Source organism: Podarcis muralis, chromosome 10 (genome assembly GCF_964188315.1).
Source record: "Podarcis muralis chromosome 10, rPodMur119.hap1.1, whole genome shotgun sequence".
NCBI classification, from domain to species: Eukaryota; Metazoa; Chordata; class Lepidosauria; order Squamata; family Lacertidae; genus Podarcis; species Podarcis muralis.
The window spans coordinates 3,728,538-3,850,433 of NC_135664.1; the positions used below are offsets into that span (position 1 = coordinate 3,728,538).

Sequence of the window (121,896 nt, forward strand, 5' to 3'; positions counted from 1 at the left end):
GTTGGCCGTATTTCTTTAGCAACATACACCTCACAATAGACTCAAGGCAACTTACAAACATAAAGTTAAAAAATTATCTAAAATACAATAAAGACAATTTCATACTCTAAAACCAAGTCAGGTAAAACAGAATTCTGCTCTTTGCAGACTAAAGCAAGTTAATTTCTATTTCAATTTGGAACTGCACAATTTTAAACATACAGACTATGTTAAAGGGATCACTTCTCTTCCTCCCCACCAGTTTAACCCTGCTCTTCTGAAACCTTTGAGATTTGAGGCATTTATAATTCTTCTCTGAGAAGTACAAAGCAGTCCTTAGCTTCAAAGAGTTTATGATGCCTTAAGGTGATGTTATGTAAGCACTAAATACCGCAAGAGCAATCTTCTGCCTATCTCTCTTCAAAGGATATATGCTGCAGAGAACAAATTAATCATTACTTTCCCAGCACACTCGTCACAAGCACATGACAAAGCTTTCAAAATAGGTGTGAAGGAATATTGCAGAACATAAAATGTGAGTGTAGGTCATGAGTGCTGCATTCATACATAATAATTACAATTTTATCTTTCCACACCTCTCTTTTGAGCAATTTAACAGGCTAGATGAGCGTATTCTTTTGCCTACTGTCATGGCTCAGCCAAAAGGGCTGTCTGTTTTGCACAAATCAAGAGGCATTTGGATATATTAGTCCCCTTTCCACACCCCCTACTTTGATCAACTGCTTTGGCAACAGACCACAATTTCTATATTCATGAATGTATCCCCTTCCATATTGAAAATAGCTACCTATAATCCTTGTAATGAGCATGTGAGGTTCTGTTGTTGGCACCTGTCTGTCTTGGGAGACAATGGGGGGAGTGCGCCTTTCACTGTCTTATGCTAGATGGGGATGTTTGGAAAACGTGTTTTCTTGAAGATCTACTAAACCAAAAGCGGAGCTTTATTTTCATTTAGTGAGATGCCTATTCCAGCCCTTCATCACTTTTTGCTTTGCCTTCACGGTGGTTAAGAGAGGTGGCTGGTGGCCTTCAATCACTATTTGATTCCAATAGCAGATTCACATACAGTGGTACCTTGCGTTACGAACTTAATTCGTTCCAGAGGTCCGTTCTTAACCTGAAACAGTTCTTCACCTGAGGCGCGCTTTCGATAACGGGGCTTCCCACTGCAGCCGCGCTGCCGGCATGCAATTTCCGTTCTCATCCTGGGGCAAAGTTCACAACCCAAGGTTAGCGGAGTTTGTAACCCAAAGCATTTGTAACCCAAGGTACCACTGTATTAGAAAGAAGAGTTCGGAAAAGAAGTGAAAGCTGTTAATGGGAAGGATGTCAGTCATAAAGATGAACATATTACTGAAGATGCTCTTTTGATTTCAAACTGCTCCAGTAACTGGCAAAACAGGATGTTTCAAAGAACGGCAAAAATATATTTCAAGATTTATCTGGTGGGGGGGGGGGGGAAATGGAGGATAAAACATAAATTTTTGATAAATGCTAAAGAAAGAGGTGGATTTTCCCTGCCAGATTTAAGACTATATTATGAGGCATCCTGTCTTTGTTGGTTAAAGGCGTGGTTAACATTAAAAAGTTGCAAATTTTGGATTTAGAAGGACATGATAATAGATTTGGCTGGCATGCATATTTGTAGTATGGAAAAACTGAAATACATAAAAGTTTCATGAATCTTGTCATTAGGAAAAACTTATATAAAGTGTGGGATAAATACAAAAACTTGCTGAAAAGGAAAACACCATTATGGCTGTCACACATAGAAACCATAATGGTGAAAAAAAGAAATATGAGTGATGAATGGGTAACATATAGAAATTTGCTAACAGAGGAGGAAGGTAAGATCAAATTAAACAGGTTTGAAGAAATAGCAGAAATATTAATGAGATGATTACAATATTATCAACTTAAGAAGTTATTTAAGTTGGGCAAATATAGTGGCTTTACAAACCAAACCTCTCAACTAGAAAAGGACCTGCTAGAGAAGAGTCAAAAAGTAATGTCTGAAATGCTATTAGAATGGCAAGCGAAAGATGAACAGGTGAAATCATCAATGATACACTAGGCACTGGATATAGGACCTAATAATGAAATGGCAGCATGGGAAAGATTGTGGAATGTGGATTTGAAATTTACAGCATGCTCTGCTATAAAAGAAAATTAGATAAAAATGATGTATAGATGGTATCTGACTCCTACTAAATCAGCAAAAATGTATGTCGGAATCAGATACCTGATGGAAATGTAAAGAGGAGGGGTACCTTTTTCCATATGTAGTGGTCAGGCAAGGTAGCAAAAGCTTTCTGGGGAGTGATTTATAATGAGTTGGAAAAAATGTTGAAGATAACTTTAGTTAAAAAAAAAACAGAAGCTTTTCTTTTAGGTACAGGGGAAGAGATTATGTATGCTACAGCTGTCTGATTGATTTATGCCAAGAGATGGAAAGAAGAAAGAGTTCCAATGAAGGAAAAATGGCAATTAAAACTGATGGAATATGCAGAAATGGCAAATCTTACCAGAAGAATAAGAAATCAAGAAGAGAGACTTTTAAAAACAGAATGGGGAACATTTACTGATTATTTGAAGATGTATTGTAAACAACCTAAAACATTAGCAGGATTGACACAAACACCTGCAGTAACAAATAATGAAAAGGGAATACAAAGGGGGAATTAGTAAAAAGCTTTGAACGGGATATGCAGTAGCAAAAGATATCAAATAAGTAACCAAAGAAAGGAGGGGAGGGAAGTTGGGGGGAAAGCAGATTGATGATGTAAAGATTTTGCTTTTTTGTTAAAATATTTGTAAAATGAGAAATAAAATTAAAAGAAAAAAGAAGTGAAAGCTTGCATCATCGCTATGCCTTATTTTATTTTATTTTTGTATTACTTGAACCTTATCCAAGCCATGTGATTCTGAGGGTTGCTGTCTGAGATCAAGGGCAGTTGTAAATTCATTGAATTTATCAGCTCTCCTTAGTGCATAAGCAAATTGCTGGATTGGCAAGCATAGTCTGGAATGAGAGCCACTTCCTTGATGCCTGCCTTTTCGAAGTCTCTTGTACACAGGAAATGCCCTACTTTGGGCTTGAACTGTGCTGGTTTTTCAGAGAACAGCCACTTTATACAGCACTTTAAAAGAGAGAGAGAGAGAGAGAGAGAGATAAATACTTTATCCAGAGTCCCTGTCCTAAATCATGAGATGTTAAACAAACCAGAGTTTCTTTGCTAAAGTTCTGGGCTACCAACAGTAACAGTTGCTTATAACCTATTTGAGTGTGAAACATTTTTAATTTTGTCAAAGTTGACAACTGAATCTTGCTCATTAAAATGGCATGAATCTTGGCATGACACATATTTGAAAAACAGCACCACAGAACTCTGTGTGAGAGACCTTTAGTGAACCAAATAATGATTTGTAGATCCTCTTCCTGTTTGAAAGTGGATAACAACACATAATACTTGTACATAGCTCTTCATGTGAAAACATGCAATGAGGAATGTATTTCACAGAAATGTGATAATGAAAACTAAAAGGCACTTTGAGGAATAGAGTGTTGGTAAGGGGCAGTGCAGGCAGATTACCACAGCCAAGGAGCCATTTTCACATTCAAGAAGAGTGACCGACAGGATTTCGTACCAAAGAAAGGATTCTTCTTTTCTGTATTGCACCACTGCCCAAAGTCAAAGGACAAACTAGTGCAAACACTTGTGGAAGGCATGACAGAAAAAGTACTTAGTTCACTTCAGGGACTGAAAAGCACACTGAGCTTATACACAAAATATAATCCCAAGGGCAGCTAGGCAATGCAAAAACCCATTGCAAATAATGAGATTTATTCAGAGTCACACAAGTACACAATTACTCTTAAGATCCATTCGTTCTAATGAGCCAGATGCATACCTAACTGATTGGGGATGGTGTTCATTATGTTTCAAAAAGACAAGATATTTTCTATAGCTAACATAACAAGGGATACTATTGAATTTGGCCTCAAATGACTTTGTACCAAGTGCACTGTCCAAATAAAGCACCATTCTGTCAGTAAAGATTACTTCGTTCCACATTCTCTGCTTTTCTACTTGACAAGGGTTTTCAAAGATTCACAACACTGAAGGCAAAGAAAACCCTTTACAGTGTGGCTGTCACATTTTTTTCAGTTGCTCCATGTGCTTTCGTTGATTAATCTGTGAACAGCCTATATAACTCATGTGCTCTGAGCAAGGCATAATTCTGATTAGATTGTTTTGGAACGTGAGTACCATTTGTGAAAACTGCTGATCAATACACTGTGTATCATATTTGAGTGACTGTAGGGCAGTTCGAAAGCACGTCAAAGTGTAAGTAGATAAATAGGTACCGCTCCGGAGGGAAGGTAAACGGCTTTCCGTGCGCTGCTCTGGTTCGCCAGAAGCGGCTTAGTCATGCTGGCCACATGACCTGGAAGCTGTCTGCGGAAAAACACCGGCTCCCTCGGCCTATAGAGCGAGATGAGCGCGCAACCCCAGAGTCATCCGCAACTGGACCTAATGGTCAGGGGTACCTTTACCTTTTTAGGGCTGTGTTTAGTTCGATATTTCTATGAAGTGAAATGACATTAAAATCAGACCTGGTGTTAACACACAGCAAGATGAGCAACCTGCTCCTGCGTCTGGTAGCAGAACTGATACACATGAACTTTGGGCAAGAACCTCTCCCCAAAAAACCAGCACCAGAGCGTGCAACAGATAACAAGTGTGATCACACCTGTGGTACAGTGCAAAGCAAAGCACTATGCTGACTGAGGTTGAAATTGCTCCTTGTCAGTCCCCCACAATCCCTCTGATGAAGTTGGTAGGAAGCTTAAAGCCTCCATTGCCACAAGGCTTTATAACTTATATACAGGTAACAACCAATTTATGCACGACCAATTGAGGTGTAACTGCTCACATGTAATAAATGGCCCTAAAAGAGCCCAGAAAGAGCAAAACAGGCACAAAAAACAGCGCCTAGCAATCCCACTTTGCAAGTGCACTTTCAGGAGCCCTTACACTGACTGTGGAGGCCTGTGGAGGGTTGGAGTTTAAACAAGGAGGTTTAGAGGGAGCAACTGTGGTGGAATTTGGCACTTGCTAAGTGCTGCTGATTTTTAAAAGAGTTTTTCAAGGGTTTCCAGAGGTTTAGAGGGCGTTTGCCGGCTTTTTCAATGGTGTTTCAAATATAAGCGCTTTCACTTAAATGCCTGGTGCCTCGGAGCGTAACCCTCGGAGCGAAAATTGGGAGCGGCCTGTACCCTTCATATTGCAACAGAAACTTAAGTAGTTTACATCTCCCAAAAGGAAGCCATGTAAGAAATGCAGAACAAATTCTGTACGCAAAACCAAATACCACTACTATTATAAATTGCTTCCCAGCACATTGCATCCTGGATACATCGCCCAGGACTGGTTAGAGGGCCAGAGTGCAATGGCGCCTTCAGCAGGCAGTAATCATGGGTGAAACTGCTGCCGCTCTGAGTCCTTCCACTCAGTGGCGGAGCTTTTTGCTTCAGCACTGGGGGGGCGGAGAGCAGGCGGGGGTGGGACTGGCGCACATCCCAGGGGCATGGCGCGCATCCTGGGGGAGTGGCACGCTGCCTGCGGGGGTGGGGGTGCAGCTGTGATGGCACCCCACCAGGATCATGCTGCGGGGGGGGGGGCGGTGTGCTCCCCCCGCACTCCTCTTCCTCTGCCAGTGCTTCCGCTGCCTGTGCCTGGCGCACAGAGGGAGGAACGAGCTGCATGAGCCCTGGTTGCATGAGGCACTGGGTGAAGCCGCCATCACTCCTGCAGAGTTTTTGTAGCTGGAATCAGTCAGGGCCCTGCCCTCCCGGGCCAGGTAGGAAAAGGCCTGCCAGGCAGGGAGCAGGTTTTCCAGGACTCACAACCAAGATGGTCTATGCCAGCGGTTCTCAACCTGTGGGTCCCCAGATGTTGTTGGACTACAACTCCCATCATCCCTGAGCTCTGGCCTTGCTAGCTAGGGGTGATGGGAGTTGTAGTTCAACAACATCTATGCAGTCCAGGGGGTGACACTGCCTGCCAGCTTCCTCAGTCTCAATGTTAATCCTTGTAGGGAGGAGGTTGGGGGCAAACTAGAATGAGTTGAGCTCCTATTGCTCTGTCCCAGCTCCTGCCAACCTAGCAGTTCGAAAGCACACCAGCGCAAGTAGATAAATGGGTACCGCTGCGACGGGAAGGTAAATGGTGTTTTTGTGTGCTCTGGCTTCCGTCACGGTGTCCCATTGTGCCAGAAGCAGTTTAGTCATGCTGGCCACATGACCCGGAAAACTGTCTGCGGACAAACACCGGCTTCTTCGGGCTGAAGCGAGATGAGTGCCGCAACCCCAGTTGCCTTTGACTGGACTTAACCATCCAGGAATACCTTTACCTTATCAGTTGTATGTGCCTGCCTGAAGTTAAGGTAGTAGCATAAAATGGGCAGCTCTGCTGCTTTTGCTCATCTTTGGTCAGGAATGAGATGACAAAAGTCAAAAGAGAGACTTAAACATAAAGAAATAATTTGCTTTAAAATACCAATACAGCACATAGTTCATCTGTGGAATTTGCTCCCACCAGAAGTAATGATGGCCACCAAATTGGATGGCTTTAAAGGAGGATAAAAAAACCTAATAGAGGATAAGGCTATAATCTGCCTCCACTGTCTGAATACCATTTGCTCAGAATCACAAGTGGGGAAAGAGCTGTTGCACTCAGGACCTGTTTTCAAGCATCCCATCAGCATCTGGCTGGATACTGAGAACAAAATGCTGGACTAGTTGGCAACTGGCTTGATCCAGCAGGGCTTTTCTCCTGTTCTTATTTTTTAGACTCTGGTTTTGTTTCTGTTTTTTGGAATTGGAAAACAAATGAGTCTCTCCAATGTGCATTCCTTTTATTTGTCATCAAGACAGCTCTGGAGAGGTGTTAAGATAGAAAACCTATCCTTCCTGGTGTAACCAGTGGCTCAGCAATCAGAAATGGTTCCAAAATTCTATGAACTGCAACAGAGACTAAGCTGCTTCTGGCAAAACCAGAGCAGCGCATGGAAACGCTGTTTATCTTCCCGCCAGAGCGGTACCTATTGATCTACTTGCACTTGACGTGTTTTTGAACTGCTAGGTGGGCAGGAGCTGGAACCAACCAATGGGGGCTCATCTCATCATGGAGATTTGAACTGCCAACCTTCCGCCTTCTGAAGTCAAAGGAAAAGCAGTTTAGGTTACCAGCTGTGTACAGTATTGCAAAATACCATGGCCCTAGAATAGCCACATTCTTCAAGCTGTAAGAATGCTCCTTGCTTCTAATATTAATTAAGTTGTTCTTCTGTAGACCATTATCAAAGCTCATGCAATATTGCAGCAAGAACTCTGACAAACCAGTGAGAGCTGCAAAACTAGTTTGAGCGTTTACATATAATGTAATTGCGTCCAATGACACATTTGCTGCTGTTCCTTCTGCATTATCCACAGCAGAGCTTAAAACTTTGTCTCAGCAATAAAAGACATGCTTGTTCATCAGCTCAGGGAACCAAGAACGCTGCACAGATGCCAAGGCACATGACTCAAACTATGAAGACACATGACCAGTTCTTCTAAAGCCTACAATTCCCATGACTGCTTTGCTTCCATTGGAAGACAGCTGACATGGGTAATACAGGCAACTAATGCCTATATTCCCATTGCCAGCCAAAACCAAGGAAGCCCCCTCCCTGGCCCTCCTTGCAGCTTCCTTGAGTCTTTATGTCTGGCTGGAATGGGTCCTTGGACTCCAATAATTCCTTCCGCTTGCCTGGATCTCGGCTAGAGGGAGGTGTGTTTGGAGTGTGGAGAAGCTTGCCTGCTGTACCAAGGTACAATTTACAGCAATTTATCTGCTCACTTTTGCCTCTGTCCCCTTCCACCAGTGGTATGGGGTTCCTGGAAGGGCATGCAGCCCTGAAGCCAAAAAGGGGTTTTCCACCCTGGCAGTATATGGGTTACAGTTTCTTCATACATAACATTTTAAGGTTTACATTTTAGGGTGTGTGGGTGTGTGTGTGGGTGTGTGTATACACGCCCCCTCCAAAAGTTTAATGTGACAAACACACATGAGACAGTGAACCATATGAAGGAGCCAGGTTGAGAGGACACCTGGTGGCAAACTCAGTTTGTTGTTGCACAATGTGCAAAACAGAACACAGTACCGATTAGATAAAGCAACTCTCCTTGCACCCATGGAGGGGATTTCCCTTTGCTTTAGCTGAATTAAGTAACACCCAATCCATACACAACAGCATCAGTCCAAGGCGCACACAGCCTGCTTTGCTGACTTGTTTCTCTTGTTTTTGAGAAACAAGACAGCCCTTCCCGGCTTCTTCTACACTAAGATCCCTTTGGAAGGAAAGCAGCTTTAAGCCACGAGCCCTCCAGCCAAGATCCAGCCCAAACCCCGTTAACTTCGGGCGTGCAACAGGCATGGGGAACGGGGGACCGTTTCCCAGAAACGAAGCCATATGTGGCCCCATCTTTAACTTGTCTGGTCAGTGAGCAAATCCAGATAAAGTGGGTACAGGATTATTAGATACGTATCAGCCTTTGTGGCCTTACCTGCCGCGGCGTCCTCTGCACCTTCGTACCTGTAGAAGCACCCGAGCACCAGAAGCAGCGCGAGGAGCCCCATGGTGTCTGCCGCCTCTCCGCGCGCAAGAGGATCCGCAGCGCGAGACAAGGGATCGCATGCACACGAACCAAGACACAGCACGAGCCGGGGGGGGGGAATGGGGGCGCGGTGCAAGCGGGCTCTACCCGGGGCAGCAAGCGCGGAGTGGCATCCCTGCTCCCCGGCGCGCCTCCCTCGCCCTGCAACGCGCCGCGGTGCCGAAACCCTCCGGCTGCGCAACAGGCGCTCACTTCCGGGGAGGGAGCCCTTCTCGCCCCGCCTCCCTCTTCCGCGGGGCGGGCGGCCCCCGCCGAGGCGCCGGTTGGCGCAGAGACAAGAACCGCAACCCCCCCCCCCGTCCCGTGGAGTTTGCTTGGCCAAGGGGCCAGTGCGGCCGTCAGGTTGCAGCAACCCTCCTTCCCAAAAATGGCAGCCCGCTTGCTTTGTTTGCATCTCTCGCCGCGCCTGGGAATGCCGCCGCCGCCGCCGCCTCACCCAAAATGCCAAATGCTTGGAAATTCAGCTCACCTTAACAAAATTAAAAACGATTGCCTGCTTCAAGAGCGTGGAGGGGAATAACTAATCCGCCAGCAAGTGGGGTGGGAAGGGGGAAATGCAGCCTTGCATTATGGAAAGAAAATCTCTTGGCAGGGGACGCCGGAGGCGGCGAGACTAGGGGGACTTCTCCGAAGGGTCTGCTATATAGAAAACCAAGGGAGGGGGCAGAAGGAGCTGGGGCCTTGGGGGGCATGGGCGTAGCCAGGGTTTTTGCTGGGGGGGGGGGGCAGCCAAAGTGGTTGAGGTGTTTCTCAGGCGATCTGCCCCCTCTTGGCTGCACCCATCTCGGAGGGGGCCACCCTCCCTCCAAGTGCCATTCAAATGGTGCATGTGCGCCAAGTCTTGCGATCGATTATGCTGGGTGGGGCTTACCCCCTGAGCTGATGTGCAGGTTTAGGGGCCCTGAAAGAGGCTGGTGGTTACTCATTAGAGTCGCCATCTTTTTCAGCACAAACACACGTTTTAAGTGTGTTTTAAGTGCATTATATAAATGTGACACTAGATGGTGTGGGTGAGCTAATGAAAAATTCCATATATTTTTTTAAATGTTTTTTAATAAAAGCATTTTCACAGCGTTTTATATACTGTATGTGTGTAGATTCAGCCCTGTTTGCTCAGTTATTTCTGAGTCGAATGAGGTTTTCTCCATAGTAATAGCCCTGTCAGATACAGGTTTCTCAGAAGTAAATCTTGCAGAGATCAGTGATTCTTCCTAGCAAGTAAGTGCAGAAAGAATTAGTCTTGTGTGTTTTTTCTTGAAAGACATTTTTTGTGTGCGCTTTTAACAGTTGCGTGATTTGCAAAAATTCAACAGGTGCAGAATCTCATGCTCTACCGAATGAGCTATACAGAGGTTGGCAGCATCCTTTTCACAGCCTTTCATAATACATCTGATTTCAACAGAACTTCCTGAGAAATTGGAAATGTCAGAAACTGCCTTACGCTAAGTCAGACCATTGGTCCAGCTAGATCAATGTTGCCAACACTGACTGCAAGTTTCAGGCAGAGTCCAGGGATTAGAGCTGGGACCTTTTGCATGTAAACCATGTTCTCTACCACCATGTTATTGTGCTGTGTGCAGCCCTGTCCTGCACACATTTACTCCAAGTGCGTGTACAAAGGCTGAAAGCTCTTGCAGCTCCATCTGTTTCTCTACTGCCAATCAGAGGGGAAGCTGGGTTAGTTTGTTGCAGCAAACACCACAAAAGAATATTGTAGAATCTTAAAATACTAACAAATGTATTATTGCATAAGCTTTTGTGGATTGGAGATGGTTATGCACAAACAAGGGGAGACTGCAATGTGCAGCCACATAATTTATCAAAACCAGTGGACTCTTGTGGCACCTTAAAGATTAGCACATTTATTTAGAGGTCTAATTCTATCAACAAATGATTTGAATAGTGACATTTTAATCACACTAGCTTACAAATGCCAGGATATATCTGCAGGATTGCCTTACCCCATGTTCACCCACTCAACTGCTTAAACCTGCGGAACTGGTACCATTATTGGTGTGGTGCCTCATAATGCTTATTCTTAGCATTTATTTAATTTGTATACTACCCTTCACCCAACGATCCCAGGGCGATTCACAGCAGAAAAATACATAACGAGATCATCACTTTCCACAGTTGTAACAAAATCTCTTAATGTGGCGACACCTAAACTTTGGAACTTCCTGCCTATTGATTTCTGTACTCCTCTCAGTGTCTGCTTGAAAACATTTTTGTTTCGGAAAGCCTATCATGTAGGGGCTGATGTGCCTTGATAGTTTTCAGTGTTGGTTTTAATGACCTTTAACTGTTTTTATTGATGCTTTTAATATTTTATCGTAAACGGCTTAGTGGTTTTACTGCAAACAGGCAGTATATAAATTTCGTTAAATCAATAAAATAAACATTACTGGAAGGAATTTTTTTTGTTTTAAAATAAACATGTATGCCATCGCCAACACTGCTTTGCCAATGGCCACTGCCTCAACTTAGTGTATTTCACTGCTAATAACGTATTACTTTCATTTTCCTCTGACCTCACCGTTTACTATTCTGCTGCCAACTCTCAAGCTACAATTTGCTAGTCTTTAAGGCGCCCCCTTTTTCCTTTCTCAAAATGAGAGCTGCAGCGCCTCCTCCTGTCCGACAGAGGGCGGGCCACGAAACGGTTCTCGCTGCCGCAGAGACGAGACTCTCGCCTGGGTTTGGTTGTTGTTTTTCCGCTATGGCACCGGCAGCGAGTCGGACCAAAAAGGGAACGCTTCCGGAGGCGTCGCCCTGGCAACCTCAAAGCCCGCCTCCCCGCTCCTGCTCCGTCCATTGGCTGCGACATTGACTGCGCCCAATGAGGAGCAGAGGAAGAGGGCGCCGCCTCTGCGTGCGGGGACTGGCGCGCAATGGCGGACCGCCTCACGCAGCTGCAGGATGCGGTGAACTCGGTGAGGGAGGCCGCGTTCCGCCCGGGACGGGGCCTGGGCCTTGAGCGGAACATCCCCGGGCCCTTAAAAAGGGGGGTGGGAGGGGAGGGAGGGAGCCCGTGGCTGCGAGTAAGAAGGACCGTAGACGCATCGTGATGCTGCAAGTGCCTCAGCTGATCGCGCTATTCTTATTATTTTTGTGTAAAGGCCTTTCTGAAGAGCTTGTTAGTTAAAACTCCTAAGCAGGGTGCAAAAACGCAGGGGTAAAGCAGTAGAAAGAGGGTCTTGGGAGTCAGGGAAAGAGCCTGGGCACAAAAAGGGGCTTCCTGAGACGCCTGAAGCAGCTAATGGCTGGTGCTTCGTGTATTTTGTATTTGTCAACAGCTTGCAGATCAATTTTGTAATGCGATTGGAGTATTGCAGCAGTGTGCCCCACCCGCTTCCTTCACCAATATCCAAACGGCAATAAACAAGGATCAGCCTACTAATCCTACAGAAGGCAAGTAAACTTCCCTGGAATACTCTTAAGGGAGAGAAGAGTAAAATAATGCACTGTAATGTAAAATGGGAATCTCTTTTTAATTCTGAACTGCTCTTTACTTTTTAAAAATGTCTTACTGGTTTTATAAAAGAAACAGATGTAACAAGAACAATGAAAACCAGTATTTGTCCTTTACTTTTTAATAAAGTAAATTTATGTAAGTTTCTTCCTTAAGAGCTTTTTAATCAATAATGAATTGGCAGGGATTACTTGTAGGATGTACAAGTGTGTGAAGCAGGTGTGGGAACCTCTTCCCCCTCCACAGGTTGCTGAACTCCAACTCCAACATGGCCAATGGCCAGGGATGATGGGAGCTGATAGTTTACCAAAATCTAGAGGGCTCAAGGTTCTCTGCAACTGATGTAAGAGAGGCCGCTAACATTTGCCTCAGTTTAATTGTCCATGAGTAATTGCTCCAAGTAAACATTGAATGAACCTATAAGACATATTCATACCACCGTAAGTTTTTGTTTGCCTTCTATAAGGAGGGATTCTTGTGGCTGTAAGTTGGACAGCCTGGGGACTATGGACTGCAGGAATATACCACTTTTCTGACTTATAGTGATGCTACTGCCCTGCCTCCAATTGCTCAGATGTGAAGCATCTTATAGCAAACTAAATCTGAAACTCTGGTATTTCTGTATTGTCACTTGCATAGTAAGGTCATTTAACCTGTTCTATGCTTGTTTTAACCTATTCTATGAGATTCCTGCATTGCAGGAGATTGGACAAGAGGACTCTTTGGGGTCCCTTCCAATTCTGTGATTCTTACAAGTCTCACCATGTTGAGTGGACCTTACTACCTAGTAAGCGTGTTTAGGATTGCAGCCTGGAAATGCTGCGAGTAAGCTACACTGAACACTGTAGAACTAGAACTTATTTTTAAGTAAATATGCAAAGGGATTGTGCTGTGAAGCTTATATGGTCATTGCAATGCTCACATCTCATAATATTGTTTCCTGTTCGTTAATGGACTACTGACATAATAGAACCTATCCTGTGGAAGCTTTGCCATAGTAGCAGGGGCATACCTAGGGATTGGCCAGGTTATCCCATGGCACAGGCCCAAGTGGGTGCAAAAAAATGTACTTCTCCACCTTGGCTCGGAGTAGCTGTGAGCTTCCCCTGCCGTCCACTGGTAGAACACTTAAGACAACAAAAGCAAACTTCTTGAGTTTCTGGTTGGAGATGCTGATACAACTTTTTGCCAAGGGTGCATGAGAGCCTAGGTACACCTCCGCATAGAGAAGACACTCATGCAGGTTGGAGCACTTATTACTGATCTCATCCACCCCTTAAGTCTCCAGTCTCCCACAGCAAAGCTTCTCCCAAGTGTTGGGGGACCCTCTGTAATGGATAATAATAATTATAGTAGTAACAATAATAATAATTAATAATTTGATTTATACCCTGTTCATCTGGCTGGGTTTCCCCAGTCACTGGGTGGCTTATAGCATAGTAAAACATCAAACATTAAAAACTTCCCAATACCTTCATATGTCTTCTAAAAGTTATGTAGTTCTTTTATCTCCTTGACATCTGAAGAGAGGGCGTTCTACAGGGTGGGTGCCACTACCAAGAAGGCCCTCCTCTTGGTTCCCTCTAACTTCGCTTCTCGCAGTGATGGAACCACCAGAAGACCCTCAGAGGAGGAGGACAGTGTCTGGGCTGAATAATGGGGGTGGAGCCGCTCCTTCAGGTATACTGGGCCAAGGCCATTTAGGGCTTTAAACGTCAGTACCAACACTTTGAATTGTGTTCGAAAACGTACTGGGAGCCAGTGAAGATCCTTTCGGACCAGTGTTATATGATCCCGGCAGCCACTCCCAGTCACCAGTCTTGCTGCCGCATTCCAGTATAGGCAGAAAATCAGGTGCCCTGCCTTGCATGAACAAAGTGCTTTCTGCTTAGGCAAAAGCAACACTAGATCCAACTTATTTGCACTCTGTAGGGAAATGTGTTGTTTTAGACTTTCTGTACTCCATTCCCATGTGCTGTACAGTAAATCTTTGCAGTAGTTATTGTAAACATTTGCAGAAAACAAAATAATAAAAATATCTGTCATTATACAGTAAATATTATTGTGCATCTTGAAATTTTATTTCTTTTAAACAACTTGATCTTCTGCAATAATTATAAAGATGGTGTCCATGTTGTTGCTTTTGCAGAATATGCCCAGCTGTTTGCTGCATTGATTGCAAGAACTGCCAAGGATATTGACGTATTAATAGATTCCTTGCCCAGTGAAGAATCAACAGCCACATTACAAGTAAAAATGAAATTTAAATGGCTCATGCTTTGTGTAATACTGCTTTTGTTTACTATTGGATGCTAGGAATATGAAACAACCATGAATGGCACAGAGAAGTCCATAATAACCACTAATGCTGTACACTCTAAGTAAGGGACGGAGAACCTGTGGCCCTCCAGATGCTGCAGGACTCAAACTCCCATCATTCCTGACTATTGGCCATACTGACTGGGGCTGATGGGAGCTGAAGTCCAGCATCTGGAGAAGTATGTTTTATCACCTCTTATGTAAATGTCAGACAGCATTTTATTTGGTGGGGGTGGTGATCTCTGTAGGGAACCATTGACCGAAACGTGTCTTCCAGAACCCACTTGTGGAACTGCACTTCCCAGAATGATTTGTGGTGCCAAAGCCTGTTAGTCCAGAAGTGTACCCAGTTTTATGATATCAAACCTCTGCAGATCCTGCAGAAACACCAACTCCTGATTGATGTAGACAATGCACTTAGAGCAACCAAGGTTGTTTTTGTTCTATAACTTGGGCTATAACTATATGAAAATGGACCAAACCTGGAGTTGAGAGGCTGCTAGCTTGCCCAAGAACTAAAGACTGGCTTAGTTCCTGCTGTGACCATTAAAAAGCTTAATCTATCTTAAATACAGTTCTTGATAACTTAGAAATTATTAGCTGTGGGGGTATATACCTGTTTTGTTTTTTTTTTTTAAATTTATATTATTTTTAAACATTAAAAATGTATTTAATTCTATTTTTAATTCTATTTTGCTACATGGTTGTTTGATGCCCTGGGCTCTTTGGATAGGGAAGATAAAAATTTAAATTAAATAAGAAGTCCACTTTTGAGTGCTTGAGGGGGTGTCAGAATATAGGCAGCTGTTGCCTACCAAGTCAGGCCATTGGTCCATCTAGTTTAGTATTGTCAATGCAGACTGGTAGTAACTCTGCAAGGTTTCAGGTGGTGGTGTTTTCACAGCCCTGCAGGGACTTTTGAATGCAAAGCATGTGCTCTACCACTTCTGCGAAGTCATTAAGGGAGTTGACTCCAGTAAATGAAACTGTACAGTATTAGACTTTTCAGGTTCTGTGTTACTGAAATGCATAATAACACGCAGTATTACAAAGTGTTATAAGACACCAGCTATTCACAGGCTAAAAATAAGAGGGTCCCAGAAATGACTCTTACCTCCTCCCCCCCCCCCGCAAGAGTCAATCCTCTTCAATTTTAAAGTACTAAACAGATGTGCTGTCAACGTTTCTGTTTTTCCCAAATGTATAGGCTGCCAGTTTGCATCGCTTGGAGGAAGAGAATCACGAGGCAGCTGCACGTCTTGAAGAGGTGGTTTATCGTGGGGATATGCTCTTGGAGAAGATACAGAATGCTTTAGCTGACATTGCTCAATCCCAGCTGAAGACAAGAAGTGGCAGTCATAGTCAACCTGCTCCAGATTAACCACCAGAGGTGTTGGGACTTGACCACAAAATTTGAACTTCTTGAGAAGGTGGGGAGGGGAGGACTTTTTAAAAAAAGTTGTACATTACTGTTGAGCCTTAATCCTGTGGAAGGACGTCTGGTGTTGTGCTTCTGGGAAAACATCTCCCTGTTGACAAGATATTCAGTCTTTCGTAAGGCATTGCACTAGCAGGAAGTAATCACAAATTGAGAGTTGCCAAACTTTTAATTTTTAATATGTTCCTTATGCCCAAAGCCCTGTGCTTTGTTTGTTAATGTTTGTTAGATCAGAATGTCTGATTTCATTTGGCCGGCAACCTTGTGAAGTCATAATGAATTAAATGCCCCAGGCACGCATGTGTAATAAGGCATGCTTACAGGCACACAGTGTTTTATTGCATGGAATTGTCCTTTCGACTTCCAAAGCATTCAACTTCCAAATCGCGGCTTCTGATTGGCTGCAGGAAGCTCCTACAGCCATTTGGAAGCTGCAGAAGCCCCGTTGGACGTTTGGCTTCCAAAAGAATATTTGACAGTCGGAACAGTCACTTCCGGGTTTCGATCGTCCAGGAGCCAAAATGTCCGAGTTCTAGGGCATTTGACATCTAAGGTACGACTGTACATGTAAAGTGTCACTAAGCCACGGCCTTTAACTTGCTCCTAATGCTTATTATTCTTTTTCTATTGACTAGCGGACTAAAGAAAATCCTCTAGTTTTTCCAGTACAGATTTGCAATGGATAGCAAGAGCTTGGTTTTTATTTCTTGTGGAAGATCTGGGTACTGTCCAGCTGTTGAACAGCTTATAGATATCTGCATGTAGGTATGGATGATCACTGTACATTGGGGTGGGAAACCTCTGGCCCTCCAGACATTGTTGGACTACAACTCCCATTAGTTGCAGCCAACATGGGCAGTGGATTATTGGAGTTGTAGTCCAGCAGCATCTGCAGGGCAATAGGTTCCACATCCCTGCTGTATCCACTGTTACAGATATAATTAGATGGTCTGCTTTGGTGTGGAAGCGGAAGGAGAGAAGGTATGGAAGAATTAGAGGTTTGCATACCTGTTCTACATGGGACACAGCTTGGGCTAAATCAATTGATTCAAACAAAGGTGAGCCGTCATTTTTTATTGGAAGCTCAGTCTTGATGGTATCCAAAGTTAGAACTTAGACAATTTGCGTAAATGAAGCATAGCTGAATATGACAGGTCAACACTTTAATGTCAAACATGTGCAGACAAATAAAAATTAATTTTTGTCTTAAAATAGTTTGTTTATATCTATATTGTCTTTCTCTCACACTCACACACACAATTTTACCCTACTGCTTTTCTTTGTGTTGTAATATTCGAAACTAGCTAAATTGCCCTCATATCATCCTGATATTTGATTAGAAATCAGACCTACTTTTAAATTTATTTTTATTCTACCGTCAATTATGTAAATGTAAAAATTAAAAAACAAACTGAAGTGCTTTTTACAATATTTTGTACACCAACTAATTTTTTCATGTCCTCTTAATAAGAAAACTCCTAAACCGTACAAAATCAGAATTACAAATATACTAAAAGCAGATTAAAACAAGAAAACTCAGACCCTAAAAAGGACTAGGAAAACACACACGTGTCAAAAGATAGAAAAGTAGTTTCCAGATGGGTCTGTGGGGAGGAAATTACATAAATGAGGTGTTGCCCTCTGATTGGCAGCCGTTTCATCTTGGGCACTATGAAGATCCTTTTCGCTGACAACAAAAGACAGCATTGCCTGGGCTTTATATGCATGTTATACAGATTTTGTTGAACTATCAGACCATAATCTTTGTGCCAGATTTAATATTACTGATATTCAGGGAATAAATGGTGAGGATTCCTGAATATTTAAAACAGTTGCTTGAAGAAATGTGGATCTTCCTTCTCAGCTACTCTAGTACTGGACCGTCCCGTTCACTTTGGCATTAGAAAACGAAGAATGAAATCAAGGTTCAGCGTTTGTGCTAGAAAATACTACACATGGTTGACAGCATCCATTGTTCAAGAGAATGCAAATATAGGCACTAGCACTGATTTATATTGCCTGGGCTTTTTTGGGTGCTAATTAGTGTAAGCCCTTGTCTATGACCCTTTCCTGGAAACAATTCCTAGGGGTCCCTGTTCATTCATCATCAGAATAGTTCTCTCAAGTCTAGTAGATACAAAAGTTTTGCTATCTTTTCACTATGTTACCCATTTTTTCCCTCTTTCATAATTGGATACAGAATGGAATACAGGGTATAGCAGAGAATGTATACCATTTATTTATGTATTTTTATTTTTAAAGTTTTTAGATTTCCCTGAAGTAGGACCAGTTAGGATCTGAAACATGTTGGATCTATAAGCAGAACCAGGCAGACTACTAAGGAGGGCTTGGGAGAACCTGAAACTTGAATGTAAAGAACAACATGCAGCTCTTAATTCAGTTCAATGACCATCAACTCTTTTATGGTTCTACGCCTTTCTGGTGTAGATCAGTGGTGCTGTTTTGCAGTCTTTAATTAAAAGGGACACAAAATACTTGCAATTCTTGTGTGTCATAGCTTATCAGTGGTGTTTATCAATGGTACTTTAAAAATCAAAGTATTGTTCCATTTATCAAATTTATTTTTATTATTTTGTTTTCAATAAAGGAAATATGAAGAGGAATAGTGCAATCCTGTGAACCATACAGAGAAATGCAGAGGGTGGTATAGGTCCATTAAAGCTGTATTTCACTGTCCAATGTATTTCTCCACAGGTGACAGGGTCATCTAGTCCAACCCCCTGCAATGCTAAAGCATCCATGACGGGTGGCCACCCAACCTCTCCTTAAAAACCTCCAAGGAAGGAGAGTCCACAACCTTTCAAGGGAGTCCATTTCACTGTGAACTGTTCTTACTGTCAGAAAATCCTTCTTGATGTTTCGTCAGAATCTCCTTTCTTGTAGCTTGAAGCCATTGGTTTGAGCCCTGCTCTCCAGAGCAAGAGGGAACCAGCTTGTTCTCTTTTCCATGTGCCAGCCCTTGAGACATGTGAAGATGGCTATTCTACCTCCTCTCCGTCTCCTCTTTTCCAGTCCAAACATACCCAGCTCCTTCAGAGCTTCCATTCATTTCAGGGCAGATGAATGAAACTATAAGACAACATTTTTTTCACCAGTATTTGTGACCTTCTTGTCTAGTCCCCTCCACTTTAGCCATTTTGAGACCACTATGATATATTTCCCCTTAAATAGATTTATGCAGCTTTAAAAACTCTTCTGTCATTGGAAATCTTCCTGCATCTCTTTGGGATATATAATATACTATATGGTGGAAACTATTATCTATATTCCATCCATAATTTGATGGAGCAAGATGTGCCTCTATATGTATCCATAGAGATATTTTAGATAAGTGGCATTCGGTTGAGTTTCCTGCACTGCAGGGGGCTGGACTTGGGGTCCCTTCCAACTCTACAATTCTATTATTCTTTGATTGAAGGGCTGTTTGGAAAGGTTATTTTATACACTTTTAAGAGCTGGAAAGGGGAAGGAATGATTCTGCACATCATACTTCATCACCCAAACCTTCTCCTCTGATTTTGAAGTCAATTCTGAAATGCTGTTTCAAACCTGCTAAGCCCTCAGCTCATTGATTCTTGAAGATGGCAGCATCTCATACTATTAATGGAAGCTTTGTGTGATCACTAAATATAATCACATTATTTCTAATTGTAGGGCATCTCCTACAGGCTTTTTCACTTTGTTCTATTTATTCCACTGCAAACTAAATTTTCCCAATCTTGCTTACACAGCATGAAACACTTACATTGGTCTGGGAAATCCATTAAGGTGAGATCTGCCACCACAAAGCCCCATCTGGCATTTATTTGTTCAATACTTATTAAGGTAGCTAGTGACGTGCTTCCTTGGGCTTGCCGACTCTTTCAGCCACAGATGTCAGCTGTCTAGCATTGTCTGAAATTACCTATATTTGTCTTGCTCTCAGGCTGTTGTGTCTGCAGCTGGTGTGAGTTTGCATTTCTTGCAGTCTTTATCCTCCATTAAAGTCACCCCTTGTAATAGGGCAATACAGCCTCTTCTTCCTAGGCAAAACAAGCATTTATTTAACTAACCACATTTATTGACTGACTTTACAGTAACATAGTCCTTTGACCTTTTGCTATGAACTCTGTTTATGTACAGTATAGACAAAAGCACACTAATTAGCCTGGGAACAGGACATTTGTTATTATTAGGAAAATAGCTCACTTTCTAAGCACTCACAAATATGAACAGATGAACTTTCAATATTTAAAAAAAAGCTTTCAGCTTTCCATCCTGGTGTTATACAGTTGATTTGACATCTTAATGGACTTTATAACTGCAAGTATTTCACAGCCATGGAGTTGCCATTGTTGCAAAATACTACAAATCCACATACAAAATGTGTAGAGATTCTATACAAATATGCAAAATGGAACTACAATACAGCTGAAGTTTTAATAATGTAAATACTTTTATTTGACTATCAAAGTATGGTATATACCACCAATTCAATACAATTTAACATGGCAGTTTACAGCAGTATACATAATAAAATATAAAACCAGCAAAAAAGGACTAAAGTGACTGGTTGATAAAAATTGTAAACAGTTGCATAGATCTGTTTACATTAAAAGGTCTTCAAGAGATGCCCTTTTAATGCTGAACAAAAGTCCAGAAATAGCATTGTTTGAGAAGATTAAATTGTACCCAAACTATGAAGGACTTAACTTACAAACTTGCTGGCAGTGGCAAGGGTTGTTATAGCTAGGAAATGGAAAAAGCAAGGTGGATATCAAATAGAAGAATGGTATAGGATATAGCAATTAATGATCAATTAACATGTGCTATCAAAGAAGGGGGAAAGGGAAGATATTTGTGGAATTTGTATTGTTAAAATAGAAAGGGTTAAACCATTTCAAGAAGTGTTACATTTTGGAAAGTTTGATAATTATGATAAATAATGGTCTCAGGCTCAGCGTACACATTTTTATTTGTATTATTCTTATTTGTTGAAAGAAAGAAGATGCTCTTACCTCTTGTACTGGTAAGAGATGTGGATCCCACCCTCCACGCGCTTATAAAGCCAAATCATCTGCCCTCCAATGTTTCTCTGAGGAAAATAGAGACAACCTACTCAACACCAGGAAGCTTCTCTCGCATTGGATCGCATAGCACACGTATACCTCATATTTGTCATACATTGATATTGATCACCTTGAGCCAATGGCAACCTCTGCACCTCACCTATCTCACAGGAATGCTGTAAAGAAAAAATGTGCAAGGGAAGGGATCCACAGATAAATGGAACAAAATAAAAATTTAGTGTAAGCTGCCTTGAGTCCCTGTCAGGGAAAAAGGAGGAGGAGGAGAAGAAGAAGAATGGAAACAGAGAATGACCAGGAACATGCCAGAGAGCCTACCCCACCCTCTTTCTTGTGTGTGTGTGTTTTGAAGATTCTCTGGAAGCTGCATTCTGCACCCACTACCCTATTTGTTGGGGTTGGTTCTGGAACATAAGAAATTGCTTTCTACCACATCAGACCATTGATCCATCTACTACCGATGGTGTGTTGCAGATATTAAATATTGCAGAGTTTGAAGCGACTGGAGGCATAAAACTTACTCCTTTAGAAGTGAAACATTGTCCAGACCCATAGAAATAGTCAAACTTTAGCTGGCATAACTTTCTTCAAAACACAAAAACATCTAAAATATGCATGCAATATCTTCTGCTATCCAACACAGGCTCAGCATCTTACAAAATATGAAATAATCCAATCAGACCTATAAGCAAAGGTCTCTCTCTCCAGGCTGTTTGCGCTCCGGTCAGGAGAGCCATTTACTTGGGTGGTTCTTTGTGTACCATTCAGAGAGAAAACTCCATTTGCATCTTCACTCCCATTAAGTTTGAGAGGCAAAGACTCAAAGGCAACTCCTTTCAAAAGGGAAATTGCGACCCCCATACCTTCTCACATGATCCTAGTTACAACCCTCGGTTAGCTACCAGAGAACAACCATCAGTTAATCATTAACTCAGCAGGAGCTCAGAGTCCTTTAGAAAAACTCTTGTTTTTAGCCATTTCCATTAATACATACACATTTTTCATTTCTGTGTGAATTAGACCATTAACATGCTGACTGAGAGTGGCACTCCAGGGTTTGGGACGGCCCTATCTGGAGGTGCCAAGGACTGAACCTGGGCCCTCATTCTGCACTGGTGTGGAACCAGCAGGAGGGAGCCTTTTGTGTGAAGGCCTTTTGACATAAGAACAGTACAAATAGACACACATTTGAAGGTTACAGAATCGGGGGTATTCTTGATGCTACCCAGCAGACATCTTAGGAATGTACCGTATTTTTCGCTCTATAACACGCACCTGACCATAACACGCACGTAGTTTTTAGAGGAGGAAAATCCGTAGGCATGCCACCCGTAGGCATTCCCTCCATAACACACACAGACATTTCCCCTTACTTTTTAGGAGGAAAAAAGTGAGTGTTATGGTGCAAAAAATACGGTATGTTACAGCGATAAGTAATAGGGGAAGCAGTCATCAGAGAATGAAGTCATTGGGCCTATTGTGTTGCCAGTCAGCTAGGATCTAAAAGGACCACATGGTGGAAATGACTGTACTTCATCACTGTATAGTGCTACTCTTGAATCTATTGATCAACTAGCAACAGGGAAATAGTTTTGGAGGACGAAAATATTTTAACAGTTCCTGATTTCAGATTCCCTCCATCTTGTTTCTGAGCCTAACAAATCCCAAGAACATCTTGAAGCAGAAGGATTTAAATTGGTTTCCATAGAAAACAAGAACGGGGGAAGAATTCTGCATTTTAGGAGAAGGGCTCTGTCTGTGACAGTCCAACAAAGGCGAGGAGAACCAAAGGAAGGTCACTAAGGGGTAAAGTTTTGTTTGCACTTTTCTGGTAATCCAATATTTATTAAAAGTAAGTGAAGCATGGCTTTTTCAGCATCAAGCAAGCAGCTGGGAATTTCAGCTAAATCATTTTTCTTCCACCAGAACTCAGCAGGTCAGATGTGGCTTAGTCTTGCAAAATGCCCTGCGGCCAATATACCACAAAGCTTTAATGTAAGGCTTGTCTCCTAGTAAATAAATGCAAATATTTCAATAATTCATTTTGTATGGTTCTTCATTTTGTATGGTTCTTCGTGTACATTCTCAATGAGTTTTATGCCCATTTGGAGACAGCTTTCAGCATCTAGCCCTGAAGTGTTCATTCTATCCATTTAGAGAGGGGGCCGGCCACCTTTCAGATTACATACACTTATCCTACAGCAGCTCACTGGCTTTAAACACTGAATGTTTATTGTTATAAGCAATCAAAAATACTGTCAATCTTGCTATGTTATAACTTCCCAACCACAACATGTTCTTAAGATATATACTGTTGTTTTTGTAATTTAATCTAAAATATATCCAAGAATGGGGACAAGAAGTTTTCTGTGAATTCTTGCAACCTCAAAATCATTACAACCCCCCTGCAATGACAGCCCATCTACCCTTTTTAATAATTGCATATTATTAAATATGCACTGAATCCTCCACTGGCACCAATGGCTGCATATTAGCAGAATACTCATCTGCAGAAAATATGGAAGAGGGTTATTAACAAACATGCTGTAGGACAAATTTGCTCCAGGGATCTTCCCCAGAGGGAGTCAATTGCTCTGTGAGAAGAAGGAGTCAGACACCAAGACCAGGCAAAACAAAAGGTTGTTTATTCTCGAGACAGCGCTGCACGGGCAACTAACTCCCCGACTCGTGCTGCAAATAGGGAGAGCCCCGTCCTGTTCACATCAAAGGTACTTTATACCACACATGCTTCCAAACTTTAAGCAGCACTGTTAAACTTGCTTAGCTTAGTAATGAGACAGTGCCGAGAGGGAAACAGTGCTGCTCCAGTTCACCAGATGAAAATTATCACATTAATTAACCGCAGTGCTTGAGAAATGAAGCAAAAGGGACAAAAGGCAAAGCTGAAGAATACAAGCAATATGTAAAATGTTAGCGGCAGCAGGCACCAGGAATAGCTCTGTAATGGGCTTCATGCTTTTCCAGCTACTGCAGTAATTATTTGTGCAAGTATTATTTATTTAGCCGGCCAGTCAAAGCCGTTTCCCCGGTGTGGCTGCTGTCACATGCTGGCAGCATCTAGGAGCCACAGGTGAGAGCTTAGGGCAGGGCGGGGACCAAAGGTGGACAAACTACCCCAGTAGAAGCACAACATGTCCCCCACCAGACCTGTCCCACACTACCCCTCCGCTAACACCCCAGACCCTAGTTTGCATTCTGTTTTTAATATTGGCCTGCAAGATGAAGGATCCTTTCCATTTAAAGAATAGAAAAAAAGAAATTCTATATTTCACCAGGTAAGGTTCATAGGTTGTAAATCATAGTTGCTTTTGCTTAGAAGTAAAACCCCATTGAACTTGGGACGCGGGTGGCGCTGTGGGTTAAAGCCTCAGCGCCTAGGACTTGCCGATCGAAAGGTCGGCGGTTCGAATCCCCGCGGTGGGGTGCGCTCCCGTTGCTCGGTCCCAGCGCCTGCCAACCTAGCAGTTCGAAAGCACCCCCGGGTGCAAGTAGATACCGGTAAATAGGGACCGCTTACTAGCGGGAAGGTAAACGGCGTTCCGTGTGCTGCGCTGGCTCGCCAGATGCAGCTTTGTCACGCTGGCCACGTTACCCGGAAGTGTCTGCAGACAGCGCTGGCCCCCGGCCTCTTGAGTGAGATGGGCGCACAACCCTAGAGTCTGTCAAGACTGGCCCGTACGGGCAGGGGTACCTTTACCTTTACCTTTAAAACCCCATTGAAACCAGTGGGCTTCACCTATTTGAATAGATGCAGAAAAAATAATTGCCCTCTGCAAGTTTGCCAAAGCCCAAGTACCACCAAAGGCCTTTTTATCCTCCTTGTGGCAAGGCAGTTATGACCACATAACACACATCCAATGGTCTACTGGAATTAAAGTTGCAGAAGCTTAGAAGTGGAAAGGAGGCTGTCTTTCAGAGAAGGGTGTCCACCATTACTGAGGTTTTATTTGCAGAGCCCTTGGTTGTTCCAAGAAGCCTCGGCATTGGGGATGGGGATGAACGCAGGAAAACAATAGAATAAAAACATTTAATAGCATTGAGAACATCTAAAAACTTTCAACAGCAGTCACCCATCCCCAAATCTAATACAGGTAACTCTCAACTTACACACATTTTACTTGTGTATATTCAGCTTAATGTGCTTGGCAAAATTTTTTTGAAGGGAGTGGGCACCCAGAAAAAAAGACTTTGGCAATCCCACTCACCATTGAACCCAATGTGTTTTGACTACAGGTAATTTTGGCTTTACACACTATCTCCAGAATGTGACCTCACATAAACTGAGAGTTGCATGTAATCTGAAGGTTGCTGGAAGTGTATCTTGCAGCTTGGGTGAACATGAATGTTTTTAATCCCTTCTTAGTGTTATTCATAAAGCAGATGGATGCACCTCACCAGATGTCAGGGATCGGTTGGACACTAATGAGTGGAGACTGGAAGAAGTAGGGTTGAAAAAAGGGATCAGTGATCTGGGGGAATCTGTAACCTCCAGGAGACAAGCGCCAGGCAGAAGAATGGGAAAGTCAAGAACAGGTGCAGGAGGGAGATATAGGAGACATAGAGCAGGGGTCGGCAAGGGTACCTCACCTGGGCCGGTTCACTCCAGCGGAGATCCCTCTGTGGGCCAGATTGCATGTGTGCCTGCAATTTCTGGCTTCTGCATCGGTGCAGACGCAACATTCGGCATCTACATCTGCGCAGACATGATTTTCGGTGCCACGGACCTGAGTCCCCACACTGCGCCGGTTTAGTGCAGCATGCAGGGACTCGCAGAGCAGGCGGCTCGGTTTGGAGGTGGCTCATGGGCCAGTTAAACGACCCCTGTGGGCCACTTGTGGCCCATGGACCTTAGGTTGCTGACCCCAGGCATAGAGTCAAGGGCTTCCCCACCTCCTTCTCCTGCCCCCTCCTCTCCTGCTCCACAGTCTCCCAGGACCAGAGGAGGATTGAAGAGGGTGGAGCAGTAGCAAGTTGCACACAGGTGGAGTCTTTGCCTGCTTGCGCACAGCTCAGGTGGAAAAGATACATAACCCGAGGTCAGGATGGGGCCTCTCTCTTGTGGCAACTGCTTCATTGGGTGCACACCTAGGAGTAGCTGAGAGACACAGGACAGATGGACATGCCTTTCCCTAACTTGTAAGTGTACTTTCGACAATAAAGAGTTAATTCCTCACACTGGACATTCCTTGCCTGACAGTGCCGTGACACCAGGGAGGGCAATCCAAAACGGGGTAACTGCCACTGAGAATGCCCTATCATGGATCGGCACCAACCAGGCCTCCCTTGCCAATTATGGAGCCGAAGATGGTTGATATTGAGAGAAGTGCTCCTTTGGGTACTTGGATCACAAGCCAATATGATGGGCTGATTCTGGGTCTGGGTTCTGGGAATGAAGGAGCCACAGAGCTCTGTGTAAAGGAAATATACAACAGCTGTTGCAGACTCTCCACACCAGGAACAGCCAACATGGTGCCTCCAGGCTGATGGGGGGTTGTAGCCCAAGACGTCTGGAAGGCACTGGGTTAGACCAGGAAAATGTTTGCACATAAACCCAAACATTACGTAGGTGTCGGAAATAGTACTTTGGGGACTGACCCTAACTCCTGCACAGGTAAAGCAAGTAAAGGAAGATGACAACAGTTTTACTCCAACATCTCTGGCAACCAGTCCAGTAGTCTGGCAAGAGGCCAATGGGTCAAAAAACCAGTCAATCCAGGTTAACAATTTATGTTTACAGTACCAAATAATGCATCAATTGCTGACTTCTTTTTATACAGGAAACAGTAACTCAGGTCCATGCAGAATTTTCAGTATATTGTTACAAGCCAATTTCTGCCAAATGGTAGCCAGACGCTCACCCAGGGTTGTGTTTCCATTGGGAAATGAAGGCATAGTGCAGTCCGCAGTGTCTTAGAAATATAGTTTATTCACACACATTTACACCTGGAGTCCTAAACCCCAAGGCTATCTTTCGTTGCTCCTTTCACTGCTTCAGCAAGCTAAGGTCCAAAGTAGAAGCCAGTCATGGCCATTGGTCTCTCAGTGCATCCTCCTCCAACCGGCGCCACATGCGAGTTCTGCCTAGTTTCCTCCTCCTCCTCTCGCACTCACGGGCCTGGGCAACCTCCCCCTCCATTACCAGCATGGGCACAGCCAGGGTTTTTGTTGGGGGGAACAGGAGTGATGTCATTGGTCAGTTAGTTAAGTATTCCTATTGCTTTTCTTGATGGGGGGCAGTTGCCCCCCCCCCCCGCTATGCCCATGATTCCCGGTAGGGTCGTTTGTCTTGTAGATGGCTCTTGCCATGGTTGAATGGCAAGGCCATCATCTCCCTCCGCCCCTCGGGCAAAACAACAAGCTCAGCCTGTCAGCTCACCTTAATTCTCCAAGCTCCGATTAATACCCAGCAGCCAAGAATCTAGAGGAGGAAATCTGGCAGCCCACTAACCCATGACAAGGTATGCTGATGCACTTTTTAAATAAGGAGCGTCAAAAACCGGAGGGGTGGGTGGGCATGAGCAACAAAGTGCACAAAATTTCCCCCTGGGTTCAAACGACACCTCCAGGCCCCTCCCTGCCTGCCATCTGCCGCGCGGGCAGCACCCAGCCGGGGGGAAGACTGCTTCTCTTCCCGCTTCCAGCTGGTCTTGCCTGCCCGGCTTGAGGAGAAAGCTTTGGCACTTCCACAGACGAGGTCAGCGGGGCTTTCAAACAGAAGGCGCTCTCTGCGCAGCAAGCGGCTTCCGCGGAAAAGAGAGAGTGCAGTTCTGTGTTGGCCACTTGGACGCGCGTGTCTGCGCGCGCGCAGTTAGCCCGGCCTGGGGCGCAAGAGAGCCTTGCGCGGGCGCCCCACCGCGACCCTCAGGCGGCACAAGGGGCGCCCTGCGCAGGGACCCGATCCCGCCCCGTCCCGACTCCGCAGCGCTGCTCCCCGGGTCCCCCACGAGCAAGTCCCGCGCACTTCAGCGGCGCCCCTTCTGCGCGCCGGGATCCCCAGCTGCACGTGCGCTCGCCTTGGCCCTGGGAGCGCCGAGAAGCCAATCGGCAGCGGCTCCCGGCTCCCCATCCCTCGCTCGGGCAAAGGGATCCACCCTCTCGCGAGAACTGGCTAGTAAACAGATAGATCCCTCCTGCTCGCTCGGCCGCCGCCGCCGCCGCTGCCTCCCTCCGTCCCTCCCTCCTCCATTAGAGGCAGCGGGCGCCGGGGCTGCGGAGAGAGCGAAGGCTGGGCGCGGTGAGTGCGGAGGGGGGAAGGAGGGCTGCGCCGGGGAAGGGGGCGAGGGGGAGGGCGGGCGGGAGACTTGGTGCACTTTGGTGCACTGTCACACCTACAAGGAGGTCATGGGGGGAGCCCCCTCTTTCTCTCTCTTTCTTTCTCTCTCTCTCTCTCTCTCTCTCTTTCTTTCTCTCTCTCTCTCTCTCTCTTTCTTTCTCATGAGCCTTTGGCAGAGGCCAGAGCCATCACCTTGGGGGGAAATGCCAGATGCTTCTGCCGAGAGAGGAGCAGAGATTAGTCCAGAAAGAGGGGAGAGTGCATGCATGCAATAGAAACGCTGCCACTCTATATTTTTCTGTCTCCCGCTGCCCCTCCCCCAAGTGTAGGGTGTATTGGGCACAGTGGGGAAAAATGAGGTGCCTTGTTACCCGCAGCCTGTGACAGGGTTGAGAAGTGCCCCTTTTCACCTGAGAAGTGCGGGCAGCTAAAGGACAAGCTGTGACTCAGTTGCAAGCCTCAGATCTGCTTCCCAGTATGAGAGAAATGATTTCCACTTGCTCATTTGGTTGGCTGTTTCAGAGCCTTGCTAATGTGGCAAAGGGGTTGTCACTGAATTCATAGCAAAGATTCCACACAGAAACTCCTCTGTTCCAAACGGAGATTGGCACGTGTGCCAAGTCACCTTCAGTTTCACCCTTGTGGATGTGCGCCATCAGTTGGTTTGGATTTCAGGTGTGCGTATGCATTCAGATCAAGTTGTGATCTCAAAATGCTCTGGGTTCCCAATTTTGCCAGTGACTTTAGCAGGTTTACATTCTTTCTGAAAAGTTGGCATGTTTTAGACTGCTGCTGTATGCATGCTTACTTGGGACTGAGCCCCATGCAACTTATTCCCAAGGAAGCATGCATAGGATTTCTCTGAATACTTTTTGGGTTGTGATTCCCAAATATTTTACCAAGAGAGCTCAACAGTAAAACTGTTCTCTTCTTTTCCCCATCCTCTTGCTACATAACCTACTGTTGGCACCTTTGTGACCTGCGTATTCTGTCAGATACATTCCATAATGTGGCATCTTTTTATAAGGATTTACAAGCATGATACAGCATGCTTGTAAGTACAAGCATAATACTTAGTTCAGATATGTTCAGTTTTATTTATTTTTTCCAAATTTGAAATGCTATTGTTAGCCAAACTTGAAGTGATGGGAAACGTGCTTTAAAACAAATAGACTGTTCTATAAAGCAATGTCCAAAGGGCATAACACAAAGGTTAACTTGACTTCCTGATCAAACTTGTAGTTTTGTTAGTCGAGGGTCTGCTTGGTCTGTATCATTTTAAAATGGGTTTGGGAAAAGAGCTAAAGGTGCACACAAAGTAGGATGATGTTTAGGTTGCAGGCCTGATGCTTTAAAGAAGTACTGTAAAGTCAAGTTTGTTAAAACAAACCTTTGAAGTGCATACATGAGACAAAATCGTACATGAGAACAAAGAAGTTGGTGAACAAGATTAAAATCTGTATTTTTGATTAGCAGGTTTGTTTTATTAGGAGTTAATTTTTAAAATGCTCTTAGCGGAGAACTATTTCATTGTCATTAAGCATGTGCTGAGCTCATGTTTCCTTTTGTGCTTGTTCATGTCTGAAGTCTATTTTTGTGTTTTACTTTATCTCAATTCCCAAATATCCTGCTGTGTTGCAGACAGTTCTGCCAAGTCACTTTCTGTAAATGGATCTCAGTGGAGAGGGATGTATGCACTGCTACATGTATACAGTATAGGGTTCTGTGGAATATATTGTGAAATAGGTTCGCTTCTCTTCAGATAACAAGAAAGAGCAGGAAATAAAAATATAGTGGTACCTCGGGTTAAAAATTTAATTTGTTCTGGAGGTCCGTTCTTAACCTGAAACTGTTTTTAACCTGAGTTACCACTTTAGCTAATGGGGCCTCTGGCCGCCACGCCATTTCTGTTCTCATCCTGAAACAAAGTTCTTAACCTGAGGTACTATTTCTGGGTTAGCGGAGTCTGTAACCTGAAGCGTCTGTAACCTGAAGCATCTGTAACACGAGGTACCACTGTAAATCTCATTAACAGCTTTTCCTGGTTATTTTGCATTCACTGCCATTTTCATTAATTTCTTGATTAACTGCAACTGGACTACTTACTAGCTGAAAAGTCAGTGAAGTTTTATTGACTTTCATGAGTTTTGTCAAGCCAAGGAACTCCCGAATAATGCAGTAAGTGGCCCTCAACAGAGTATGCATCCTAGTAATATGTAAAAGTTTACATCAGGCATGGGCAAACTTGGCCCTCCAGATGTTTTGGGACTACAACTCCCATCATCCTTGACCACTGGTCCTGTTAGCTAGGGATGATGGAAGTTGTAGTCCCAAAACATCTGGAGAGCCAAGTTTGCCTATGCCTATGGTTTACATGATATATGTAATAATATATAAGCCTTTCCTGATCTAGTCTAGCACCCATTCTCAAACAATGGCAAGACAGATTCTTTGTGAAGCCCTTTGGTAGGGATGAAGAGAACAGTCTTCTCCTTTTTGCCCTCCAGCAGCTAGTATTCATAGTATCTCTTACACAGGGGTTGTATTTAGATGGCATGGCCAATAGCCATTTATGGAACTATCCTTCATAAAAATTTCCCCTTTAAAGTAATATAAGCCACCTTATCTTTAGGCAGAAAGACCAGTCTTTTCATAGGCTGTTTGTGGAAATCTTGCTCTGGCTTAGTTCTCATTGAGAGATGTGAATCTCGGAGGCAGTGTTAGAAACTCAGATATATAAGCTAGACACCAAGTGGCTCCTTAAACCAAGATTATAGTTGCCAGGCTGCACAGAAGAAGCATTTCGGTTCCCGAAATTCATTCTGATTGTGTAGATAAAACATAACTGATAGAATTCTACAGCCTATGGTATTAGTGTGTGAAAACAGTCAAGATCTAGTGATTCCCAGGCATGCACCTCCAGATGGTGGAGATGTCAGGTGCCATCCTGGCACCCAGACGTCTTCACTCATTTGCAAGTGGTCGATAGCCAGGTGCAGAATGGGCCTGGGCTAATTTCGAACATTGCTTGGAGGCAACAGTTCAGGCACCTACAAGCAGAAATAAACACTCAATGTGAGCCTGTGTTCAGAGTAAGAGTTGGGACGATCCTGATGTAACTTGCTTAATCCATTCCTTCTGTCCAGCTATTTTTTTGCAACTTACCAAAGAAGAAGCTCCTCCCATTTCCATAGGCCTTTGGTTCCAGGGATAAACCGCACTTGCTGTTTGTAACATTTAGCATAAATCTTTGTTCTTTATGACTACTACTACTTGTCCTATCCTTGGTAGAGAGAATGAAAATGTGATGCTGTTCTTTCCAGGGGGGGGGGGGAATCATTATTCTGCTCCTGCAAACTTATATCCCTTTTTCTTCTAGCTTAGAGATTGTCAGCTTCTGTATTTTCAGTGGTCACTCTTGTAGATAGCTGAGTACAAGACAGTAGTGTGAGGACACTCCACAAAAGTCAGCACTAGTATCAGTAAGGGTTTAAGTTACGTGGGGCTCAGGTGCTCAGGCGCTGCATAAAATACCTGAGGAGAGAACAAGTTTCTTTTCTTTACAAGTTAAATGGTAGGCTTTAAATAAAGCAAAAACCACACACCTTGATTAGATTTTGGATCCAGATACAATTTATTCATGGTCCTATCAAGTACAGTTTGTTCATCCTTGCTGTAGTTTAAATAGTAAAGACTGTTTCTATAGGCTTGGCTTTATCTTTGTAGCAAGTTGCAAAAAAAATATCAGAAATATGAATATGAATAAATCTGTCTTTATCCAACCTGTGAAAATGATATTATTGTTTACATGTGAAATATTTTTTAATTTATTCCTCTTTTAGGCTTTTTAATGGTCATATCTTTATATTCTCTCAAATGCAGATAGATGAATAAAAAATGTGAAACAGCTTAATCTCTGAAATTATATCATGAAAGATCTGTAGCAAGCTCATCTGTTAGGATAATAAAAGGAATTACTTTAAATGCAGTATTCATCACTCAGATGTAAAGAGTAGACTGGTATTATGCAGTAAATTGTTTGGTTTTGTTGATCTAGCGGAGGCTTTGCATATCTTTTGGTAATGATGGCTGGCATAAATCAAACATCCTATTGAAAATAAAATCACATAATCTTATCTCACTCTCTGTTCATTTTGGTGTATAGCTACATTTATAAGAGACCTGCTATTGACAGTAATTGCATTATAACATTCTTCAGAGCTCTATAAACAAGCAACAAAACTAAAGTTTTAATTGTCTGTCAAACATTTGTTACAAGTATTTTTAAAGGGATGTTGAATGCATCTTGATCAAGAAACCATGATGAAAATAAGAACAGAGACAATAACTATTGCCTCAAAACTGAGTTATGTTTGGTTGCCAGTGCAGTCCAACACTGTACGGTTTGGCCTAGTGCTTGAAATGCCAGAGAGTCTTACCCATCTGAGAAGATCTGTGTATCCATGGCATCTGAATGTCTTTTGGCAATTGCTCTCTCCCTCCATCTGCAGAAGCGAGTGAGCAAAAGGACATGTTTCTCTAAGAATAACTGAAAACAGAAGCTTAGCTGGACCAGTGAAACGCCTCAGACATTTGTTCCTTGCAATTGAAGTGTAGTTATTTGGTGTTTTATACCATGTTTCTGCAAAGGATGTTGAGGCCATTCTTGTAAACCCTACATTTGCTACAGCATGTTGGGCTGGACTCATTGGACTGAGGTTCTCAAAGGTTCCTGTTATGGGGTGCTTTATTACCGTGGTTCCCAAACTCTTCCCCTCATGCTGATGATCTTTGTGGACCACTTAAATGATTTTTCTGCCTGTTGAAGCAATTGTAATGCGCTGTGCTAGATGCTGTATGATTTCTACTTGTACTTTTATTGCTTCTCTTATTTCTTACATCTCATTTTATCATATTACAATTTGCATTCAGTATAATTCAAATAGTAATACAATAAAAGAAAATGTAAGAAACAATAAAATGCAAGTAAAAATCAATATTTAATATGGACATGTTGAGTGAAACTCTTGAGTGAATCTCATGGACCACAGTTTGGGAATCCCTGCTTTATAAATTGGGAAGAAAAATCTCTTGTCACATTGTTTTCAACTGTACTCAGAAGGGTATATGGTGCTCTTGTTCGCATATCATGATAAACCACAGTTAAACCATGGTTAAATCAGCTCCCCCCCCCCAATGTGGGCCTCTACACAGTTCCTACTCCCCCCCCCCAACCATAGCACCCACATGGCTCAAATAAATCGTGGTATGGCTTGTTATGTTGTATGAACTCGACCTATGGATTGTTCGACACCAAGAACAAAGCTTGCTTATGTCTTGCTTACTTTTTGTGACCAGCCACGCTTATTTGAGGTGTGTGAGGCACTGTGTTTCACCCCACATACAAACCCATGCAGCAGGAGGGAGCCATGTTCACAAATAAACCATAGTTTTAGTCAAACCGTGGCTCACTATGACTTGCAATTGATGCTAATCTTATAGAAATAATAGCATACACCTCCAAAGACAGCCTTAGAAGATGTAGTAGATGCATCATTGTGCTGAGACCTTAGTTTAAGTAAAATGGAAATAAAATAGAGTGTGAAAGTCTTAATCTCAGGGCTATGGGTTCAAGCCCCACGTTGGGCAAAAGATTCCTGCATTGCAGGGGGTGGACTAGATGATCCTCGTGGTCCCTTCCAGTTCTGTGATTCTGACAGAGCTGTCAGTACCAAAAACAAATATATTGTATAATGAACTTTATATGTTAAAAATGCTGTATAGGTAAGTAGCAATATCGGCCTTTTTGGGTGGGCCCTAGAACTGAGGTGATTGTATGTGTCTGTTTGAACTTATTTTTATTTGATTGTTCCTCAGTAAACTTTATGCATAAATGGTTGGAACCTAAAGACCCCCCCCCCCAAGAGCGTATGTGGAAGTTGTGTGGAGATGTGGCTCTTTGGAACTGAACCACTGTATGTTGGAGAATTAAACAGTGTGGAGGGTTTACAGAGGAAATAAGTAGACTTCTTTCCTCTGTACAATGGTACCTCGGGTTACATACGCTTCAGGTTACAGACTCCGCTAAGCCAGAAATAGTGCTTCAGGTTAAGAACTTTGCTTCAGGATGAGAACAGAAATCATGCATCAGCGGTGCAGCGGCAGTGGGAGGCCCCATTAGCTATAGTGGTACCTCAGGTTAAGAACAGTTTCAGCTTAAGAACAGACCTCCAGAACGAATTAAGTACTTAACCCGAGGTACCACTGTACAAAACTTTTAGAAGACATCTGAAGGCAGCTTTGTATTGCGGAGTTTTTTATGTTTGACATTTTATTATGTTTTTGTGTAATGGAAGCCGCACAGAGCGGCTGGGGCAACCCAATCAGATAGGCGGGTTACAAATATTATTTATTTATTTATTTATTATACCATTTTGGTACTGTTTAAACCAATCTCCCTTCCTGTACCCAGACAGAATCTTCTTGCCTCAAAACAGGAACAGCTGCTTGCTTTGTACTGTACTGCTTGAAACATATATTCCTGTGTTTGAAGCACTATATTTCTGTGTTTGAAACTATTGTTGCAGCATAAATACTCTAAATTGCAGGCTTTCTATTGCTAGATGCATTATATACATGCTCTACCTGTGTTACAAACTCTCATTCTCATCTCAACCTTTCATTAGTGTCCCATCGACCAATTGCAGGTGGCCTTTTTTAAAGAAAATATTTATACTTACCCAAAGATCTACAGAAGTTCATTCCCTAATACAACATATCTTTTTATAATACATCAGAATAAAACAAATACTTTAAAATTATAATCTGAAAAGGAACAAGAGAAAAAAGAAGAAGAAGGGGGGGGGAGAAAAGGGAGAGAGAAAAATGACTTCATTTCCCTCTTTCCACTAAATATAGCATCCACTCATTTCCATCCAACTATTCTGTTTTCTGTAAGCCAATGTTTTTTTATTCTTTAAATTCAGATACTAGTTCATTTTCTCTTTCATGCAAAAAGTCCATAAGAAGTTTCCAACCCTTAATAAATGTCAATAATGATTTTTCTGTGATTAAATACATTAACTTTGTCATCTCGGCTAAATCCAATCATTTTATCAACATCCTCCTAGCAGGTGGCCTTTTAAAACCTTTTGCTAGTAGTAATGTGCTAATCTCCCTGCCTCCATCCTTGACCTGGAATTCAATGAATACTAAATCCAAATGGTGGTGAACTCATAGAAAGTTCAACGACCCAACTGAAATAAGGAAGCGCTGTTATCCCTACACCACAGAAATACTGTAAGGCTAAAAATAGCTAACATTGTAACAAATGCTTACCAGGTGCAAGGTTATAGTCCTAACGTCAGGCAGTTTATTTTGCTGAGATTAGTAGAAGTAATTAATAGAGACGCTCTTTCATCTCAAAAGCACATAGGGTTTTATAAATGTCCGTCAAAGAAATAGCTGGACCCTAACGGCTAATAAATGAGTACATTTATTTTAAGGCATTCAAGAATCAGGCTGAATTTACACTTTATTTGTTATAGTCACTAGTAGAGATGATACGGCATCTAGATTGACTGAATGCAGTGATGCAGCTAGAACAGATGCTGCTAAACTCCAGGGCGCTGCAACCCAGCTCCCACCCAAATGGCCACCCAGAGTGTGGCAGCGAACAAGCCCAGATCAGTGCTTATGCTGGCACGGGTATGACCCACCGGGACTGATTTTGGTCATCACAGCATACTTTCTTCCTTATTTTGAAAAGCGTGTTATAATCGTTTCAGGTACTCACTCTATTATTGTTTACTTTAAGGAATATATTACCCTTTTCTTACAACAAACTGAAGCTTAATCCTAAGTAAATGTGTTTTGCAAAGGCAAACTTGGAGTCATCGTGCTGACATGATTTTAAGCGACTTAAAATAAAATGCATCACATGCTCAGAGTATTATTTCTTTTTATAATTGGGGTTGGCAAACTGTCCCCCCATCCTTGCTCTAACAGCACAAAGATTAAAGCAATTCCCATCTAAAGGGGCTGCTCTATAAGACCATTAAGTCCAAGTGTGAAATTACCAAGCTGCACCAAAGGACACAGCTTGTGTTGGGTTCAGTGGCATACTTTACCCTTCTGGCACCTGGGGTGGATGGGCACACGCAGCAGCCTAGTTGGAGAGAGGGACAGCGGGAAAGGGATGATGCCACTGCCTCTCCCCTCCTTGCCGGCACTTCCGCCCCCAGGTCAGGCCTTACTCGGCCTGGTGGTGACGTGCTGGGCCATCATGTCTAGCCCACCTGGGGTGGGTGGAGATTCTGCCTCTCCCATCCCCTCCACTGCTTCTACCAGATTCCCAAGTCCTGTGACACCCTCTTTCCTCACCGTCACCTGGCCTTGCAAACTCTTCTTTTTTCATGCACACTGCAATCCTGTCCTCTTCAAACTAGCAGACTGCAGTTGTGCATTAAAGGCTGCAAATCCGGCATTTTTACTTGGGAGTGAAAGCCCACTGTGCTCACTTCACAGTAAACATGCAAAGGAGGTTTGGGATACCGTTGCATCCAGATCTCTCCAGGGAATCCAACCGGCTTAAGTGTAAAGCGGCTTACAGGAACACACTCTTCCAAGCAGGGATTTGAATGTCACAATGTACTGCCAGATCACGGTGTTTGCCTGGCAATACATGGTGATGTTGAAAAGCTGACATCTCCGAGCCCTATTGCATTGTCAAAGTTATAAATTCAATAATTGAAATGAAAATGATTGAAGTTGGCAGCCTGGTTGGCACTGCTATAAAAGAAGCTAGTGACTTTATTATCATGAATGTAAGCAAAACTTTTATTTCAGGACATAAAGCTTCAGATCACTTAAAAACCATTGGGAATATGTATCTGGAATTGTGTTTAAGGAGCCAGTTGACAATTGATGGAAGTGTAGCTGGGTTATTTATTATTCTTCAATTATTATCCTACCTTATAACCCCAGCAAGACCCCACCCCTGGCAGCTTATGAAATAAAACTCCCCCATGCCATGACCCAGGGTAAGTGGGCGAAGAAGCAGACCTTCTTTTACAATAATAATGTGGAAGTTACAGGCACAGCATTCCAGTGTAAAAGGTAGTTGAGTTCTCCATGCACTGTGCCACATTTTAAAAATGCAGATGTACATTGGGCAACCATGGAAGGTTAGAGCTTTTCAGCCATATGTGTGTGTTCCACTATGGCAATGGATGTGTGAGTAGGAAGTTATCGTGTGTGTAGTGTCTTGAATTTATTGGTGGAAATTAGGTGTTCATCCCTGCATGTTCTCTGCTGGTTACCAAATGCCAACCAACCTCTCTATCAAGTGTCTGCAACCAAAGGCCCTTCTTCCTTTTTGTATGGGTGTGTTGTGGCAGAGAGCAGGTCTAGCATAGATTTCCTGTGAAAACAGATACAGCTCTTTCTTTGAATATGTTTGTACTCAAAGCAGAAAATGATTTTCTGAATTAGAGTTTCTTTATTTTGCTTCAGCCTCATATCCTCAGTACCTGCCTCCAGATGTGTTCAACTGAAGATTTGTGCTGAAGTGAGAGTTTCAGTGTGGTTCATTGATGGTTTCACCAGCTCATCACTTCCTAGGCAAGGGCCTTCTGCCATTTTGCTCTCGTACTTTGATAGGGTAGTTTGTCATTACACCTGGCCAAAGACTGAGATATTTTAACATAGCAAACTGTTCAAGTTGCATCCAGCTATCTGTTGCTGGGATATGGGAAGCTGTAGAGAGCATTACCTTAGCATACTAAGGAACAGAAGGGGGGCTGAGGCGGTTTCTGCCCCATACCCTCTCCCTCAGGAGTTAGTCATAAGAAGCCTGATGGCTAACTGTTTGGTTTAAGACGTACACACATTTCCCCTTACTTTTTGGGAGGGAAAAAGTGAGTCTTATAGAGCAAAAAATACGGTACTTTTCGGGCCTCGCAAGCCCTGCAGCGTTACCTTTCAGGAGGTGTGTTGAGAAAGGTGAAGAAGAACGTTTCTGCAGTTGTTCAAGGCGATTTTATTCCCGAGGGTGCTGCAGACTTGAAATCAAGCCTCCATTTGGCTCTGCACCAAGCCATGCCCCCCCCCCCCCCGGCCCCTCTCTTGTGGATACTAGCCCTTGTAAAAATTGCTCTTTCAAATTTATATTCCTTTGCAGAATCTTTCTTGGATAATCTTAACTCCCTCTCTTGCCCAAGCTATACTGCTACTTATGAAGCCCTGCTCTCTTTCCATTTTGCCTTATTCATCTTGCATTATTTTGGACAGGATCACTACTTACAAGTGTTTATTTAAATGATTTCTGAGCCATTTTGTCCTCAACTTTGCAAATGACCAGGTTATTAACACACACAGTCTTTTCTTTTCCTCCCCAGACGCAATGGTGATGGTATGGTTGTTGATTATGTAATAGCTGATAGCAAGCTGATCCAACATATGGTGTGGCTTCTTGGTTCAGCAGTTTAGAATATAATAAATTGGCTTATACTCAGGCTATTGGTCTCTCTTGCTCAATACTGTCTCTGTATTGACTGACAATGGTACTGCAGAATACAGCAGGGTTTGAACTTGGGATCTTTTTCATACAAAGTTTGTGTTCTGTCACTGAGCTTTGGTCTTTCACTCTTAAGAAGTGTTTTCTGGTATTTAATTCAGAGTGTATACCCACAAGTCATTTGCAGGAAGTCTGGCAATTTAGAACTTTAATGACCAAGTTCTGTGGTTTTTTTCTTCTTCCATGGCCCTTCCTAGCTTTATTCTGTTCCCTCTCAGACTATGCAAACTTCTCTTGGTTATTATTATTCCCATGGGCTTTCTCAGTTTCTTTTGGCAGCAAAAGCAGGACTGGCTATTTACTGGAGAGGTTATTTTAAGGGACTTTTTTCCTGCCCTTTAGTCATAAAACATAAAACAGCCAAGATATTGCTCACTAGTAGGCTGTTCCGAAAAAATTCCATATTTGTCTTGGATAGATGACGAAGCTTCTGTCTGGAACAACTGAACTTGTTGCTTGGGTGCAGTTTCCTTGTATTCAAGGGTATTGATAATGTTGTCAGCAAAGCACCTCACTTATGAGATGAAGTCAGACATAGACTCATACCACTCTTGTTATGGCTCACTGCTCATGTACAGTTGCTGCACCTGCACACAGTTGGTTTTCATCCGCCATTCTCTTCTGCCCATGATAGTGCTGAGTATGTAATGTTTACTTTGTCAAAGAAGAACAATAAGGGGACCTCTGCATTTCTTTTTTGCAAGTTTCTTTTTGATTTACACAAAGACTGACTGACTGGTGGCTTTTAAAAGGAAAATAGTACCTTCTGATTTTTTATTTTAAATATTTTTATCTTGTCCTTTTCATTTAAAGTACAGTGGAACCTTTGTTTAAGAGCAGCTTAGTTTATGAACAACTTGAATTAAGAACGCTGCAAACCCAGAAGCAGGTGTTTTGGTTTATGAACTTTGCCTTGGAATAAGAACATGTTTCTCTTCCTGTTGAGTGTGTTCCATTTGTAAATTGAGTTCCCACTGCTCTGGGAAAGCACGCCTTGGTTTAAGAACGCATTGGTTTAAGAACAGACTTCTGGAACGGATTAAGTTCGTAATCCAAGGTACCACTGTATATTTTAACTCAATGTAGTAGCAGGGTAGGATAGAAGGTACAGAGATACAAGGGTCAGTTCTACAAGAGTAAGGTAAAGGTAAAGGTACCCCTGCCCGTACGGGCCAGTCTTGACAGACTCTAGGGTTGTGCGCCCATCTCACTCAAGAGGCCGGGGGCCAGCGCTGTCTGGAGACACTTCCGGGTCACGTGGCCAGCGTGACATCGCTGCTCTGGCGAGCCAGAGCCGCACACGGAAACGCCGTTTATCTTCCCGCTAGTAAGTGGTCCCTATTTATCTACTTGCACCCGGAGGTGCTTTCGAACTCCTAGGTTGGCAGGCGCTGGGACTGAACAACGGGAGCTCACCCCGCCGCGGGGATTCGAACCGCCGACCTTTCGATCGGCAAGCCCTAGGCGCTGAGGCTTTTACCCACAGCGCCACCCGCGTCCCTCTACAAGAGTAGATCTGCTTAAAAAAAAAACAAACCCATAACGTATCAACTAAGTCCAGTCCTTTAAAAGCTAATAATTATCTAGGAAGAACCAGTGTGCCTTCAGTGTATGAGACACAACACACACAAAATGTGAGGACAACTTGGAGGGTTTATTTACATAATGCATATCCCTGGATTACAATCACTTAACACACCCCAGCCATTGGCATTTCACACAACAATGGTGTGAGGCTAAACTGAAGCAAAAGATTCTATGATTCTATGATAAAGAGTGGATGAATCGGCAGCACTTTTTTTAACGCTGACATACTGACTGTATAAACATTAGGTAGTGTTTACCATTCATAACCACGACACAGTAATCTGAAATGATGGGCAGAGGATGTGACTGGAAAAAATGCTAGAGTCTCTGCCCACAAACAAAGCCAAGCTTTGTTTATTATTTTTGGATAATAATCCTCAGTTAAAATTTTGTAACATGTGGGTGTAAACAGGTCCAGATGCCAAGTTGTTCATTGAAAATCTGGTGCTCAAGAGCCCATGTAACACTTGTTCATTCCACCACTGAAGTCTAAAGTAAAACTGTATCTGTAAAGGTAAAGGTACCCCTGCCCGTACGGGCCAGTCTTGCCAGACTCTAGGGTTGTGCGCTCATCTCACTCTTTAGGCCGGGAGCCAGCGCTGTCCGGAGACACTTCCGGGTCACGTGGCCAGCGTGACAAGCTGCATCTGGCGAGCCAGCGCAGCACACGGAAACGCCGTTTACCTTCCCGCTGGTAAGCGGTCCCTATTTATCTACTTGCACCCGGGGGTGCTTTCGAACTGCTAGGTTGGCAGGCGAAACTGTATCTGAGGCAGATGCAAGCTAGTGTTCGCTGGACTATAACATTGATTCTGTATTGTGAGAGACTCACTAATATGTTAGTGGAGTGCTGGTAGATTATTGTGACTGAGTTATCATTTATTGTCGTATATCATGCTCCTGCCAAGTATATAACAAGGCTAGCTTGTTTTAGTCTTCAAATAATTATTTTTAGTACATAATAAGAGCTCTGGCCTTAGGTTGGTTAGGTAAGGGGCTATACTCTGAGAGACTGTGACTTGTCCATGGTTCCGCACCACGTTGAACTATAGATTGGGGAACATTTTATTTTGGAGTGCTCTGCAATATGAAAAACTCAAATAAAAAATAGTATTCAGGGAGAAGAGGATTCTAACCAGCTCTCCCCCTGCTGCATTAGTTTCCCTACTTGGGGGAATATTTGATTAAAAAGGTGTTTTTTCTCTCTCCCACCCCCCCATCCCACCACTACTACAACAGTCTTAAGTGATATGGCTGTGGCTGATGGAAGTTATAGACAAGAACATATTGAAGGCACCAGATTGGGGAAGACTATACAAGGCCATGATGCAGTTCAGTCATTGCCATGAAGTTTATATCATTTTACCTTTGCTTTTTAAAAAATTTAAATCTTTGCTCTCACACTGGTTGGTTTCAGTTACAGATGGGTAGCCGTGTTGGTCTGCCATAGTCAAAACAAAAAAAATTCCTTCCAGTAGCACCTTAAAGACCAACTAAGTTAGTTCTTGGTATGAGCTTTCGTGTGCATGCACACTTCTTCAGATACACTGAAACAGAAGTTGCCAGATCCTTCTATATAGTGAGAAGGTGGGGAGGGGTATTACTCAGAGGAGGGTGGGGATGGTATAAGTTTGGTATATTGGACAAACAGGCCAAACCTTACGCCAAAGAATAAACGGACATAAATCTGACATCAAGAATCACAAGACAGAGAAACCAGTAGGAGAACACTTCAATCTCCCAGGACATTCTATACAAGATCTCAAAGTAGCTGTTTTACTACAAAGGAATTTCAGAAATAGACTGGAAAGAGAAGCTGCTGAATTGCAAATCATTACCAAACTTAAAACCATGGAGACACCTGGCCTGAATAAAGACATTGGATTCTTATCTCACTATACATGACAAAGCCATTTTTCACCTTCTCACCCCTTGCTTTTTCCTGTAAGACCTACTGCAGTCGTTAATAGTCGTCAACAGGCTCATCACAGCTATCTGCCAATCACCCATCCCCACCCTCCTCTGAGTAATACCCCTCCCCACCTTCTCACTATATAGAAGGATCTGGCAACTTCTGTTTCAGTGTATCTGAAGAAGTGTGCATGCACACGAAAGCTCATACCAAGAACTAACTTAGTTGGTCTTTAAGGTGCTACTGGAAGGAATTTTTTTTGTTTTGACTGGTTGGTTTGTTTTTTTACTTTAAAAAAGCATTGTTTAAAAGTATTATTTCTCCCCAAGTTCTCTTTTAGCCCTTTTAGTGATTAAGCAGCCTGGAAGACTAAAGATTAAGCTGTGATTGTTCAGATATATCCTGCTTTTCACTTTGGAGGAAACTCATGTCTTGTTAGTCAAGCCTGTTTTCCATTCTCCCAGCTGTCCAGACATTGGCCTTATCTCACTCATTAGAAGCTGCCTCCACATTTCACTCTCCAAATGAGAACTCTGACTGTATAATTTCAAGGCTCCCTTGCTAACAGGCAGAGGAAACTAGAAGGAAAGGGAATCATACATGTTGAAGGCGGAGCTGCTGACTGCCTTTCTCTGCTCATAATTTTTCCATGCACTTCCCTTAAAAAGCAACATATTGGGGAGAGTGGCAACTTCTCCAGCTTCCTTTGCATATTGTGAGGAGAGCTATTCAGGATTCTGAAGAAGCAGAGCTATTGCATAGTCAGTGTAACATGCAGCCATGCTGTTACTTCTGGAAGGAGGATGCTATCCTGAAATGTTTGAGTCTCTTGAAGCAATCTCTTTCTCCCTACTGCCAATGTGTTAAGAATTTGTTAAGAATGGTATCCAGCCATTGCTCCTAAATATAGCAAGCTGGTATTGACCCCAGAGCACGCTACTTCCTGAGTGGATTTACATTACAGATTTCAACAGTTTGAATAGTTGTTGTTCTCTCCTGAAATCTCAGGAAAGTGCTAGAAATTGTCTGGTCCCTGACTACACTGTAATTTTTTGAAGGAAAAGCCTTAAACTGGTATGTAAACATACTTACATACCCCTTTCATCTTGCTTTCAGGCCAAGGGAGCCGTTTGTCCACAGACAGCTTTCTGGGTCATGTGGCCAGCATGACGGAAACCAGAGCACATGAAAACACCTTTTACTTTCCCACCGCAGTGGTACCTATTTACCTACTTGCACTGGTGTGCTTTCGAACTACTAGGTTGGCAGGAGCTGGGACAGAGCATCCTCCCCGTGGGGATTCAAACTGCCTACCTTCTGATCTGCAAGTCCAAGAGGCTCAGTGGTTTAGACCACAGCGCCACCCGCGTACCACAGGGGCCTTAGACTTGTCTGTCCATTCCCAACAGCAAAGGCTGGCAGACTAGCTGGCTGGGCTCCCTTGCCCACTTGCTTGCTTACTCTGAGGCCACCTCAGCTCCTGGCAACCAGCACCGCCTGGCCAGCCCCAGAGACACAATTTGCCTGGGTAGCTTGTAGTCAGGGCTGTTGCAACAAACAGCTGCATAAGCCTGTGGGAGGCAGAGACACAAGAGGGCATCAGAGGAGGGAGGGGAGGGAGGAGGGACAGAGGCCAGTGTTTCCCACAGCACCCGGCCATCATTCAAGGCACCTCATGGTGCCATGGCACCCTGGTTTAAAACCACTGAATCAGCTGACAAGACAATCTACTAGTTCATTCTTGTACTATGAATAGTGGTGCCATATTTTCTGATGTTTCCAGAGACTGTTCTTGGCTTCTGTTATTTGGGCCCAATTCAGTTAGGTGAGTGTGTCTGCTTTTAGTTTTAGAGCCATCATTCTGGCCAGTCCTCAGAGCAAAACAGAATTACTTTAAATTTCCAAAACATTTGCGTGCCATTCTTTTTTAAAAATAGGAATGCTTGTGTTCAGGAGAGTTATCTTTATTTTGGTGCATTTCTGGTTCTAATTTTAGGATTTTATCTAATTATACTGGTGGCTGCAGGTTTTCCAAACTGAAAATTGTAAAAACACATTCTAGATTCTCACAATTTGTTGTAGAATCTTATATATGCCTGCTCTGAAGTAAATCCCATGAGGTTCTCTCCAGCGTTAAAACATTAACTATGGTACTCTGAGATGGTTTGTCCCTTCTAAATACTTTTAACTGAACTTTGAACGCTTTTGTCTTACTGATTTACAATAGAAAACTTTTCAGATTAGGGATTGAGATTTCTGTCAAAATGAAAGGGACATAAAGCTGTAATCTTGTTCTGAGTAAATCCCTCCACCTTTTATTGCAGAATATAATGCTGAATTGAACATAGTTATCTGTAGTATACTTTGCAATGCTGGCCTCTCTTTAGAAAGCACAGAATTTGCTCCTCTTCGGGTCTCTGTTCTTCACATCAAGCTTTTGGTACTTACAGCCTGCCTTGAGTTCCTACCATGGCCTTTTCTTTTTCGAAATCCAACCCTGCTCCTCCCTACCTACGCATTATAGGTTTAGCTGTTTGATAATGGGCTGTTTAGAGTACATAAATACTGCTGTTACGTTATGCTTTGTGGCTATTCCCACATCATTCTGTATTCTTTCCCAGCTTCAGTAATAATCTCCATGATGGACGGGCTTCTGTTGGAATTCAGGGCTGAATGAAAAACTTTGGCAAAAGAGTCTATATTTTCCAGAACAGAAAATATTTTTTGTTATTAGTGTGCCATGTTTCAAATTAGCTGGGTGCCAGTCACATTTTGCACCTGGCAACTGGCCTTTTGCAACTGGATGAAGATGTTCAGGCTCCCCCCTTGGGGCCTAGCAGCTCCAACTGTCTGGCTGCAGTCACCTGGTCTGCCAGGCACAGGGGCAGCAAAAGACCTGACTCTCTTGCTGCTGTGCTACCCTCCAGACCCTCGATTCACTCAGCAGGAATTTGGTGGTTTTTTGGGGTTTTTTTTGCTGCTGGGTGAATCAGGTGTTTGGCAGGGTAGAGCGGTAGCAAAAGATACATCTTCGGTGTTGTGCTACCCTGTAGACCCCCTGATTCATCCGCAGCATTTTATTATTTATTTTATTTTATTTTTTGCTGCGGGGGTGCCCCCCCAAAAGGGTGGCATCTACCACTGCCTAAATGTGAAGTTCAATCTCCCCCAAAAAAACTCTGTTCCGTTTTGAGAAGGCAAGCTTCTGCCTTTAGGGTTGCAAAGTTAACTGAATTTGAAAATGAATAGAAGAATTCTTCCATAGGTGGCTTTGGTGCCCTCCACCACCAGCAAAACCAGAATTAATAGTATGTTTGCAACATAAATTAAGTAAAAGAAAGGAAACGATTTGCTTAATTTATACAAGTTGCAGAATCCAACATTTTGGTGCAGAATTTGTGTTACCTGGGTGCAGAATTTCAGGGTTTTTTAGGGAAATGGGGAGTTCAATAACCTCACTTATATAGGATCAGACTAGTGGACTGTTGACACTTTCAAGTATCTCAACATTTGGCCTTTACTAGAGCTGCCCATAGAGATGCCAGAAAGAGAACCTAAGTCTCTATCTTATGCCTATAGTCTCTCTGCATTTGCTGTAGCAGGGTTTGGGCTGGTCTCCTGGAATGTAAGGGCAGCATCACAGCCGTTGTTCTCTTTGTTCCAGCCACAGATGTTAGCTACTGGGCAAAGACATGGCAGGTGATTTATTCATTACATTTGGCATCACTTTAGTGAGCAGTTCCTGTGTCTATGGAATGGTTTGTTCTAGATGAAGTTGCATATCCCTTGAAAGAGCAGTTGCATAGCTTGGAGGTCCTCCATGATCCAACACTGATACAGTGGTACCTCAGGATGTGAACGGGATCCGTTCCGGAGCCCCGTTCGCATCCTGAAATGAACGCAACCCGCATGCGGGGGTCGTGTTTTGCTGCTACTGTGCATGTGCATGATGTCATTTTGACCGTCTGTGCATGTGTGCGCGGCAAAACCTGGAAGTAACGCACTCCGTTATTTCCGGGTCACCGCGGAGCGCAACCCGAAAATACTTAACTTGAAGCACATTTATCCCAAGGTATGACTGTACTGGAGGCACATTTCCCTCTCCTAGACTGGGGCAGCTTGCCAATTGTGATCCATGCTCTTGTAACCTCAAGGTTGGACTACCATAATGTGCTCTACACGAGGCTACCCTTGATAGTGGTTCGGAAGATGTCGCTGGTGCAAAATGCTGCAGAGAGAATTCCAGGTGACACAGTGAGTTGAAGCCACATCACACCAATTCTCTGTGATCTGTACTGGGTGCCAAAATGCTTCTGGGCTCATTGTAACTTTTTAGCACCCCTCATTTTTGGAATTCTACCGTTGAAAAATGCAACACACCTTATTGCTATATGTATCTGTAATTTTATTTGTTTTATTGTTTTAGTATTGTAAACAGCTCCGTGATTTTCATATGAAGGGTGGTATACAAATGAACTGAATAATATTATTTCACCCTTCTTCCAAAGTCTGAGATGTCATACATGGATTTCCTCCCCTTGACCTGGATTTTACACTTACAAACAACAGTGTTAAGTTATTTTGACATAATGGCTTGCCTAAGAACACTCAGTGAGCTTACCAGATAATTGAATCTGGATCTTGGATCAGTGTCCCAGCAGGCTATCCATTACATTACCCTGCCATTGTGGCATCTGCCAGTCCTAGAACATCACCAGGGGGACAGGAGAGGAAAGGCGGCAGTGCTTTGTGTCTAGCAGGGTGGAGAAGGGGAGCAGTGCAACATGGGGAGCTGGTTGTGGGTGACCTCATTACACCCTTTGTATAATATAAGGCACTAGTGCACACTGTTTCAGATAGGAACTCTTCTGTAATTTTCTTTCTTTAGAGAAAAAATCGCCCACCCTATTTATAGCTTGGCTGTTTAGTCCCAGAAATGTTATCTGCTCTTTCCAACATATTAGGTGTACTCTGTCTGGTGGTGTCTGTACAGTGGTACCTCGGGTTAAGAATTTAATTCGTTCCGGAGGTCTGCTCTTAACCTGAAACTGTTCTTAACCTGAGGTACCACTTTAGCTAATGGGGCTGCCGCGCCGCCACCGCGCGATTTCTGTTCTCATCCTGAAGCAAAGTTCTTAACCCGAGGTACTATTTCTGGGTTAGCAGAGTATGTAACCTGAAGTGTCTGTAACCCGAGGTACCACTGTATTAGTAAGTACAGGAATCACAGGGAAACAGACTGTGCAGAGTATTATTTTTTTTTACCCCACCTCCAATCCAATCACTTTATGCTACAGAAAAAACAAAAAAAATTCCTTGCAGTAGCACCTTAAAGACCAACTAAGTTAGTTCTTGGTATGAGCTTTCGTGTGCATGCACACTTCTTCAGATACCTTTCGTGCATGCACACGAAAGCTCATACCAAGAACTAACTTAGTTGGTCTTTAAGGTGCTACTGCAAGGAATTTTTTTTGTTTTGACTATGGCAGACCAACACGGCTACCCATCTGTAACTGCTACAGAAAAAATACTCCAGTGTTTCTCAAACTTGGGTCTCAAGCTGTTGTTGGATTACAGTTTCCATCAGCCCTGACCACTGGTCCTGCTAGCTAGGGATGATGGCAGTTGTAGTCCAACAACAGCTGGCGACCCAAGTTTGAGAAACACTACTCTAGATGTTAAGGGATGCGGGTGGCGTGTGGGTTAAACCACTGAGCCTAGGACTTGCCAATCAGAAGGTCGGAGGTTCGAATCCCCGTGACAGGGTGAGTTCCCATTGCTCGGTCCCAGCTCCTGCCAACCTAGCAGTTCAAAAGAACGCCAAAGTGCAAGTAGATAAATAGGTACCGCTCCGGCGGGAAGGTAAACGGCTTTTCCATGCGCTGCTCTGGTTCGCCAGAAGCGGCTTAGTCATGCTGGCCACATGACCCGGAAGCTGTACGCCGGCTCCCTCGGCCAATAAAGCGAGATGAGCGCCGCAACCCCAGAGTCGGCCACGACTGGACCCTAACTCTAGATGTTTATGCAGCAGACATAAAGCGTGAACTATAATTTTGACTAGAAATAATTATCACATCGCTTTTGAAAGGGCAACCTGTGATTTCCAAACATATGCGATGGTAATGACTGTGTGAGAGGGTAACATTCTGGAACTAAGTGAACACTGGCAGCATGTTTCTGATGGTAGCAAAACTGTAGAGGATTGAACTACTGAAACTCTTGTTGTCTTGTGTACATATGTAATGATTCTCACAACTGCCAGACTCATGGGTGAATTAAATTGGATTGGATGCAGACCAGATTAGTTGAACTTGGTTCAAACTGAAGTCAATGGGACAAGTTACTATTGATTTCAAGTCCCATTGATTTCAGTTTGAGATAAGTTCAGCTAATTCACCTTGAATCCAGCCCATAGCATCTTAATAGTGTATATTACACTCTTTAATGTATCTGTTTGGGCAGTGCATGATTGACTCATTGTTTTACAAGAATGAATTGAAATGTTAGCAAGTTCACATTCATTAGAGTTTGTGTCTCCTTTGAGTTTATAGATCCCGTAAGAAATTCTGCAGATATTACATTCTTCTAAAATTGTACCCTATTCCTTCTTAGGCTTTGTTTCAGATTCTCATTATCTTGCTGCCTCCTAGTAAAATTGGTTTGGGCGCCAGATTGCAGTGTCTGTCACAATATCATGGTAAAGTAAGAGGAAGGATTATGTGCATATGCACAAGATTGTGGACTTCGTTGCAGCTGCTGAAAGAGGCTTGTCTTTTTTTCGTGGTTTATCTAGTAAAAATATTTGTTTAAAATGTTCTTGCCTTGTAATAGAGATATTTTGCTTCCTTCTGACTGGGACACTCACCAGTCTCCTGAACATCTGCATGTAGTGGAGGCAATGGATGCAGGATGCCCCCAATCACACATATGCCCTTGGGCGATATACTATTGACTCCCAATTATTATCCCCACTCCTTTGAGGGAGAAATAGCCCTACCCCAGCAACACATCTTAGAAAGGGATGTTGATTACAGTGACTGTTTCCTTGAACCAGAAGTTGTCTTTAACTTTTTTTCAAGCCCTTAATAACCTTGATGTCTCTCTTATATTCCTCTTGCCCTGTGAATTAAGATGACAGTTATGTTCTTTAGCAGACTGTCGTTGTCTGAGAGAAAATGTTCCACCTGAAATAAGGCCTCTTTGAGGGTGGAGCTTTCATTGTGAAATCTCCCTATCATAGCACCATGGTTGTTTTCATACATATATCATATATATATATATATATATATATATATATATATATATGCTGGTGTAAATTTTTAAATGATGTTTAATTGTTCTCTCCTTGACAATAAACCTGAAAAAACACTAGTTTCAAAAATATAAGCCTTTACAGTACTAGCTTTGTGGGGGCCAGCAGCGAGGGGTGGAGAGCTCAGACAGGTTCCTTTCTAGCCAATTTCACTGAAGCTTGTGACTTCTTCGTTTTCTTTGACATCTTCAGTGGTGGTTGACGGGGCAGTGATTTCAATGTAACTTCATTATATACATCCAGATCTGCTTTCCTCTTCCTGTTTCATTGGATTCTGGGTCTTTGGTATTGGGTGTGTGTGTTTACAGGTCCATACTGTGTGGGACACAGGCCGGAAATGGCAGTATCAATCTGCTGTACCCAAAGGAGATTCCTGAGTGACTTAGTGGAACATCCCACAGTACTAAAGCAGCTCATACAGAGTTAATACTGTAAGGGACTCTGTGTTCCTCATCATGAGTTTCTATTTTTTGGTGAGGGGAAATGGATTTTCTTCTGCGGAGTAATGATTATTTTATGCACTCTGTTTCAGTACATGTTACTATGGCAATGACTGCAGGGACTCCAACTTCCTTTCCCATGAGCAACCACACCCGGGAGAGAGTGACAGTGGCCAAGCTCACGCTGGAGAACTTTTATAGTAACCTCATTTTACAGCATGAAGAAAGAGAAACCAGGTACTGGCTGTTAGATTTCTTCTACACTTGAGTTTTCTATGTGTGGTGGATGTTTGGGGGGGGGGGTCTGTTATTCCACCTCAAAACATGTACACAACTCTGGCTAGCAAATAACTTTTAACTGACCACCTATTTTCTTGGTGTGAATAGCTAAAAATGTTTTGGCAGCTTTCCCTTGTGCCATTTCAGCTGCTGTTCTGCAAAAAAGCCTCTGTTTACATTACAGGCTTCCTCAGCCTCGGCCCTCCAGATATTTTTGGCCTACAACTCCCATGATCCCTAGCTAGGTCAGGGATGATGGGAATTGTAGCCTCAAAGCATCTGGAGGGCCGAGGTTCAGGAAGCCTGGTTTACAATGTTGATATTTGTGTATCAATGTCCTTGTTAATTAACCCCTTGGAAAAGCTGAGGTCTCAAAAGAAGCTCTGCTTTTTATCTAGTTGTTCAGCAAAAATGTACCTTTTTATTTTTAGTTGGATATTGTTTTCCTACACCAAGTCAGTGAAGAAACATGTTTTGCGATACTTTGCAAGAAAGAGGAGAAGGTGGAGACATGAAAGATGAGAGAAGATTGTTCTTATGTGGTCTTGTGTCCTTCTATTCTCTTGTGTCGGGATTAGCAACCAGGAGGCTGGACAGTGCACTTCAGGGATTTTGCTCCTCTCCTCACCTGCCAGGGAAAAGGGACCCAAGCAGGCGAAGGAGTGTTTGAGTGGTCCTCTGGATCTGTGTATGTCACCCAGACTTCCCCAACCTGTTGTCCTCCAGATGGTGTTGGACCCAAGCTCCCATCAGTTGCAGCCAGCTTGGTGAATGGTCAGAGAGGGTGGTAGTTGTAGTTCAACATCTGCTGGGTGCATAGGCGCCGACTCCATGGGGCTTGAGGGGGCCCGAGCCCCCTCAAAAATTCGTTTGGGGGGGCTCTGCCCCCCCAATAATCTCCGGCGCCCCTCCAGCAGAGCGCCATCGCCGCCCCTCCCCCAGCCCAAAATGCACAGGGAGGGGCGGGCTGCATGCCTCCTGCCCTCCCTCCCGAGCAAAAGCTCCACCCAATTTCCTTTGGAGCTGATTAATAGGCGCAGCACGCTCTCCCCTATTCGCTCACGAGGAGGCGGCGCCACTTTATTTGCATATTCATGAGCTTATTTATTATTCATGAGCTTTCCCGGCCCCCCCCCCCCGATATTTTTTATAAGTCCGCGTCCCTGGCTGGGTGCCAAGTTGGGGAAAGATGAGGAAGGGCATTGGGTGAACAGTGGCAGCTTAAAATAAACTTGTATTCTGTACTCAACATTTCTGTGTTCCAGTTCTTCCTACTGATATGATTTGAGGAGTGAAGTCACTCTAGTAGAGTAAAATACAGGCCGTTCATTTTATAATATATACACGCACCCTTTTTTTCTACCAACTTAGGCAGAAGAAACTAGAAGTGGCCATGGAGGAGGAAGGTTTAGCAGATGAAGAGGTAATGTGAATGTAATTTAAGCTGGAAGCTTTTACAGTTTACTGTTCAGAATTGGTGCTTAATGGTTCACGGGTCTTCACTTGAGCTGTCTGTCTTGGAATCACGTTGCCTAGAAAGCAAGAGTAGGACGAAGAGAACACAGGTAGGAGGGAATAACTGCACCTTCTCTGTCACTGTGGGAAAGTAGGATTGCTAGAGAGTTATTCTGTAGAAGGAGCTGCCTTTTCCTTAAGGAGGAAGATAATCCCATATAATTGAACCAGTATTGATATTTTAATGGTTTCAAACACTTGTGGTCTCTTTTAGCATGGCAGATTCAGCAAGACTGCCTTTTATTGGCAAAGATTTTCAAACAGTTTTTATTGGTTGGTTTGTTGTAATTGATTTTAGTGTTTATACTGTGCTGCAAGTCCCTGTGGTTCACTTTTATAAGTAGAACTACTAATGAATCATCATGCTCTAGTAATCCATTCTTTATAGCACCACGAGAGTGGGGATGATTCTGCAATAGTTTTTGCCATTATATTGACCTTGCAATTTTTTCATAACACACATTGGCGCAGGCTTGCACCGCCAATTGAAAGGGCCAGTGTCACACAATGATGTGACATCCCACATGCGATGTTGTGTGACGATGTGACGTCACCACTAGATATTGAGGGGGCTGAGCATCCTCTTTTAAAACTTTTTGGGGGGGCAGGAGCCAGTGCCCCGATAGCATGCTACAAGAGATGACTGGGAAAGTTGGGAACCTCATGTTGACAGAAATGGGTATACAGTGCCATCTTGTGGCTATGAAAGATAAAAAACATTGAGTTTTTTAGAGGCACCCTATCATTGTAGAATCAGAGAAAGGTAGCATTGTAAGGGAACACAAGGGTCATCTAGTCCAACCCTCTGCAGTGAAGGAATCTTTTGCCCAATGTGGGGCTTGAATCCATGGCCCTGAGATTAAGAGTCTCATTCTCTACCAACTAATGTTTATCTATTTTGCTCATGAAAACTATTATTTGGCACCTTTTCTAATATTCGGCAACATGCTGAATTTTGCATATCAGTTATTAACCAATTTTCTGTTGAAGATGGGGCTCAAAGTAATGGCCGTGCCTGGACCTATAGAGTTGCGTTACACAAAAGCAGACCATTGGTCTATCTACCTCAATACTCTCAGTAGCAGCAGCTCTCCAAGGTCTAAGTCCTAGCTAAGATACCACTGCCTATTTAACTATTTTGACCAGGAGTGATATGTCTTTTTGGAGTAGGTCATTGGAGGAAAACGAGCCATAAGCCTGGGTTTGCACAACAAGCCATTGTGACAGAAACAGCACAGAGGTGGTGTGAGATTATGCACCAGCCTGCTGCATAATCATATTAAACCATAGTTTGTTTTAAAATATTAAATTTTGTTTACGCTTAAATATTACATTTTGTTTATGTTTTAATATTAAATGTGCAAAAAAATATTAATTTCACATATATGGCCATGGTGTCTGAACTGGCAGTGACTGATGAAGAACAAGACCTTGGGCTTGTAGAGGAGGCTCTATGAAGATGCTGGCCAGAGTGCAGCAGCTGTTGAAAAGGCAAATGCTAGGAGGAAAGGAATCAGAAACAAAACTGCCAGTACCAGAATGTCATCATACAAATTGATCATGTGATCACACCTGGAATATTGTGTATCGTTCTGGTCACTTCGCCTCACAAAGGGTATCGTAGAGTTTGAAAAAGGTTCAGGAAAGGGCATCCAAAATTATCAAGGAGATGGAGGAACTCTCCTGTGAGGAAAGGGGACAGCATGGGCGAACATGCAGGGGGACATGCAGAGGGCGAACGGAGCCCACTGTGCCAGGCCAGCCCTTGCTGCCAAAGCACCACCAGTGCAGGGCTGGCTCGGGGATGAGCAGCCCCCCCTCCAGTGTGCCCAGGGCAATCACCCCGGAAGCTCCCCCCCCCCCACGCTACATTCCTGCAGCACACACGGGTTGTTGTTTAGTGAAAAGGTGAGTTAAAAGTGCATGGCATGGAGAAAGTGGATAGAGAAAAGTTTTTCTCCCTTTCTTACACTGTACAGTAGAACCTCTATTTATGACCGCCTCTACTTGGGCCTGATCCAAGTTGCGACCACTGCAAACCCGGAAGTAAATACCGGGTTTGCCGTGGTTCGCGCATGCGCAGAAGTGGCTTCTGCTGTTTGTGCATACGCAAAAGTGGCAGCCGCCACCTGCACATGCGCAATGGTGCTTCTACCAGCGACCCAGATCGACTTACAGACGGACCTCCAGAACTGATTATGTCCGTCAGTAGAGGCTCCACTGTATTGTTAGAACTCATGAGCATCCAGTGAAACTGAATGTTGTAAGATTCAGGACAGACGAAAGAAACACATGGTTAAAACTATGGAATTTGTGATGGCCACCAACCTGGATGGCTATAAAAGAGGACTGGACAAATTCATAGACAAATTCATGGCTGCTAGCCATGATGACTGTAGTCTGCTTCCAAGGTCAGAGGCAGGGAGAATGCTGTTACTTGCATGTCTTCTTTGCAGGCTTCCCATGGGCGCCTGGTTGGCCACTGTGGAAACAGGACAATGGACTAAACGGGCCCCTAGCCTGACCCAGCAGGGCTATTCTTGTGTTCTTACTTTATGACACATTAATCACACCAGTGGGACTCACTGAGTCCTTCCTCCCTATGGGAGGCTAGAGGGAATTATATCCCATACTTGGTGATAGTAGCATTATAAACTGATTACTTGTTTATACCATTTTTGTATGAGTTGTGGATTTTCTCATGCTTAATACATATTTCAGAAAAAGCTACGAAGATCTCAGCATGCCCGCAAAGAAACCGAATTTCTGCGGCTGAAGAGAACAAGGCTAGGCCTCGATGACTTTGAATCTTTGAAAGTTATTGGAAGAGGTGCTTTTGGAGAGGTTCGTAATTTGTGTATTTTCTTAGAACCTCTTTATTTCAGGATACCTTCCTGTCAGGATAACTTAACTGAACAATAATCCTGTTAATCCTGTTTATGGTATGCGGGGGGGGGGGGGGGCTTATAATGAGCTCAGAATTTTTCATTTTTTGTACTCCTCTCCCTCCCCTGGCCGGCTCTTTGAGATTTTTTTTTTTTAAATAACTCTGATAAACATTCAATAAACAATCAGTAAACTTAGGTTTCTCTCCCCTCACTCCCAATTTTCTCAGTTCTCCTTAGAGAACTTCCTTCTAATCTTCATGGATTTTAGTAGCATTTGTTGCTCTTTGTAGCAGAGATCAGGTGTTCATATAGATTGCCTCTTACGCTCACCCTTCTTCCAGTTTTGGAAGGTCTGCTGCATTTACCCCAGTATTGCAAATTTGTTAGCTTAACAGTATGCTTTAATAATGGCTTTTAAAAAATTAATCCACAGGTCCGCCTCGTTCAAAAGAAAGATACGGGTCATATTTATGCAATGAAGATACTAAGAAAAGCTGACATGCTAGAGAAAGAGCAGGTATGTCTTTTTAGTATATTGCAAGCACCTCAAAACCAATAGTGATGATATGCAGTGTTGTGTGCAATATATATTTGTAGTATTGCTGAAAAAGGACCATACCTATTCCTGCAGCACATCTGTTGCCAGTAGGATGAATTGCTTGTCACTATTAGTAGAATTGATAAGTTACTGAAAGATTAGTTTACCTGTTTATAGAGAAGTTGGGCAAGATAGAAGGATGAGTTGGCTGAGACTGGGATTTTTGAGATCTTCTTTGTGGGGTGGGAGGGTGGAAGACAGATAAGGCTGTCTTTAAAATAAAACACTGGGGGATGTGGTTATATATCCATGCCGTACTACTCTCTTCAGAGTCTTTGGAAAAGTGTGTATTTATAAACTTCTTGGGAATAGTGTGATGTGATTCCTTAGTCAGTTTGTGTGCAAATATTACATGTATTTGCACTAAATCCTGGACTGGAAGGAATTGTGGCACTATGCAACAGCTGTGTGAAGCTGTCTTGACACAGATTCAGACTCGCGACGGGAAGGCGGAAAATGAGGCAGAATGGCTGGCGCAGCAGTAAGTTAAACTGCAAACCATGTCCCCTCCAAGCCGCCCGGTTGGGTGCTTACCTGTGGGCGTGGTGCACCAGCCAGGTGAGTGGGGCAGGGGCCATAATGGCCCCTGCGTGACTCAGAAATTGCGTCCCGCCCACAACACCTCCCCTCTTGGAAGAGGAGAGGCTTTGTGGCACTATGCAACAGCTGTGTGAAGCTGTCTTGTCACAGATTCAGCATTGCGGATCCATACTTGTACAATTTATCTCTCAAAAAATCTGAAAAGTGTAGCTTGTAACCCAGGTGTGTTGGTGCATCTTGGCTGGCACCCCTGGAAGTAAAGGCTGGCATTGGCCATTTAGGTCGGGTAAAGGACCCCAGGACGGTTAAGTCCAGTCAAAGGCGACTATGGGGTGCGGTGCTCAACTCGCTTTCAGGCCAAGGGACCTGGCATTTCACCATAGACAGCTTTCTGGGTCATGTGACCAGCATGACTAAACCACTTCTGGCCATATAAAGGTAAAGGTACCCCTGCCCGTACGGGCCAGTCTTGACAGACTCTAGGGTTGTTCGCCCATCTCACTCAAAAGGCCAAGGGCCAGCGCTGTCCGAAGACACTTCCGGGTCAACGTGGCCAGTGTGACAAGCTGCATCTGGCGAGCCAGCGCAGCACACGGAAACGCCGTTTACCTTCCTGCCAGTAAGCGGTCCCTATTTATCTACTTGCACCCAGGGGTGCTTTTGAACTGCTAGGTTGGCAGGCGCTGGGACCGAGCAACGGGAGCTCACCCCGCCGCGGGGATTCGAACTGCCGACCTTTTGATCGGCAAGCCCTAGGCGCTGAGGCTTTAACCCACAGTGCCACCCGCGTCCCCCTCTGGCCATATAACAAAACACAAAAGAAGCCAGTCCCTTGAAACACTTAATCAGGTGTTGCATTTTAAGGTAGAATTAAATACAGTGGTACCTGGGTTTACAACCATAATCCGTTCCGGAGGTCCGTTTGTAAACCCAAACAGGCTGTAACCCAAGGAACACTTTTGCCAATGGGGCCTTCCCAAAAAATTTGTTTGTAATCCCAAAAAAATGGGTTATAATCCAAAAAAAGGTTGCAAACCGGGGCACGCGCTTCCAGGCTTGACATGTAAATGTATGCAAACCAAGACATATTCAAACCAAGGCACCACTGTACCTTGTGGTACCGTATTTTTCGCACCATAGGACGCACTTTTTCCCTCCTAAAAAGCAAGGGAAAATGTGTGTGCGTCCTATGGAGCGAATGCAGGCTTTTGCTGAAGCCTGGAGAGCGAGAGGGGTCGGTGCGCACCGACCCCTCTCGCTCTCCAGGCTTCAGGAAGCTATCCGCTAGCAGTGGGAGACCCAGCTCTCCCACCGCTAGCGGAGCGCTGCATTAATCCCGAAGCTTGGGGCGTGCGGAGCTCAGCGCGCCCCAAGCTTCTGGGTGCCGGCAAGGTCTCCGCTAGCCCTGGGAGAGCCCCGCGACGTCGCGCGGCTCTCCCAGGGCTAGCGGACCACTGCGCTAATCCCGAAGCTTGGGGCGTGCGGAGCTCAGCGCGCCCCAAGCTTCTGGGTGCCGGCAAGGTCTCCGCTAGACAGCTAGCGGAGACCTTGCCGGCGCCCAGAAGCTTGGGGCGCGCTGAGCTCCGCACGCCCCAAGCTTCGGGATTAGCGCTCTGCTAGCCGTGTCTAGGCTGCGGATAGCAGCCTGCTTCCCGGAGCGTCGGGCGCCCTGAAAGCAGAGCTCCCGGCGCTTCGGGAACACATCCGCAGTGTGGGGACCCTTGCAGGAGTTCCCCGCAAGGCTCCCCACGCTGCGGATAGCAGCCTGCCGCCCGGCGGGTGGGGCGCCCTGAAGCAGAGCACCCCTCGCGCCAGGCATACACCCGCAGCTTGGGGAGCCCTGCAGCAGTTCCCCGCAAGGCTCCCCAAGCTGCGGATAGCAGCCTGCTTCCCGGAGCGTCGGGCGCCCTGAAAGCAGAGCGCCCGGCGCTTCGGGAACACATCCGCTGCCTGGAGAGCCTTGCAGGAGTTCCCCGCAAGGCTCCCCACGCTGCGGATAGCAGCCTGCCGCCCGGCGCGAGGGGCGCCCTGAAGCAGAGCGCCCCTCGCGCCAGGCATACACCCGCAGCTTGGGGAGCCCTGCAGCAGTTCCCCGCAAGGCTCCCCAAGCTGCGGATAGCAGCCTGCTTCCCGGAGCGTCGGGCGCCCTGAAAGCAGAGCGCCCGGCGCTTCGGGAACACATCCGCTGCCTGGAGAGCCTTGCAGGAGTTCCCCGCAAGGCTCCCCACGCTGCGGATAGCAGCCTGCCGCCCGGCGCGAGGGGCGCCCTGAAGCAGAGCGCCCCTCGCGCCAGGCATACATCCGCAGCGTGGAGAGCCCTGCAGCAGTTCCCCGCAAGGCTCCCCAAGCTGCGGATAGCAGCCTGCTTCCCGGAGCGCCGGGCGCCCTGAAAGCAGAGCGCCCGGCGCTTCGGGAACACATCCGCTGCCTGGAGAGCCTTGCAGGAGTTCCCCGCAAGGCTCCCCACGCTGCGGATAGCAGCCTGCCGCCCGGCGCGAGGGGCGCCCTGAAGCAGAGCGTCCTGCGCGCTAGGCAGACATCAGCCAGCCCCACAAGCTCGGGGGACAGCAGGGAGGCGCAGCGCCACTATCCCGCTGTTCCTCGACCTGGTTCGGTTTCCCTGACCTGCTTTTGGGGGGGAAATAAAGGGAAATTTTTTTCCCTTTATTTCCCCCCAAAAAAACTAGGTGCGTCCTATGGTCCGGTGCGTCCAATCGTGCGAAAAATACGGTATTTAATTGTTTACTGTAAACTATTGTTTATTGTATTATTTACTGTGAGACAGAGCGAATTCACGTGAGCATGTATGATACATGATCACTACGCCTTAACACAAAGCTTGGTTCTGCGAAATGGACCTCAAGCTTGCAAATTGATTGAGCTTGTCTGACAGCTGTTACCTCTGTTGATAGCATAAATAGGCTTTCTTTGAAATTATTTGGCTTATATTGTCCAAGAGGGCAACATAGAAGGAATGTTGAAGTCCCACTGAAATCAATGACACAGAGTTAAGTACTAAAATTTGAATAATATCAATGGCATTTGTATGCATTGTAACTTTCTGGGGCTGACACTGAAATCACACTAGTCTATTTGGGGAAGTGTGTGTGTGTGCACACACCCATGTACTTACACTTTTATATTATCTAGCAGTAATGCATTTCTGCATTGCATATGAAAATCGATCAACTGGTGGTTTATGTAGGAGAATAATTCTTTATGTATTGGCTATTGTGAACATTCTGTTTCGTTGTTCAATATTCACAACTATAGGTGGCTCATATACGGGCAGAAAGAGATATACTGGTTGAAGCAGATGGTGCCTGGGTGGTGAAGATGTTTTATAGTTTTCAAGACAAACGGAATCTCTACCTGATCATGGAGTTTCTACCTGGAGGTAAATAAATGGTCCATGCTTCATACCTGAAACCAGTGTCACTCGCTGGATTGAGAGCTGGGTGGAATCTAGACACATATAAAAACCGCTCTGAATTTTTAAATTTTTTTTTAACACTACTTTTTAAAATACAGTGGACCTTCGGGTTACATTACCTTCAGGTAACGTAACATTTGGGTCACAAACGCAGCAAACCCGGAAGTGTATTCTTCCGGGTTTTGCCGCATACGCAGAAGTGGCCCCTCTACTTGCGGATTTTTCGGGGTATGCACGGACCCCTGGAATGAATTACATTCATATCCAGAGGGTTCACTATAGATTGTATATTGCACTTAAAACTCACTTAAAACGTTTTATTTGCATCTATATAGCTGTGTCCCTGGACTGAGGAAAGTGTATAGCTATTCCCAATCATTTAAGCACAATTAAAGGATGAGGAATGTTTTGTTCACACTGGCTTTTATTCTGTGACATAATGTAATAATACAAACACAGTTATTAATTGTTTTAAAAAATCAAGAGAAGGCTTAAGTGTATATGTAAGTGACTACATAAAATGTTTGGAGTCCCCCCAATATTTCATGAAAGAGCCTTCATCACTTTGCTCTCAACTGCTGAGTTTCGAAAATACTTAATGGAACTGATTGAGCTGGTGTCTTTGTAAATATTTGGACTACCAAAGCCTATTTAATTGTAAAATCCTATAATATATATTTCTCCTTGATTCAGGAGATATGATGACATTATTAATGAAGAAGGATACTTTATCGGAGGAAGAAACACAGTTTTACATATCTGAAACTGTGCTGGCCATTGATGCCATTCACCAGCTGGGTTTTATTCACAGAGATATTAAGCCAGATAATCTTCTCCTGGATGCAAAGGTATAAGATGATTTTACATCTCCTGTACTTTCCTGTCTTCATTCTGACATTGGGTATTTGCAGCATGCAAAGGCTGAAGGGACTGGCCAGCGACCATGGTAGGAAGCCATTCTTCTTGTCCCTCACGATACGTTTATGCCATGGATGGGGAATACTTTTCAGCTCAATGGATGTGTTCCCTTCTGAGCAACCTCAAAAGGGAAGGGGAGTTATTGTTTTGTTTTACTTATTTACTTGTGTTTTTGTCTTGTATTTTATTCTGTAAACCTCCCTGAGATCCTATTATGAAAGGCGGTATATAAATTTAATAAACAACAACTTTCCAAGGCCCAAATGCCAGGGATGGGTGGGGCCAGAGGCAGAAGCAGGCAGAGCAGCAAATGTAAATTTTACCTTTGTACAATAAGCTAGTTTCTGCACACAGTAGCGTATCCTCTCTATTCTCCATCCAGACACGCAAGAGACACCAGAGTTCAAGGACACACTCCAGCCTGGCAAAAACACATTCTTATGCGAAGCAGGACCAGTAAGGGGTGTCAGCTGGGGAGAGTTCAGTTGGCCAGAGAGAGGCCTGAAGGTCTGCATTCAGTTTGCTCCAGTTTGCAGGTTACCTGCTCCTGGTACATGCAAAGGTGTTAGAGGAAAGGAGTTGGGAAACAGGCTCCTCTCAACCGGAACAATGCAATGCTGTTGACTGAAAATCATTTTTTCTTTTCAAAATATGTGCCTTTTCCTTTGTTGTAATTCTCTTCTAGTTTTGGGCATTTTAAGTATGGACTTGCAAGGACTTGCAAGCTTTCAAAGGATTTTCGGTAGTTCAGCACCTAAACTCATGTAATGTTTTCTTTCCACAGGGGCATGTAAAACTCTCTGATTTTGGACTCTGCACAGGTTTAAAGAAAGCTCACAGAACCGAATTCTACAGAAATCTTACACACAATCCACCAAGTGACTTCTGTAAGTACAGCCTGTTGTAGCTTAAAAGTATTAAACTACTCTGCACTCCCTCAGAGGCATTGATAGGTACACTATACAGGTTAGGCATTATATAAGTGCATTCCTTTTGCCAGCACTCCTTTTTGAATGAAAACAGTGCCAAGTTCATACTTCTTTGCTCTGGTTGGTGTTCTAAAGAAACCTTTGGTCACTTGCTCCAGCAGCTGCCATTTTTGCCTGGTCAGGTGATATTAGCTGCTGCTAGAGAAAATGAACAGTGGTGGCTTGGGAAAATAGAGCTGCAGAGAGTAAGTGGTGTGAGTTGGCAGTAGCATTGTTTTAGTAGTCGTCCTCCTTTCCAAGACTGGGGGGGACAGTAAACCAGGTGTTGCCGAAAGGTTCTCTTGTTGCCCTGCTAACTATTCAAAACTTTGGTAGATAATGTCAGCATCCTTCGGGGGTTGAGATGCCTGCTGGCTAGCCCCCAGCTGGATCATGCCCTTCCAGCTGTGACGATCCCCCGATCTCTGGTGCGACGTAAATCAGCGACTCAGACTTCAAAAGCCTGAGCACGCTATATTAGCAGAGCATACAGTGGTACCTCGGGTTACATACACTTCAGGTTACAGACTCCGCTAAACCAGAAATAGTGCTTCAGGTTAAGAACTTTGCTTCAGGATGAGAACAGAAATCGTGCTACGGCGGCAGCGGGAGGCCCCATTAGCTAAAGTGGTGCTTCAGGTTAAGAACAGTTTCAGGTTAAGAATGAATTACGTTCTTAACCCGAGGTACCACTGTACTGCACAAACAGAAGAGGCGTGAGGCTTGTGGAAACATACTAACAGCTAAAGATTTATTAAGCATAAATCAGGACAAAGAAAACATGTTGTCTCCCTTTCTTCTCCTCAGAGAGAGAGAAAAGCAAAAGCTATACACAAACGGAAGTTCCCAGCAGACTCTGCTGGATGTAAACAGACATGTGACACGCAACAATCCCATGTCTGCTCCTTAAGGTGGAATGGAATTTTCCAACAGATAAGAGCCTCTCCCCTCTCCAAATTAGATATATATATTTGAAACAAGGCCATGTAAATTCAGCCTGGTCTACACATGGCAGCAAAATGTGATAGAATAGACTACCATTTTTCAAAGTTCCTTTTTTTAATTCTGTAAGTTAAAAAACACACAGACATCATGCTCAACCTTCTCCTAACTCTCACTACTATGTGCCTACTTTTTGTTTGCAGGTGGTGTTGTTTTTTAAAAAACCACATACACATTGGCAAGCATTAAAAAATGGCACCCCCACCTGCAGTTTGAAGTGGTATGGCCTATTCAGCTGCCTAATTTTGCTCCATGTGTGGACGAGACCAAAGATCATGGCACAAAAACAAAACTGGATACCCGTTTTTCAGTTATAAACAAAGTCCACCTTCCTGTGTCTTCTGTGCTGAAGTCCTGTACAAATATTTGGCACGAACGGTTTCCAGTGTTGCATTCACTTTCCATCCCTTGCATCTATAAAACTTGATTTCACACATTTACCTTTCTGTGCAGCTGCTTCAGAATAGCCTGATTTGTATTGCTCGGGCAATAGGTTTTATGCAAGTTTGGAGAGGGGAGGGGGGAATGATGGCATTGGCTTTCATACCCTCATTCAGGAGCTGACCACTAGTAACCACATAATTCCTTCTTCCCTAAACATGGTTTTCGTTTGCACATTTACCAGTGCAGTTTCACTATTAAACTATGCTAGCATAGCTCCCGTTGTACAGAGGTAACATTGGGATTGTGCCCTATCTGAATTTTTCTTGTGTTGGTAAAATTGAATGCAATAATTTATATTTTTGCAAATTAGCATTTCAGAACATGAACTCTAAGAGAAAAGCAGAAACATGGAAAAAGAATAGGCGACAGCTGGTAAGTACAGTTTTTGGTGAGCTTTGAGTGCTTTCTGCAAAGTTTTTCAGCATGGTGGCCTTCTACTGAACAATTCATGCTTCAGCAACCTCTACTTGTCACCCAATCTCCTCAAGCAACTAAAAGGCTGTTATTAGATGACAGGTGAATGCTTATACATTATTGTAACTCCAGTTAATAAGATTGCCAGAGTATTGACTAAAACTTTTTCTTAAAATCATCTTGCTTTTAGGCATACTCTACTGTTGGGACCCCAGATTATATTGCTCCAGAAGTTTTCATGCAAACGGGTTACAACAAATTATGTGACTGGTGGTCTTTGGGAGTGATTATGTATGAAATGCTAATAGGTAAGAATTATTGACCCCGTTCATCTTTTTGTCCCTTTTCCAATGAGAATAACACTTTCTCTCTGAGCATTTTGTTGAGACAGCCAAGGATTGACTTGCAGGTTTATATTCAGTCCTGCGGCTGATTTATAACCTTTCTTGTAATTTAGTCTAAATCTGACATTCAAATCAGTACAACATGTTTAATGATTTCCCCTCCCCCTTCCCCCATTTCTTCAGGTTATCCCCCTTTCTGCTCTGAAACACCTCAAGAAACATATAGGAAAGTTATGAATTGGAAAGAGACCCTAGTATTTCCACCTGAGGTGCCCATTTCAGAAAAAGCCAAGGACTTAATTCTAAAGTGAGTTGATGCTTCTGTTTTCTTCCACTACCCTTTTCCTGCTTGTGGAACAAACACAATGATGCACAGCTTTGTTAGCACTGAGCATGCAATGTAGAGCCCTTTGGTCATTGCCTTACCACTGTGGGAGCCTCTGCCATGTGGATCCAGGTGGATGTGGGAGGGTCTGCAAACACAGGTACTCTCCAGAACAGTATTGCTCTTCTCACAAACGTGGGTGATAGGGTGGGAGGTAAGTGAATTGAAAGCCTTCTCCCATTCATTCAGGCTTCCAGTGTTAAGTCAGTGGCGCATGAAGCTCCCAAAACACTGGCATTATGTCAGAAAGTACCCCTAATAAAGCCCAATAAAATCTGCTTTGTTAATCCATGTTTTGAAGTAAGTGAAGTCCAAAAAATTGTAAGCTGTTGAAGTTATTGTGGAAAATCACTCCTGAAATTAGGAGCAGAAGCAAGATTCTGCAGGAAAGATCCTTACAATAAGTTAAGGCAAAACCTTTAATTGGTGGTGTCCAGTTGCGTAATGTGGGCAAGATAGTAGGACTAGCTGATCCAGTTTAGCAACGTAGATGTCAGGGTTTTAAGCATTTTTACCCTGCTCTTCAGCCAAAAAAGGCTCATCTTGCATAAGAATGAACGAGAAGCAAGACAGTCCCTGGCTGCAGGCTTGCAATCTAAAAGTCATGACTCAAAAGGAAAAAGGATTGGAAAAGGAAGAGGAAAACAAGTGAACTCAGACATGAGTTCTTAAAGTTAGAGGGTTTTTCAGTGGCCTGCTTGAGTGGAAGCAGTTCAGAGAGAGGAGGATGCAAATGAAACAGATCTCAGCAGAGCCTTGTTGTTCCATTTCTCCCTCTGCTGCAGCCAGAATAGCCTAAATATTTTGAGCCAGCATGCTGCTGAGTAACTTCTTGGTTCTGTTTATTAAAAAATGGTCATCCTTGTTCTTCTTTAGCATATACAGCTCTTAAGTTCTTGCACATTAATAGAATTGAAGATACAGGAGGGGTTTAAAGGTGATTTCAGTGCAGGAAGGAATGCAAAACTTAATACTCCAAACGTAATACTTCATGGACCTTTGTTTATGCTTGTATTTTTACATTTGACATATAGTTGTGTCATATCCACATATCTTACCTCACTATTGTGTTTCCCTGCATTCAACTTGTAATATTTTTACCCAGGGACAGTGCTATTCTTCCCGCACACCACATACACTGCCTCTCTGAGAGTGCATTGACTTCTCTTAGGATTGGAGGCTGTGTACTCCAGCTTTATGGAACACCACTGCAAGCTGAAACTGACGTAGCACGAAGGCAAAATCTGGAGTTGTGTTGGTGGCTAAGTAGTAGGTAGTTGAGTGGGATGTATCTGTAGTATTAGTAGTAGCAGTGCTCTACTGCCCTGCTGCTGCCGTTGCACACCATCTTTTTTGTTTTTGGGGCGCTAGTTTAATACTATTTTCAGCCCTGAGTAGACTGTCACTCCCTGGGATTTATTGTATGTATGAATGCATGACTGATTTACAGTGGATCTTCCTGGCAGTAACTGTGTAGTACAGTTGGTTGCTTATTCCTATATGCAACTGTATGGCTGATTTTAGTTGGAATGGCTTTCACCAGGCTTACAGCAAAATGTGGTGTTGTAGTGAAGCTGGTCCAGCCTGCCTCTCATTTTCCCCAGCAACAGGAGTTGTAAGGGAGAGGCAGTGGTGCTATTTGTGTTCTAGAGCACACTTGATCTAGCACACACTCAGTTGGGGGGGGGGGACAGCACTTCTGTCAGGGTCTAGCACAATCTGATGGAAAACATCTTCCCGCTCATGACTGTGCTTGGTATGTAATGCTGCTCTTCACTGTTTCACTGTCCTAGAGTTGTCTTCACAGCCCATTTCTCTTGGCTCCTAGGAATTATATTTGGCACTTTTCTTTGTCAGTCCAAGGGGGTCCCTCTAGCCCCAGGTGGGGGGCAAAATATTGGATCCCCACTCTCTGGAGCTGGCCATTTTTAGAATTGTTTTCTCCCCACTTTTAATTAGAAGAGGATTGTTTTTAGTCCATTGTTGTATTGAATAGTCAATAATAATGGGACTGACTTGCCAGACTGTTTGCTTACCTATCTGAACTTGCTGCAGGCTGGTATGTAAGGTAGTTTGCTTCAGTGCTAGAAATTTACAAGGTATTTTTGTTGCTTAGTCGTCTTAGTCGGGTTCGACTCTCCATGACCCCATGAACCAGAGCATGCCTTGGAAACTCTCACTTTCTTCTCAAAACTTCTCCCTTTTTTATGTCTGGAGTTTTCTAGGCAAAATACTGGAGTAGTTTGCCAGTTCCTTCTCCAGGTGAATCACATTTAGTCTAAACTCTCAGCTATGACCTGTCTGTCTTGGGTGGCCCTGCACGGCATAGCTCATAGCTTCTCTGAGTTATTCAAGCCCCTTCGCCACGACAAGGCAGTGATCCATGAAGGGGAGTCCATATTTTAAGATTATGCAAATAGGCTTCTGCATCAAGCTGTGACTGTGGGGAGCCACTTGTCTGAGATCAGAGAAGACTCAAATGGGGAATGAGAAAGACACACACACCCTACCCCCCCCCCGTGGTATCAGAGGAGAAAATTAGCTACAGAGATCATTTTTGTCCCTTTCCTGGTTCAGAAGGAATGGAAGGACTCCTTTCAGACAGGTTAAGAGGTGAGACACAGGCAATGCTGTTGCAGACTCCATTGGAGGCGACACAGAAACGGCTTACTTTCTATCAAAATGGACTAATTGGAAATGAAATAAAAGGTGCCCTGCCAGAAATGGTGAGTTGGTAGATGCAGGGGGAAGTCTGTTCGTCTAACTATTGGAAGGAAGAGAGATGAAATTGCTGCTGTGAGAGAGAAGGGCTGTGCATCAAAGTTATAAAGTCATTGAGAAATTGCTACCTTCCCTGTTGTCAGCTGAATAAGGAGCAACAAAATTAAAATGGAATAAGGAGTATCAAAACCAAAGAAGAACATCTGAATATAATGTGACTTTATACTGTAAAATTGGAAGTACTTTGCTAGTAACAGTACAACGGGAGAGTTCCAGTGGAAGAGGAATGTAAACATAAACCTGTTGTGTCCGGTTGAATGAGAACTGCAAAATGGAATCTGACCTGGAAGGACTGATGGGTTTGAACTACCAAAACTAAGAACCTCCAGAACCAAGCAGCTTTATAGAGAAGAATGTTGGTGATTGTAATGGGAATTGGGGGTTGCTCGTGCGTAAGTTGCCGCCACTCTCGGCGAGGTTGCCTGGATAAACCTTTCCCTGGCTGGACAGTCCTGATTCCGCGTCTGTCTCAGTCACTGGCAGAATCCGTCAGTGGGCGTTTCCTGAACTTCTTCCAACATAAAAGTTCCTTGACGGATAGTCTCCGCCTAGCCTCCCTGCGCGGAAGTCTTCTGCGCAGGGTGGGTGTGGGCAGTGGAGGACCCGTGCTCTCCCCGCTGGTCTCTGGCGAAGAGTCCTGGAGCCATCTCTCCGAAGCCCGCCTCTGCCCGCCTTTCTCCCTGGTGTAACGCTGATTTCCTTCCCCGGCCGCTGAGTCCCCTCTTTCCCTGCTGGGCCCTTCTCCGGCATCGTTTGGGAGCCCTTCCTCCACTCCTGGCTGCGATGGCAGTTCCCTGACAGTGATGATCAGAATGTAAGAACCGCTGGGAGCAGTGATGCTAACTTAGAAAGTAACTAAGAAAGAAGATTCCCAACACGCCAACAACAGCTGAGACAAAGGTTCCAAAGAGGATGAAATAACTGCCCCCAGGTGCTTCTGTGTGCAGCAGTGGAACGAAGGGTGGGGAGAGAATGTGAATTAAAGATGGATTTTAAAAATAAAAGAATATGAGGACAGCAACGTAAGAGATGAAGACAAGCAATTTTTATAAGAGTTCAGTTCTTTTTTGGACTATCTGAAGAAACATTATAGATAAATGAAACCGTGAGCAGGATTTGAGGTTTAAGCAACGAAAGAAAGTTGATAATAATTTTATCAAAGTTTTGTAATACAATATTTGTATAATGCAGCAGTAAAGGGAAGGCAGTAAAAAGACCATGGAGGTAAGGGTGGGTAGTCAATATCTAAGGATATATTAAATTGGAAATTAATTTGTAATTTTTATAGTTAATTTGAGTTTGGTTAACTTTGTTAATCTGTTGATTTTTATTTTTATTTTGAAAATTTAGTAAAAATTAGAGATTATGAAAATGGAGTGTCTGATTAGCAGCTTACTAAAAGCAGGCACACCTCCTAAGGTGCACAGGAATCTCCAGGAACAGATAGAAACCAGCCTCCTGCAAGGCTGCCTTAGGCACAGTCTGCGCATTGTCCTCCTAGTTCAGCACACTCTGCTTTTGAGATCCTTTAAATAATCTCATTCAGGGACTGAAATGGGGATCTCAAGATGTACAAAACCTGTGATCTACCATTTGGCTATAGTCAGTGATCGTGCAGCTCCTTCATAATTATCCCCATAGCCTGTTCAAGTTGCACCTCAGAACTTCCTAACTCTGCTACTCCAGCAATGTAGCTGATCACCACAAGGATTTTCCCCACGCCCTTGTATTAAAAAACAAACAAAAAGCCACTATGAATTCCCATAACCCTGAATCAGCTCTGGGTGTGTTACACGGTAAAGGCACAATTATCTAGTTGGTTTAAGGAATTTGGTGTATGTCAATATCTTAAAAAAAATTAAGCTTTAAGACTTTTTAAAATTTGCCGTGCAGTTAAATTGAAATAAGAGGAACAGAACCATTGAGTATTGGGATGAAATGCTCCAAAATGCTTGTATGTTTTTATTTTACTTATATAAATCATTTATATTTTAAATATTTATTAGCAGTTCTTCAGTCATTGCTTTTGGAGCAGCTTACAGAATAAAGCTAAAATGGCAATGAAATCCTACAGAGGCAAAAAGTGGGAAGGCAGTTAAAAGAATCTAGTGTAAAATAATCACAAAACTAAAAAGTCTTAATAGCTTGAGCTATGATCTTGGAAATTCTTAGTTCAATGACATTTCTGCAACCCACAATGTAACCTTAGGAAAACCAGTTACTTGTTTGCATAGCATTCTTCCTGTACCCCTTCACTTTTATATGTTTAAATGTTACATGTTAAAATAGAATGGTAGCAGTGATAAAATCTACATCCTTATTTGTTAAAAGCACAGGTAAATAAGATTTTAAACTTGGTATATCATCTCTCTGCCTTAGTTCTGTGCTGGGAATATAGAGATAATACTGACTTAACTTACAGGGTCGTTATATGGGTCAATAGCTTTTGTGTTTTCAAAAAAATGGAAATGTACACTATAATCCTAAATGTTGGCATTAGGTTGTGATTCTTACTAGCCCATTATCAGATTTATTTGTTTTCAAAAATTGGATTTTAGCCAATAGAAAGTAGTCTATGTTCTGTTTTGGTTCTCTTTTTCCCATAGGGATAGCAAGAGGGGTGTTGTGCCCAGCTCTTGTTGTTTGTCTATGCAGCCCAAAGTCCTCTGGTAAATGAAGCCATGGGGAAGAAGTAGTTCTTGTCTCATCTGCACATTTTTGTATGAAGAAAAAAAGGAACTATGGGAATGTCTTGCAAGCAGCAGAAGTTTCATCCGTTTTCTTAGAATTAGTAAGGGAACCTAAAACTCCCTTACAAATTCATGAGTGGAAGAGGCAGTTTCCTAGTGTCAGTAGTGATTTCCATTGGTGACTGGAAGTGTGGATTCAGACTGCAATTTTGCGAATTTTGAAACGTTCATCTTTCATTGTAGACCACCTTGGTTGCAACATTTTGTCATGTTTTCTTTCTCTCAGATTTTGCACTGATGCAGAAAACAGAATCGGTAGCAATGGAGTAGAAGAACTTAAGAGTCACCCATTTTTTGAAGGTGTTGATTGGGGACATATCAGGTACAGTTGCTGAAAGATTAAAGTAGGAATGGGAAACCTTTTCCAGGCCAAGGACTGCAGTCCCTTGTGGTCAGTCTTCTGACACCCAGAGGCAAAAAGTAGATGGAGCCAACAGATGCAACTCTTGCCTTTGTACAGTAGGCTACATTCCAGCAGAAGTCAGAGGTTCCTACACAAACACCTGCACTCAAACATTATTCTCTATCCAGGGAAGCTGGAGTGATAATCAAAGGCACCTTCCAGCCAGGCAAAAGCACTTGATAAGGGTGTGGAGCAGGGCTTGTGAGGGTTGTGGCATGGGGCTAGTCCCAGTGGCTATACAGAGAGATCCAGTGGGCTGCATTCAGCACTTAATCATCAGGTCCTCCATGAAATAATAGCAATAGAATGGAGCAAATATACTTCATCTCTAACATCTATGTGCTCTAGTGAAGCTTCCTAGAAAGTTGTGATGTTAGGATCTTTTTAATGCACTGTGAAATTATTATAAAGTTGCTTGTGCTGTTCACTACTCTGGTATTTTTGTTTTGCTATAGAGAGAGACCAGCTGCAATCACTATAGAAATCAAAAGTATTGATGACACTTCCAATTTTGATGACTTCCCAGAATCTGATATTTTACAGCCAGGTGAGAGTGCACATTAATGCTGCAATATGGATTAAATGAACCACATAATTTTGGGAATAATTTCAGAGTTCTTGTTTTTGTTATCTGGGGGCCACCTCATCACTTACAGTTTAGCAGGCCTCTTACATCTCCCTGCCACATGGGAGAAATGTTGTGTGTCTTTTTTATCACCTTTTGCTTCATCCCCTGTACCTGTACTTTGTGTTCCTTAACTTTTCATTATAAACTGAGACGTTATAAGCAAATTTATGCAAACTTGATCAGCATATTTTTGGGTTGCTGCGGTTGGCTTTTTAACATTTTTTACTGCTTGCTTTTAAACCTGTTTGTGTCTTATGCATCTATCATTTTAATCGGGTTTTGATATAAATTATGTATGTCTTCTTTTGTTAAGCTACTTTGACTACTTCTGAAAAAAAAGCAAGATGAAAATGAGAAACTAAAATGAAACTGAAGTGTTCTTCACTTCTAACTGATCAGAATATATACTGTAATGCACTAATGGATTTATTTTGTCAGTGATTGGCTGAGCTGCCCTAATTTCACTGAGGGGCAGTGCGTACAGAATAATAATAATAATAATAAAAATTTATTTATATCCCGCCCTCCCCAGCCTTAGCCGGGCTCAGGGCAGCTAACAACAATAAAACAGTACAAAAGTACTGTTTTGTTATTAGCTGAGCACATTGTACAGAGCGGAAGAGACTGCGGATGGGCTTTGGGGAATTGTTTATAAATGTTTAAAACAATTAATAAAAAATCAAGTAAGAACGACCAGATGTCTAGGATATAATGAGGGAAAGGACTGAAGTGGCAGAATCTGGGAAAATGTCTGGGAAAACCAGGGCAGAAGGCAACACGTGTTGGAAGTGTTGGTTTTTTGGTGAATTTTGAAAAAAATAGCTTAAAAACTTCATGTTTTTTTTGGAGATTTTTGCCAAAAAAAAGTTCCATAACTTTTGTGTCCGGATTTTCACTTTCTGAAATATGGCAACCCTATTACTGCAAGAAGTTTAGGGGAAAATGCAAATGTAAAATAGAAAAATCATGCATATAAATAAGAGCAATACTGATAAATCCCCAAGCATTCTGAAGGGGTCCAAGTTTAATGTGTGCAGTTATCCTCTTGTTCACTCTCGGATCCTAAGTAAACTCTGTAAAATGCATCACCATTTTATTTGTGTAATTTAAAAGTCATACAGTGTGAATGATTAACTTCCGTCTTCAATATTAATTTAGCTTAGCATTGCTTGAAGCTTGACTCTGTGCATATGCATGCGTGTTTATAATCTTTATTTTTGCATTCTAGTGCCAAACACCACAGAACCTGATTACAAGTCCAAGGACTGGGTTTTTCTTAATTATACTTACAAAAGGTTTGAAGGGCTCACTCAGCGTGGCTCCATCCCTTCGTACATGAATGCTGGAAAGTTGTGAAACACAGCAGAAATAAAACAAAGAACTCAGGTAGCTGCTGCATCACCAAGACCCGCTTGGCATAGATCTCAATACACTGAAATGGTCACGACAGTGGACTGAAACTAGGAAATTCTACCGGATTAGGATTTCTAAGACTACTACAAGAATTAGTTGGCAGTGCCAGCTGGCTTCTCTCTCTCTCTTTCACTCTTTTTTTTAATAGTGAATATTTTTGTTAACTTTATTATAAAAAAGGTACTGGAATAAAAAAGGAATGGACATCTTTGTATCTGCGCGCTGTGTGTGTGTGTGTGTGTGTGTGTAAAAAGGTCAATTAAGCCTCTGTTCGTATTGTGGCTCTGTACTGTAATGTGTCTAATTTGCCCAGGGGTTCAACCCATATCACATTTGTACGAAGCGACATTGCTTCTCAGTAATGTTGCCTGTTGTGTGTTTAACCTGGGCAGGGTTTTAGATATGCAGTATGAAAACCAGAAGCCACTTTTTTGTAGCTATTCAATAGGTTTCCTACAGATGGCATGTGATGACATAAGATATTGTCACGGAGCTGCTTGAAACAAATGCGTATACTGGTTGAAACAAGCTCTTTTGAAGGTTATTCTCTGTACTTAATGGCTTATGCTCAGGGCTCCTAAAGAGAAGCTGCACTTCAGATTGGAACTGGTATAGAAATGGGACCCGGGACCTAGTACATTTAACATCATAAACCGCTGCGGAGAGAGCTGCAATTCTTTTATTTTCAGGGGAGAAATGGTACTGTGAAATCAATTAAACTACAGCTTCATAGTGGAAAACTTGTAGAGAGGAGAAAAATCTGGGACGACAGGCTGAATATGCTTTCAAAAATCAGTGTACAACCTACCTTTTGCTTCTTTCATTTTCTTCCTCCTGCATTAACTTCCCCTTGATGGTTTGTTGTGCCATTTTATTCTGCTCTGAGTACCAAAGATCCTGAAATGGCTTGATTGCAAATTTATAAAGTTCTGTTTACTAGAAGTATATATGGTTCACTTCTTGTCAACATGTGGTGTTTAAGAAGGATGAAAATTACTCACATGGTTTTAACTTCGGGAGGTGAGGGTTGGGTTGACTAATATTGATGGCTGTGGGGTAAGTTGTTGTTGTTTTAATACAATGAATTGGAGATGAACTTACAAACTTGCAAATATCACATAGCACAGCCCTCTTTGTAAGTGGACCACTTCAGAACTAGAGTGGTGGACAAGTTGCATCTTCCAAGTTAAAGAAAAAACTGAACAGAGTTCCTGCATTTAAGCAACTAGCTGCATGTTGGGAAGAATTCTAATATTCTTCTCCCTGCCATGCTAACTTTCTACAGGGAAGAGAGGTTTCATGAGAAGTAGCTCACAAATATGCAAGCTTCCATGTTCAATCCCCCATCTGCCTGTTGGAATGGTACGATCCCAGGAGAGCTGTGCAGTGAACAAATGGACAGAGTTTTGTATGGGGAAATGATCCAGAATCAACCAATGTTGCCAGTGTTTGAAATCTAATATAGCTAGAGCAATTGCACTTTTCGTTTTGTTTTGCTAGAGGTTTTATTTTTTTAAAGGTTGGTTATACAAAGCCACAGTCACCGGATGCAGTGAGAGAGAACCTGGTATTAACCTGAATTACCCTTGTTAACTGATCACAGAAGACTTCATAGGCTGATTGGATCCATGATTAAAGTCACAGTTCTATTTTGATTTCCTATGGTATCTGGAACACGCTCCATAATCCGAAGTGCTGAAGCACATCAGAAGGCGGCAAAATGTCCCGCTACTACTGCTCTTCAAGAGGAGCTGCTTGTAAACCCATATAGCTACTCCCTCCATGTCAGCCCACTTGCTTGCTGGCTGGCAGTGGGTAGAAATTGTTGGGACTCCAGCTCCCATCAGCCCCAGTCTGTATAGGAAAGATGGGAGCTGTAGTCCAACATCTGGAGAGTCACAGATTCTGTATCTCTGGGCAAAATAGTAGTACTCTGGGAAGTCGTTCTAGTTTTTACCACAACAGCCCATGAAAATATGCAGAAAACCCTTTGAATGAGTTTCTGCTTTTTCTCTTTGATTTATTTCTTTTGCACATTTGTGCACAGCTCTTCCCCAGTAAATAATCAGTGCTTGAAAAGTACCTTGACCTTGTTTAATGATTAAAATTTCAAAAATAAAAATAAATCACTTGAGAATTGAATGGCAATTATATTTTCTCTCTTTTTTAAAATATACAAATTCATTAGTTGTGGTTTGGGAAAAGTTACACTAGAAAGCATTATGAAGATTTATATAAGGCTTTTTACAGCATATTAAATAAACACGGCATTCTTTTCTACAAGTTGTAGTTTGTTTACATTTACTGTTGTCTTACACCCGTGTGATCTTAGAGGCCTCTTCAAAACACTTTGCAGCCCCGCCCCACCCCACAATCCTGCCTTTTCAATTATTATTATTATTATTGTCGTCGTAATAGCACTGCAGTGCTAAGCGGCTCTAAAATGAAAAGTATTTTCATTAGATTTGAAAATGGGCCCGCCTCATGATAGCTTATTGTGTACAATAGAATCCTGATGGAATTGCACGTCCAAAAGCTGAGTGAATAGAAGAAATCACAGCATGTAACAAATGTTTTTCTGGACAATTGGTCCAACGTGGATGAAATTGCCAAGGTATTTTGCCTGTGGCTGCAAGAGCAGCACTGGTTTCTTTAAAAAGGAAATATTCTGACTGCAGTGGTGCAAACTTCACAGCTGTTCAGAAATCTATGGTACAGCCCTGCAAAATGTGTGCTGGAATGCAGGTGGAAGAGTCTACTTCAGCATTTACCAACCTAGTGCCCTCCAGATGTTGGACTACAACAAATTCCCAGCTGTCACATACTAGTTTTATATACATGCACCATGTTTTACATGGGAAAGCATATGAAAGTACAATCTTTCATTGTTTCTAAAAGAGCATTTTTATGGAACTGCAGGTAGATAGGAGGAATTCTCCACCTGGGTCATTGTCACAGCTGCCAGTCCTCTTGTCTGGATGTTGTTCAAACACAGCACATGAAGTACTTCATCCTGTCACCTTGATTAAAAAAATGGAATAGAATCATAGAACCGTAGAGTTGGAAGGGACCCCAAGGGTCATCTAGTCCAACCTCCTACAATGCAAGAATCTCAGCTAAAGCATCCAAGAGAGATGGCCATCCAATCTCTGCTTAAAAATCTCCAAGGAAAGAGAGTCCACAACCATCCAAGGGAGTTCATTCCACCGTTGAACAGCTTATTGTCAGAAAGCTATTTCTGTTTCGTCGGGATCTGTTCTGCAGTATTAAGCATTTTCTGCTTTTTTCTTTTCACATATGCCTTGGATCAACTTTGTTTTGATTTTCATGCTGTCCTGTTCTCCATTTATGCTTTTGAGCACTTCTGCATGAGACCATTTTTAAGTACTCTCAACAGCTTGCTTCTTAATTTTATCAATTTTTTTGTTTCAAAAATGTATGCCCCACGTAAGTTTTGAGGAACTAATGAGGTACAGTATCAAAACAGGTTTGTTTTTTTAAAAAAATCCCCAAGCCAAATGAAGCATTAAAAACTACAAAAGAAACCAACAAACCCAAACACAGTAATAACTCCAAAGTGGCAAGGCACAAGACACGCCCCCCAAAAAATCATCTAGAGGTCTTCTTGAAAAATGACATGCCTGAAATACCTAGAGTGGGTGTTCACCACAGATTGAGGGAGCTGGAATAAAGCTTCAGATGATGCCTAGTTAATGACTGGATCTAGCCCCATCAAAGAAGTGACTCAGTTAAATGCATTGTAAACTTCATACAAGGAAATCCCGTTGGCTAAAGACGGGTCTCCACAGCGTCATCTGGTGTCAGTGTTATAATGCACATAAAGCACTTTACCAATATAGCTGAGTGTGAGAAATGTATAAAAGAAGGCGGTCCCAAGTGGTTGGTTTATTTAGCAAATTTATACACCACTCAGTCAAAAGAAAATGTTAGCAATAACAAAAAAGTTAAATGTAAAATATGAAATTCAAAACATTAAATATTGTTCAATCAGTCAATTAACCAATAATTCAAAATTAGTCACAGTTCAGGGAAAGCTGGATTAAACAAAAACACCAGCACCTTGAATAGAGCTTGGAAGCAAACAGACAAAACAGTGCAGGTTGTACAACATTGGAGTGATGGAATCAAAATGCCTGGCATCTGTCAACAAGTGAGTATGATTGGAAATGGCCCAAGACTTCTTTTAGGGTTCAAAGTCCTCAGTTCCATATTTATAAGCATTGATCTGGGGGCTGTACAGTTAGTAACGCCTTGCATAAAAATAAAGCTTTGCAGTGGACATGGTGCTAGGGCATCAGAGAAGGCAATGGTGGGGAACCTGTTGCCCTCTTAATGTTGCTGGACTGTCAGCCAGTTTAGTGTGGTTAGTGCTGGACTAAGACTTGGGAAACCAGGGTTTAAAATCTCCATTCAGCCATGAAGTTCACCTAGGGCCAATCACTGCCTCTTAGTCTAACCCACCTCAGAGGGTTATGAGGATAAAATGTGGAGAACTATGTACAGCACCTTGACCTTGGAGGAATTGTGGGCTATAAATGTGTTTTGTAAAAAACACCCATGATTGCTGGTCATGCTGGCTGGAGTTGCGAATCCAGCAACACCTGAGGACCACAGGTTCCCCATCCTTTCCCTAGGGAACATTTTATTAGCTGCCGTGCTTTCTGATTTGGGAATGCTCAAAGCTTATTTTGGGAAGAAGGCCTCCAAACATCTGTTCTTGTAGAGGCACTTGGAGGTAGGCTCCAACTTCAGCCTTGCAGCCTGGCCTGAGCTTTTTGAATACTGTAGTTGACAACAGAATTATATACATGTTTACTCAGGTAAGTTGGCACATACTTTCACAAAATGTGCATCCTGCAAGAGGACTGCAACCTCAAGCCAGATCTTGGGCCACCTGCGCCCTGTTGCGATGGATCAGGTTTTGTTACAGGTGCGGGTTCAGAGGACTCCCTCTCGCCCCCGGGTTGCAACATCTTTCCGCCCCACGCGGTTTTCCAAGCTGCGCGTTCAGGTGCAGAAGGCACTTTTTGCGAGTTATCTTCTGAATAGCGTAGGATTAGAGAAACCAGGAAACTGGGCGGGGGGCACCACCATGGCGGGTGAGAGAGAGCGGGTTCCTCGGCGTATCTGGGTCTGCGGCGGCGATGGCGGAGCTCGGCTTGCCCGTGGCTTGGGCCGCGGGTTCAAGCGGCGCCCCCGACCCCGAGCTGGCCAAGGCGAGCCGGTGGAGCCCGAGGGCGAAGCGGAGCCGAAGAGGCGACCTCGGCGGCAGGCGCCCTTCCTCCTCGCCCTTGTGCAAGGGACCCCAGCAGGCCCAGGCCCGACCCCGAGGAGCCATGTCTGCTCCCTCCCCTCCGAGGAGCCGCGTCCAGGGGTCCGCGCGCCCTGAGCCGAGGCCTCGCTGCGTCTCCTCGGCGCTCTTCTGGCTCCGGCGGCCAGGCCGCGCTCTCGCGAGAAGAGGCGGCGCGGCGGCTGAGGGAACCCGCGCCCAGGTGCGGCGGCGTCTCCGCCCTGGGCCGCCTGCTGCTGCTGCTTCCTGGGCTGGAGGCGAAGGGGCGCCTCGCCTCATGCCTGCGGGGCGGGGGGCCGCGCCTGCCTCCGTCGCCCCGGACTAGCCGGCGGCGCTGGCCATGGCCGAGGCGGGCGCTGAGGAGACCGGCGGCGGCGGCGGCGGCAGCCAAGGGCTGAGGGCAGCGGCGGTGGCCGGCGCAGGTGAGAGAAGGGCGGCGGGTTTCGCGCCTTTCGCCGGCCTTGCGACGGGTAGGACTAGATGACCCCTGGGGGTCCTTCCCGAGCCTGTAGTTCAGCGAGGCCAGCTGAGTGTGGAGGAGGCGGGAGGCGCGGTTCCCTCTCTTCCCCAGGCATTTAATTGATGGGGTGCTTGGCTTTCAAATATCCCAGCCAGGGCAGCCCCCGCGGCGCAAAGGGGGTTTGCGGGGAAAGAAAGCGCCGCCAGGCAATAGCCGGACTCGAAGCAACTTGGCCGAATTTCCCTCTCCCCCCTTCAGCCCCCAAACAAACGGAGACGCGCCCGAGGGATGGAAGAATAAGTGGGGCTGACGGGCGGGTGAGCGGGATGCGAAACTTCCTCCGCCTCCTCTGCGCTTCGCTGCCACGACCTTTATTTCGCCTGCCCTACTTTTGCAACATGTGCCTGACCTGGCTGTCCGACACGTACATTTTAAATCTGTCCGGCTGGTCTTCGTCGCGCAGAGAACAAACTTGCTGCCCGCCTCCCTTTCTACTTCAATTTTCTCCAAATGACTTTTTTCCCTCTCGGAAAAAGCGGGGGAATAGGAAGAGGAACCTGCAGCGATGCTTTAGGAATCCCCTCTGGAGCTTTTAAAATGTGTCCTGGTGGAACTCCAGTTTTCTGAAATAAGTGACTAGCCGTGACATCAGTTGGATACATAAACTAATACTTGTTGTGTATTTTATGTTTGACAGAGCAGGTTAAAATCAGTCCCAATTTGGGTGTGATTTCTACATTGTTCAACTGAAATATTGGGATGCATTAAATGCTGCTAAATGCAGTCCAAATGCACTTTTCTGTGTATAGTCTATAGAATTATAGATATATGCAGATGGATAAATCGTTTTATCATTTGGCTGGAGCTGTTCTGTAATCGGAGTCGCATATCCTTGGAGGTCCTGATTCTTGGTGTACAATATGCTGCAATTTTATCTACAGTTAATTTTAAAATATGTTTTTACTCCTTAGCTTTTTAACAATTTTGTATGTGTCAAAATAATTTTTTGCCATGCTGTGGTACTTTAGGTTATGGATTATTTTTGTGAATATTAATATCCCTTGTTCTTTAAATCTGAGGGTCAAGTGATATATAGAACAATGTTAAAGTGTATAGCTTCCTTCTTAACACTTCAAAGTTGTCAAAATTTAAATCTAGAAAAGTATATGCTAATTGTGTTCCAATTTGAGGCGGTTTTCTGTTGTTGTCATTTCTATTTTACTTCACACTAGAGAAGTAGCATATATACCGTAAGTTCTGTCTTCAAAAAGTAGGTCAAGTCCTATCTTGTTTCGAGGCTGGTATTTTCCTTGCAAAGTTTATGACTGGATTGTTTAATTTTCCAGTTTTCACCTATTAAGAAATAGTTATCAAAAAAAACCTATAGGCCATGTTACTGAACTCCAGGAAAAAATCCAGCTCCTAAAACGTACTGGATCTTTCTACACCCTCCTTTTCTGATGCTGAACTAAACAAGGTGGATCAGCTAGAGCAAGGATGGGGAATTATTTTGGGCTCTATGGCTGTGGGATGCAGGTGACGCTGTGGTCTAAACCACTGAGCCTTGGGCTTGCTGATCAGAAGGTCAGTTCAAATCCCCGCAACGGGGTGAGCTCCCGTTGCTCGGTCCCAGCTCCTGCCAACCTAGCAGTTTGAAAGCACGTCAAAGTGCAAGTAGATAAATAGATACCGCTCTGGCGGGAAGGTAAATGGCGTTTCCGTGCGCTGCTCTGTTGGTGTTCCATTGCGCCAGAAGTGGCTTAGTTATGCTGGCCACATGACCCGGAAGCTGTCTGCGGACAAACATCAGCTCCTTGGCCTATAGAGTGAGATAAGTTCCGCAACCTCAGAGTCGTCCGCGACTGGACGTACCCTTACCTTTACATTTTACCTTTACCTTTACCAGGGGTACCTTTACCTTTACATTTTAAAGATCGTCTTCCTTGAACATGTTTTAACAACGAGTCCGTAAGTGACTGTGGAGGCCAATTTCTGGTTCCACATGTTCTTCCACAGTGGGGACATAGGTTTCTAGGCGGGAGCTGATCGTGGTGAGGGTTTGCCAAACGTGCCTTCCTCTCAGCACGTTTCTCCCTTTCGTCCTGAATTCTAGCGTCTTCAGAGTCCATGACACCTTTGGTAAAGGCTGTTCTCCAATTGGAACGCTCGCAGGCCAATGTTTCCCAGTTTTTGGTGTTTATACTACTTTTTTGGGGTTTGCCTTGACAGTCTTTAAACCTCTTTTGTTGACCACCAGCATTTCACTTTCCATTTCTAACTTCAGAATAGAGTAGTTGCTTTGGAATACGATAATTAGGCATGACCAGCCCAACAAAGTTGATGTTGAAGAATCATTTCTTCGTGATCTTTGCTAAGTACACTGGCATTAGTTCGCCTGTCTTCCCAAGTGATATGTAAAAATTTTCGGAGACACTGTTGATGGAATCTTTCAAGGAGTTGGAGATGGCGTTTATAAGTGGTCCGTGTTTCATAAGCATACAATAAGGTTGGTAGTACTATAGCTTTGTAAACAAGCATTTTGATTTCCATGCAAATGTCCCCGTCCTCAAACACTCTGCCCTTCAATTGGGAAAAACCTGCACTCACCGAGCTAAGGCAATGCTGGATTTTGGCATCAATGTCGGCTGCAGATGGGTTTTTTTGTGCTTGTTGGTGCAGCACTTTGGTTTTTTGGATGTTGAGCATAGGCCAAGCTTTCCGTAGGCTTCTGCAAAGATATTTAGGATGGTTTGGAGGTCATCCTCTGAGTGTGCACACACTACGCTGTCATCAGCATATTGAAGCTCTATGATGGAAGTTATGGTAACCTTACTTTTTTGCTTTCAGCCTGCTCAAGTTAAAGAGCTTTCCATCTGTTCAATATGATTTTTACCCCAGTGGAGAGTTTCCCTTCGACAATGTGTAGCAGCATGGCAATGAAAATAATAAATAGGGTTGGGGCGATAAAACCCTGTGTAGAGGAGTGGTGGCTGTAGCAACAGAGAAGGCCAGCGGTCTGGTTTGTGCAGTGAGATGATGCTTTAGCCTGCCGAGGGCCCTCCTGCAAATCCCATAAATAGTTTTCTTTTAAATTTAAACCATAAAGATACAGGGAATATACAGAGTGGTTGTCACAAACATGTTTGCACAGAGCAACACGCTTGGAGAGGTGTATAGCTGGAGTATTTTCGGCATAAGCTTTATATTTCCTATTCTGTTATCACGTCTCATTTGGAACTTAGAGGAACAAGGGTGATAAGTGAAGAAATTGTTACTCTTCTGAAAACTTAAATATAGTGAAATGTCTTTTATGAGTACTTTCTAAAACTCCATTATTGCCCTTTCACAATCTCTACCTCCCCCCCCCTGCTCTCCTGCCATATTAAATGCCAAATGGCAGTGCCCTTGTATTTATATAAATAGGTAAATGTTCTTCTGAATTTTAATTTAGGTGAAATACTATATAATGGCTTCTAGGTGGAATAGATTTGAACAATAAAGAACTATTTGTTTACAACTCATCACTAAAACCTTATGCACATAATCATTAGTAATGTATTTCAGATGGGAGTTTTACAGCAGATCTGTTCAGATGCTCATGCTTGGAAAAATTCAAGTTATAAATAGTTAAAAAGCAAGCAGTGTGTTAAATTGAGATGGTTATTTATTAAAACCACATAATAATTACAGAATTTTTTTTCTTTTTCATTTTTTAGAAAAAAGAATTTGAAACTCCCACTCAGCCATGAAGCTCGTTTTGCGCCCTTGAAACAGTCACTTATCTTAACCTACCTCACAGAGTTGTTGGGAGGATAAAAAGGGAATGAGAACCATAAAAAGCCTTGATCTTTTTCAACAGCAATCCATTTAAGCATTTAATACCAGCGGCACCAACCTTACCCCATATTCCCCCAACTACAGTAATCACTTCTCCCTGCATATTGCTTCCACGACGAACATAATGCTCCCCACCTTTCTGTCCCACTGCGGCCTTTCCCGGGGGGCGGGGGGGGGACATACCCAGAAATTGGAGAACAACACTCCACTTGTGAAGCACACAGTGAATATTTCTCTCCACCATTCCCCTGTGACATGTTACAAAAACAGCCACAAAACATTTGGGCAACTTGATATATATTAAAAATTTACACCAGTAATGGCATAATTTGTAATGCTGCATTTACACAGACAAAAAAGAAGTGATGAAACACTGGGAATAAAAACACACAAAGCCAGGAATTCAGGTGCACACACCAACACTGTTCTTTGATTGCTATGAAAATTCAGGAGTGGAATGTAGCAAACACAAACAAGCTTCACACACAGACATGCATTTGTGTGTGTGCACATGCTATTCAGCTTGTCGTTGTTTTTGCTCACTGCCTGCAGGGGCAGACTTTGGTAATATGGTACCCTGAGTGAGGACATAATTTGCCCCCACCCCGCCATCCAAACATTCTTATTTTCAGAGTAATTCCTAATGGTGCAGTTAGTTTTGTATGGATCTTCTCAGTAGGTACCCATATAATTAGTTGTTGTTGTTGTTGTTACTACTATTTTGTGTCCCCTTGGTTCAGCGCCATGTGTGGGGGAACTACCTGCATTGCCCTAAACCTGGTGCAGCTGCCGCCTTGGGCCAGTTACTAACTATCAGCTGAACCTATCCCTTATGGCTGCTGTGAAGATATAGAAGGTGGCTGCAAAAGGGGAACTTCTTTCTTGCATTATAGACATCAGTTTTTGCTTCCTTTAGTCAAACTGATTGTACTCTAAAGGGGCATTTTCCCCCCTGTCCCCAGATTAGTACACCTCCAAGGCTTCAACCAGTCTTAATCTGGCCTGTTTTTTGTGTGCTTAGATGCAAAAACCCAATTGTATGCAAATGAGTTCACTCCCAGGTTGGTATAGCATGGCCAAGGGTAAAGCATCACCATAAACCCTTATCTGGCCCCTCCTCACAAGAAAACCTAGGCTGCAATCTTCTACCCACTTACCTGGAAGTAAGACACATATACTTTTTCTGAATAGACATCTACTCTTGTACTGAGAGTTAACAATACAGATTTATTTTTTTTAATTGCCTGGAGTTTAGAAGACATGCCTTATCCCCTTTGCAGAGTTTTCAGTTTGCATGTGCTTTTTCTGTTTCTTTGCAAGGGTGGAAGATTCTTTAGCACTCACCCACATTTACTCTGTAGTAGAATCAGCAGGTAATAATTTAAAGGGAGTACCTGATCTCAAATGGAGATTACAAGATTGGCTAAAAACATTGAAAGCAGCCAGTCTGGTTTATCTCACAATAATCATTTAGAAGGTTAAGACTTGTCTACATAGCAGTTGACGCCAAAGTTGAGGGACATTGCCATTCAAATAGTGTGTGCGCGCCACATCATGTGATTGATTATGAGGGATGGGGCTTACCTGCCTCCCCCTATTTTATTCAAGTTTTATTCAATACATGTGTATTCTTTGTACCTCCTTCTTGGCACCCCTGCCTGTTGGAAGATTAATATTCTGCAAGGTGTGGATAAGAATGTAGGGGTAAAAAAAATCCCCATTAACAATTCTGCAGAATGTTGTGATCTGTTGTAGATACAGGGTGTAAAAAAAATTGGGTCATTCAGGGATGCCTGGATTTGAGTCACAGTAATCTGTTTACTTTCCCTAAAACGGAAGCACAATTGGCCGTTATATTTACTGCAATATCCCAATATTAAACACCTACAACAGTGGGTGGTGAACCTTCTTGTTGCTTACCAGCTATCACAAGGGTGCTAGAAGGCATGTTAATAAGGCAAATGCTGTAATGGTCTTAAGTACTTTCTTATGTGTTCATTATATTGAAGTGCTGAGAGTAAGAGCTTCATTCACGCAAGCAAGGCATGCTCAGTCCATTTTAGCCTTATCATTTTCCACATCATTCAAGTTGCTGCATATTTCTAATGAATTATAATTCTCAATCTTCTCTTTACATGCAAATATAGTTGCTTGTACTGTGAGAGAACAGGTGCAAATTAAGAAGTATCTGATTATTTAGTCAAGTTTCTTTCCCTCATGTTTATTTGACTCCATCCTCTGATTAACTACTTGATCATGCAAATGAAATAGGTAAATGTTGAAGCAAGATAAGGAAAGGGCAACTGTGTGTAAGCAGGTCTATCATTAGCATTGATATGTGTACTGGAAAATAAATGTTAGTTTTTAAGTTTTCCCAAGACTCTTCATTGCTGTCTTTTGCAGCAAAATCACTGCTTCCCCTGGATGTGTTCTGCTGTTGTAATAAAGTCGTTGTGAACATGAAGAAAGCATAAAGACTCTTATGTGGCCTTATATGCAGCGAGTTTAGGTATTCATTCTGGGTTGGAAAACCTTTTATCTGTAGTTGCAGTGTATTTTGTTAATTATTTTTAAATGTTTTTGAGTACTTGTTTCAATATTTCCTGTAAAGTGCTTAGAGATTTTTATTACAATCAAACAGTACTGTATATACATTTTGCTAATTAGGTAAGTAAACTTAGGCATTCAGTGAGGGGTTGCATGACAGACAGACAGACAGGCAGACAGACATTTTAATTCTTATTGAGTTGTGGTATGCACAGCATAGTGTGGAGAAGAAAAGGCCAGGTGTTTAAAATGTGAATGCTTCAGGCAGTCACTTTTCCGTAGCCATTGTAGGTTGGGTTTGCAGCAGCAGTAGTTATATGGAAAGTTATACTAAAAGCTAATCCTCTTTCAGATGGTTTTCAACCAGCTCTGGAAGGGATTGTACTTTATCTAACGGTCTGGGAGTGATATTAGGTTTGTCATTCTCTTAAGGGTCAAGTAATTTTGGTGGCACAAAGAAACTTCTGTCATTTGACAGGTTCATATGCTAATGGCAACCTCTCCTAGACTGAGCTAGCCTAGCCACAGTTATATTTGCCTTGGTAACTGATATGAGGCTGCTTTTGAAGACAGTTCAGAAACTGTAGATAGCCCAGAACACTGTTCCTAGGCTGATAATGGGAATTAGGTGTAGAGAAAATAATTTGTGTTTATTGCAACAACTCTACCAGCTTCCAGGGACTTTCTGAGCTCAGGTCCAAAGTGCTTGTCATAACCTTTAAAGCCCTACACAGCTTTGGATCCAAATATTTGTTGGACTGCCTTTTTCTGCATCAGTCTATCGATTCCTTAAGATCATTATTTAAGGCTTTTCTCCTTGTGTCTCTTCAGCCTGATGTGTGGCAGAGAGCAAGCCTTTTTTTTGGTGGCGCCACACCTTTAAAATACTCTCCTAAAGGAGGTCCAGCTAGAGACTGCATTACTATCATTAAGGGCTTGTCCACACTTTTGCTTGTCCAGTGCCTAGAAAGAATGGGTCCAAATGACTTTCTGTGTTTTCTAGGCACAGGTCCAAGCACTTTTGCCTTTACCTCGCCACTTCCCCCCTGGAAAACTGCTCTTCAGTGCTAAATCGGAGCAAATGTCAATCCGGAGAAAACCCAATTGACGTTTATTCATCAGCGGTTTTCCCCAGGGAAAGCGGAAGTGTGTGGATGAATCCTTAGTCACCAGGCAATCTGTTTTCCTAGGCTTAAAGGACTGTAAACATTCTTTAACTTAGTGAAAATTCATTTTACCATATAGTTAAATTGTCTGGCAATGTTTTAGTTTCTTTTAATTTCCCGTATTAGCTTGTATTTGTTATTGTTGTTATTATTTTAAGTTTTACTTCTTGCTTCTTACACTATGGTTAGCAGCTACCCTAAGAGCATAAATCTTTGTTGACGGTGTGGGACATAAATTATGTAAATGGACAGATTGATTGACACAGAATAAAGAAGCATGTTTGTGATGGTGGAGCTCTTTTGTAAGGTTATTCACGTATTTAGGTCAGCAATTTTTTTCATTTCTGTCTAGATTGGTCGGAATACAGTACATACAAAATCACTCTGTCTCAACTTTGGCACTATTTTACTATTTGCAGATAATTTTCAGATGGAAGGAAACCAGTGTGTTGCCTCTGCGTTCTCAAGCCTTATGACTCCTATAGCCCAGCCCGTCACTGCCAACTCAAGTAATACATTTGGGGTGGACTTTCCAAGAAAACGCAAAGGAAGTGATTCTGATAACCAGTAAGTTGGTTGTGGGGGGTATTTCTGCCTCACTGTAGTATAATAATACTGGATTTGTGTTAGACCTATAGTTGCTAGTGTGTGTGTACATGTTATGCATCTAACACATCTATTTTGGGAGATATTTGTGTGTATATTCAGGAGCTACATATTAAACACATGACAGAACAGTGATAATGCATTTTCAGCTGCTTGTGCTTCCAGTTCCTATTCACACCTTTATTAATCTACCATGACATATTCTGTGCCTGGAAAAGTCTGTTCTTTTCTGTGCTTCACGCCATTTCCAACTAGCTGCTCCTTGTAAACTTCTTCAAATCCCACAGTTCTCAATAATTTTCCTAAACCAACATACATTTCCATATTTTACTCACACTGTCTGTTCTCATTCCTTTTTAACGTTTTTACCTCTTATCTGTTCTTTCCAAGAATATAATTTGATACTTCCCTGATATTTTGAAATAATAAAACAGCAGGGCTAGAAATCAACAACTGAAAACATTATAGGATTTAATTGGAGGGGATTACATATTTTAAAACAACAACAACAAATATTTAACCTAAAAACTATTAGATTTGGTACCAAGGTTCTCCTACTGAATGAAGCCTATCTGAAGGAGGGTATTGGAAAGCTCAGCTGTTTCAGGTGGCCTCCATGATGCAATGAAATTTATTCCTACTTTCCATTTGTCTAGTGTAGATTCTTCTTGCCACAGATGGTCTTAGTGAGTTAACACTATGAAAGTTTTTATGTACATCTTTATCTTTTCCAACAATGGCATCTTACCTCATCAGATACATCATGCTGCTTCTGTTTAGATTTTCCATAGAGTTGTTGAAAATCTGTTTCTGAACGACTAACTCCTATCTGAGTTCTCCAAAGTGCTTTTCATAATATCTCTTCATAATACTAAAAATTGACATAATACCAAAAGTTTTTAAGCAGAGGTTGGATGGCCATCTGTCATGCATTCTTCATCTGAGATTCCTGCACTGCATGGGGTTGGACTAGATGACCCTTGGGTCCCTTCCAACTCTTAAGATTCTATGACAGTACCCACTTTCTGAATGTGAGCATCTTTCAAATACTTTCTTGTTTAAGTTGGTTATGGCATCAGGGATATTTACCTGAATCTTTAGTGTACTATATTACAAGAATTGCTGGGAAGTTTTAAATTGCCAGATGATTAAAAGTAATTAACAAAAAGTTATGTCATGACAGATGTGATAAGGGAAAATGTCTATTAATTCTTAGGGTATTCTGCTATAGTTATAGTAAGGCCCAAATTGATTGTACTGGATGGGGAACCAGTGGCATGGGCCACTGGTGTAGCCCAGGGGGGCAGCTGCCTCCTCTAGATCAAATAAAACAATGGTCAGTTAAGTATTTCAAATCATGTTGGTTCTGCCCACCCCCCTAACAAAAATTGTGGCTACATGCGTGGGTACGCATCTGGTCAACACAGCCTTTCTGTTCAGCCTACTCACTTTCCAAGGCTCCATCCCCTCATTGTCATGCTTGACTCTCTTCTGCTGATGCCTGCTGCAGTTAGTTCACCAGCTGTCAGCATGTTCCCTTACTCAGGGAAATAGCCATATCTGGGCATTCTTTTCTGTGCTAGGAAGCACTCATACATTTCCAGATGCACTGGGGAGTATTCAGCAGGATGCAGCCTTTTTCAAAAGTGCTCAAGTATTTCAAGAACCAGTCGACTCCTCTCACTTCTCCCAAAGTGATAATCCCCTCTTTGGAGGCATGTTCAACAAAAAATAGTGGGGACTCTAGTTACAGGGTGGGATTCTTGCAGGAAAAGTAAGGCCAAAGAGTAATTGCAGGAAAAAAGATGCTCCGTAATTCCAGTGCGGGAGGAGAGGAAAAGGAGAGAGAGAGAGAGAGAGAGAGAGAGAGAGAGAGAGAGAGAGAGTAAAGGCATAAAGATGGGAGGAAAAACAGTGATTGAGATGCAGGAAGTGAAAGGAGAAGCAAGATGTCTCTTCTGTTGAGCTGTGGATTTGGGAAGTTTGGAGAGATGGAGCTGGATGGAAGGTAGCTGAATTTTATGCAGAAGTAAGTGGTTTGTGTATGTGCCTGAAAATGTACAGTATTTCTGTAACTGGATTTGTTTTGCACCGTATACTTTTTTGGGTTTCGTCCCCAAGTTTACACATGTGGGGAACACAGCCCTTAGACTGAAATGGGTTCCCTGCTCCTGCAGTACGTGAAATAACTTTGACCACAGTTGCCCTGGGCTTTTTCAGGCTGCAGCACAATCTTTAGTACCTCTTCAGCACAATAGCCACAAAAACCAAGGAAAACTCTTGGAATCACATTACAGTGGTACTTCAGGTTAAGAACTTAATTCGTTCAGTTCTTAACCTGAAGCTGTTCTTAACCTGAAGCACCACTTTAGCTAATGGGGCCTCCTGCTGCCGCCGTGCCGCTGGAGCACAATTTCTATTCTCATCCTGAAGCAAAGTTCTTAACCTGAGGTACTATTCCTGGGTTAGTGGAGTCTGTAACCTGAAGTGTCTGTAACCCAAGGTACCACTGTACTGGAATTCAGTCTTCTGTGACTGGTGTTCAGGGGTAAAGAAGAAAGGCATTTTTCTTTTATTTTTTGGCGTTCTTATGTGTCCCAGGTCTCTGCTGTAAGAAGAGTAAGGAAAACTCAGCATGATTTTCTATTGTAATTGTTTTTCATTCTTGATTTTGATGTCTTCTAAATAGTTTAAATTCTCTTTTCTCTAGGTATGCATGTGATGATGATCTCCAGAGCAGGTATAATGCCTTAACGAACTAACAAGCAAATAGTTAAATACAGTACTGTATTTTTGAATACCATGCTCAGAAGAGTTAAAGTGGTGGTTAAATGTATATTTGTGTTTCTACAAATTCAAAATGCTCATCAAGATCACTTAAAGACTAAATGTAAAGAACTTTCCAGAAATATAGTGTAGTTAAGTAAAACAGTGTTTCTGCTTCAGGTAAAATGGCTAGTATTCCTTATCTGGCTAGTAGAGTTAACGCTGAATTTGAGAACTGAGTAGACTGCTGAACTCCACTATTTACAGGGTATAAAGTAATCCAAGAAGATCCACCTGAGTCAGTGGAAGATCCCACAGAGACTGGCATATCCCTAGTTCTCGTGCATGTGTACTGATTGGTGCAGGCTTTCATTTGTTTGCTTGAGGGGTCATGGTAGTTTTAAGAGGATAAAGTCTTAACTTTCATTTGTTAGTGTTAAGTTTAGATTTAATCCTAGATCATGTTCAGGTGTGTGTATACATACATGTATACTTCCGTAATTAAAACTTGAAAAGATGTCAAAAACTATAAATAAGAGGTTTTGACAGTCATTTATTTATCCCCCATGAATACTCAGCCCCTACTTATATTTGTATATCAATATTTTCTCCCATCTCAAGTTATTAATTGCAGAAATCAGTATGGTTCTTTCTGCGTTCTCTTGTTGTTCATATAATAACTTTGCAACATGTTATATGGAGTTCAGCTTGTTTTTATTAAGTGCCACTGCACAAGATATGTCTTCTGCACTCTTTTTAGGGAGGCTCATAGCCAAACAGAGAAACGAAGAAGAGACAAAATGAATAACCTCATAGAAGAACTCTCTGCTATGATACCTCAGTGCAATCCAGTGGCCCGTAAAGTGGATAAACTCACAGTATTAAGAATGGCTGTGCAGCACTTAAAGTCATTGAAAAGTGAGTTCAGAATGATATAAAATATCCTGTTTTAAATGTAAAAACGGTGTACACCAGGGCAGAGTGACTTCCACAAATAGAAATACTACAGTGTCCTATGTGGGACAGATTGAGTGCCCAGCTAATGCTTTCTTTGATTGCAATATCTTTTGAGCAAGCTGCCTCTCTGTAAGGCATGAAAAGTGTCCTGGCAAGTCATGATGTTGCACCGACACAGCAATCCTTGCTTTTATTGCTGTTGAAACAGACCATTGGATTTGATGTTAAATTTAGAACAGTTTTCCACTGCTTTAAGTATTTATGAAAACGGAACCTGAAAGATGTTAGTACTGTAATTATTATTATTATTATTATTATTATTATTATTATTATTATTTATACCCGACCCATCTGACTGGGTTTCCCTAGCCACTCTGGGCGGCTCACAGCATGTATCAAAACATACAAAAACATCAAACATGAAAAACTTTCCTATACAGGGCTGCCTTCAGGTGTCTTCTGAAAGTCAGATAATTGTTTAATTCCTTGACATCTACAGGGAGGGTGCTACTACTGTGAAGGCATTCTACCATTTTCTTCTCTATGTTTATATCTGTTTAAGACTTAAAATTTGCTCTCTGTGGGTCATGGATAGGTAAAGGCCCGGGGGCTGGATCCAGCCCAATCACCTTCCATATCAGGCCCGCGGATGGTCCAGGAATCAGTGTGTTTTTACATGAGTAGAATGTGTCCTTTTATTTAAAATTCATCCCTGGGTTATTTGTGGGGCATAGGAATTCGTTCTTTTTTTCCTTTCAAAATATAGTCCAGCCCCCCACAAGGTCTGAGGGACAGTGGACCGGCCCCCACTGAAAAAGTTTGCTGACCCCTGCTGTGGAAGAGTATGGAAAAAAGAGTTTTCCATACTCTTTTGTCTCAGCTTTCACTTACAAACCTTTATGACCAGTTTGCATTTTTAAAAGTGAAAATGCCAAGCAAGTCTTGTCGCGTGAGCATATTTGTGGGACGTTTTCCCGCTAGTAAATCAATGACTTGGTGTGAAATCTCTTTATCTGTCTTTGGTCTCCTTTTAGAAATTAATTTATCATTTATCATTTTGCAGGTTCTTCTAATTCTTACTCAGAAGTCCGCTACAAGCCTTTTTTTTTACAAGATGATGAACTTCAACACTTAATTCTTAAGGTAAGTAAAGAAAGGTCAGGAATTGAGTGTTATTTCAACAGTAATTGCTTCATACTGGATTATTAACTTTCTTTGCCTTTCTCCAAGACAACCTCAAGATGACTGATACTGATATATTAATCAAATATAATAATACATTAAGAACTATTAAAAGCTACTTCCAGGTGGTTCAAGCTGCTGCCCCTCTCCCCATTCTACATGTAAACTGAAGAGGGCATGACAAGTTTTCTATCATTTCTGCTGTCTCACAAACAAATCATCCTCCAAGATTGACTTCTTCAAATTGGATCTTTGTGGTGACAATATGAATTTTAATGTTTTTAATCCTCTGGAAGGGAGGGTCATAAACACACCTGAACCAGACCAGAAATGGAACATCCTCTCTATTATAGAGACACAACACCATGTTCACCATTGCCTGGGCTGAGGGTTTCTTCAGGCTTTCTGGCCTTGGAGAGCCTGCTCACTCTCCTCTCTGTTTCTTAGGGCCTGAAGTATTCTAGCGGGCTGCCATACAGGGCACTCTGCTCTGCTCAGGATTCTGAAGGTCTAGCCATAACAGATGCATTAACAGTAGACCTGCTGGCCACCTACAGATTAACTGAGCACTGCAGCATGAAGGACGTACTCTGCACAGCAATGGTGTCTCCTCCAGTTTTAGTCCTCACACAAGTGAGGACTTGCAAACCCTTAGGTTTGTCACCCCCCCCCCATTTATTTGAATGACTTGGTTTGATTCCAATCTGTGCTTTTTTGCCCTCTAAAATTGTTTCCTGTTTTCCTGATCCAGTTTTGGGTTCACACAATAATCCCTATTTCATATTCCTACTTTATTTTACATTCATATATATGTTCATATTGTACCAGGTCCAGGCGCTCTTGGATGAAACTGATTTTCTAGATCCATTTGAATCAGCGTTAAGGCCTGGCTTTGGTACAGAAACTGCTTTGGTTGCCCTTTATTATTACCTCTGTTGGGAGAGAGACAGGGGAAATGTGTTCCTGTTAATTCTCCTCAACTTCTCAGCGGCTTTTGATACCATTGAACATGGTATCCTTCTGGAGCGGATGCCTGAGTTAGGGGTGTGTGGCATCACTTTGCAGTGGTTCCAGTCCTACTTAAATGGTCATTCCCAGAGGGTGTTGCTTGGGGAGTGTTTTTCAGCCCTCCGGAGCCTTCAATGTGGGGTTCCTCAGGGCTCCATCCTATTCCCTATGCTGTTCAACATCTACGTGAAACTGCTGGGTGGGATTATCCAGAGGTTTGGAGTACCTTGTCAGCTGATGGCACTCAGTTCTGTTTCTCCTTTACATCTGCAGGTGAGGCAGTGGAAGTGCTGGACAGGTGTCTTGCCTTGATAATGGACTGGATGAGAGCCACCAAACTGAAACTCAGTCCAGATAAGACTTGGGCACTGTTAGTGGGCGGTTCCCTAGAGCAGTGTTTCCCAACCTTGTGCCTCCAGCTGTTTTTGGCCTACAATTCCCATCATCCCTTGCCACTGGTCTTGCTAGTCAGGGATGATGGGAGTTGTAGGCCAAAAACATCTGGAGGCACAAGGTTGGGAAACACTGCCCTAGAGCAGATGGCTGGGAGGATGCCTGCTCTTGACAGGGTTATACTTCCTCTGAAGGAGCAGGTTTATAGCTTGGGCGTACTCCTGGGACCTTTGCTATCACTTGAGGCTCAGGTGGCCTCAGTGGCGCGGAGTGCCTTCCATCAGCTTTGGCTGGTGGCCCAGCTACACCCATATCTGGACAGGAATAGCCTAAATACTGTTGCCTATGCTCTGGTAACCTCAAGGTTAGATTACTGCAATGCATTCTATGTAGGGCTGTCTCTGAAGATGGTTCGGAAACTTCAGCTAGTGAAGAAGTCAGTGGCCAGGTTGCTCACCAGGGCAAGATGGTTTGAGCATATTACACTGATCCTTGTCCAACTGCACTGGCTACCAGTTAGTTTCTGGGCCCAGTTCAAAGTGCTGATTTTGATTTATAAAGCCTTAAATGGCTCAGGACCACAATACCTCAAGAACCGCCTCTCTCCATATGAACCTACCCAGGCCCTGAGATCATCTTCTGAGGCCCTTTTTCACGTGCCGCCTCCAAAAGAGGTCTGCAGGGTGGCAACACAAGAACAGGCCTTCTCTGCAGTGGTTCCCCGTTTATGGAATGCTCTCCCCAAGGAGGTTTACCTGGGGCCTTCATTATACACCTTTAGGTGCCAGGCAAAAACGTTCCTCTTTAACCAGGCCTTTAGTTGACTGACATTCAATGTCCCTTTAAAATGTGTTGGGGTGGGGGAATTACTGAGTTGTTCCTTTTTATTTATTTGTCTTTTGTAGTTTTATATTGTGCCTTTATCCTGTGAAACACCCTGTTATAGGGCAGTATCCAAATTCAATCAATCAATCAATCAATCAATCCATACTTTGATAAGACACCAGATATGTCATCTGACTCCCGTATGGTATTCTTGTGCCACATCACATGTATTATAGTCATCGCTTCAATGTCATCAGTTGTATGTTGACCAAACCTCTCTGGCAGAGGGAATAGGTAAAGGTAAAGGTACCCCTGCCCGTACGGGCCAGTCTTGACAGACTCTAGGGTTGTGCGCCCATCTCACTCTAGAGGCCGGGGGCCAGCGCTGTCCGGAGACACTTCCGGGTCACGTGGCCAGCGTGACCGCTGCTCTGGCGAGCCAGAGCTGCACACGGAAACGCCGTTTACCTTCCCGCTGGTAAGTGGTCCCTATTTATCTACTTGCACTCGGAGGTGCTTTCGAACTGCTAGGTTGGCAGGCGCTGGGACCGAGCAACGGGAGCGCACCCCGCCGCGGGGATTCGAACCGCCGACCTTTCGATTGGCAAGCCCTAGGCGCTGAGGCTTTTACCCACAGCGCCACCCGCGTCCAGAGGGAATGGAGACTTCCAATTCTGTCCCTGCCTAATGCTTCCCAGGTCCAGTCTTTGGAGAGAACAGAATATAGAATCCTGTATACCACAAAATATATAAATCCTCCCAGATACTGGTTTTAATGTATGTGCTCATTCTGATCCTGGTGGATTCAGTGGGTTTACCATATCAGTTGATTCATTGGTTGAATGCTTATTCTGAACCAGTGACACTTTCTTTTAACAGTGCTTTTTCAGTTAAGGTTCAGTAGAGACTTTAAGATAATGCTTCAGGTTCTATTCTGGGGTTTGGTGCAGGTTCAAGTTCAGTTTGTCTCCCTGCTTTAGACAATCCTGAGTTGGATCCAAGGTTCTCTTCCTAAGATAGAAAGAACCTCCCTCTGACATTAAGATAGAAAGAATGTCCCTCTGACATTGGGAGAGAAACTCTGGATCCAAGCTGTAATGATTTTAAAGATTAAAAGCCAGAATTTTGAATTGTGCTTAGAAACACACAAGGATCCAGGAAACATGTTTTTAACTAACAGAATATGTTCAAATCAGTGCTGCAATCTTAAATTATTAAAACTACTGTTGACATAATTTATTTTTCTGTCTCCTGAGATCTTGTTTTTTCTGCCTATAAACGTGTGTGTGTTTTCTCTCTCTCTTAATTTACAGGCTGCTGATGGGTTCCTCTTTGTGGTTGGATGTGACAGAGGGAAAATCCTGTTTGTTTCAGAATCTGTTTTCAAGATCCTTAACTATGACCCAGTAGGTGACTTTGTGTACTAAATACTGAATGTAGACAGTATTTCACAGCAAAATATTTAGTATAACAGTTTCTTTAAGTATTACTAATTGCCCTGACAAGTGCCAACCCTACACCCTTCACCATCACACATGCATTACCATTTTTTACTTCCAGAGGTTTTTGTAAGCTGACATGGAGGACAAAGCTATTAACAGCTACTAGCCACTGTGGCTTTGTTCTACCTCCCCTGTCAGATGCTGTATGCCTCAATACCAGTTTCTGGGAACTGCAGGTGGGCAAAGTACTGTTGTTCTCCTGCCCTGCTTGCTGGCTTCCCTGAGGCATCTGATTGCTAACTGAGGACATGGTGCTGGAGTAGATAAGCCATTGACCTGATCCAGTAGGTTCTTGTTGCATTTGAAGGGCAGGGGATATATTCACAAAACAAATAAACACACCCTTCCCATTAATGACTGTTGCAGGAGTTCTTCAACCACATGTGACTCTTCCCCATTAGAGGCTGACAGTGGACAAGCTTCACCTGCATGTTATTATAGTCGTCGTTGGCACCACCACATAGTTGTTTCCTTACCTCTGAATTTCAGAATTGCATGATGTTACTTAAATAGTTTGCCAGCCAGTGCTCTCTGCTATAATGTGAAAATATCTGATATTGTTTAAATGCAGTTTTCTTTGAAAACAAACCCAAATGTTTGATTCAACAATCCATTATAGTGACTGTGAATGTGTGACAACACACACACACCCTTAGCCCTTACAGTGGAGTACTTTTAAGTACTCAGTGTTCATCAGTATACTTGTGTCTTTTTGTTTGTGAACGAGATTTGTAATGCAGGTAACAATGTTGTGTTCCATTAGACGAGTTTGATTGGGCAAAGTCTTTTTGACTATCTTCATCCGAAGGATGTTGCCAAAGTGAAGGAGCAACTTTCATCTTCAGATGCTTCTCCCAGAGAAAAGCTAATAGACACCAAAAGTAAGTCTTCACCTAAAATTGCTTAGGTGTCATGATTTAGCTGTATGTACATACTACATGTACATATAGCTATGTTCCTGTAGTTCTTTTTGTATGAGCTAAATCATGAGTACTTGATTGTACTTAATGTGGAAGACTTTAAGACAACTGTGGAAGACTTTAAGACAACTGAAAGTGCCCCAAGAAGCATGTTTTTTGATAATGTCAAGAAATAATTTTAGATATGTAGCAAAATCAGTCATGTCATTTTTACCAGGCATGCTGGTTTATTGTGTGTGTGTTTAGTCAGTAGAAAAACCTGGTGTAGTCTAGCATAGGATAAAATGCTTCACTACCAAGAATCACTGTATTTAAAAATGTTACATGCCATTCCTAATGTAATCAGATACTGTTTCTATCATATACATTATGTAACTTGTAAGTGGTTTTTGTATGAGCATCCTCAGAAACCTTTTTTTAATGTTCCTGCCAAATTAGTGGTTAAAGCTATATGGAGTTCAAATTCAAACTTCACTCATACTGTATCATCATGCATAACATTGGTTGGGTTGTAAAATAGATTGCTGCTTTCCCCTCTTGAGTTACTTTAACCATATTTCTTCATTTTCATATTTTAATTCATCAAAGGTTTCTAAGCTATATATGCTGAAATTTCAGAAGCAATATGAAAGTATCTTGGAAGCATGTGAAAGCTGAATAGTGTTTCTATTTCACATGCCAAGTATTTTTGTGTGTTTTGTTCCTTTTTAAACTTTAAAAGCCGGTTTGCAAGTTCACACAGATTTTCAAGCTGGGTCATCATGTCGTCTGTATTCTGGTGCTCGCCGTTCATTTTTTTGTCGAATAAAGTGTATAAAAACCACAGTGAAAGAAGAAAATGAGTCCTTGCCAAACTCAAAGACGAAAGGTATTTCTAAATAAGTGAATAATATTTTATTTCAAGTGCTGTATGTGTTAAATCATAATGTGCTTGAATTATTATTGTATGATTTGAGGCTGCATTTCTGTACACAATAAAATAGAAGTTACTCCATTAAGTTTAATGGACTGACTTACAAGTACACATATGTTGGTTTGCACTGTAAGTGATGTAAAATTGTAGAATCCATGAGAATAATACGCTTCTGGAAACATGAAATGGTTTCCTGAAAGGCATTGAATAGGATTTAAGTTACCAGGACTACAGCAAATATAAAGGTTTCTCAAAAGCTGTTAAGAAATTGGGCAAGGTCTGCAATTGCACAGTGTGTGCCTGAATCATACTTTTTTTAAACGTCTGTAGAAACTTGCATATATAGGACAATGACAATATTTTTAGTAGAATATTGTACAGCTGGTTTCCTTAAATTTAACCATTTTTATTGGTTTAATTGTGAGATCACATACCTCATTTTAAAAAATGCAACTTCAACCTCAGCTTTCCCCCATTCTTACTTACCGTATTTTTCGCCCTATAGGACGTACTTTTTCCCCTCCAAAAATGAAGGGGAAATGTGTGTGCGTCCTATGGGGAGAATGCAGGCTTTCGCTGAAGCTATCCGCTTCAGGAAGCGATCCGCAAGCCGTGGGAGAGCTGCGCGACTTTGCGCAGCTCTCCCACGGATAGTGGAGAGCTTGCCTGCACCCAGAAGCTTGGGGCGCGCTGAGCTCAGCACGCCCCAGGCTTCGGGCTTCGCGCAGCTCTCCGCTAGCCGTGGGAGAGCTGCGCAAAGTCGCGCAGCGCTCCCACGGCTTGCGGATAGCAGCCTGTTCTGGGGGCTGGGTTCGGGGGAAGCTCGGGCTCCCCCCGCCCCAGCCCCGCACCTGGGGGGGAAATAATTTTTTCCCCTTTATTTCCCCCCAAAAAAACTAGGTGCGCCCTATGGGGTGAAAAATACAGTACTTGTGCGAGTGTATTTCAAAATATGATCTTCTTAAAATGTTACAGCTGTGTTATTTATTTCACATGATTTGTATACCACCTGATTCTAATAAAACCTCAAAGCTATAAGAAGTGGACTTCAGCATTCAAAATACCTAAAACAATAGTTTATTACCCTCCTTACTTACTTAAACTTCATGTGTGTGGGATGAGTATTTCTGTGCTACATCTGTTGACTTTATTAAAGAACAAATGGCTGTCACTAGAATCAGCATTGTATTCGGTGGTCCTGTGCAAGTTCAGTAGGGGACTGACATCCAGGCCTGCCTTAATCCAGGCACAGCATTTGGGTTGTAACAAAGTTCCACGGCCGTAATCTGGATGCTTGTACAGAGTAACAACGTTCATTTTATATGAATGAGGTAGTTTTTTGGTTGCATCTTGAGAGTGTTTAATCTGAACACCAAATAAATTCATTTTATCACAATTGTAACATGGACAGTTTAGTAATAATTTCAGTAGTATTTTACCAACAGTTAGGATTCAATAGATAGTTTCTGCAAGATAGCCAATTCCACACATGCATGTCCTAATGGGATTAAATAATAATAATAATAATCCTGCCTCTGTTATATCAGGGGTGGGAAAACTTTTTCAGCCGGAGGGACGTATTTCTTCTGGGCCACATGCCAGTGAGTACAAAAGGCAGAGCAATCAATGAAAATTTCACCTTTGTACACTGGACTAGTTTCTACAAGCCTCCCTGCAACTCTCTCAATCCTCCATCCTGCACACTGCAGCCTGGCAGAAGCCCTTGGGAGTGTGAAGCAGGAGCAGTGAGGGATGTGGCCTGGGGAGAGTCCTTTGGGCCTGAGGGCTGCAGCACTGCGTTTGGCCTCCAGGCCTGAAGTTCCTCACCCCTGTATTATATTAATACAGCAAGTACCATTTTGGGAATTTCACTAGTTTACCTATCATTGCAATCCAGAGTTTTCAGCACACTTTAGCGAACTACTGGTATCAGTATTTTGCAAGTCTTCTTTTGTGGTGTAGTGTTGCTGAATGTACTGAGGACCCAGTGCTCTTATTTTAGAATAAATGCAGTGTGTCTACTTTATGTACATTACCTTGAAAAAATGAGGAACTAGAAAGATACTGGATCCCTATTATCTTTCTAGTTCCACATTTTTCAGCACTTTTCTACTTGCCTGGGAAACCTTAGAATACTCTGTAGGCAGTAAGAGCTGAACAATATCCCACTGAAGCCTACTGAAGCCTACCTTTTATCTCCACCTTATCTCTCACTTCAAGTGAAATAGTGCAAGCATATTGCTATAACAGCATCCTAAGCAAGTCGGTTCCACAGAGCAGTGCATAAGATTGTGATGTTTTACCTGATATAATGCTCATTGTTTCTCACAAATAATTTGTACCTGTGCCTTGCACTAAATATGGCCAAGGCTTTAGAACCAAACTATGATATATGATGTGCGTGTTTCTGGGCTGTAGCAGTTGAAACTGTAAATGTGGGGTTCATGTTTCAATGTTCCCCATTTTGGGGAGATGAGAAACCTTTGCAATTATGCCTTTATGTATCCAAATGAAAGATAAATAGAATTTCTCTTCGTTCTCTTTCCTGATTTTTCCCATATTTTTGTATCGGAGAGGGACATAGAGAGCCAGTGTGGTGTAGTGGTTAAGAGCGGTAGTCTCGTAATCTGGGGAACCGGGTTCGCGTTTCCGCTCCTCCACCTGCAGCTTCTGGGTGACCTTGGGCCAGTCACACTTCTCTGAAGTCTCTCAGCCCCACTCACCTCACAGAGTGTTTGTTGTGGGGGAGGAAAGGAAAGGAGATTGTGAGCCGCTTTGAGACTCCTTAAAAGGGAGTGAAAGGCGGGATATCAAATCCAAACTCTTCTTCTTCTTCTTCATTAAGTTTTTAATAGGCTCAAGCCCAAATTCCCTTCTGCAGTTTATCTGGCTCAATGTAAATCATAACACTTTTGAAATCAAACAGTACTGTACTGGAAAGCAGTCTCTATTACTAAACTATTAAATTTTCTTCTTATATGTAAGAACACGTTTTTATTGCCAGCACCTATGACTTACCTTCTCAAATCATTTGTAAGATTAGAAGTACGCTTCCACAGGTAAGCCAAACCTAAACAGTTTTTTTTAAAAAAAAACCTATAACAAATTAACACTACAGTCTTGAGTTTAATAATTGTATAGCTCATGCCTTTAGGCTAGTGCAACATGTAGTAGCTTCTGATAATTTTAGAAAAGAAATTGAAAAACTGTTTTGTGTTTGTACTAAATTAGATCTTAAAAAGTACTGTACTGTTCATTGCACTGGGTATCTGAAGAGCTGGCCTCCTAGTGAAGCGGGAGCTGAAGAGGAGGGTGATGCTGAAAATGACAGCAGTAACTTTAACTGCCTTGTTGCAATTGGGCGATTACACCCTTACGCTGTTCCACAAAAAAGTGGTGAGATAAAAGTCAAGCCAACAGAATTTGTAGCACGTTTTGCCATGGATGGAAAATTTGTTTTTGTAGACCAGCGGTAAGCATTTTTGTCTTTTTAATTTTAAGACAATAGCTCTTAAATTGTGTAAGGTTTCAGTATTTAGATAAGATCCCCTCCCACACTGCAGACTTCTTGTTAAGTTGCTGTTGCTCTATAAACTACTTCAGAGTCCTCTAGTTAAGTAAGACTTATTTAAAGTACTAGTTTCTAACAAAGAGGCTCTTTTGATTTGCTTTGATATGAACATTTACAAATAATCTCTGACTTCAAACTGATAGAAAATAAATAAAAAAATCAAATGTGGTTTCAAAGTTGAATTCAATTTTAGAATTGTGGTGATGTTTCCTTTTATTAGATCTAATAATACAAAAGAATTACAATGTAGCATTTGTTCATCCTTCTGTTTTGGCTATATATGTTAACTTTAAGTTTTAGTATCCCCCCCCCCCCAGAAACGAGCATCTGTTGCTTTTCGTATGCATGAGGGACCAGAGTAAAGTGTTTAAAAAGCCCGTTTCAGATGTTTTCAGAATCTGTAGTGTGTTCATGTTTTCTTTATAGTGCAACAGTTATTTTAGGATACTTGCCACAAGAGCTTCTAGGAACTTCATGTTATGAGTACTTCCACCAAGATGATTATAGTCATCTAACAGAGAAACACAAAGCAGGTAAAGTATGGTAGTATTTTACTTCCTGCTACTGTTAACATTTTAAATTTGGAAGAAAAAAAAAGCTGTCTTGAGTAGTGGCTCTGTAGTGAAGGTCATGCTTTGCCTGCACAGCGTTCCAGATTTGCATTTCTGGTACAACTGAGGAAGAACTCTTGTCTGAAACCCTGGAAAACCACTGCCAATCAATTGGGGGTCCAGGGGCCCCTGGGGGTCCGCGAAACACACCCAGGGGTCCACGGCCCCATCCTTTGCTCTCCCCCAACTATTTTTGGGGTCATTTTTGCATGGTAATACCACAAATTTTATGGTCTGTTTTAGCACTGTGTGATTTTTCAATATATTGGCCAAAATCGGTTTTGAATCATACTGTGATAATGATTTTGACTCAGCAATGTATCACTCCTTGTGCGAGGGAGAGCAGGGCAGCCAATTTCAAGGCACCACTGATATCGCACGATGATCTCAGCCGATAATGCTGCTGATCTGAGCTCCCTTCCCTCATGCTGAGGAAGACCGTGGCAGCCTTTCCTCACGCTGAGGGAAAACAGGGCAGCCGATTGCCCTCACTTCAAGGCACTGTGGCATTACCTTTCCCTGGTGCTGAGGCTGAGCAGATTTTCTCAGTCCGCAGGAAAGCAGCAGCAGCAGCCACAGTGGACCTGCATCACCACTGGCTGCCACCAGTGACGGCGACTTGGTGTACCCCCATCCCCTCCCACTCAAAGCATGCGGTGGAGGTGACTCTGCTTCCTCTCCTCCCCCCACCCACCTGATCTCCATGGCTGTTCCTTCTCTCATCCCCATGCCTGATCTGCACGCACTTCACCCGCCGGATCTCTGTGACTTCTCCTTCCCTCATCTCTACACCTGATCTTCATGCATCCCACCTGCCCACTCTGTGATTACTCCTTCCCTCATCCCTACACCTGATCTCCAGTTTCAGTGATACATCGGAATATCATGATGTTTAGCTGCTGATACATCACAATGTTGAAAACCAGGTATTGCTCAGCCCTAGTCTGGTTTTTTTGGTATACCTAAAATCCTTTGCTTATTATAGGCTACCCCACATTTTGTTCAAAAAATTGCTTTGCAGAGGTAGCTGCCATAGAGTTATCAAAATTTTCAAAAGTAGGGTGTCCTTGCAGTGGCTTTTGAAAAATAGGGGATCCTCAGTAATTAGCTAATCGGGAACCACTGGTGTAGACCAAAGGTGGGGAATATTTTTCAGCCTGGGGGTTACATTCCCTTCTGGTGGTGGCAGGATCAGAGACAAAAATGAGTGGAACAATACATGTGAATTTAACCTTTGTAGTACTGTATAGGCTAGTTTCTTCATATTCACACATCCCTCTCCACCCAGACAAGCAAGAAGCGTTATCAGAGTTCACAGCCCTATTCATCCCAGGCAAAAATACTTGAGGAGGGTGAAGGTTTGGTGAAGGGTGTGGCTCAGGTTGGTGTGTTGCCTTTGCCCCGAGAACCAGGCAGAGAGGCCTGGAGCATCTGAGGCTCCCCTTCCCTGGTATAGAATAGTAAGCTGTATGGAATAGAGGTCTGACTGGTATAAGGCAGTTTCCTGTGTTGCTTCCTACTGGAAGCATAAATAAATAGTGCCTGGGAAAGTTCACTTCCCTGCCTTCAACACAAGGTGGTGATGCATACCAGTTTGATGAGCTACTACCAGCAGCAAGAACTACCCTTCAGGTAGGAACCAATGTTTCTTTTTCCAGCCAGAGAAATAACATTGTGTTCTTTACTCTCACTTCTGGCAAGATGGGAGAATGACCAAGCATCCAGAACCATGGTTTGCTGTAGTTGCTATATGTGGCCACTTTTTCTTTCATCAGAAATTGATTCATTACCTCTTACGTTTTAGCAAGTTCCCTTTCTCTTCCTCTGTTTCTCAGTCATTAAGTGAATGATCATGAGAATCATGTTATCAGCATCACAGGGATGACGTCTTCTGAATGGTCTTTATGCAGCCTAATGTTTTACAGTTGCTGTATGAACATAGGTTTAGTTGAAACACATTTAAACACTGGTTTTGTTCAAAACTTGTTTTATATTTCCCCCAGTGCTTCAGAGCAAAGAAAAGATATTCACAAACTTCTACAAATTCAGAGCAAAAGATGGCTCTTTTGTCACATTAAAAAGTCAGTGGTTTAGTTTCATAAATCCATGGACCAAAGAACTGGAGTACATTGTGTCAATCAACACAGTTGTTTCGTAAGTTATAGTCTTATTCATATAAGCTATGAATAAACTATTTTAAATATTTACCATACCTTAGATATTATTAAAAGACAAAGTTAATTAAAAGAATGCATGTGCATTCACTGCCTATGAGCTTGAATGTAAAAAAATAAGTTTCCTTTTGTATTTAATTATGCAATATTAATGCAGGTGGTCTATTTTGGTTCTGTCCTGCTGACCTTCATACTGATATAATGTCGCCTTGTATGCTAGGACTTCAGTTGTAAATGGAATAAATATTAATGTATTAATTTTTAAGCCAATTGCTGGCTCTACTGCTGCATAGCAAGTGCTAGGTAAAGGTAAAGGGACCCCTGACCATTAGGTGGTCCAGTCATGGCCGACTCTGGGGTTGTGGCGCTCATCTCGCTTTATTGGCCGAGGGAGCTGGCGTACAGCTTCCGGGTCATGTGGCCAGCATGACTAAGCCGCTTCTGGCGAACCAGAGCAGCGCACGGAAACGCCGTTTACCTTCCCGCTGGAGCGGTTCCTATTTATCTACTTGCACTTTGATGTGCTTTCGAACTGCTAGGTTGGCAGGAATAGCAAGTGCTAGCTTTTATTAAAATATATTCAATTATCCATTGCACCAGCCCATGTCAGGCTTGTTGTGTTGGATAAATAGATTAGATCTTTCTAATTAGGATGGCAATCCTTACTTGGCAAATGTTAGGTTATCCCACCCCGGTGTTCTCCAGATGTTTTGAACTACAATCTCATCAGCCTCTGCCTCCATGGTTATCGTCCAAGGGATGGCGGGATTTGGCTGGGGGAAGCTGGGAAAGGCTGCTTTAGGGAATGGGGATGGGGATGGTTCTTTATTGAAAACTCAAAGTACAAAATTACAAGTGCACAGAGTAAGATAAGACACACAAAAGAAGAAACAAGAAATAGTACTCATGTAGAAAACATATATATTATTTACATCTGGGAATGCTACTTTATGTAACTTTTCTGCTCTGGTGCATTTTAGAGATCATAACGAATCAGATGAGGAGGCAGTGTTACCCTGCAGTTCCCTGTCTTCAGAAGGCAAGTACACATGCTTACAGTGAGAATGATACACACAATATTACATAAATCAAATGGGAGCTTCACACTGGGCACATTACTAAAAAAATAAAAAATAAAAATCCTGATACAAGCTGCAGACTTGTCTGTTAAATTAATAAAGTGACCAGCATATGAAGAGACATGCAAATACCTCTATGAACTACAAGGTATTAAGAGCCCTCCCCCAAATATCAGTTCCCACCTCCCCACTTTGCATTGCAAATAGTTTGTGAAATTGTGTACGTTCCTTTAAAGCACATCCATCCTGCCCCAAGAATCCTGGGAACTGTAATTTACAGGCTACAATTCCTAGCATTCTTTGGTGGGCAGGTGTCTTAAATATGCTTTAAAGCCTTGGTGTGCATGCAACCTGAATAAAATTTCAAAAAACAGTATGTTTTTGTGGCACAGGAAATTTGCAGTCCTTTTAACCCTTTGTTTTTAGTTCCACAGTAAGACAACGTTGTTAGATCAGGGACCATATCAACTATCACTTATCAGTAGTAGAATATCATTTTTATTATTTAGAATATTTCTTTCTTGCCTCTTGATCAAATGATTCTCACACATTAGTAACACCTACTGTTAATAATGTTAAGGCATTAAAAGATTTTAAAGAACTAGCCTCATTGGTTGCAGCCTTTTTGCTACAATATTTTGACACTTGTTTCTTTATATGGTGATGTATATACACACCACTTATAATTTAGATGATAGCAGCGCCACTTGTTTCACCAGCATGTTGTGGCTAAACTTTAACATCAGTGTGGTGTAATGGTTAGTGTGCTGGATTGGGACCTGGGAGAGCAGGGTTCAAAGCCCCACTCAGCCATAAAGCTCACTGGGTGACTTTGATGTCAGTCAGCATCTCCCAGCCTATTCTACTTCACAGGAGTGTTGTGAGAATGAAATGGGAAGAAGCCAAGCCATATACCCCACCTTGAGATCTATGGAAGATAAAGGTGGCATATAAACATAGCAAACAAAGCTACCTTCACATGCGTGAATGTGCATACCTTTTATGAAGCTCAATATAAGGAGTGAAGTGCATTCACTCACCTTCAGTTTGATATGAAAATACAATATTAATCAAAGGCCAACGTTGTTCCCTCCATGTGGCGTTGGACTGCATCAGCTTCAGTCTTAAGGGCAGTGACTAGGAACGATGAGAGCTGAAGTCCAGAACCATCTGGAGGGGACCATGTTGACAACTGCTGTTCAAAGGTACCCCTTAACATTTACATATCCCATATAGAAGCTGTCTGGATGTACACACCTTCCCTTTCTTTTTGGCTCTGCAGACAAATAACTCATAGATTTTTATTACGTGCATCTTACTCTTGTAGGGTAAAAGCGAAAAGTGAATTACAATTAATAATAATAATATAAAAGTTTATTTATATCCTGCCCTCCCCAGCCAAAGCCAGGCTCAGAGCGGCTAACAACATTAAAATAATACAACATGCTAAAATCATTTCATTATAAAATTAATTCAAATCAAATTAATGGCAACCATAGGGCTAGAGTTCTGTGAGGATTGCCAAAAGAGGGGGTCAGGCTGTGCCCTGGCCAAAGGCCAGGTAGAACAGCTCTGTCTTTCAGGCCCTGCAGAAAGATGTCAAGACCCGCAGGGCCCTAATCTCTTGTGACAGAGCGTTCCACCAGATCGGAGCCACAGCTGAAAAAGCCCTGGCTCTGGTTGAGGCCAGCCTAACCTCTTAAAATTTTCATCATATTACTTCTGTGAAAAGATTGAAGTTTCTATCCTTGTTTATTATTTCGGAGCAAGGAGTTGGAATCCTATATTAACTGTAAAAAAAAATTACTGAAATTGAAGGCTACGTTACATGAAAGGGAAAGCATTCCATGTATGCCATCAAAATTGAAACAAATGGTTGTGAATAGGATGTATTTATAACACAGTTAAAATTACTTTTAAGCGTTAAAACAGATAATCTGCCTCCCAAGCTTCTCTCAGTGCCAATGTAAACCAACAAACATATAGAAAGAGAGCCTGCCCAAGTGACGCTGCCACAAAAACCACACACATACACCATTTTTGGGGGGAAAGAAAAATAATATGTGAATTTACCACCCACCATCTCCCCACCACTCGCTCCTACCACCTGTCTTCCCCTTCAGCCCTATACTAGATACATTTTCTTACATGGAACATAACTAAGAAACTCAATGATAAAAAGAGAGAGAAAGACGTTGCATGTTCTTTTGTAATTCAATAAAATCTTTAATAAAAATTATTTCAATAAAATAAAATAGATAATCTGTTACAGTGGGAAATAGTGTAAAACTAAATAAAATCATCTTGATTCCTTGCTCTTAAAACATAGATACAACAAAGCCACCATTTCTTGGTGTACCAGGGATGTCTACAGGAACTGTACTTGGGGCTGGAAGCATAGGAACCGAAATTGCAAATGAAGTCTTAGATTTACAAAGGTAATAACTTTTTTTTGCAGCAAACGCTAACCATTTTTTTATTTTAAAAGGTGAACTAACCATGGCCAAAACTGAAATAAAAGCTTTAGAGGACCAGATTCTAGACCACTCTGAGGGATCCATTTCAAGAGCTAGGTCACCCTCTCATGTTAGTTGAAGGGTTTTCAAAGGGAGAAAATTGTAAGTAAAAAGCAAAGCATAAGGTGTTGAAACAAGTTACTTTTGAGAACCCTTGGACACTGGAAATTCAAATCTCTAAAGATCCCCTACCACCAGCCTGTAATCCCGCATATTTAATAAAATGGGAGATCTGTTTAGTGGAGTGGATTGCCAACCCTTAATACTTTCACTTGAAATTAAAATAGGGAGCACTTGGGAAAAGAACATGAGCCTGGACCATTTTAACAGTGGCTGCCCAGTGTCATGAGGTTCATATTCCTCCAAGTTCTGAGGTCTTGCTTAATCTGTTTAGGCACCAGTCAAAAATTAAATTTAAACAAATAATCCACATTTTGGGAGGGGGGTTGGTAGTCCTAAATAATGCATTGATCTGGCTTTAATTGTGATCCCTGAAGTCATGCCGACTGCCAGCCGAGTGCGAGGGCCAAAGTTCCTGAAGAGTTTCCAACTGACTGTAATGAATGCATGGCCCTGACACCCTTGATTGTGCACATGACCCTCACAGTGATAGCTGAAGCATGGAATTTGTCCTCGGGTGGCTTTAAAAGAGGATTAGGCCAATTCATTGAGGAACCATAGTAGTCAATGTATGTTCTAACTTCATAGGCCCCTGAAGACCAATTGCTGGGAATTACAAGCGGACAGAGAGCTCTTGTTCTAAGTTCCATCTTGTGGGTTTTCATAGAATCATAGAGTTGGAAGAGACCACAAGGGCCATCGAGTCCAACCCCCTGCCAAGCAGGAAACACCATCAGAGCACTCCTGACATATGGTTGTCAAGCCTCTGCTTAAAGACCTCCAAAGACGGAGACTCGACCACACTCCTTGGCAGCAAATTCCACTGTCGAACAGCTCTTACTGTCAGGAAGTTCTTCCTAATGTTTAGGTGGAATCTTCTTTCTTGTAGTTTGGATCCATTGCTCCGTGTCCGCTTCTCTAGAGCAGCAGAAAACAACCTTTCTCCCTCCTCTATGTGACATCCTTTTATATATTTGAACATGGCTATCATATCACCCCTTAAACTCCTCTTCTCCAGGCTAAACATGCCCAGCTCCCTTAGCCGTTCCTCATAAGGCATCGTTTCCAGGCCTTTGACCATTTTGGTTGCCCTCCTCTGGACACGTTCCAGTTTGTCAGTGTCCTTCTTGAACTGTGGTGCCCAGAACTGGCCAGGTGAGGTCTGACCAGAGCAGAATACAGTGGCACCATTACTTCCCTTGATCTAGATGCTATACTCCTATTGATGCAGCCCAAAATTGCATTGGCTTTTTTAGCTGCCGCGTCACACTGTTGGCTCATGTCAAGTTTGTGGTCAACCAAGACTCCTAGATCCTTTTCACATGTACTGCTCTCTCATTTTTTTTGCCCAAGTGCAATACTTTACATTTCTCCCTGTTAAAGTTCATCTTGTTTGTTTTGGCCCAGTTCTCTAATCTGTCAAGGTCGTTTTGAAGTGTGATCCTGTCCTCTGGGGTGTTAGCCACCCCTCCCAGTTTGGTGTCATCTGCAAATTTGATCAGGATGCCCTTGAGTCCATCATCCAAGTCGTTGATAAAGATGTTGAATAAGACCGGGCCCAAGACAGAACCCTGTGGCACCCCACTAGTCACTCTTCTCCAGGATGAAGAGGAACCATTGATGAGCACCCTTTGGGTTCGGTCAGTCAGCCAGTTACAAATCCACTGAGTGGTAGCATTGTCAAAACCGCATTTTACCAGCTTCTTTACAAGAATATCATGGGGCACCTTGTCAAATGCCTTGCTGAAATCAAGGTAGGCTACATCCACTGCGTTCCCTTCATCTACCAGGCTTGTAATTCTGTCAAAAAACGAGATCAGGTTAGTCTGACGTGACTTATTTTTCAGAAATCCATGCTGACTATTGGTGATCACAGCATTCCTTTCTAGGTGCTCACAGACTGTTTGCTTAATGATCTGCTCCAGAATCTTCCCTGGTATTGATGTCAGACTGACTGGGCGATAATTATTTGGGTCCTCTCTTTTCCCCTTTTTGAAAATAGGGACAACATTTGCCCTCCTCCAATGTGCCGGGACTTCGCCTGTTCTCCAGGAATTCTCAAAGATGACTGCCAGTGGTTCTGAGATCACATCTGCCAGTTCTTTTAATACTCTTGGATGCAGTTCATCTGGCCCTGGAGACTTGAATACATCTAGACTAGCCAAGTATTCTTGTACTATCTCCTTAGTTATTCTGGGCTGTGTTTCCTCTGCTGAATCATTTGCTCCAAATTCTTCAGGTCGGGCATTGTTTTCTTTATCGGAGAAGACTGAGGCAAAGAAGGCATTGAGGAGTTCAGCCCTTTCTGTGTCCCCTGTTTGCATTTCACCATCTTCTCCTCTGAGTGACCCCACGGTTTCTTTGTTCTTCCTTTTGCTACGGACATACCCATAAAAGCCTTTTTTGTTGCTTTTAACCTCTCTAGCAAGCCTGAGTTCATTTTGTGCTTTAGCTTTTCTGACTTTGTGTCTACACGTGCTGGCTATTTGTTTGAATTCCTCTTTGGTGGTTTCCCCCCTTTTCCATTTTTTGTATACATCCTTTTTTAATCTTAACTCAGTTAAAAGTTCTTTAGATAGCCACCCTGGCTTCTTTAGGCACCTTCCATGTTTCCGTCTCATTGGTATTGCCTGAAGTTGTGCTTTTACTATCTCCCTCTTAACAAACTCCCAGCCATCATGAACTCCCTTTCCTTTTAGTATTACTGTCCATGGGATCTCACCCAGCACTTCCCTAAGTTTTATGAAGTTGGCTTTCTTAAAGTCAAGAAATTGAGTCCTAGTATGCTTGGCTGCTCCTTTCTGCTGTATAGTAAACTTCAGAAGAGCATGATCACTCGCGCCTAATGATCCTTCCACTTCTACCCCACTAACCAGGTCCTCAACATTGGTTAGGACCAGATCTAAAATGGCTGTTCCTCTTGTTGCTTCTCCCACTTTCTGTTTTTTTTTTTGAATAATTTTTTATTAGTTTTCCATAAGTAAAAAAGAAACAAAGCAAAAACATAAACAAACACAAAATCGACTTCCCCGTACCACCCCTTTTCTGCATTCTTGTTTCAAGATTTTTCAGCAACCCTTTCGTAATAAACTTGTTTATATTTCATAAATTTAACTTCTATAAATTATTAATACAACTGTAGTTCTTTATCTCTTATTACCCTGAGCCCCTAATTTTCCAAATTACAACGGTTTTTAAGATAAACTTTGAATTTGTTCCAATCTTCATCCACCGCCTCTTTCCCCCGGTCTCGAATTCTGCCAGTCATCTCTGCCAGTCCCATATAATCAATCACCTTCGTCTGCCATTCTTCCAACGTGGGTAAATCTTGCGTCTTCCAATACTTTGCTAGAAGAATTCTTGCTGCTGTTGTGGCATACATAAAAAATGTCCTATCCTTCTTTGGCACCATTTGGCCCACCATGCCCAAGAGAAAGGCTTCTGGTTTTTTAGTAAAGGTTCTCTTCAGAACTTTTTTAATTTCATTATAGATCATTTCCCAGAAAGCCTTAATCTTCGGGCAGGTCCACCAAAGGTGATAGAAGGTTCCCTCCGCTTCATTGCATTTCCAACACTTATTGTTGGGCAAATGATAGATCTTTGCTAACTTGGCCGGAGTCATGTACCACCTGTAGATCATTTTCATAATGTTTTCTCTTAAGGCATTACATGCCGTGAATTTAACACCAGTGGTCCATAACTGCTCCCAGTCAGCAAGCTCAATGTCATGCCCCATATCCTGTGCCCATTTAATCATGCTAGATTTCACCATTTCATCTTGGGTATTCCATTTCAACAGCAAGTTGTACATTCTTGACAAATTTTTAGTATTGGGTTCTAACAGTTCTGTTTCTAGTTTTGACTTCTCCACTTGGAAGCCTTTCTTTCTGTCCTGTTTAAAAACTTCATTTATCTGTCGATAATGTAGCCAATCTCTGACCTTAAACTTCAGCTTCTCGAAACTCTGCAATTTTACTTTTTCACCATCTTGTTCTATGATTTCAGAATATTTAGGCCAATTAGAACCCATATTCAATTTTTTCACCTCTTTTGCCTCCATTGGTGACAGCCACCTAGGGGTTCTACTTTCAAACAAATCTTTATACCTTATCCAAACATTATACAAAGCTTTCCTCACCATATGGTTCTTAAAACCTTTGTGCGCTTTTACCTTGTCATACCATATATATGCATGCCAACCAAATCTGTTATCAAATCCTTCAAGATCCAAAATGTCTGTATTCTCGAGGAGCAGCCAGTCGTTCAACCAGCAAAACGCTGCTGATTCATAGTAAAGTCTTAAGTCCGGCAGGGCAAAACCCCCTCTATCTTTTGCATCTGTTAATGTCTTAAATTTTATTCTTGGCTTTTTGCCCTGCCAAACAAACTTCGATATGTCTTTCTGCCACCTCTTGAAACAGTCCATCTTGTCTATTATTTGTAATGTCTGAAACAAAAATAACATTCTAGGCAATACATTCATTTTGATAACAGCAATTCTGCCTAACAAGGAAAGTTTCAGCCTTGACCATATGTCTAAATCTTTCTTGACTTCTGTCCAACATTTATCATAATTGTCTTTAAATAAATTCACATTTTTCGCTGTCAAATTCACCCCCAAGTACTTCACTTTTTTTGCTATCCCCAAACCTGTTTCATTCTGGAATGTCTCTTTTTCTTCATTTGTTAGATTTTTCTCCAAGACTTTAGTTTTTTGTTTGTTCAATTTAAATCCTGCAACTTGACCAAATATCTCAATCAGTTCTAAAACTCTTTTTGTACTAGTGTTTGGCTGCTGCAGAGTCAAAACTAGGTCATCTGCAAATGCCCTTAGTTTATACTCTCTCACTCCGACCTGAATTCCTTTAACCAACTGGTCCTTTCTAATCATATTTAACAAAACCTCCAGGACCAGTATGAAAATTAGAGGGGAAATAGGGCATCCCTGTCGTGTTCCTTTCTCTATAGCTATCTCTTCCGTTACCACATTATTCACAATTAGCTTTGCCTTCTGCTCAGAGTATATTGCACCTATACCATTTTCAAAACCTTGGCCTACCCCCATCCCTTGGAGATTCTTTTTCATAAAACTCCAACAAATGTTGTCAAAGGCTTTCTCCGCGTCCACAAAAATCAAAACCGCTTTTCTGTTAATGTTCATTTCCAGCAGTTCCACAATGTCTATTATATTCCTCACATTGTCAGACATGTGTCTTCCCGGGAGAAAGCCAGTTTGGTCCTTATGAATCTCACCTATCAATACTTTCTTCAGTCTTTTTGCTAAAATGTCTGCAAAAATTTTGTAATCCACATTTAGTAATGATATCGGGCGGTAGTTCTTAACCTGATTCTTTTCAGTCTCAGTCTTTGGTATAAGTGAGATAAAAGCCTCTTTCCACGTTTCAGGTGCCTTTTTCCCCTCCAGTATTTCGTTGCAGACTTCTTTCAATGGTTGCACTAAACATTCTTTCAAAGCTTTATAATATCTGGCCGTCAAACCATCTGGTCCTGGAGACTTTCCCAGTTGTGCTTTTTGAATGGCCTCCTCTATTTCTTGTTCTGTTATTTTCTCATTCAAAGTCAACTTGCCCTGTTCTGAAATTTTAGGTAGTCCATGATTTTTAAGGAATTCATCTATTTCTTGTTCGTTCACTGGCCCTTGTGTGTATAATTTCCTAAAAAAGCTTTGGAAACAATTACTTATCTCATTTGGCTTATGAATATTCTTTCCCTCTATCTCCAAACAGGTAACTGTATTCAATTTTTGCCTCTTTTTCAATTGCCATGCAAGGAGCTTCCCACATTTGTCTGCTGACTCGAAAGTCCTTTGTCTCATTTGTTTGATTTTCCATTCTATCTCTTGATTTGTCAGTTCCATGTATTGCGTCTGGTAATACTTTATCTCTCTCAAAATTTCTTGAGACTTTGGCTTTGACCTCAGTTTCTTTTCTCCTTCCTTCATTTTTTCTAAAATTCTTTCTTTCCTTTCATTTTGCTTTTTCCTCTTGATTGAATTCTTCTCCCACTTTCTGGACAATGAAGTTGTCTGCAAGGCCAGTGAGGAATCTGTTTGACCTTATGCTCTTGGCTGAGTTTGACATCCAACAAATATCCGGGTAATTGAAGTCCCCCATTACTACTATCTCCCTTCCTTTTGCATGCTTGGCCATCTGTTCCAGGAAGGCATAATCTATGTCCTCCGTTTGGCTTGGGGATCTATAGTAAACTCCCACAATGAGGTCTCTGTTATTCTTCTCTCCCTTAATTTTGACCCAAATGCTCTCACTTTGGCTTTGAGGTTCTAAATCTTGGATCTCTTCACAGGTATACACATCCCTGACATATAACGCCACTCCTCCTCCTTTCTTGTCTGGTCTGTTTCTCTGAAATAGATTGTATCCCTCCATTATTACATTCCAATCGTGGGACTTATCCCACCAGGTTTCAGTGATGCCTATTATGTCATATTTAGTTTGCTGTACCAAGAGCTCAAGCTCATCTTGTTTATTTCCGCATTAGTGTACAGACATTGAAGTCCATTAATCATTCCCCCGTGTCTCTTATTTAAGGATTTTTTCCTCCCACCACTAGGTCTGCATGCTGTTTGCTCCATTCGGTTTATGACATTTGGATGATCATCTTCATCAATTGATAGACTCCTACCTTCAGGTGCACTTTTCCATAGGCATCTGGTTGCCCACCGTAAACAGGATACTGGATTAAATGGGCCTTTGGCCTGATCCATCAAGGCTGTTAGTACATCCTTTTGGTTCACTGGCATCCCATTCTACTAAAACTTTGCAGAACTAAAGAATCACTTAATCAGCTTAGCCCATAGTTTTAAACAACACAGCCACTTGATCATTTAGTCTGAATTTTAGGACTCTTTTATAGGACTGAATATGATCAAGTTCCTCCAGAGATGGAGGAACCTTGGAGGGAAGGGGTGGAGATCTTAAAGGGCAAATGTTGCTAATGTTTCTGATACAGCAGCACTAGTTAATAAATAATATCAAGTGTTTTAGAGGCCAGATTGTTTGTGTTTGCCAAATACTTTGTGAGGAGGATTAAATGTCATCTTTTGTTTTTATCTAGGTTACATACATCTCCACCTCCTGGTGAGTTAAGTCCATCAGATCTGATGAGGAAGTCTTCTTCCCCAGTAGACGGTAGTGATGTGAGTATCCATAAGCCACTGGCCTCTAAGAAAGGCTATCTAATATCCCAGTAACTTGATTTAATCTTTCTTACTAGCCCTCTAAACATGTTACGCACATGAAGAGAATCTGTGTATAGAGCAAGGAGGAGTGCCAGGCCTCTTGTCTCACCCCCAACATCATGTCTGAAGATCTCCTATGTGTAATGCAGCTGCTAACGTGTAAGGTTCTACATGAGAGGCCCACCTGTGCAGTTGAGGCCCTGACCACGTGAGGCCCCATATGTGTGGGCAAATTGCTCCTGATGGGGGCTCTTCTGATGTCCATCCTCAACACACATTTTGGGCAGGGTTAGTAGCATAGTCCTCATCTTTGGCTCCACACATGACCTCATGTAGCATGTGAAGGAAGCCACTGTTATTTCATATTACACCAAAACTTCTGTAACCAACTATGCTGTTTCCAAACGGCAACAACTCTTTCCTTTTGGGAGCCTGAAAGCTTCCGACTGTGGGATAGCTGAGTCAGTAGTGCTTGAGACCGTTAATCTCAGAGTTGTGGATTCAAGCCCCTTGTTGGGCAAAAGTCACGTTGCAGCGGGTTGGACTAGATGACCCTAGGGATTCCCTCCAACTTCTGTGACTATAAGCTACCTGGATAGGAGCAACTATTACTTCTTCGTAAGTATCCTCTGAAGCCGTTCACTTAGGGGCCTGTTGTCATACTTCGTCAAGCTGTATTTTCAGCACAAAATTAGTTCTTTCTTTCTTTCTGGTGGTTTATTCTACTAAAGGCCAAAATCTATTTTAGAGGGCATTGCAAATACAGAATTGTTGCAGCCGTTACTCTTTACATCAAGGTTGGGAAATCTTTTCCCCCTAGAGCAGTGTTTCCCAACCGGTGTTCCGCGGCACACTAGTGTGCCGCGAGATGTTGCCTGGTGTGCCGTGGGAGGGAGGCGGGCGAGTCGGGCGGCGAGAGGCGAGAGGATCGGGCACGGCGGAGGCCAGCCCCGCGCTTGGAGAGGACGCAGCAGCCGTCGCCAAACCCGATCCTCCTCCTCCTGCTCCGCCGCCGGCCGATCCTCTCGGCTCTCGGCCGGGAGGAGCCTGCGGCGACGGGGCGGGCGCCGAAGTTGGCGCGCCTCCTCGGCAGCGCCTTCGTCCTCCTCCTCCTGCCTCTGCTCTCCTCCGGCGGCGGGGGCGCGCCGCCGCCGGATCCGCGCGCAGCCTCTCGCCTCTGCCCCTCGCCGCGCCGGCCCAGCCAGTCAGCCAGCCGAGGGCGGGCGCGCTCTCGCTCCTCGCTCGCTGTTTCCGTGGCCGCGCCCGTCGCCAGCCCCGCGGGACGACGCTGCGACGGGCGGCCCTGTGTCGCGAGGGGCGGAGCCCAGGGGAAAGGACCGCCCAGCAGGCGCGGCTGAGGCGCGCATGCGTGGCTGGGGGGGGTGCGCGCCCTCTGCCTCTCTCCCCCTCCCCCCTCTGGACCCCGCGCGCGAGGCTCTCCGGGGGCGGGAAAAGGGTTTCCCTCAGGCGGAAGGCCCCGTGGGAGCCGGGAGGGGGGCAGCCGCTGCTCTGGCTCCCCCCCCCCGCCCCGAACCGGCTCTTCCTTTCGGTTCTGGCGGGGAGCGCGCTCTCCCCCCCCCCCTTGCGCTCCGCTTTCCCCTCAGAAGAGCCCCCTGCTCCCCATAATCGAGGGTGATCGTGCCCAGGGGCTCGCCAGATCCCCCTCCGGCCGTCTCTTAGTCCCCACACGATCCCAGGAGCGCGACGTGGAAGTGTGTGGACACCCGCAAAGGTCAGGGATGCTTCTCAAACCGCCAAGAGGCAAAGCCAACGTCCCTCTCACCTGGCCCAGGAGTCCCAGATGCTCCAGTTCTCAACAACAAATGCATAGAACAGGGTGTGCAACCCAAGTAAATCACTATTTTAAGCCATTCCGGGGCGGGGGGGAGATGCAACCCATTCTTAAATCTTTCCTACTGAAAATGACCTAAAAGTGTTACATTTGGACGGATCGCCCCCATAACTAATGTTGCATCATCTCACTATTTGCAGCAAGCATATACATTCTTTTCCACGGTTAACTTTTGTATACCTCAGAGCACCAAAGTTTATTTCCTAATTGCTTACTGATCTGCTGGTGAAGCAAGTTTTCTCTTGACTCCCCTTTGAACCATCAACATATCCTTTCATTACCTTCTATGCTGTTACTATTTTTTTTTTTTTTTTTTACATAAGTAAAAAGTGACCTTTCCCCATCTGGCATGGTGGTGTGCCTCGAGATTTTTTTCATGAAACAAGTGTGCCTTTGCCCAAAAAAGGTTGGGAAACACTGCCCTAGAGGGCTGCATTCCCTCATAGCCAGCCGTTCTGGAGCCACAGGTCAGTGGGAAGCAGGGCCAAAGTGGGTGTAGCTGAAGGGGACAGGTCCAGTCCACACTCATGCGTACGCACCAGCATGCACACATATAACACACTCTTCAACATGTAAGCAGACACATAGCCCACGTTCCTCCTTGGATGAAGAGGCAGTGCCTCCCTCCTTTGCAGATCTCACAGATTTCCTGCTGGTTTTTTTAATTTTCCTTTGAGTTGTCTGTGAAGGCAGAGCTGGACAAAACATCACTTCTGATTGTTCTCACGTGCCTGCCATAATGGGCCAGATCTGGACTGTGGGCTGCCAGTTCCCTGCTCCTGCGTCACTTGTAAACAAAGCCATCTAATTTCGACTGTATCCCTAAGAATCAGCAATGAAAAGTCTTTGATTTCTGTAATATCATTTTTGTTGATTTCTGGCTATTTTCACCATTTTTGTGTGTGCTCAGGTGCCAAAGAGAGACATTCTTCAGCTGTGTCCTTCAGGAATATTAGATGTGGAAACCTCAGGGCAACACCAGGGCACTGTTCCACACCCCAGCAATGAACCTCTTCTCAGTAAGCTTCCCTTCTGTTTATTTCCTCTTAATGAAGTATTTGTAAGTCTCTGCAGAAGTAGATTGTGTAACTGAGGGTGTTGAGTTCCTACCAATTTGAGATTACCAGCGCTCCTGTTCATAGAATCCTTAGGTTAAAAGAAATAGATGTCACCTGTGGATGCAGGTGATCCACACCAAAAAAACAAAGGAAGAAAACTGAAATCTTTCATTGAGCAAGCCCAGTCAGCTTAGAAATGCAGCTCACATATATTGGTTAACCACTGCCACCAAGGGCAATATGATACTCATATTTTGCATTCTGTCCATAGTGCTTTTATTTCTGTAAATTGACTCATCTCAAACTTCATTCTGTTTTGAAACAATGTTTCAGTAAAGAATGAAGGTAAATCAGGAATGCCTGCGCCCAATAAACGTCTTAAGCTGTTTAAGCATAAAATATAAATCTTCAGGATGTTTTTAAAATAAAAGTTATTTTAACAGAACTGAATAAAGCCTACATTTAATATGTACATTTTTAATGTGTGTCAAGATGCCTCTTTTTCAATGCAAAAGTGATAGGGCTTTTAAAGAAAACACTCATGAGAAATCTGTTAATATTTTAAGGTTTCCTTTTTGTGGTAACATAAATTCAAGCTAGTCGGAATCATTCTCAGCAGGGCATTTTGAACCACCCACTTAAGGGACATTAAGCAGCAGTTTACCATGTGGCAGAGTTAAGCTCTCTATTCACAGGCAAAGAGCTGCAGTTGAGAGGTAGAGGGGTCTGCTTTGGCTGCAGAAGACCTCTGGTTAAGCCAGGTAGGGTTGGGAACCCCCTGTCTGAACTCCTGGAGAGCAGCTGCCAGTCAGTACAATTGTGTTTTCATTCTTTGTATCCCAGTCTTGGCCATCTTGGCTATCTTGCAGCATGTGCAAGGAAATACAGATGTGATGTGTAAAGTTATTTGTGCGAAAAGGATGTTGCTTGTTTCAGAGTAAACAATGAATTACAGAGGCTGATTTTTGCACAAAGTGGTGACATTTTTTGTGTTTTTCCTTAGGTGATGCTTCTCAACTGGATTTTGATGCAGTTTGTGAAAATGACACTGCAATGGCTGCTCTTATGAATTACTTGGAAGCTGAAGGAGGTCTGGGCAATCCGGCAGAGCTCAGTGACATGCAATGGACTCTTTAGTATTACACAGCTAAGAAGGAATTTAAGCTACTTTGATGCACAAAAATAATGATCTGTTCTCTAGTACTGTACTGTACTTTTAAGACTTTAATTCAAATTTACAATATCTATATTTTAAAATGACTTTGGCCTTATTCTCAGTCATTTTGGCTGCATTTGTTGAAAACATGTAATTTTTTAAAAATGACACAGGACCTCAATTTTGTTACTGATATACACTTGTTGACCGGAATCTTAAGACAGTTATATTTTTACAAAAAAATTTAAAAGAGAATCGACTGTAAAATGGGCATAGAGATTTTGCTCTGAAATATTCCTGTCTATTTATATGTGTTTTCCTTGTTCCTAATTTATTACTGCTACTTGAGTAGCAGGACTGTATTGAGTACTGTACTAGAACTAGACTTTTTATGTCCATTCCTGAAGGAGCTCAAGTCCTTAAGATATTTTATTTTGCTGTTGGATTGTTTGAACCCAGGGATCAAGAAACAAGGAATGGAAGTTTCTTACAAAGTCATTCATATTGATCATGAAATTGTGCATTGTTCCAGTGTAAAACTGCTACAGGAAAGACTTAAAACAACAAAATTTGGTATATTATTTTCTAGTGTTTGCAGTAGTGATAGAAAACATCACACACACACACACACACACACACACACACACACACACAAACATTTTGAGCAGGGAAGCCAATGATCTTTCAGTAATATACTAAAATGCACTTGTCACCTTTGGAGTAGCTCTTGAGCACCCATGTATCTTTAATGCATAATATGGGAATCATATCTGACAATACCCAAGGTACCCAAGCCTTGAAGAAAATAGAGATATACTAGAATTGTTTGTTTCTTTTTTCAGGGGGCTGAGCTTTGTAGTTTTACAGTTGCAACCCTATGCATGTCTACTCAGAAATAACCCCCACTGAGTTCAGTGGGACTTACTTACAGGTAACTGTACAAGATTGTAGCATTGGCCATTAGTATTCCTGTTCTAGGCTCTGTATTATACAATACAGGCTGTCCATTTTGAATACATGCAAATGCTATGATTATGTTATGTGTGGATGTTCTAGCACACTGTGTCACTGAAGTGCATTTTTTTTTCACATAGTGAGAGTCCTTCTGAAAATGTGGAGTACTGGTCCCCTGCCATAAAGTAATTTAAACTTGAACATGCAGATAAACACCTACAAATTTGAACTTTAGAAAAACAATTACTGCCTATACTAAATAGCAATTTATTTTAAAATTCTAAAGTCTTTACTTTAAATATGGTTGCTCCACTGAGAATAGTAAGATTAGAATTTTTTCGTATGTAATGTACTGTATAAGTCTGTATGTGAAGACACCTTCACACATTCATGAAATAGATACATGCATCAGTAATGTACTAGCAGTTGGTGAGGCCATGTGTAATCAGTGTTTTGGGGGTCATTTATAATATGTCATATGCAGTACCTGTATAATATTTGCCTTTTCCACATTATGGATTATACTGCAAGTATAGAGTGACAGAACTGCTAAATTTGTAACTTGTGAAACATACCAGGGAAATAATTCTAGGGAGAGAAATTGTGAGTAGTTATGCCTAATAGCCACTAGAGGTCTTACTTGTAACAGCATTAATGTATGAGTTGCACTGATCACCCATATAATGTTGCAGTACGTATATGAAAGGGTAGAGACAATCATTTTAGGGTTATTTAATCTCTAGAAAATGACAGGACATTTGCCATTGGATATAACTTTTTCCAGCCTCACTATTTTTGTTAGAATCATAGAGTTGGACATTCTTTAAACCTCTTTTGTTGACCACCAGCGTTACAAGTGACCGCCAAAGAAAGAAGAAGAGTTGGAAGGAACCCCAAGGGTCATCTTGCCCAACGTCCTGCAATGCAGGAACCTCCGTTAAAGCATGCATGGGAGGTGGCCAACCAACCTCTCCAAGGAAGGAGAGTCCACCAAACTCCCCAGGAAGTCTGTTCCACTGTTGAACAGCTCTTACTGTCAGGAACCTTTTCCTGATGTTTAGTCGGAATCTCCTTTCTTGCAGCTTGAATCCACTGGTTTGGGTCCTCCCCTCCAGAGCAGGAGAAAACAAGCTTGCTCCATCTCCCATGTGACAGCCCTTTAGATATTTAAATATGGTAATCAGATCTCCTCTCAGTCTCATCTGTCCCAGGCTAAACATACCCAACTCCATCAACCGTTCTTCATAAGGCTTGGTTTCAAGACCCTTGGTTGCCTTCCTTTGCACATGTTCCAGCTTGCCAATATTCTCCTTAAATTGTGCCCCAAACTGGACACAGTACTCCTGGTGTGGTCTGACCAAGGCAGAATAGAGTGGGAGTGTTACATCCCTTGATGGTGACACTGGACTTTTGTTGATGCAATCTAGAAGATCATTAGCTTTTTTTTTGCTGCTGTTGACTCATGATACACTTGTGGTCAATTAAGATCCTTATATCCTTTTCACATGTATTACAGGCAATCCAGGTGTCCTCCATCTTATATTTGTGCAGCTGGTTCTTCCTGCCCAAGTGTAAAACTGTACATTTGTCCCTATTGAAATTCATTTTGTTAGTCTTGGCCCAGTTTTACAATCTCTTATATTGAATTCAGATTTTGTCACCTGCAGCATTAACTACCCCTCCCAGTTTGGTGTCATCTGCAGATTTGATGGGTATCCCCTCAATTCCTTCGTCCAAGTTGTTAATAAAGACATTGAACAACAAGGGGCCCAGGACAGACCCCTGCGTCTCCCCACCTGTCACTTTTTCCCAGGATGACAACCATTTGTGAGCACTCTTAGGGTTTGGTCAGTCAACCAGCTGCAAATCCACCTAACAGTTCCCTCATCCAGTCCACATTTTACCAGTGTCTCCACAAGAATATAATGGGGGACTTTGTCAGAAGCCTTACTGAATTAAATATAGCACTGCTGTCTAGCTATTGGTGTTCTCCAGCTGGCAACAGAAGTTAGGGCCAGCAAGGAGGCCAGGACACTTCCCATGCCAGGGGAGCACCAAGATGTAGTGCCCAGTGCCTGCGCACTTCCTTGCCTATCCAGAAATAGAAGTGAAACTGACAGTGTTGTTGTTGTTCCCCCTCTCCTTTTTAAGGGAAAATACTAAAATCATGTACGTAGCTGTATATGGAGCATGTGTAAAAGGTTGCTGACAAAGCTAAACATGGCTCAAAATGTAGAGTAAGAATAAACATCTCTAAGCAACCTCCAGCCCCTTGAATATATTATTTGCCCCCCCCTTTGATAAGCAATAAATTTTTTAAAGGGTGTGAATGGATGATCTGAAGCAATAAGATTTGGCAGCAGAACTTTTAAAGAGAATTATTGACCTCTTGGCTTCCCTATAACCCAGTACATTCTCATAGTGTCCATCTTGCAAAGCGAGTTGCTTTCCAGAGGTACAGAGTATTGAAAGATCCTTGTTTGATCCTGTGGAAACACCCACAAGCCTCCTGAATTTGACTTCCGTGTAAACAGCCTTGGAACAAGCAAAGGTGGTGGTGGTAATAATAATTAATAATAATAATAATAATAATAATAATAATAATAATAATAATAATAATAATAGTGGTGGTTCTGTTGGGCCCCCTTAATGTTTAGGTAGACAGCAAAATGAAACAAGATAACTAATACTGTAATATTAAGAAAAGGATAGTATGAAAAAACTAATTCTCTTCTGTCCTACCTAATTGTGAACTTGTTGGATGAGTGAACAAAAAATTTTAAGGGTTCAAACGGATATCCTAATGCACATTTGGCACTGTGAACTCTTCAGGTAATGACTATTGGCATCTTTTATGATGGTTCATGTATCATTTTCTTTGTTGGGGCAAATCATCTCTGGAACTAGCTTTATTCAGTTTAATAGGACGGTGTTTTTCCTTAGTGAGAGGTGCAGTATCCGTTCATTTGCTTTGTTATTAAATTCTTGTTTTTCCACTTACAGAGCTTGCTCTTCAACCTTTCCTCTTTACCAGTTTCTACTTTTTGTAAATAGTTATGCTAACTAATGTGTAGGAAGAATAAATATATATTTTATACAAAAAGGTAGTGTGTGTATATGCATTTTTCAAAGTACCATATTCGATTTATTTTTAATCACTTGGTTTGGACCTTGTGGGTTCCTATTCTTTTAGCTCAAGGAGGACCTCGTTCCCTCAGGAGTCAGGTAGTGCCTACTGGTGGTGGGCAGGATCAAGCCATGCCCTAGTGTCTCTGCTACCCTGCTGCCCATTTTTAGTTCCTTGCCACCCCCATGGCATTGGGGTGAG

The 121,896-nt window shown here is 42.9% G+C and overlaps 4 protein-coding genes and 1 long non-coding RNA gene across 9 annotated transcripts in view; 3 read left to right on the forward strand and 2 right to left on the reverse strand.

The window, feature by feature from the left end:
• TM7SF3 (transmembrane 7 superfamily member 3) overlaps nt 1-8,928 on the reverse strand; it is a 25,308-nt gene extending 16,380 nt beyond the window's left edge. The window contains exon 1 of the mRNA XM_028747037.2: nt 8,615-8,928. Within this exon, the coding sequence (XP_028602870.2) occupies nt 8,615-8,687 (73 nt within the window). The 5' untranslated portion in view covers nt 8,688-8,928. The remainder of the gene's footprint in view (nt 1-8,614) is intronic.
• Nucleotides 8,929-11,510: 2,582 nt separating this feature from the next.
• On the forward strand, nt 11,511-17,166 carry MED21 (mediator complex subunit 21). Its single transcript, XM_028747357.2, has 4 exons — nt 11,511-11,658; nt 12,022-12,136; nt 14,347-14,447; nt 15,724-17,166. Exons 1-4 carry the CDS (start codon nt 11,617-11,619, stop codon nt 15,895-15,897), a joined length of 432 nt encoding a protein of 143 aa, XP_028603190.1. The 5' UTR covers nt 11,511-11,616; the 3' UTR covers nt 15,898-17,166.
• Nucleotides 17,167-18,393: 1,227 nt separating this feature from the next.
• Nucleotides 18,394-21,750, reverse strand: LOC144329125 (uncharacterized). Its single transcript, XR_013394534.1, has 3 exons — nt 21,563-21,750; nt 20,973-21,049; nt 18,394-19,997 (listed from the first exon to the last, which is right to left on the reverse strand). It is a non-coding gene; the product is annotated as an uncharacterized LOC144329125 (long non-coding RNA).
• A 5,696-nt stretch (nt 21,751-27,446) lies between these two features.
• Nucleotides 27,447-72,107, forward strand: STK38L (serine/threonine kinase 38 like). Of its 3 annotated transcripts, none has more exons than XM_028747359.2 (14): nt 27,447-27,520; nt 50,255-50,399; nt 51,813-51,864; nt 54,678-54,800; nt 55,278-55,361; nt 59,256-59,379; nt 60,109-60,263; nt 61,118-61,220; nt 63,058-63,119; nt 63,352-63,469; nt 63,689-63,812; nt 69,648-69,743; nt 70,280-70,371; nt 71,681-72,107. In XM_028747359.2, exons 2-14 carry the CDS (start codon nt 50,266-50,268, stop codon nt 71,806-71,808), a joined length of 1,395 nt encoding a protein of 464 aa, XP_028603192.1. In that variant the 5' UTR covers nt 27,447-27,520; nt 50,255-50,265; the 3' UTR covers nt 71,809-72,107. The 3 variants fall into 3 exon arrangements, with proteins under 3 accessions (XP_028603192.1, XP_028603193.1, XP_028603191.1); XM_028747360.2 differs by lacking the exon at nt 27,447-27,520 and adding an exon at nt 27,885-28,296; XM_028747358.2 differs by lacking the exon at nt 27,447-27,520 and adding an exon at nt 46,565-46,664.
• A 5,261-nt stretch (nt 72,108-77,368) lies between these two features.
• Nucleotides 77,369-121,671, forward strand: BMAL2 (basic helix-loop-helix ARNT like 2). 3 transcript variants are annotated; one of them, XM_077935704.1, is made up of 16 exons: nt 77,369-77,598; nt 85,606-85,753; nt 88,503-88,532; nt 89,319-89,476; nt 90,579-90,658; nt 94,237-94,329; nt 95,189-95,306; nt 96,067-96,213; nt 99,490-99,730; nt 100,256-100,362; nt 102,444-102,594; nt 103,595-103,653; nt 106,023-106,131; nt 113,425-113,506; nt 116,311-116,419; nt 117,462-121,671. In XM_077935704.1, exons 1-16 carry the CDS (start codon nt 77,517-77,519, stop codon nt 117,593-117,595), a joined length of 1,848 nt encoding a protein of 615 aa, XP_077791830.1. In that variant the 5' UTR covers nt 77,369-77,516; the 3' UTR covers nt 117,596-121,671. The 3 variants fall into 3 exon arrangements, with proteins under 3 accessions (XP_077791830.1, XP_077791831.1, XP_077791832.1); XM_077935705.1 differs by having other exon boundaries at nt 96,079-96,213; XM_077935706.1 differs by lacking the exon at nt 77,369-77,598 and adding an exon at nt 83,958-83,982.
• Nucleotides 121,672-121,896: the final 225 nt, after the last annotated feature.

What these genes read in the sequence shown, in the direction of transcription:
- MED21 (XM_028747357.2), top strand. Translation starts at nt 11,617, where the DNA reads ATGGCGGACCGCCTCACGCAGCTGCAGGATGCGGTGAACTCG. An exon ending in TGCAGGATGCGGTGAACTCG is followed by an intron (nt 11,659 to 12,021) that starts GTGAGGGAGGCC and finishes ATTTGTCAACAG; the next exon opens with CTTGCAGATCAATTTTGTAA. An exon ending in GCCTACTAATCCTACAGAAG is followed by an intron (nt 12,137 to 14,346) that starts GCAAGTAAACTT and finishes TTGCTTTTGCAG; the next exon opens with AATATGCCCAGCTGTTTGCT.
- STK38L (XM_028747359.2), top strand. Translation starts at nt 50,266, where the DNA reads ATGGCAATGACTGCAGGGACTCCAACTTCCTTTCCCATGAGCAACCAC. An exon ending in ACATGCTAGAGAAAGAGCAG is followed by an intron (nt 55,362 to 59,255) that starts GTATGTCTTTTT and finishes TCACAACTATAG; the next exon opens with GTGGCTCATATACGGGCAGA. An exon ending in GCCAAGGACTTAATTCTAAA is followed by an intron (nt 63,813 to 69,647) that starts GTGAGTTGATGC and finishes TCTTTCTCTCAG; the next exon opens with ATTTTGCACTGATGCAGAAA.
- BMAL2 (XM_077935704.1), top strand. Translation starts at nt 77,517, where the DNA reads ATGGCCGAGGCGGGCGCTGAGGAGACCGGCGGCGGCGGCGGCGGCAGC. An exon ending in AGCGGCGGTGGCCGGCGCAG is followed by an intron (nt 77,599 to 85,605) that starts GTGAGAGAAGGG and finishes TACTATTTGCAG; the next exon opens with ATAATTTTCAGATGGAAGGA. An exon ending in GCACTTAAAGTCATTGAAAA is followed by an intron (nt 89,477 to 90,578) that starts GTGAGTTCAGAA and finishes ATCATTTTGCAG; the next exon opens with GTTCTTCTAATTCTTACTCA.